This window comes from Delphinapterus leucas, chromosome 1 (genome assembly GCF_059928025.1).
Source record: "Delphinapterus leucas isolate spDelLeu-1000000601 "Yukka" chromosome 1, BTC_Dleu_Yukka2, whole genome shotgun sequence".
In the NCBI taxonomy this organism is placed as follows: domain Eukaryota; kingdom Metazoa; phylum Chordata; class Mammalia; order Artiodactyla; family Monodontidae; genus Delphinapterus; species Delphinapterus leucas.
In genome coordinates, this window is record NC_143129.1 from 36,793,568 (window position 1) to 36,914,650 (window position 121,083).

At 43.8% G+C, this 121,083-nt stretch overlaps 1 protein-coding gene, 1 long non-coding RNA gene and 1 other non-coding gene across 3 annotated transcripts; 2 read left to right on the forward strand and 1 right to left on the reverse strand.

Moving 5' to 3' along the window:
- The first annotated feature begins 15,313 nt into the window (after positions 1-15,313).
- LOC111170796 (centrosomal protein of 78 kDa-like) lies at positions 15,314-71,366 on the forward strand. Its single transcript, XM_089912415.1, is given in 9 exon segments — positions 15,314-15,439; positions 25,409-25,516; positions 39,529-39,563; positions 39,968-40,070; positions 53,920-54,054; positions 64,635-64,801; positions 65,631-65,802; positions 66,711-66,967; positions 66,969-71,366. Coding segments are annotated over 9 exon segments (1,392 nt in total). The 3' UTR covers positions 67,258-71,366.
- Positions 44,942-45,044, forward strand: LOC115802473 (U6 spliceosomal RNA). The gene has a single exon (XR_016390911.1). It is a non-coding gene; the product is annotated as a U6 spliceosomal RNA (small nuclear RNA).
- A 2,639-nt stretch (positions 71,367-74,005) lies between the features above and the next one.
- On the reverse strand, positions 74,006-112,764 carry LOC149750454 (uncharacterized). Its single transcript, XR_016392224.1, has 5 exons — positions 110,566-112,764; positions 108,176-108,257; positions 106,215-106,334; positions 98,075-103,710; positions 74,006-97,852 (listed from the first exon to the last, which is right to left on the reverse strand). It is a non-coding gene; the product is annotated as an uncharacterized LOC149750454 (long non-coding RNA).
- Between the last annotated feature and the right edge of the window lie 8,319 nt (positions 112,765-121,083).

The following is a 121,083-nucleotide window of genomic DNA, read 5'->3' on the forward strand; positions in this document are numbered from 1 at the left end:
CCCTTATGGAGCTTACAGCTTCATCAGGGAGGCAGACAAACAAATAAGCAAATGGATACAAGATATGAAGTGAAAGAACAGAGCTGTGAGAGTAAATGTCAGGGAGACGCAGTCTAGATGGCGAAATGGGAAGTGACATTTGAATTGAGATCTGAATGGTTGAGCAGGAGTTAATCAAGAAAAGAGGTTAGGGAGAGACAAAAGCCACGTGAGCATTTGGGGGAACATTTATCACTTTACTTTCTCTTAGGAGAGTTGGTGTGCGATGCTCAAAATATTGAACAACTAGTATGGTACCCTAAAGAGGGCAAAAGTACAAGTGGCTAAAGGAGGATGACTACAGGAAAGCACCACCTTGCCGTAGGTGGCCACAGATGAGTGGCCCACTGCTGGGGTCTGAGGCCCACAGGGCTAGGGCTGGGGCAGAGACTGTTAACCAGCTAGGATGGAAGTAGTAGGTAAGTATATAAATAACTGGTATGGCAGCAGAGGTGTATACCTGTTGGATTTCAAGCCTGACTGTACCCCCTTTTTTCTGGGCCTCTCTCCACTGTTTACTGACCACCAAACCTTCCCTATGCGATATTCAATAAATGTTGACTAAACATATAGATGACTATGTTGATAGCATGGGAAAATTATCTACATTCATGCCTGATTGATATTGATAGAAGATTTCGCCCCAGAGCAAATTAGCAAATGCTTCCCTAGATTCCGCAGAGCATCTCAGACATTGATTTTCAACTAGAGGCTTCTGGGATTTGAGTCAGCATCTGCCTGAGGTTTGCAGGTTGAGGGGAATCTCAGCCTGGAGACACATGTCAATTCCACGGTACAGTGTTGGAAGCCCGCACGGAGTAATAAACTTATAGTTGTGTTCTTTTTGAACCATTTAATACTTACTGACTTAATGGGCACATGAAAAAAAAATCATGAGATGAAGCATTAACATCTTGATTCCTGTCTTTTCTTGAAGGGGGAGAAAATTTGGGCCTGCATTTCAGCATGGAGCTTTGTCTGCAGCCAGTAGAGGCTGCCTCTTTAGATGGTGTGCTCTAATGTGCCTTTCTTCCACCTTTCTCACTGTTTTCATATTTGTTACATACTGGCCCTTGGGTACCAGGTCTCAAAATAGCAAGATTTAAGCTTTCTATTAGAAAACCATCGCAAGGTAAAAAGAGTACGATGATCCTTGGCATCACCCTTCTGGCCTTTTCCACTGTTTTAACACCAGCAGCAAGAGCATAAACTTTCCAGCTGTGTGAAGGACTCAGAACTGAGCCAGAGCAATCCCCAAACCAGCTGAAGTTAGTCTGTTTGCTTTGTGCAGGCTGAAAGCTTTAAATAATCATTTCCAGTCATATCTTCTGGTCATTTCCCTTTAGTGTACAGTTTCCACCTCCAAGTTCTTCTCTTACACCCTGAGAGGCTGGCCCAGAGCTAACCTAGGAGACTCCACTTGGGTGAGTAATTGTCATTAGCCTCCCTTTAGTCTCTTAAGCATCTCTCTCGTTTAGGGCTGAAGTCTAGTTCTATACGATTTCAAGTAAAAACTCCCATCCGCAAGTCACTCATCCATTCATCCAACCTTACCTAGTTAGTTAGCAAAATGGGAAATCGTATTGACAAGATCATTATCCTTAAGCGATTTGGAGCCTAGTAGGGAAATTTAAATGTCCACATGCAATTGTCATATTCTGAGACAAGTGCCTATCAGGTAGGGTTGCAGATAAAATACAGGACACCCGGTTAAACTTGCGTGGTTTATTTGTTAAATCTGATAACCCTACCACCAGGGAAAGTGTTGGGTGCAAGGGAACACAGGTGAGGAGGACCAGGGAAGTCTTCCTAGAAGCACTGCCATTGAGGCCAACACGAGAGGGCTTAAGTCAGAAGAGGTGCAGGATAGGGGAGGGCTCTGTGAAGGCAGAGAATAGCACGTGTGAAGGCCCTGACTTGAGAGCCGCCCCAGGAAATTCAGGGGCCTGAGGTTCAGGATATGGGAATGTGGAGGGTGGAGGAGTATGTCAGGGGAGGGGAGACTGGAGACGCGATGAAGTCCTGCCATGGAATGTGGACGGGATCCTAAGCACAACGGGCCAGCCATTGTAGGACTTGAAGCAGCAGAGTGACGTAAGATATGCATTTGAGAAAAATCCTTCCGGCTGGAGTGTAGTGACGGATTAGAAGAGGGAGCCTGGAGACAGGAGAAGGCAGAGCGGTGTTTGCTGCAGTAACGATAGTGAGTGATGGCGGTGGCTGTGAGGAAGAGAGAGGAATGGATGAGCTACTTAGACGATGGATGGGTAGATGTGGGAGATGAGGGAAGAGAAAGGTCGCGCATGAAGATGGTACACTCAGTGGGACAGGAGAGGTAGGGAGAAGTGGGCACTACGCTGCCATTTGCCTGTTGCCTCAGCCTGGCTCCCTGCCTTTCCACTGCTCTGCTCCATGTCACAGGGCTGATCTTGCAAACCCCATCGCCCAGACTTCCTCGCCAACTCTTTTCCAGGTAGGTTCAGCCAATGGAGAGCATTGGCTGGAGTTTGGAGGGCAGGGGGTTGGGAGAAGCCAACGTATTTTTCCCTCGCCCTCCGCTCTCTGTTCGGGCAGCTGCAGCGGGGCTGGTGGCCGCTTTGCTCTGAGTGGCTGCCCCACCAGGAAGCCACTCCCTCTGTGCCTCCAGCTCCTGCCTGGCAGCTGTGGCAACACCACTTCCTTCTTTGCCCCCCAGCCCAGCAGTGGAGTGGGTGTGATTTCCTCTGCTGTGACTCTCTGGGATGTCTCACCATCCCATTTGGCCTTTTAGCTTTTTCATCACCATATGAAATTTGTCGTATTGAACTACCTGTCACGGGCTGTTTTTCTGAGTGGACATTAAGTAATATGGACGTGTTGGATTTGAGGTGCCTTATGAGACATTTAAATGGAGACGTTTTACAGGGAGTCATATATAGATTGAAAGGTGCAGAGAATGGTCTTAGATGGAGACAGACTTAGCTGGTAATTGAAACTAGGGGAGAGGATGAGGTCCTTCAGGGAGATGGCATAGAGGATGAAGAGCAGAGAGCCTAATACAGAGGCCCGAGAAATACCCCAAGGAAGATCAGCTCAGCAAGACACTGGGAGGGTGCTGAGAGACAGAAAGCTGTCAGGAGGGTTGGGTGGCGCAGAAGCCAAGGGAAGAGATTTTCAAGACAGAGACGTTGTTGAAGATCTAACTCGGCTTGGCGGTCACATAGATAAGGATTGAGAAGTAGTCCCCTGGACTTGTCAATGGAGAAATCATCGGGGGCTTCAAGGAGATCAGTTTCATGAGAGTAGTGGGGCAGAAACCAGATTGCAGTGTAGATGGGAGGGGAGCAATGGGGGGAAAGTCAAGAAATTGATGACAAAGGGAAAGAAGGAAGGGTTGGGTGAAGGACAGGAGAATAGAATGGAGGAGGGCATTTCCTTGTGGCTCTTTATCTCTGGCTGGGAGGGGCCAACAGAGAAGGAGAGCGTGAAGATGTAGGAAGAGAGGGTGGCATCCCAAGCCCAAGGAGGACTGGCACCTGTCTTCAGCTCCCACCAGCTGGATGTTCCCTTTCTCTAGCTTTCCACGTAGGCTGTGGAAGTTGCCTCTTGCCTCCTTGGATCAGCTGCCCTTGATTCGTTCGTCCTTTTCTTATTTCTCAGCACATCTGGGTCATAAGTTATGTGAAGACAAACAAATCAGCACTGATGGTTAATTTTCTTGAAAAATCCCCCAGGCAGGTACCATTTTGGAGAACTACATATTGTGCCTCATTTTTCATCTCTCATTGGGAGAGATTGCTGTTTCTTGGATAACCCAATGAAGAGGGTGACTCGCACTTAGGAATAACGTTCCTTGAAAAGTGCAAAAGGTGAGGTAGTTTAGCTATGTGGGGCCTCTGAGGCCTGAGACTTCCTGAGAGATGGCATACTCACAGCTCCCATTTCCCTCTGAACCTGGGCTATGAGCTCATCAAATGAGATGGTAAATAAAGTCACTGACATGGTTTAAAGGATAATTTTGTTCTCTCTTTTTCATTCAGAGCAAATTCAATGGAATTTGTATACAACACATGGATGAAATATCCATACGATGGGGCTTGACCATATCCTCATGATTCCCCTTCCCTTTTCTACATCTGGCCCCTTTAGCTCTGCAGACTTAACCCCACACCATCAATCCACGCAGTCGGTCCGCTTAGCGTCTCTTCCTCCTTCGCATCTGGTCGTTGTCGTCACCTTGTTCTCCACTACCACCTCCTGCAGTAGCTGTTAGGTCCAGGGAGGTTGGTTCATGGTGAGCAAGTAACTGTCAACTCCATGGACAGGTGGAAGTGACTTGGCAGCCGGAATGAGCCCACCCTGAGTTAATTATACCAATGAGGGTCAAGGAGAATGGGGATGCAGATGGTTTGCAGAGCCCCGGCAGTTCTGAGACACATGCTCCTGGATCCAAATGTTGTTCCATATCCAGCCTTGCCTTTCTTTGTTCTCTCTCTTGACTGCATCCAGGTTTCTGCTCTCCTTGTCCCTTTGGCGGAGGGAGGCCAGTACCAGCCCATGTGTAGTCCCCAAATGCTTCCTACTTCCAGGCCCTATGCAGGCTTGTATATCCACTTGCTTAGGGTCAGGGCTGCAGGAGGGTGGAACACGGATGTCACAGAGGGTGTGGGTGTGGCCACCTCTGCTGTGACTGAACAAAGGGCAGGGGAGCAGGGGGTCGAGGGTAGGGCCCTCAGAGCCCCGCAGGCCCAGGGGGGCGGCACAAGCATCTAGGCCCAGGCCAAAGAGCGCCTCCTTGGTCTGCGCGGCAGGCCGGCCTCTCACCTTGCCACTCAGGCCGCCCTCCTACTTGAAGTGTGTGTGGAACGTGTGCGCGGAGTACACCTCGCTGCACAGGTAGCCATAGGAGTGGGCGCGTAGCTTCCTGCCGGGCGGCTGAAGGTCGCAGGCAGGTGGGTCCCTGGGACACACGTGGAGGGGCTCCTGCCCGGCCCCTGAGAACTGTTGCCGTTCTGTAAGATAAGGACCTTGCTTCAGAATGTAAATCATATGTGCACTAGATATGCTGTTTACTTTAACAGGCAAGACTTTCTTGGTGAAAGAAGCAGTGTTGACTTGCATTCTAGAGCAGGCTTCTCATCTGGCTGTGCACTGGCACTCTGGGTGTGCTAGTCTGCAGGGCAGGGCATCCCCTGGGCGGGATGGAGCATGATCTCTGCAGCCTCGTCTTGCACCTGCTTCCTTTCATTCTCAATCATCCAGCCCACAGTGGCCTCCTTTCAGGCCTGCATACTTACAACGGCACATTGCCCATGCTGCCCCTCTGCATGAAATGTCCTTCTGTTTAGTTTGCAACTGATTGATGCCTTCTCATCCTTCTCATCTCTTCTCATGTGTCACTTTGGCAAGAAAGCATCCCCTTACCTACTCAACTCATCACATCCCCCTACCGTAGCTCACATAACACCACGTACCTCTCGCTTATAGCCTTCATCACGTTTGACATCCAGTTTTAGATAGGTGTTTACCATATGGTCCGTGAGGAAGAGATCATGAGTGTTTTGCTTACTCTTGATTCCCAGCGACTAGCACAGTTACTGATAACCTTTGTTAAATGGAGAAATGAATGTATCCAATCAATGGTGAAGCCCTGACAGGTTTTCTTTCTAGTGTCTCTCATACTCCTCCCTTCCATCTGTGTTGCCGTTACTCCGGTTCTACCATTTATCATTTTACACCTGGATTACGATGATTGCTTCGGAGAATAGCATGTCTTTCTATCTTCCTCCCTACAGCCTCTCTTACACGTCCCAAGGCTCTTGGGTTATGCCATTGCCCTCTTGCAATCCGACCGTGGCACCCATTGTCAACACAATAGAGCCAAACTCTTAAGATTGACATTCAAGACCCTCCATGATTTGGCTTTAATTTCACTTTCTAGACTTTTAAAAAGGAACTGGGTCTAATTATCTGTGCATCTTTGCTCCCTTTCATATCTACCTATGACGTTAATTTTTTTTTTCTAATCAATCTACTTTACACCTCCTTCTCTGGGAAGACTTCACTGAGAATCCAAGCAATTTGTGGATCCCTTCTCTCCCCTGAACTTGTAAACAGTTTAACAAGACATATGTGGAACTGCCATAAGGCATCTACGTCTTATCTCACTCTCTGGTGTCTAATCTCCCTGAGAATGGGTGTACATCTCTGTGTTCTGTGCAGTTTTCAGCACAGAACTATACACATAGTGAATATTTGGTAAATGAACGAATAAGTGAATGAGTCACCATGAGAAGGGTATTCTCTCATTCTTTCTCTCTTTTTCCGCTCTCAAGTTTCTTTAGTTAGTTTCCTTGGAGAAAAGGTTTCTTTGTAGCTACACAGTGTCCAGGTTCACAGAATGTTGCAAATAGCTGCTAAGAGCATCCCTCCACCACTCGACAATAGCTTGCTCTCCCTCTCAAGTGGAGAGAGCTGGATTGCCTTTGTTCACTTGGCATTGACAGACACTAGGGGCATTAGTGTTCTACACTCAGTGAAGTGACTGTTTTGTTTGTGATTTTCCTTTGTGAACAACAACTATCCACAAAATGTTTTGTTCCAATTTTCCATCCTTTTTGATTGATGAAAAGCACTTTAAGTACGTAGAAACAGAAAATGAATAGAAAGAACTTTGCATTACATTTAATAAAAGTTTAGGGAGATCTTTCTGGTACTTTAGTGGAGCTATTTGGGGAAACGTTAGCCATATACATTGTGTTAGAGAGGCACCAAGAATTCAAGAATTCTCAAAGATTGAGGACACAATTGCCTTACATGTAGGCATGGTGGCAGCCATGTACATAGCAGTGATTTGGAGGATGTTGTATTAGTCATCTCTTGCCTGTGATAATGCTTTGGAACAAATCTCCCCAAAACTCAGTTACATAAATAAGAATTTATTTTTCTTGGACCTATGGGCTAGCTGCAGTGGCTCTCTTTTAGACCTCTAGATGGCTGGTATTGCTCCATGTTTTGGGTCAGTTTGAGGTGTGTCCCACACATCTTACTGTGGAGCCCAACTGTGAGGCTGCAGCTCCCAGGCCCTGTCTTCTCACAAAGTTCACTGAAACATAAGAGGTGAGCCCAACCACACTAGCCCACTTAAGGCCTCTGCGACTCATTTAAGGCCATCATGTCTGCCCTTGGCATCCTCGGAGCCCCCTGGCCTCAGGATGCAGCTTCTGTAGTCCATGGCAACCTGCGGAGAGTGGGCGGGCCTGCAGGAGGTTGGAACACGGATGTCACAGAGGGTGTGGGTGTGGCCACCTCTGCTATGACTGAACAAAGGGCAGGGGAGCAGGGGGTCCAGGGCAGGGCCCTCAGAGCCCGGCAAGCCCAGGGGAGCGGCACGAGCATCTAGGCCCAGGCCAAAGAGCGCCTCCTTTGTCTGCGCGGCAGGCCGGCCTCTCACCTTGCCACTCAGGCCGCCCTCCTACTTAAAGTGTGTGTGGAACGTGTGCGCGGAGTACACCTCGCTGCACAGGTAGCCATAGGAGTGGGCGTCGTAGCTTCCTGCCAGGCGGCTGAAGGTCGCAGGCAGGTGGGTCCCTGGGACACACGCGGAGAGGCTCCTGACCGGCACCCTGAGAACTGTTGCCGTTCTGTAAGATAAGGAGCTTTTTTCAGCATGTAAATCATATGTGCACGAGATAAGCTGTTTACTTTAACAGGCAAGACTTTCTTGGTGAAAGAAGCAGTGTTGACTTGCATTCTAGAGCAGGCTTCTCATCTGGCTGTGCACTGGCACTCTGGGTGTGCTAGTCTGCAGGGCAGGGCATCCCCTGGGCGGGATGGAGCATGATCTCTGCAGCCGCGTCGTGCCCCTGCTTCCTTTCATTCTCAGTCATCCAGCCCACCATGGCCTCCTTTCAGGCCTGCATACTTACAACGGCACATTGCCCATGCTGCCCCTCTGCATGAAATGTCCTTCTGTTTAGTTTGCAACTGATTGATGCCTCCTCATCCTTCTCATCTCTTCTCATGTGTCACTTTGTCAAGAAATCATCCCCTACCTACTCAACTCATCACATCCCCCTACCGTAGCTCACATAACAGCACGTACCTCTCGCGTATAGTCTTCATCACATTTCACATCCAGTTTTAGATAGGTGTTTACCATATGGTCCGTGAGGAAGAGATCATGAGTGTTTTGCTTACTCTTGATTCCCAGCGACTAGCACAGTTACTGACAACCTTTGTTAAATGGAGAAATGAATGTATCCAATCAATGGTGAAGCCCTGACAGGTTTTCTTTCTAGCGTCTCTCATACTCCTCCCTTCCATCTGTGTTGCCGTTACTCCGGTTCTACCATTTATCATTTTACACCTGGATTACGATGATTGCTTCGGAGAATAGCATGTCTTTCTATCTTCCTCCCTACAGCCTCTCCTACACGTCCCAAGGCTCTTGGGTTTTGCCATTGCCCTCTTCCTATCCGTCCGTGGCACCCATTGTCATCATTGGCTGTCACCAGACTTGCATGCAATGTTCCTTTCTTTTCTCTTTTCTTCCTTACGTCACTAGGCTATGCAAAGGGGTGAAGCCCTGACTCTCGCTGCCACGTGGATGTACCCTGAGAAGACGATGCTGAGCGAGAGAAGTCAGACACACAAGGACACACAGGCTGTGACACCACTGAGGAGAAACGTCGAGAACAGGTAGATCCACATAGTCAGTGGGTTCCTGGTTGTCAGGGCCTGGCAAGGGGACGGAGTGACAGCTAAGGGCGTGAGGGACATTTTGGGGTGACAGAAGTGATCCAAAGCACGGCAGTAGAGACAGCTGCACAGCTGAGTAAACTGTCCCCATGCTCCCCGTTGCAGCCTGTGATAGCATCGCTCTCAGGATGAAGGGCTGACTGCAGGAAGACTGAACGAACAGTGAGTCCTGGGCCCAGACCCTGAGCTGGTGTCACCCACGTGGGGAAGTCAGTGGTACTTGCGGAGCCTCCACAGAGACTGACAGCACACCCAGGGCCTCATAGTGCATGGCGCACCTGGCCCAAGAGCCTTCCCTCAGGTTGTCATCACCGGCTGTCACCAGACTTGCATGCGATGTTCCATTCTTTTTTTTTTTTTTATCTTTTTTGTGTCCCTCAGCACACAAAGGGGTGATGCCCTGACACTTGCTGCCACATGTACGCACCCTGAGGACACGATGCTCAGCGAGAGCCGTCAGACACAAAAGGACACACAGGGTCTGACTCCACCGAGGAGAAACGTACAGAGCAGGTAGATCCACAGACTCACAGAGTAAGTCCCTCGTTGTCAGGGGCTGCCGTGGGGGTGGAATAATAGCTAAGGGCGTGAGGGACATTTTTGGGGTGACGTAAATGGTCCAAAACATGGCAGTAGTGATGGCTACACAGCTTAGTAAACTGTCCCCCACACACTGGTGGAGCCTGTGAGAGCATCGCTCTCAGGAAGAAGGGCTGACCGCACGAAGACTGAATGAGCAGTGGCTCCTGGGCCCAGACACTCAGCTGTCACCCCCGACGTGGGGAAGTCACTGGGACCTTCTGAGCCTCCACGGAGACTGGCAGCAGCCCCAGGGCCTCACAGAGCACGGCGCGCCCGTCCCCAGAGCCTCCCCTCTGTTTCTCATCACCGGCTGTCAACAGACTTGCATGCAACGTTCTTTTCTTTTATCTTCTCTGCTTTACGTCACTAGGCCATACGAAGTGGTGAAGCCCCGACACTCGCTGCCACTTGGATGCACCCTGAGACCTCTACGCTACGGGAGAGAAGTCAGACACAGAAGGACACACAGGGTGTGACCCCACTGAGGAGAAACGTCCAGAACAGGTAGATCCACAGAGTCAGAGATTGGGTTCCTGGTTGTCAGGGGCTGGCGAGGGGATGGAGTGATTGGTAAAGGCGTGAGGGACATTTTGGGGCTGATGGAAGTGGTTCGAAACACGGCAGTAGGGAGGGCTGCACAGCTCAGTAAACTGTCCACATGCTCCCCGTTGTAGCCTGTGAGAACACCGCTCTGAGAATGAAGGGCTCACTGCAGGAAGACTGAACGAGCAGTGGGTCCTGGGCCCAGACTCTCAGTTGATGGCTCCCCACATGGGGCAGTGACTGTGAGTTGCTGAGCGTCCACGGAGGCTCGCAGCAGCCCCAGGGCCTCACAGGGCACGGCGCCCCCTGCCCCAGAGCCTTCTCTCTGGTTCTCATCACCAGCTGTCACCAGACTTACATGCAATGTTCCATTCTTTTCTTTTATCTTTTTTCCGTCCATCAGCACACAAAGGATGAACGCCTGACACTCGCTGCCATGTGGATGCACCCTGAGGACACGATGCTCGGCGAGAGAAGTCAGACACAGAAGGACATACAGGGTCTGACCCCACTGAGGAGAAACATCAAGAACAGGTAGATCCACAGAGTCAGAGAGGAAGTCCCTGGTTGTCAGGGGCTGCCGAGGGGACAGAGTGATAGCTAAGAGCGTGAGGGACATTTTTGGGGTGCCGTAAATGGTCCAAAACATGGCAGTAGTGGTAGATTCACAGCTAAGTAAACTCCCCCGTGATCCAGTGCAGCCTGTGAGAGCATCGCTCTCAGGACGAAGGGCTGATCGCAAGAAGACTGAACGAGCAGTGGGTCCTGGCCCCAGACAGTGAGCTGGTGCCCCCAACGTGGAGGAGACACTTGGACTTGCTGAGCCTCCACAGAGACTGTCAGCAGCCCCAGGGCCTCACAAGGCATGGTGCCCGTGGCCCCAGAGCCTCCCCTCTGTTTCTCATCACCGGCTGTCACCATACCTTCATGTCACGTTCCTTTCTTTTCTCTTGTCTTCTTTACTTCACTACGCCACACAAACGGGTGAATCCCTGACACTCGCTGCCACGTGGATGCACCCTGAGACCACAACACTACGCGAGAGAAGTCAGACAAAGAAGGACACACAGGATGTGACCCCACTGAGGAGAAACATCCAGAACAGGTAGATCCACAGAGGCAGAGAGTGAGTTCCTGGTTGTCAGGGTCAAGCGAGGTGGCGGAGCGATAGCTAAGTGCGTGAGGGACATTTTGGGGGTGATGGAAGTGGTCCAAAGCACGGCAGTAGGGACGGCTGCACAGCTCAGTAAACTGTCCCCATGCTCCCCGATGCAGCCTGTGAGAGCATCGCTCTTAGGACGAACGGCTGACCGTAGGAAGACTGAACGAGCAGTGGGTCCTGGGGCCAGACGCTCAGTTGGCGACCCCCACTTTGGGAAGTGACTGGGAGTTGCTGAGCCTCCACGGAGACTGGCAGCAGCCCCAGGGCCTCACAGGGCATGGCGCCCCCTGCCCCAGAGCCTTCCCTCTGGTTCTCATCACCGGTTGTCACTAGAGTTGCATGCAATTTTCCTTCCTTTTTTTTCTTTTCTCAGTCCCTCAGCACGCAAAGGGGTGAAGCCCTGACACTCACTGCCACCTGGATGCACCCTGAGAACACGACGCTCAGCGAGAGAAGTCAGGCACAGAGGGACACACAGGTTGTGACACCACTTAGGAGAAATGTCCAGAACAGGTAGATCCGCAGAGTCAGAGAGTGGATACCTGGTTGTCCGGGGCTGACGAGGTGACGGAGTGATAGGTAACAGCGTGAGGGACATTTTTGGGGTGATGGAAGTGGTCCAAAGCACGGCAGTAGGGACGGCTGCACAGCTCAGTAACCTGTCCACATTCTCCCCGTTGTAACCTGTGAGTTCATCGCTCTCAGAACGAAGGGCTGACTGCAGGAAGACTGAACGAGCAGTGGGTCGTGGGCCCAGATGCTCAGTTGGTGTCTCCCGTCTTGGTGTAGTAAGTGGGAGTTGCTGAGCCTCCAGGGAGACTCGCAGCAGCCCGAGGGCCTCACAGGGCACGGCGCCCCCTGCGCCAGAGCCTTCCCTCTGGTTCTCATCAGCAGCTGTCACCAGACTTACATGCAATATTCCATTCTTTTCTTTTATCTTTTTTCCATTCCTCAGCATGCAAAGGGTGAAGCGCTGACACTCGCTGCCACGTGGATGCACCCTGAGGACATGATGGTCGGCGAGACAAGTCAGACACAGAAGGACACACAGGGTGTGACCACACTGAGGAGAAAGGTCCAGAAAAGGTAGATCCACAGAGTCAGAGAGTAAGTCCCTGGTTGTCAGGGGCTGCCGAGGAGACAGAGTAATAGCCAAGGGCATGAGGGACATTTTTGGGGTGACGGAAATGGTCGAACAAATGGCAGTAGTGATGTCTTCACAGCTTAGTAAACTGTCCCCCGTGCTCCGGTGCAGCCTGTGAGAGCATCACTCTCAGGACAAACGGCTGACCGCTGGAAGACTGAAGAACCAGTGCGTCCTGTGCCCAGATGCTCAGCTGGCGCCCCCCACATACAGAAGTCACTGGGAGTTCCTGAGCCTCCACGGAGACTGGCATCAGCCCCAGGGACTCACAGGGCACGGCGCCCCCGGCCCCAGAGCCGTCCCTCTGGTTCTCATCAACTGCTGTCACCAGACTTGCATGCAATATTCCTTTCTTTTCTTTTCTCAGTCCCTCAGCATGCAAAGGGGTGAATACGTGACACTCGCTGCCATGTGGATGCACCCTGAGGACACGATGCTCAGCGACAGAAGTCAGACACAGAAGGACATACAGGATGTGACACCACTGAGGAGAAACGCCCAGAACAGGCAGATCCACAGAGTCAGAGAGTAGGTTCCTGGTTGTCAGGGGCTGGCGAGGGGACTTAGTGATAGCAAAGTGAATGAGGGACATTTTTCGGGTGACAGAAGTGGTCCAAAGCATGGCAGTAGGGACGGCTGAACAGCTCAGTAAACTGTCCACATGCTCCCCATTGTAGCCCGTGGGAACATCACTCTCAGGATGAAGAGCTGACTGCAGGAAGACTGAACGAGCAGTGGGTCCTGGACCCAGACACTCAGTTGGCGGCCCCCGACTTGGAGTACTGACTGGGAATTGCTGAGGCTCCACGGAGACTCGCAGCAGCCCCAGGGCCTCAGAGGGCACGGCGCTCCCGGCCCCAGAGCCTCCCCTCTGTTTGTCATCACCGGCTGTCACCAGAGGTGCATTCAACTTTCCTTTGTTTTCTTTTTTGTTTTTTCAGTCCCTCAGCCACACAAGGGGGTGAAGCCCTGACACTCGCTGTCACGTGGATGCACCCTGAGAGCACGATTCTCAGCGAGAGAAGTCAGACACACAAGGACACACAGGGTCTGACTCCACTGAGGAGAAACGTCCAGAGCAGGTAGATCCACATAGTCAGTGGGTTCCTGGTTGTCAGGGCCTGGCGAGGGGACGGAGTGACAGCTAAGGGCGTGAGGGACATTTTGGGGTGACAGAAGTGATCCAAAGCACGGCAGTAGAGTCGGCTGCACAGCTCAGTAAATTGTCCCCATGCTCCCCCTTGCAGCCTGTGATAGCATCGCTCTCAGGATGAAGGGCTGACTGCAGGAAGACTGAACGAGCAGTGAGTCCTGGGCCCAGACCCTGAGCTGGTGTCACCCACGTGGGGAAGTCAGTGGTACTTGCGGAGCCTCCACAGAGACTGACAGCACCCCCAGGGCCTCATAGTGCATGGCGCACCCGGCCCAAGAGCCTTCCCTCAGGTTGTCATCACCGGCTGTCACCAGACTTGCATGCGATGTTCCATTCTTTTTTTTTTTATCTTTTTTGTGTCCCTCAGCATGCAAAGGGGTGATGCCCTGACACTTGCTGCCACATATATGCACCCTGAGGACACGATGCTCAGCGAGAGCCGTCAGACACAAAAGGACACACAGGGCCTGACTCCACTGAGGAGAAACGTCCAGAGCATGTAGATCCACAGAGTCAGAGAGTGGGTTCCTGGTTGTCAGCGTCAGGCAAAGGGTCAGAATGATAGCTAAGGTTGTGAGGGACGTATCTGGGGAGATTGCCATGGTCCAGGACATGGCAGTAATGATGGCTGCACAGCTTAGTAAAGTGTCCCGCGCTCCCCAGTGCAGCCTGTGAGACCATCACTCTCAGGACGAAGGGCTGACCGCAGGAAGACTGAACGTGCAGTGGATCCTGGGCCCAGACGGTCAGCTGGCGCCCCCCACGTGCTGAAGTCACTGCAACTTGCTGAGCCTCCACGGAGACTGGCAGCAGCCCCAGAGCCTCCCAGGGCACTGCGCCCCCAGCGCCAGAGCCTTCCCTCTGGTTCTCATAATCAGCTGTCAGCAGACTTGCAGGTCACGTTCTTTTCTTTTCTTTTGTGTTTTTTAAAGGCAACTCTTGCGTACACGTATTTAACATGCAGGGAACCAACCCTGACTCCTTGATCTGTGTCTTCTAGCCTTTAGAGCCTCGAGGACATCCATATCCTTTGTTTTCGCGCCCAGTGCCTGGGGTTTGATGATGGAAACTGACACTGAGGGCCTCGCCATGTGCACGGTGATGTCAGGGAAAAAATCCCATGGCGAGGGCCTGCCTGAGGACCACGTGCACCTGGGACCTCCCCGCCCCGCCTGCAGCCCTGCGCCTGGGAGAGGAGCTGGTGCATCGCGTGCCCGACGTCGTGGAAGTTGGTCTCCCGCTCATCATGCTGCAGCAGGGAGGGCAGGTTGTGCGTAGCCTTGGTGAAGTTGGCCACCAGGCTGCGATGGCGATCTGACAGCTCCCATCGTGCTGCAGGCAGCCCGACTACAGGCCGAAGCAGGCCACGTGCCCGGACTTACCCTCCCTGGGGAGGGACGCAGGTGAGACCCCGCTTCCACAGAGGAGCCCCGGCCCATGGCCAACAGGTTCCCCCACGCATGCACTGAGGATAGAGGTCCAGGTAGAACTTGCCAATGGACGACCTTGCTCGAGGCCGCATCCTGGACCATGTAGAGCCTCATGTCTTCGTGACACATGTTGGTGCCCTCCTCCAGGTCGAAGGTCAGCCCCAGCAGCTCCTGGGAGATGCACAGCAGCCCACACGTGACCACCTGCATGGTAGCGCGTGGTAGCGCGTCTCCTCCCCCTGGTTCATGTAGTAGCGCAGGACCAAGGCATTGATGGGGCCGTCAAAGTGCAGGCCCCACCTCTGGCACTCAGCCTTCTTTAGCTCCAGGATCACGGCCGCTCCTGCTCCCCAAGGGGCTTCAGCTTCTGGGCCAGCTCACCTGCGGGTGGAAGGGAGAGGCTTGGCTACGTCCCTGGGGTGGCCCCCCAGCCGCCCCCGTTCCCATGCCCCTCAAGGCAGAATGAAGGGTCCAGGAAGCTGACCCCCAAGGGCTGACACAGTGGGGTCTCAGGCAGCACCATGCCCAGTCAAGGTCTGCCTGACCCCATCCCCACTGGAACTCAGGGGGAGGCGGGGTTACCTAGGACAGTGGCCACCACCTGCCTGGTCTTGTCCAAGTTCATCTCCAGCACGGAGTCGGCACGCGTGCGGAACCCCAGCAGGCGGGACTTCTGGGCCTGCAGCCTCACCAGCTCCCTGAGGATCACGCAGTTCTCCTTGAACCCAGAGACGGAAGGTGCTGGGGACTGTGGGCCACGCCCTCCCCACGGGCCCGGGGACAGGTCTCTGCAGGGGGGCAGGGCTCTCAGGCCACTGACGGGCACAGCCAATCCCCCTCCCTCCTCCTCCTGGCCCGGATTTCTAGACACATTGGTGCTGTCCTAACACATGGTCTTTATTAACACAGGTCCTGTTGGAACCAGAAATGGCATGAACCTTGATGGGCTCTAAGGACAAGGGCAGGAAGAAATGAGGCCAGGCTCTCCAGGAGCCACCAAGGGGCCTCCCCCGGCTCAACAAGGCAAACACGGCTGCCGTGCAGACAGCAGCTCATCCCCACGGCGCCCGAACACCCAGCAACTGGACGGTGAGACACCTGTTGCTGCAGGTGGCCCGTGGCTCACTGATGAGGCCCGGCCCCAGGTGTACGCCACCTTCTCGGGGGCCACCTCTCCGGTCTGCAGTGGGGTTCTCCTGGGAGCCCCCAGTCACCACAGCACCAGCGTGGCCTGTCTGTAGCCCAAGAAGGTGGGGACACAAGACTGTCCCCCATGCCCCCTGCATCACCCGCGAGGCCGAGCGACCACCAGTGGTGTCTGCGGGGAAGAGGAAGGGCTCACGCACAGCCCCCATCTACAGAAGCACAGACTGCAGCCACATGCGCTATGGAACAAACACAAGTGTCCATGCAGGACCCGATGTCTGAATGTCAAGGCCATGCCCGGGCCACAGTGAGAAGGTGCATCCCCCATGCAAGCCACAGAGAGGGGATGGGGGGCCATCTTCGATTCTGAGCTCATTGGGCATCACCCCAGAGGGAGAGGGCAAGGGAGAGAGGTAGACAGAAGTACAGAGGGAGAGGGAGAGAGAGGGAGGGAGAGACATCTCACCCTTCCCTGGGGGTTCCCTAGTGCAGCCAAGGCTGAAAACCACTGCATTTTGGGAGATGGGTCCTCGTGGAAAAGTTAAATAGTAGCTCATGGCATTATCGACACATATTAAAAAGGCCCCAAATCTTGGGGAGTCAGGGAAGGGAGTTGGCGGCTGCCTCATAAACGAGGAGAGATTGGGCATCAGAGGAGGTGCCTGTGCAGCCCGCCGCCCAGGGCCCCACAGACTTCATCTCCCAGTGGTGGTCCTGGGCTGGAAGTCAGCGGGGAGGTCAGGCTGTCCAAGCATCAACGTTGACTTCAGGGCTGATCTAAAAGGCACCTGGAGTTTGTTGAAGCAGAAAAAAGAGAAAGCAGTGGGGAGAGGATGGGAGTGGGAGGGATAGGGAACCCCCCTCCTCAGCACTTCTACCTCTCTCCCTCCCTCCCTCTACCTCGCTGCCTCTCACTCTCCCTCTCCCTCCATCTCTCCCTCTGCCTCTCTCCCTCCCTCTCTCTCTGTCCCTGTTTCCCTGTTCCGCTCTCCCTCTCCCTCCACCTCCTTCCCTCTCTGGAGAGGGAAGGAGGTGGAGGGAGAGGGAGAGAGAGCAGGAGAGGGAGGGGGGAGAGAGAGAGAGGGATAGAGGGAAGGAGGGAGAGACGTCTTTCGCTCCCTCCCTCTATCTCTCCCTCTCCTGCTCTCTCTCCCTCCTCCCTACACCTCCTTCCCTCTGCAGAGAGGGAGGGGGGAGAGGAAGGAGGGAGAGGGAGGGGGAGAGGGAGGAGGAGAGAGGGAAAGAGGGAGAGGCAGAGGAAAGAGGGAGAGGGAAGAGGGAGAGAGAGAGGGAAAGAGGGAGAGGGAGAGAGAGGGAGGGAGAGAGGGACGAGAGGAAGCAGGGAGAAAAGAGAGAAAGAACACACCATCTACATTTCTGTCAAATGACACCGGGGATCCTTACACAACCAGGAGAAAATAACACAGCGAGGCTCTTTCTCAGCTGGAACTGGAACTGCAGATGGGGCCAAACACCACCAGGGTTGCCACACATGTCCAGCTGCCGCCCCAGCCCCATGAGTCCAGTCACCAGGGCTCTGAGCGTTTGCTCCAGGGACCTGGGGTTCACCCTGTCACCCTGGAGGTTGGGCCTAGACAGCAGGGCCCCGGGCTGGACACATAGGGGGAAAAGCATCCCCACAGGACAGCTTGTGCGAGCAGACTCAGCTGCCAGATTCTAGAGGCCCGGGATCACCCTGTGGCCCGTGAAACCCAGGAGCCACGAGGGTCTTGCATCGGGATTCCTGTCCGTTGGACTGGAAAGTTTATGTAAGGAGTCTTGGAAACAGTGGTAACAAGACTGAATTCGAACGAGCTTTAGGCTATTATGGACCACTCCGAAGTGTGTGGGTTGCTAAAAACCCTCCCGGCTTCGCTCTTGTTGAAAATGAAGATCCCCGAGATGCAGCGGATGCTGTCTGAGAAGTAGACGGGAGAACACTCTGTGGCTGCCGAGTAAGAGTGGACCTGTCGAATGGGGAAGGGAGAAGTCGAAATCGTGGCCGCCTCCTTCTTGGGCTCGTCGCCCTCGAGATGATTATCGTTGGAGGAGTCCTCCCTCTTGTCACAGATCTCCAAGACGGAGAAGCTTCTCCCGCAGCTGGAGCAGGTCCCTTTCTAGATATAGGAGAAGAGAGAGATCACTGTCCCAGGAGAGAAATCACAAGCCATCCCGATCGATCTTTCTCTATGTCTCCTAGCCGATCCAGGTCAAATGAAAGGAAATAGAAGACCACTTTGCAAGAGGAGTGGTGCACAGGAAATAGCTTCATTTGACAGGAGTATGTACAGGAAATTCAAGTTTTGTTTGAGACTTCTGAAGCTTGATGCACTTTTTAAATGTTTTAGCTGTTCACATTTGTTTGCCTCTTGGGACAGTGACACATAAAGGTGTCATTCTCTATGGTTTGAAATGGGTCATATGAGGCATGTAATATGAAGAATTGTTACCTTACAATGTTCCCTTAAGCAAAATTGAATTTGCTTTGAATTTTTGGTCTTGCCTAGACTGATAATAAAACTCTTAACTCCTGCGCACCTAAAGTGTGATGTTTCTTATTATGGAAACAACACTGGCAAACATTGAAAAGACTTTCTGTAGCTGGGATGTGGTATGCAGCTGTAGTCAAGCAAGCAGTCTTTAAAAGGTGCTGTGAACACAAGCCAGCAGGGAGAAATGAAAGCCGCACCCTTCCCCTAGATGAGAGGTTTAAGAATTCCACTAGTCTTCACACTGGACAAGAGGTTGTCCAGTGAGTTTAGCATCTAAGAAGTTTCAAGGAAGTTAGTTTACCTTTGAGTTAGGTCATAAGTCCCCTCTGTGATTGCTGTACATGAATACATAGCTCTTTGTAATGTTTTTTGGAAGTTGAGATTATCAAGATACCAATGTCCTGCCAGATTAAGAGTATATTGTAGAGCTGAACTTTGAGTTACTGTGCAATTTTTTTTTTCATGCTGTCATTTGTAATGTTTTGTGAGAATCCTTGGGATTAAAGTTTTGGTTCCAAAAGGAAAAAAGAAAAAGAAAAAAAGGATCCACCTGCCAATGCAGGGGACACGGGTTCGAGCCCTGGTCAGGGAAGATCCCATGTGCTGCAGATCAACTAAGCCCGTGGGCCACAACTACTGAGCCTGTGCTCTAGATCCTGGGAGCCACAACTACTGAGCCCCCATGCCACAACTACAGAAGCCCGCACGTCTAGAGCCTGTGCTCCGAAACAAAAGAACCCACCGTAATGAGAAGCATGTGCCCGCAACGAAGAGGAGCCCCTGCTCGCCGCAACTAGAGAAAGCCCGTGTGCAGCAACGAAGACCAACACAGCAAAAAAAAAGACGACATTGGCCAGGTGATCAAGGGTAAAATCGTTTATCGCAAGTCCCGTTGATGGTGTGTATCCTTGATGTGACCTGAGGAGAATGGCATTTTTATCTCTGTCTAGATCTTCCGCCCCAAACCCCATAACTCCAGACCAACCATAAGAAAAACATCAGAAAACCAACAGACAAACAAATTGAGGGACAAAATACCCGACCAGTCCTCTTCAAAACTTTCAAGGTATCAAAACCCAGGGATGTCTGAGAAATGTCACAGCCCAGAGGAGACTGGGACAGAAAAAGGATGTTAGGGGAAAACTAGGGAAATTCTAATAAAGTGTGGACTTTAGTTAATAATAATGTATCCATCTCGGATCCTTAGTTGGATAAACATGTCGTACTAACATACTAAAGCACTAACGTGTTGGAAATAGGGGTACTGGGTCGGGGGTCCACGGCACTCTGTACACTCTGTACAGATCTTTGCAACTTTTTTGTAACTCTAAGCTATTCTAAAATTAAGTGACTACTAAACAGAGATAAGAATGTTATTTCCCTGATTTGAACATGCCTGAGTTTGTTTTCATGGTCACATTTGTGCTATCTGGATGTGTCTTGGAATCAGTAGCAAAGGAGAGTTGCCAGCCCCTGGGAAGATGTGGCTGGTTTGCAGGTGGCTTGCTCTGGAGCTGAAGACCATGGTGGAAGTCTGCAGCCTCGGGCTGCACTTAGAGCCATGGGAGAGGATGGGCCAGCTCAGTTAGGGATGGAACCTATAAATAAAACTCTTTTTCTTTTCCATTATGGCTTATCACAGGATATTGAATATAGTCCCCTGTGCTAGACAGTAGGACCTTGTAGTTTATCCATCCTATATTTAATAGTTTGCGTCTGCTAACCCCAAACTCCCAATCCAACCCTCCCTCACTCTTTCTCCCCCTTGTCAACCACAAGTCTGTTCTCTATGTCTGTGAGTCTGTTTTTGTTTCGTAGACAAGTTCATTTGTGTCATATTTTAGATTTCACATATAAGTGAGATCATATATGTGTCTTTCTCTTCTGACTTACTTAGTATGATAATCTCTAGGTCCATCCACGACGTTGCTGCAAATAGCATTATTTCATTCTTTTTATGGCTGAATAATATTCCATTGTATATATGTACCACATCTTCTTTATCCATTCATCCATCAGTCGATATTTAGGTAGCTTCCACATCTTGTCTATTATAAATACTGCTGCAATGAACATTGGGGTGCGTGTATCTTTTCTTTCTTTCTTTCTTTCTTTCTTTCTTACTTTCTTTCTTTCTTCTTTCTTTTTCTTTCTTTCTCTCTTTCTTTATTTTTTTGTCACACAGCATATGGGATCTTAGTTCCCTGGCCAGAAATGGAACCCATGCTCCCTGCACTGGAAGCACAGAGTCTTAACAACTAGACCACCAGGGAAATCCCAGGGGTGTATGTATATTTTTGAATTAGAGTTTTCTCCGGATCTATGCCCAGGAGTGGAATTGCGGGACCCTATGGCAGCTGTATCTGTTCTCTGCACGTCTCACATCAACCACCTGCACTCCAGTCCTTGCTCTCAACGTCATCTTCGGGGAACCCAACCTGCGACAGGGACCTTGACAAGAAGAAATGGCTCAGGGAAAAGCTACCTGCACAGGGAGGAGATAGAGGCCATCGACCCTGGGGTGTGGCAGGGAGAGTGGGCACAGAGATTTGCCATTTCATTCCCGATACTCAGCCCTCCTGGCTGCCCCACTCTAGGTCACCTTGGGATACAGAGGTGACCCGGTTAGAGTCCCTGCCTGTGCAGGAATCTAGGGGCACCAGCGGGTCTGAATAATATTAGTGCAGGGTCTCCCCCACGGCATGGCACTGGGGTTATTTGGGGCGGGTCATCCTCTGCTGGGGGCCCCTCCTGGGCACTGTGTGGGGTTCAGCATCATCCCTGGCCCCACCCATTTGATTCCAGGGGCCCCTCCCCCCCAAGTGTGACAACCGCAGATTTTCCCCAGACATCACCAAAGAACTGGGTGAGGCAGGGACAGGATGGCCCTGGGTGAGGACAGCTGTGTTGAAGCAACCAGCCTGGCTTAGGGCAAGGTCTGCCCCAATCCCGTCAGAGCCTGCATTTAGAACTGCCCCTTCCCTCTCCCACCTCCCCTGCCCTGCAGTGGTCTCCGAGACATCATCCCCATGTAATAAATCACACCTTCTCAGTTTACTGTCCCCAGCACCTAGAAGAGTGTCTGCTGTGTAGTAGATGCTTCATAAATACTTGCTGAATAAAGGAGTTGAATAAAGGGATGAGTGGATGAATGAATGAAGGTTACCATGGAAGGAGGGGGGAGATTCCCTTTCTGGCTCTCAGGGGTTGGGATATCAAGTGAAAGATCCATCCTAAATAGGCTGACCAGCCTTCTGGGGTTCCCCAGAAATGAGGGTTTCCCCACAGTTCCAGCGCTCAAACCTGAGCGGTCCTGGGCAAACTGGGGGCGGGTGTTGGTCACCCTATGTAAACACAGTAACAATTCTAACTGCAATAGCAATGGCCAAGGACCTCTACGGTCTTATTGACCAGAAACAGTTCTTTACCTGGCAGGGAAGGGTGGGCTGGGATTGGAATTCCGGTTATCCAGGGTGGATGAGGGCACACCCCGGGCTTGTGTAGGGGAGTCCAGGAAGGTTCTGGAGGAAGTGACAGTGACACAGGAGGGAGGGAGGAGTCTAAGGAAGAACATCCCACACGACAACGTGTGCCAATGGCCCTGGGCCCAAGGTCACACCTGACCAGGGCTTGCTTTTTTCTTTTTTTCTAATTTACTTTTTCCCACATGGATATGCAATTGTCCTAATGTCATTTATTGAAAACTCCTTAATTTCCCCACTTTCTGTCATCAAGTTCTCATATATCTGTTTCTGGACCTTTATTCTCTACCATAGAGCTATACGTCCCATCCTTGCACCACTAGGGCTGTTTCATCACTATAACTTTATTTTTTATTCACTTATTTCTTTGGCCGTGCCAGGCGGCATGTGGGATCTTATTTCCCTGACCAGGGATCGAACCCACACCCCTTGCAGTGGAAGCTCAGAGTCTTAATCCTGGACCTCCAGGGAAGTCCCCAGGGCTTGCTTTGACATCCATCGAATGGTGGCGGGTGGGCACAGGGAGCAGCTGTCTGTGAGCCATCCTGTGTAGAAACGCAGGGTGGTGGGCAGGACAGCTGGAGCCGGGGGGGGGGGGGGGGGGGGGGCGGGGAAGAGGTGGATGAGGGAGGGAGGGATGGCGGGTGGGTGAGAGACAGACAGAGAGTTTCCGGAGACAATAGCTCTGGCCGTGTCCTAGGGCATGAAAGCTGAAAATAGCTCCTAGTGCTGGGAGCCTTGGAGCCGGAGCCTGGGAGCCAGGGTGACTGGCTCTCCTCCCTGGTGTGTGTGTGTGTGTGGGGGGGTGCTGTGGACTTCTCAGGCTGGGAATGGGGTGCACGGAGCAGGGACGGAGCAGGGACCCTTCTCTCTGGGACCTCGCGGGCCATCCTTAGCTCACAAAGCTGAGCCGCTCCTGGCCCTACGAGTGGGGGGCTTATCCTCCCTGTCCCCTGGATCACACCCCTTCACACACAACTTCCCCGTGTGTGCTCCCAGCAACCAAGAGAATCTGTTTTTAAAAGATTTGGGGGAGGGGGGTAAACGTACAAACAAGAGCAGAATGGATACTTTCTCAGAATGGGAATGGCTCTGTGTAACTCCACCCCCAGGGTAACCACAGTCCTGACCTCTAACACCCTTGACGAGTCAGCCTTGGTCTGGGCTTGCAGACCCACGGAAGCTTCCTCATCCCCTCCTTCAGACCCCGTCTCTCCCTCGGCGTCTTTGTGAGAGGCACCCAGGGAAGTGGGACTGCTAGGCTGTACTGCTGCTACAACTCCACCTGGGCTCCACCAGGCTCCAGCCCCCCACCCTGTGCATCTCTCTGACCCTGAGGCACCTCAACTGGTAGGAGCGGCATCACCTTCCCTCCCGGGACTTCTGACACTTAAAGGAGACACAGAAAGGACAAGCGTTTGGCTCCCTGGCTGGCAAAGAGCAGGTGCTCAATTGTCATAAGTGTCCATATCAGTGAGGGGTCTCCAGACAAACAGAATCCATAGAGTGTGTGTGTATATACACACACACGTACATATGTACACGCATACAAAAATATACAGCTGTGTATATATGCAGTATGCATACAGACATATACACATATAGTATATACAATACACACATACACATATACACACACATATATAAAATGCATAGTTTGTATATATACAGTATGTATACACACATATACACATAATATATACAATAGATACATCCATACTATACATACACACATATGAAATGCATAGTTTGTATGTACACATAGTACATAGTACACATAGTATGTACACATACGTATAACATATGCAATATACACACCTAGGTACGTCTATATCATACATATATACACACATACAAAGATATTTAGATGTGTATACAGTATACATGCATACACATATAATATATGCAATACATACACGTACATACATATAGACACACATATACACCTACATATAAAAGCATGTAGCATAAAAATATATATGTACTGTATATATAAATTAGTCATATATATACATACACATATCATATATATGATATATACACATACATATATGCAATGTATACACACACATACACACCTATATGTAAATATGTGCATGTACATACACATATAAATACATACGAATACATACGCAAGTGTGTATATATAGAGTATACATATAATACCTATACAACATATACACATACAGGTATACAACATATATACACACCTATATATAAATATACACTGTATACATACATATATACAGTGTACATATACTGTATATATACACACCCATATATCAATATATGGGTGTGTGTATATATACAGCATGTTCACGTTTATAATATGTATACTATATATATACACATACATACATGTATACAATATATACACACAAATATATAGGCTTGTATGTATACTGTATATAGTACTTACACATATACTACAAATGCACGCACATATAAACATGTGTATACATATATATAATATGTATATACACATATACAAATTAATAGGCTTGTATATATTCAATATTTTTACATATATAGTTTTGTTTTAAGGAGTTGACTCATGTGACCGTGAGGCAGGCAAGTCAGGGCAGGCATCTGGGCTGGAGACACAGGGAAGAGCTGATGTCCTAAGGCCATTGGAGGAACAGTTCCCTCTTTCTAGGGAACCTCATTTTTCTCTCCAGTCCTTCAACTGATGGACGAGGCCCACCCACGCCGCGGCATTGACAATCTCCTTTACGCAAAGTGGACCAATTTCAGTGTTAATCTCTTCTGAAAAATACCTTCCTGGCCACATCTGGAATAATGTTTGCGGTTGCTGGGGCCCCACGCAGTGCGCACATGAGATTAACCATCCCCATGGCGATGATGACACTTTATTTTCTCCCTTGACCATTGTCACTACTATTCCAATTAAAATGGCAGTGCTATGAGGGCAGGGCATTTCCTTTTTTGCCAGTACTGAGCATCCGCGGTCTGGTGTCTAGCATAGGCTAAATACACGGCATTTTTGTGAACAGAAGCCGGGATTCCGGCTGTCATATTTAATGAGGAATTATAGTCTTTTTATTAGGGGGGAGGGTGTGTGTCACGGTACGTCAAGGGCGGGAGTCGAACCCGCCACCCCAGGCCCCGAGGGGTCTCCCTGGGTCCCCACTTCGGGCCGGTGGGGGTGGCCGGGGGCAGCCAAAGACTTGCGTACGTGCGTGCGTGCTTGGGAGCGTGCGTGCGTGAGAGCGTGCGAGTCCACGGGGCGGACTGCGCGCGCCGCGAGTGGTTCAGCCCGGGCCCCGGCTCATTGTGCTCGCCTCATGCCGGCCCAACTTCGCAGCAGCGCTTGAGGTCCCGGGCCTGTGACCACAAAGAGGGAGCCGGGGGCCGGAAGGGACCGCAGCGGCGGCAGCCGAGGCCCAGACCAGGCCCCCTCCCCTCAGCCTCCCGCCTGCCCGTCTGCCCCGCCCCCGCCGGCGGCGCCGCGCCCCTTCCCCAACCGCCAGACTAGCACAGTGCGGGGGCCGCGCGCGAAGACATCCGGGAGAAACTGGAGCTGAGGCTGGAGTCGCTCTTGGGGACCGAGCCCGCCGTCTACCCGTGGCCGCTGCCGGTCTACGTAAGTGCCGCCCGTCCCCTCCTCCCAGACCCCCATCCCTCTTCCCCCACGGCGCGCGCTGAGCCCACCGAGAAACGGAGCGACTCGAGTCGTCAGACCCTCTTTGGAGCCCCCCTTCCCGCCCCGCCGTGGTTCTCCGCGGCAGTTTCCAGCCCCCGCGCGCAGGGTGGGCAGAGGAGAGCCGGCGCCAGCCGGGGGCGCAGACTCGGCCGCGGGGACCCCGCGCTTCCGAGGGGCGCCCGAGCCGGTCTGCGGTTGGCTCTGCAGGGCTGGGGACCCTGGTACCCCCGGGCCTGGAATGCCGGCGGGCTTGCCCTTCTGTACTTTAGGATCTGACATGTAGGGTTTCTTTTTCCTGGAAGTTTATTCTTAGCGCTGTCAACGTGCTTAGTTCTTTTTTTATTTTTCAGGGCACCCTTACCTCCCTCACTCCAGTTTTTTTGTGTTTCTGTTTTGTTTTGTTTTAGTTAGGCATTTTGTTCCTCTGATCTTGAGTGGGTGGGCTGGCAGGACACTTGGAGAGGAGGCGTTCTGTCCCCTGATCTTGAGTGGTCTTTGGAAAATGACACGCCAGACGGAAATTTACACAGGCGTCCAGTGATGCAGGGTGTCCGGCTAGGTGGGCGCCCGGCCTCTCGTCCCCTGTGGCGGCGTGGTGCGCGTGTTCCTTGTCTCAGGGTTTACGCTTGGGCCCCGCAGCCCACCTGCCGGAGGGAAAGCGCAGCGGGCGCCTTGGGCCGGCGCCTTTGGGGCGCCCTTTCGTGCGCTCGGCTTGCGGGGGACCGGCCTCCAGGCGACCCGGCGGGGAAGCCCGCACGACCCGGCCCTGCGCGGGCTCCGTGTGTGTCAGTTTGTGGAAAGTGTCGCGGCCGGGGTCGGGGTCGGGACGCTGGGACCGCCTGGGAGCCGATGTTGACTCCGGGCCCCGGTTCTCCGCAGTTATCTGAGGTCCGAGGGTTTCCAGCCCGCCACCCAGCACTGGTGCTTTCTATTTTTGCCCTTCCTGTGCCCGGAGGCGCGGCTGAGCCTGGGCTCTGGCTTTTCCGGTTGGGTAACTCCGGGTGGCCGGGGTGGGCGGCCTGAGCAGTGGGCAGGGCGGGGAGACATCCCAGGGGAGGGAAACTGAAAGTGGGGAGAACCTTCAGGACTCCAGCTGATCCACTTGCCTCGTTCCCCGCCCCCCCCCGCCGCCTTTTACTGCACTTGTCATGCACGGGTTGGCTGGCCGGCACATTTTTCAAAATGTAATAATATGTTTATCCTTAGTAGCCGTGAAGCATAGTTCACTTGTAGTGCACAGTTTTAGGAGTTTTGACAGATGATCGCCGTCAGGCGGCAGAGCAATCCTGTCATCCCATTTGCTGCCCTTTGGCGCCAGCGCGCCTCTAGCCTCTTGGCCACTAATCTCCTCTCTGTCCCTAAGGTTTTTGCTTTTCCAGAAAGCCAGATAAATGGAACAGCAGCATGTAGCTTTTCGATTCTGTCTGCTTTGGCTCAGCAAAACCTATGTGAGATTCATCCCGGGCTTGTTTTTTGTTGTTGTTGTTTTAAATATTGATTTAGTTAGTTATTTACTTGGCTGTGCCAGGTCTTAGTTGCGGCACATGGGGTCTTCATTGGCGCGTGCAGTATGTTTTAGTTGCAGCCTGCGGGATCTAGTTCCCTGAGCAGGGATGGACCCCGGGCCCCCTGCATTGGGAGCGCAGAGTCTTAGCCACTGGACCACCAGGGAAGTCCGTCATCCCTGTTGTTGCATGTATGAGAAGCCACTCCTTTTTCTGGCTGTGTTGTATTCCATGATGCGTTTGTCCATTCGCCTGCAGGTGGCAGGACTTGTGGGATGTTTCCAGTTTTGAGGGGATCAGGAATAAAGCTGCTGTAAACATCCCAGGGCAGGTTTCCATGTGAACTTGGGTTTTTACCTCACTTGAGAAAATACTCAGGAGTGGGACTGGGATCTGTGCTAAGTGTATGTTTAACAACCCTTCTGCAGCTTAGAAATTGGTATTTTTGAGTATTGGAAGAGTTTAGAAATGCACTGTGACCCAGCACCCAGGCACTTGAAACGAAGTTGAAAGTTCATCTGGAGATGGTCACGTTGTCCCCGTCTCTGTCTTTTATTCAAGGCAGAGCAAGGCCACAGATTTGTAACCCTTGTAAGGAAGGCCTCGTGTGTCCAGGCCCTGGCAGGACCTGGCTTTCTAGTGGTGGGCGGTTCTGAAGTGGAGAGAGCGTCTTTCCCTTGCTGGCCGGACCTCGCTTGGCAGGGTGTGGGGTGTGCTACCTGCCTGGCCGGGCACTCTTTCTGTTGGTCAGCAGCCGTTCCTGGTGTGTCTGTCCTACTACCAGGCAGGCGGTCAGGGGCCCTAGTGAAGTGCTTAGCGAGCCGCAGCCTTCCCAAAGCTTTGCGGGTAATGTCTGCTATCCTCCCATTTCCCTGCTGAGGAATTTTGCTTTCTCATGGGAAGTGAGGGGGCAGTACTTTATAAGAGTTCATATTTTGTGATGACTCGATGCTGAATACATTAAGAAAATGGGCTTCTTCCAGAAGCTTAACTTCTTAGAAGGTCAGATTACTCATGTGACCGCACGTTTGAAATGAGTGAGCTTGTTTGTTCATTGATTCATTCATTCTGCAAGCACCTCCTGGATATTTAGAGTGAGTGTTCCAGGGGGCGCAGAGGACAGTAGACAGTATCCTTTTTTTTGATTTTTGAATTTTATTTAATTTATTTTTTTATACAGCACATTCTTATTAGTCATCAGTTTTATACACATCAGTGTATACATGTCAATCCGACTCGCCCAGTTCAGCACACCACCATCCCCACCCCTCTGCGGCTTTCCCCCCTTGGTGTCCATACATTTGTTCTCTACATCTGTGTCTCAACTTCTGCCCTGCAAACCGGTTCATCTGTACCATTTTTCTAAGTTCCACATACATGCATTAATATACGATGTTTCTTTTTCTCTTTCTGACTTACTTCACTGTATATGACAGTCTCTAGATCCATCCACGTCTCAACAAATGACTCAATTTCATTCCTTTTTATGGCTGAGTAATATTCCACTGTATATATGTACCACAATTTCTTTATCTGTTCGTCTGTCGATGGGCATTTAGGTTGCTTCCATGACCTGGCTATTGTAAATAGTGCTGCAGTGAACATTGGGGTGCGTGTGTCTTTTTGAATTATGGTTTTCTCTGGGTATATGCCCAGTAGTGGGACTGCTGGATCATATGGTAATTCTGTTTTTAGTTTTTTAAGGAACCTCCATACTGTTCTCCATAGTGGCTGAACCAATTCACATTCCCACCAACAGTGCAAGAGGGTTCCCTTTTCTCCACACCCTATCCAGCATTTGTTGTTTGTAGATTTTCTGATGGTGCCCATTCTAACTGGTGTGAGGTGATGCCTCATTGTAGTTTTGATTTGCATTTCTCTAATAATTAGTGATGTTGAGCAGCTTTTCACATGCTTCTTGGCCATCTGTATGTCTTCTTTGGAGAAGTGGTTATTTAGGTCTTCTATCCATTTTTGGATTGGGTTGTTTGTTTCTTTAGTATTGAGCTGCGTGATCTGTTTATATATTTTGGAGATTAATCCTTTGTCCGTTGATTCATTTGCAAATATTTTCTCCTATTCTGAGGGTGACAGTATTCTTATTCTCAAAACTTATGAACTAAGGATGGTAGGTGATCTATAAACACAGAAGTTCAGCTGAGGTGTAGTGCCCCGTATATGGGATCAGCTGAGGTCCCAGAGAGTGGGGCTGCGAGATTTGCCCTGGGGGAGGTGTGGGTGGCTTCTCTGAGGAGGGAGCACCCGCAGGAGGAAGGCCAGCCACAACCAGGAGGAACAGCCACAACCGCCTGTACGCGGAAATGTCCAGCCTCCAAGATGGGCTTTTGCGCAATTGACAAATAGGAGGGCGGGGTGCAGGGCGAGTTTTGTTCCTTCTGTGACTGAGAGTTCCCAGATATCTACTTATAGCTCACGGTGGCATTTCTAAAGCAGGATGGTCCTTCTTTTGGTGGGAAAACCGGGTCTCAGCTCAGGAGGAAGCAGGTGGTATCTTCGGCTGCCTGATGGCAGGGCAGGAGCCAGCGAGGGCGTGCAGTGGTCCTTCCCCTCCGTGACTCACTGAGGCTGTGGGCGTGGAGCGGCCCCAGCATGACTGTCTCCACCTGATTCTGGCTTCCTCTTGAGAGCCCACGAGTCTCTGATGAATGCCCGCTGAGCAGTCATGCCTTTCACTCCACAGTGAGTAGTAGCTGACGTGGGCGGCTGAGTGAGCCATCCCTCCCCGTGACTCAGAAAACATTTTCTGATCTGACCTCTGCTGGTGTGAGTCCTGCCTAATCTGAGCTCAGATGGAAGGCAGGTTAACCCTTTGAGGACTTTCCGTGGGTGAAGTAGCCTCTTTAAAGAGGAAGGGATCACGGGGAAAAGCCTGGTATTCCGTATGTACGTGCCTGTTAGCTTTCATACTTTGGTCCCTAACATCCAAATGCCACCTGTATACTCTGTTCCTGGTGGGAGAGGCCAGAGGCAGCTGGCCCTTTGGATATTCACTAGGCAGGAGGCGGCTGAGAGCTGCAGGGGACCCGCCCCCAGTCTACCTCTAGGAGCTGCGTCCTTTTTTCCTTAATTAAATTAAACTTTTTATTTTGAGATTATCGTAGATTCTTGCACAGCCATCAGAAATAAGTTGGACACATCCCACGTTCTCTTTACTCAGTTTCTCCCAATGGTGGCATCTTACAAAGCTACGCACCGATGTAATGATTTCATTGGCATTGGTACAATCAAGATACAGAGTGTTTGGTGTCCCTTTTGAATTCGGGGACCTGTAGGGTGCGACTGGCTGTGTCTGCACATCCCTGGGTCCCAGGCCCGGTGCACGTCTCCCAGGAAACCCCTCTCCTCCCTCTTTCTTTCTGCCGTGTCCTCCTCTTGTGGTCCTGGCACTCTTCTCTCCCTGGCTGTGGGATGACAGTCCTGTTTCCTTCCTCCTACTCAGGGTGCGGCCTGGAGGCCTCTTTGGCATCTTCTCTGTTCCTTCAAGCTGTCCCTGCCGTTCCCACCAGCCGGGTCTTCTGCCATGCCTGTGGCGTCGAGCGGTCCCAAGGGTGTTAACAGAGGATGTGCCGGGTGCCTGTCCATGGTCCTCCACAGCTCACACGTGGCTCTGTAGTGCCTCCCTCACCGCCCACCTTTCTTGTTCCTTCCCAGACTCTCTCTCCCCACCCACGGCCACTGTCGCGGTGCCTAGCCCGGGGCTCTGTTCCTCGGTGCCCCTGTGTCAGACCGGGCCCTCTTCCTGTCCAGGTCACCTGGCAGGGCTGCCAAGTCACAGGTTCCCGTGAGCTGCAGTTGGGAGGTCGGAGGCTGTGTGCTTCACTGAAGATTGACCTTGGATGACGATGCCTTCTCATCTCTGAGGGGCTTCCGTTTGAATCCCCTCAGTTAGTCATGGGGGGCGTGGCCGATGTGGGGAAAGCATGTCAGACTCACACCAGGTGCACGGTCAGCCGGTGTGTGAGAGAGGTTACCTCTGAGAACGCTGGTCCTTTAAAAACCAGACGCATCTTTTCCTGGGTGGAGAAGGGGTTTTTGCAGGCTGTGTGCTGGGGGCGGGGGACTGCCACAGGGTGGTGCCCAGGGGGACGGTGGGAGTCGTGGGGCTTGGGGTGGGGAGCTCTCGTGAAGGATTTGCACGTCCCATGGTGGTGGTGGCTCACGTTTCCCCTGGTGTGCAGGTGGCTCCCTGGCATCTGCTCTGTGCTCACCCTGTGGGCTGAGTGAGGCACCCACTGGGGAGCAGGTGCTGGGGCCGCAGGACACGCTGGGCCCACACCTGGTCTGGGACAGACACCAGGTGAAGGGGCGGGACAAGGGGAGGAGGAGCCGTGCTGGGTCTTGTGGGTTTTGTGTCTTTTTAAATAACAGCTTTGTCGAGATAGCATTCACACACCACAGAACTCACCCATATGAAGTGTACAATTTAATGGCTTTTACTTTATTCACAGAGCTGTGCAGCCTTCACCTCTGTCTAATACCAGAACATTCCATCAGCGCAAAGGGCCCGCAGTCCCCTGCCCCAGCCCCTGACACTAGGAACCCACTCTCTGTGTCTGTGGATCTGCCTGTTCTGGACGTTTCCCATCAGTGGAATCACACACTGTGTGTCCTTCTCTGTCTGGCTTCTCTCACTGAGCATTGTGTTCTCAGGGTCCGTCCACGTTGTTGTGAGTGTCAGGGCTTCACCCCTTTGCACAGCTGAGTGATGCTCCCGTGTGCATGGCCCAGGTCGTGGGGTCTCGAGGCCCCTGGAGAGGCGGTCATTTGGCTTGGTCCTGGGGTGGGGTGATGCCAGTTGCACTGATACGGTGCTAACAGGACCCCTTGCTGGAGTGGGAGACAGTTGGAAGGCTGGGGGCGCGGCTCGCCTTGGCCTTTGAGACTGCCGGGTGGAGGCCGTGCTGCCGCTTGTCGCTCAGGGAGCACGCGCAAGTCCTTCTCCAGCTGTGCCCCCTCGGAAGGGCTTCCTCCATCCCTGGGATTTCCCTCCCTTGCCGTCACAGCCTCGGCCTCAGGCCGGACTGCTCTGCGGCAGTAAAGCATTTTCTTTGGTGAGGGCGAGAAAAGTTGTGGTGGTGAACTTTTGGTCGTCGCGTTCCCCTATCCCACCGGGGTCACTCCACTACGGCCCCTCCACGCACACACCCGACGTCAGGCACTCAGCACTTGCAGCAGCTCCTTGGGTGGCTGGGCGGCCTCTTAAATGTGGGCTAGTTTTGGATTGAAGCAACTGAAATGGTCTTGTCACCCCTGGAGCCCCTGTGGCGCCCCGTCTTCCTGTGGACACACCTATGCCCGTCCTGCAGAAGGATGGCTGCCCGGACAACAGGACATCCCAGCCTGTCCTGGCTCTGCGCAGACTAGCTTCCGTGAGCTGCGGACCCAGGCATGGAGCTCAGGTTCAGGGTCAGGTCTGGAAATGCTCCCGCAGGTGCGGCGGTAGGTGAGGGGGCACACAAGCCACGTGTGTGCCCTTGTGGGAGCCATGTGACGAGTCAGAAGGAGGAGGCGAGGTACGTTTTCATAGCATTGTACATAACCGAGTATAGCCCAGACACGACGTTTTCAACGTGCCATTTAAAGAATTACTGAAGGGCAGTTTTACTTTGTGTGTGCACGCACACCTTGTCTTAGAAATCTGCGTGCATCTTGTGCTCACAGCACACGCCACTGGAGTGGGCCAGCGCGCACCATTGCCCCTCATCCAGGTGGCCAGGGGCCGCTGTGGGCACAGTGAGGCTCTAGACCCCTCTCCCTCTTGGCGGCTCCTTCCTTGGACCCTGGTCATCGGGGCCCCTGTGTGCACAGCGGGTCCCACCCGCCCGGGTCAGGGCCACGGGCCCACCGTGTCCTGCACTGTGTCTGTGGCCTGGGAGCCATGGGCCCACTCCCTCTTCTCTCTTCCTCCTCCAGCTGGACTTTGGCCTCATGGGATCCCGGCAGCCCCTTCCTGTTTTCCCATGTTGACTGCTCTTGCAGTGCGGGTCTCGCGGGCAGGGTTTTGCGATGCGGCTCAGTCCCAATACCAGCCTGGTTTGTCAGCCTGGCCCGGGGGGAGAGGGCCGGGTGGGCGGTGGGAGGAGAGCCTTCTTCCTGGCTCTCTCCTTTACATCGCTTTACCAGGTGGTTCCCAACCTTGGCCTGGCTTGTCCTCAGGTACGGTCCTGTGACCAGGCAGCACCCCCTTGCTGGGGACCTGTGGATGTCCAGGGCTGACTGTGGACGAGACCCGTATGATGCTCCACAGCCAGTCTCTCTGCCACCCCCGCCCCTGTGTGAAATGCACTCATTTTCAAGTGAAAACCTGTTCACTTCTTGAGTACTCAGGCCCACGGCCCTCCCCCTCCCCCTTCACCCCCTGCTCCCTCTCCCTGGCGAGTGCGTGCTCCCCAGTGGGGCTGCAGGCTGAGAGATGCTCCCCAGCGGGGCTGCAGGCTGAGAGGTGAGGCTGAGTGCCTTCACTTGCCTCCCAGATGGAGAGCCTTCTGTGGATTTTCCACTCCTCCAGCCAGATCTCTGCTCTCAAAGCCCGGCCACTGGGAGAGGCAGAGAGACAGCCGGCAGACCTCCCACCGTGTTCCATCTCCTGTGCCTTTGACTCTTCCCACTGTGCTTCTCCACTTTGGGAAGCAGTGCGTGCATCCCACCCTGGCCGCTCTGTCCCACTTGCCTTGGCCCCCACCCCAGGGCTCCAGAGGTGTGCAGAGCCTCGGGGAAGAAGGCAGCGACCCCCAGCCCGCAGGCAGTGTCCCCTGCAGCCTGCTGGGGAGTGGGGACAGTGGACAGAGTCCCAGGGTGCTGCCCCTCGACACCTCCTGGGCACTCGTGCCCTCAGCAGACGGTGATAGAGCAAGAGTCCCTGCTGGCTTCAGGCTGGTGGTTCTCTGAGTGGGGCCCCGGGCCAGCAGCCTCCCCGCCAGCTGGAACTGGTTAGGAATGCGGGTTCCTGGGGTCCAGACCTGCTGATTCTGAAACTTTGTGGATGAGCCCAAGAACTCCACACTGACCAGGGATTATGATGCTCATCCCAGTGTGATGTCCCTGCCTCGGAGGCCCCCTGGGTCCCGGCGTCTTCCTGCTGCAAGTGGGAAGAGGAGGACGGAGTCCACGTCTTGTCTCCTCCCTAGTCTCTGCCCCCTGCCTCTCGCCGTGTCCTCCAGGGACGATTTCTCCAGATGTCGTGCCCCTGTCACCGTGAACCAGCCTGCGTGCTCAGGGGTGGGCTGTGCCCTGGCAGCGAGTACCCAGGAGACCTCCTATCCAGGCTCCTCACGCCGGGCACAGGGCATGCGGGGACGAGCAGGGTCAGAGGCAGACCTGCGGGCGTCCGGGTGGAGTTCCTGTTCCCACACCTGTCCTCACGGTCAAGGAGGAGGCAGCGGCCTGCCAAGTGGGACAGCCAGACTCCCCAGCCCCGTGGGCGGCCCCCACCCTCACCTGAGCTGGGCGGGGCGTGGGGGGAGCAGACGGGACGGGCTTGGTGGCGGCTCAGGCCTGATGACAGCCCCCAGCTTGCGCACAGCGCGCTTTTTCAGGCGGGAACGGTTGTGCTTATTGCGGCTGTTTTCCCAGGACCCCGGAGTGAGGCCACCGGCTCTGTGGTGAGCAGCATTCCGCTAAGCCTCTGCGCGGCTTCCTGCGGAGGCTCTGAGGCTGTCAGTGAGAAGGGCCTGGGTTAGTCAGTGACTCAGCAAGCAGCCAGCAGCAGGCCGGGGCTGTGGCTGGGATGGGGAGGCCGGGCGTCCTGTGCAGCGAGACCAGGGCTGGCCTCAAACCCCGGAGTTCCAGGGCTCCCCCGGGGGAGGAGGTGTGGGTGCTCCTAAGCGTGGGCTTCCTCAGGGCTGTTCTCAGTCGGACCTTTCTGGATCGGCTTCTGGCGTCGCTCTGTTCTGAAGGCCTGTGAAGCAGAAGAGGCCACAGCCGAGAAGCTGTGAGAGTTTCTGAATCATCGATGGTGATCAGGGCATCTTAAATCATATGACTCAGGACAGTCACTGGAAGCTGGCCAGTTCCTAAAGCAGCATCCTGAGACTGTAGGAGGCACGTCATAAACTGTTTCCTTCCTTTCGTTCTGGTTTTAAAGCTTGGGAAAGCTTGAGTTCATCTCATCACGGATGAGACCACATTCCAGGCCCCTGTCTTCCCAGGTCTGTGTGATGCGGCCTGAGACGCGGTGGCTCGGCCAGGGCTGTGGCCTGCGTGCCGTGAGGGCCCCTGCCGCCCCTGCAGAGGAGCGTCTCTGAGGCACGTCCAGCCTCCTGAGGGGGCCGAGGGAGGGAGCGCAGTCCGAGCCAGCACGGGGCTGCCACGTGGTGCACGCTCAGGCACACGCACGTGCTCACGGGGTCCTTCCAGAGGGTGCACGCTGTTTAGTCACTCCACAGTGGTGACCGGAATGAGACTCTCCTGGGTGCTGTCATGTCCTCCCGTGGCTCTAAGACTTGTTCTTATGGGCTGTGCTCGCAGGGTGTAGGGTATCCGCCTAAACGCAGACATGAATTTAGCAGCTTGAGATGACGCACACTGATGACCTTCCGTGGTTTCTGAGGGCAGGGATTCAGAGCAGGCGGGCCAGGGGATTCCGGCCGAGGGTCTCTCAGGAGGCTGCAGCAGGGGCTTCAGCCGGGGCTTCCCCATCCGAAGGCCGGACCAGGCGGGATGCCTGGCTTCCAGGAGGCCCCTCCCGTGGCTCCTCTGCATGTGGGCCCCGCAGGGCTGCTGAGGCTCCTCAGTGCATGGGGGCCAGCTCCCCTCAGGAGGAGTGTGATGCAGGAGAGTGTTGGTGGAAAGTTCTAGACCCTCCTCCTCATCCTGTGGCTACCTCAGTGCCTTGTACACTGTGCTCTGTACGTTTGTCTCTGAGCAGACCCTGCGGGAAGCGTGGCATCTTCTCTGCTTTCAATGGGTACAGGAGCCCAGGGAATTCAGGGCTGCCAGGACTGTCTGTCTGGACTCACTGAATGTTGTGGACCAGAAACAGAGTCTGTCGGCCACATGAGTGTCTTAGATGCTCAGTATTTCCCTACTGAGGTGGAGGTGCTTTTAACAATGCCACGCATTTCCTCCTATAGATTGTGTTGTGGTTTTTTGTTTGTTTTTCGCCGCGCCATGCAGCTCGTGGGATCTTAGCTCCCCAACCAGGGATTGAGCCTGGGCCCTCGGCAGTGAAAGCACAGAGTCCTAACCACTGGACCGCCAGGGAAGTCCCTGTTGCTGTTGTTGATAGCTGTTTTGAGGTGTAATTCCCACACTCTTCACCTCATCCACCTAAAGCGTGCCGTTCCCTGCTTTGTAGTGTATTCGTTGAGTGCAGTCGTCACTACTACCAATTTTAGAACGTTCCATCACCCCGAGAGGAAACCCCATCCCCATTAGCATCCCTCCCATCCCCCTCCCCAGCCCCTGACAACCAGGAACCCACTCTCTGTCTCTGTGCACTTGCCTGTTCTGGACATTTCCCATCAGTGGAATCACACACCCTGTGTATCCTCCGTCTGGCTTCTCTCACTGAGCATCGTGTTCTCAGGGTCCATCCATGTTGTAGCGAGTGTCAGTGCTTCACTCTTTTTCGTGGATGGATAATATTTCAGTGTGTGGAGGGACACATTTGTTTATTCGTTCATCTGTTGATGGACATTTGGGTGGTTTCCACCTTTTGGCGGTTGTGAATCACGCCTCTGTGAACATTAATGTTCGGGTTTTTGGCGTGGTTTTTTTTTTTGGCTGCATTGGGTCTTTGTTGCTACGCACGGGCTTTCTCTAGTTGGGTGTGTGGGCTCTAGTGTTTGTTGCAGTGCGCAGGCTTCTCATTGCAGTGGCTTCTCTTGTTGCGGAGCACAGGCTCTAGACACGCGGGCTTCAGTAGTTGCAGCACGCAGGCACTGTAGTTGTGGTGCACGGGCTTCGTTGCTCCCTGGTATGTGGGATCTTCCCGGACCAGGGCTCGAACCTGTGTCCCCTGCATTAGTAGGCAGATTCATAACAACTGCGCCACCAGGGAAGCCCAATGTTCAGGGTTTTGTGTGGACGAATATTCTCATTTCTCTTGGGCAGACACCCAGGAGAGGAATTGCTGGGTCATTTGCTAACTGTTTAACCTTTGAGGAGCTGCCAGACTGTTTTCCAAACCCAGCTGTCCTCACTGTTTTCTGCCATTTGCCAGGAGGCCTTGGGGCCGATTGTTCCCATCAGTGGTTCTTCTCCAGGGTTTCTGGGTCAGCAGTGGCGCTGAAGCTGCGGGTCAGTTCCCCCGTGTCGGGAACCACTGGTCTGCAGGGCTGTCCTGTGCTGGACTGCACAGACGGCACGTGCTCCATCTCCCGCCCCCGGCCTTGTCTAAGTAATATGTGTTCAATGGATATTTACTGCTCCGTCCTTGGTAAGTTGAAGGATATTATTAAGAACGATAGAAGATTGGTTTTTTCCTTTGCCTTAAAAAATAAGATTCTGGGCAAAAGGTCACATACAGTAATTGTATTTACAAACGTCCAGAATGGGCAAATCCACAGAAACAGAGAGTGGATTAGTGTTGTCAGGGGCTGGGGAGGGGATTGAGGCGCGTCTGCTAATGGGGTGATGGGATGTTCTGGAACTGGATAGAGGGGATGGTTGCCCAGCTCTGAATGTATTAAAACCCACTGAAGTGTATACTTGAAGCGGGGGCCCATTCTGTGTGAATTATAGCTCAGTAGGGCTGCTGTTGCAAATATGAGGCTTAGGACACAAAGGGTGTTTCCGGAGTTGTTTGACCTGTTAGGACCGCTGCGCCGTGGGGGCCCCTGTCCTGGGACCTTCCGGGCATCCGTGCCCTGGCCTGTAGGGGCTCTGCCGGCATTGCCGTCCTCCACTGTGAAGTGTGGAAATGGTGGCCTGGTCTGAGAAGGGCAGTCGCTGTCCCGGGGAAGGGCTGGCAGCTCTGGGCCTGACCATCTCACCTCCGGCTTCAGCCCGTGCTCTTCGCGGGCCCTCCTCTGGCTGTACATCTTCTTCGAGGCCCCTCCTCACCGTGATAGGAACCTTCACCGGCGGGGCGGAGGTGCAGTCTAGAGTTACAGACCGTCCACATGATGTGTCGTCCTCACTTGTTTTGTGCCAGGTCTTGGGTTAGCTGGCCGCCAAGACCCTGGCGAAAGGCCAGAGCGACCCCTGATATGCTCCTCGGGGAAAGCAGCGAGGCCAGCCCACCGGGTGCAGTGAGGCCAGGAGAGCGCCGCCGTGGCCGGGAAGGAGGACCGCTGCTCGCCCGCTCCCGGTGGTTGCACGAGTGGTGTTTCCCCATTTTACAGATGGAGACCGAGGCCTGCGGTGGTTCAGGGACTCAGAGGCAGACCTGTGGCTTCCAGGCTGCAGGAGCGCCCAGGGGAAGTCCTGGGGCAGGAGGGTCGGGGGCTTCGAGTCCGTCCCGGTCCCTTCCCCGCAGCCCACTGGGCGGCAGGGCGCTGCAGGAACAGGCGCTCCAGGACCCAGCGTGTCCCACGTGGCAGGACATGGCCCCAGCGCTGTGGGTGGAGCTCTCTGGTAGGTCCCGCGAGTCGAGTAGTCCTGGGGGCTGCAGCACCCGCCCCCTGTGATCGCCCCCATCACCGGAGTGGGGAGGGACAGCTCTGAACCCTGTCCAGGACGTTTAAACCCCACGATGCCGCTCACGAAATCATTGAGACCATCCGGTGAGTGTGGCGCCTGCTGGCGCGGGGCCTCGGGGTGGGCCAGTCCTGAGTTCCCAGCAGCCCCCAGCTGGGGGAGATACAGATACAGATATCCTGGAGATGGCAAGTGTTGTGAACTTAGGGAAGTAGTGTACTAAGGTATTCATCAGAGAAGAGCTGGCGTCCCGTCTAGGTTGTCATCATCACTTCCTGATGTGAATCCCAAAGTACTCCTTTGGTTTTTTTCTAGTGTTAACAAATCCCTGACATGAGGTGGATTTTTGACTTTACGTAGCATCACTAGATGACCTGTAGTGCGCAGACGTGTGCTGGGACAGCTCCTGGGCCTCTCTTTGTTTTGAGGGTGGTGGGACATCAACACCAGACTGAAGGTTGCCCAGATCTCCCCCAAACCGAGATTATCCCCCAACCCCTGTTTTGAACCACATCAAATGTATTTATTTAATACTTTGACTCATGCTTTGTGTGTGTGTGTGTGTGTGTGTGTGTGTGTGTGTGTGTGTGTGGTACACGGGCCTCTCACTGTTGTGGCCTCTCCCGTTGCGGAGCACAGGCTCCGGACGCGCAGGCTCAGTGGCCATGGCTCACGGACCTAGCCACTCCACGGCATGTGGGATCTTCCCAGACCGGGGCACGAACCCGTGTCCCCTGCATCGGCAGGTGGACTCTCAACCACTGCGCCACCAGGGAAGCCCTTTGCTTTTGGTTTTGATCTTCTTTTGAAATATTGTTTTTCTCTTTTTCCCTTCTCTCCACATAGGAGGAAAAGAGACGTAGAGTTACATCCGGAGAACGGTAAGAATAATAAAGCTTTTTGTTCTGTGCAATATGTAATCTTGATGACTGAAATTACTTTTCTGAAATATTTTAAAAAGAAGAACTTTATAGTGAGTTGCCAGGGTGACCATAGATAGCTTAAGGATGCTGTGTTTGCAGTCAGGTTATTAACCTTGTGATTCAGGTAGAATTCTCTTGCAAAGAGTGAATTGGGGGCAACTGGCAGTTATCAGAACTAGATCTAAAGGTTGTATTAAATATTAAATCTTGAGGTAAGATGTGCCTTTTAGGGCTCCTGAGATGAAGATTGATTTTTTTTGGGGGGTGGGTGGGTGTAGGTAGGAAGGAAGACCTTTTGAAAACTGCCTCCACGTGAGGAGTCCGTGAAAGTCATCTTTAGGGTGTGTGATTTTGCTTGACAGGGTTGTTGGGCCACTCCCTGCAGAAGAACCGGGAAGAGTAAGACCAGGAACACAAGTGGAAGAAGAAGAAAGAGATGATAAAGTAAAGCCTGGTCACCCCCAGGTTTGTCACTTGCACTTTAATCTCAGAACCCACTTGGTTCTAGGAAGGGGGGTCAGGGTGTGGGCAGCATGTAGGAACAGAATGACTTTCACTAATGATCAGAATGATCTTGGATTTAGCTAAAATGCTCTTCAAACTCATTTTTCTGCTGGTTCTCTATGTGGAAGGTGTGTTACATGGCTCTGGTGATAGTAAATCAGTGGTAGGCCTGGAAGTCAGCTGGAGCTCTGCTACTTGATCAGTCAGTTCCAGAGCTTCAGTCTGTCCCCTCTCCTGCCTGTGTCTGCTGCCCATGAGGTCTTTGTGAAGATCTCATTTTCAAACACATGAGGTGCTAAAGTGCTCTAGTATCGTCCAGGTATAAAGTTGCATTCTTAACTGAGATCAGACCAGTTCTTTCTCCAGACCTCCAGCTCCTTTGTAAAATCAGAGTTTCAGGTTCTATGAAATACAGATGTACCCTCTGAACCTCCATGGGAGGGGGTAGCAGAAGGGATTGGGGATCTGATACTGGAAGCTTTACCATTAGACAGCACTGCCCCATATGACAAAGGGCTGACATTGGTCGGGCACAGGTGGTAGAACAATATCACGTCCCTTTTGGTTTTATTAAGACGTTGATTAGAAGTTTCAGCTCAGCAGAGGGGCAGCATCCTGGGCGGGCACTGGGCCTCCACCATCTATGGCTCCTCCCCTCCAGCACCCAGGCTAGGTACTCAGTTCCCAGCAGCCCAGAGGGCAGGAACAGAGCTCTGCCAGGCTGGCCTTCCCAGAGGGCAAGTGTAAGCAGCACAGCCAGGAATGTGAGCGACAGGCTTTGCTGCGTTGTCGGGAAGGAGGGCGACATCTGGCTCAGCATGGCTGGAGTCAGCGCTAGCCTCCCCTCGGCCATGGGCACTGGGCCCCCGGTCTCAGGCTCACACAGGCCTCCAAAGCCCTTCCCTCGGGATGGCGCTCAGACCCTTCACCCAGCCTACCCTCCTGCCCCAAACACTAGCAGGTCAAGCACCACTCAGAGAAGGGGGCCTTTAAAGGGCTTCTGGCTGAGAGCTCTGCTCCCAGAGCACAGGATGGCCCAGAGGGGCGAGATGGGAGCATCTCGCTGTGACTCCCCAGGCACTGCTGGCCTTTTGAGCCACATGCCTGCATTCCTTGGAAGTACATTTCACTAACAGCCAAACGGAACACCCTGAGAAACAGGAGGAATTATTGGTTCGTTTCAACCCTTAGCTACAGGGAGTTTTCACCACCGTGTGTATTTCCTCTGCTCTCTGCGATGCGCTGGAACTTACCTTTGGGCAAAATGTGCCTCAGCTGTCCACGGCACCCGACACACTTGGCAACTCTGCCTGACCCGGGAGCGCCCTGGGCCCCAGGGACAGGGTCCCTGCTTCCTGACCACCCCCTCATGGGAGTGCTGAGGCCGGTCAGCCCCCAGCCCTGGGGGCTTACCGTCCCCTCGGAAGTGACTGCGAGTCAAGCTCCCCACCGACCCCTCCCCCCTGGTCTCCCTCCCGCCAGGGCCGCTTCGTGCGCGGTGCCAGTCGGACCCTCTTCAAGGGGTAGGTGTCGGGGAAGCCCCGAGTGCGGGCGCCCTCCCGCACCCTCACGACTCGGTGCTGCTCCGGGTGGAGCCCGCGGCCCGGGGGGGCAAGAGGCGCGACGGGGGTGGGAAGGAGACGGGGCCACGGGAAGCCCATCCTGGGCCGGCGGGGTCGCAGAGGCAGGAGGAGGCGAGGAGGGCCGGCCCAGCCGCGAAGCCCGTGCTTCCGCCCCTCTCGGGCCCGAGCGGCCCTCAGACCTCCCTGCTGGCCCCTGGGCTCGGGGTGGGTGACGGGCACGCCGAAGAAGCCGTCCCGCTCGAGCCGTCCGGAGAGGCCGGCACAGGGCTTGTGCCTGATCCCGGCGTGGGGCGAGCACTGGGGCGTGAGGGTGTGGAGCTGTCCGGCCGCAGGTCACAGGCTTTGCCTGTTGGAAGGGAGGGCTGCGATGGGGCTGTGCCGACGGAAGGGGAGGATGGAGCCGCCCACCCTCCCCGTTTGCCAGGCAGAGCTTCGTCGCGGACCCTGTTCTCAGCAGCCGTGCGCAGCAGGGACACCCAGGCCTGGCGAATCTGCGCCCCACCCAGGGCCGCTGGGTTCCTGCGCGGCAGCCCTGGCATCTCCTGCTGAGAAACCCCCGGAGACCATGGTCCTTCCCCCGAGCCCACCGCCCGGCTGCAGAGCCCAAGGGGGCTGGGGGCTTCACCCCAAACTTGAGGAAGCCATACCTGGGTGCTGGGACACAAGCGGGGGTCCCACCTTCCCCGCAGGAGCAGACCCCACGGAGGGTCTATCTTTTGAAAATAAATTTAGACTAACAGGTTTTACACACAGAATCTTAGAGCTGGGAAAAGTCCTTTGTGTCATTCATGTAGCTTCGTAAGATTTTTTTTTTTTAATGAGAGGATGGATTTCCTTGAGCAAGAGTGAATTTCCAGGAATGGGTCCCTGGTTACCAAGGACTGTTTTCGGGAAGAAAGATGAATCTGTTCTGTGAACACCTTATAGAACTTATTCTATATTGTAGTTCTCTCTGGAAACACATGTACCGTTGATCTTTGTAGCAGCCCTTAACATCCTCAAGAGAAGCTCTCATTTCCCCATTAGTACTTGTTATAGACTGAATATTTGGGTCCCCCCAGCATTCACATGTTGACACGCTACCTCCAATGTGATGGTATTAGAAGGTGGGTCTTTTGGGATTTGACGAGCGAATCGGGATGGAGCCCTCATGATGAGATTCTTATCCTTGTGAGAGTCATGAGAGAGCTGGCTTTTTCTCTCTGCTCTCTGCCCTGTGAGGACACAATGAGAAGTGGACAGTCTGCAACCCGGAAGAGAGTCCTCACCAGAAGGCGATGATCCCGGCACCTAGATCGCAGACTTCCAGCCTCCAGGACTGAGAATTACATTTTTGTTGTTTACAAGCCCCCACCCTGCCCCATTTATGGTACTTTGTGACAGCAGCCCAAACTGACTTAGCACTCTTTTCTTCAAGTACATCAAAGAATTTGTGGAGCCCATCCATTTTATGATACAATTTCCCAAATAACCAATACTCTTTCTATACACTGATTTGTCAACTTTTTTGTTTATCAAAATTGTTATTAAAAAAAGCTTCCATATGTTTTCCTAATAAATTGTTTCCAATCCAAGTTGTCACTGTAATGGTTCTATGATATTAATAATTTGAGCCCTAATACCCTGCTTAAAATAATCATTCATTTGTCTTATGAATAAGTTCAGGGTTCAAATGCAAAAAGTTTTAAAAGGATATACTGTGTAAAACATCTATGCCATCCCTCTGAAGGAAAGAAGGAGGGAAGGAAGGAAGGAAGGAAGGAAAAAACATTGAATTTGCCCTCAGTTTAGCTGCCACTTCCTAAGGGAAGCCCTTTCCAACTCCAGACCCCCAGGCATCACAAATAAGCTCTCATGGGACACTGTCCATACTGTTGCACGTCATGTTTCCTGAAAAGCTGCTTCTGAGACAAGTACAGACTTTCAGGAAGTTTCTTGGAGTGTGTTTTTTGGGATAAACATAGAATTACCGTATGACTCAGCAATTCCACTCCTAAATCATTGAAAACAAACACTCAAATCTACGTACACACGTTTATAGCAGCACTATTCACAATAGAAAAATCATGGAAATAACCCAAATGTCCATCACTGGATGAATGAATAAACAAATTGTGGTATATACATACAGTGGAATAGTAATTCAGTCATAAAAAGGAATGGAGCCATTAAATATCAGTTACACGGCCAAAAACATTCTTTTAAGGAATGCAATACTAATACATATTACAGTGTGGATGACTCTCACGAACATCATGCTAAGTTGAAGATGCCAGACACAAAGGTCATACACTGTATGATTCCATTTATCTGAAATATCCAGAATAAGTAAATCCATAGAGAAAGAAAGCAGATTGGTGGTGTCCAGGGCCTGGTAGAGAGAGTGAAGTAGTATCTTCTCAATGGGTACAGAGTTTCCTTTTGGGGTGATAAAAATGTCTGGGGGGAAAAAATTTTAATTGGAAAATGATTGATTAAAAACAAGCCTGTGGGGTATTTCTTGGTACTGCCTTTCCCAATTTTGACAGTAAATGGTCAAGTACACAGTAAATGGTCAAGTACAGCAGCCATGGTTTGAGAAAGAAATGATGACCAGGGCTCGGAACACTCACTCGGGGCCGAGCGTGAGGGTCACCCCACGAAGTAAGCCATCCATTTTCACAGAGATGTTATCCAAGGATGAGGGGAATTGAGAATGGATAGCACAGGAGGGAGACAATGACTATCAGTTGTGGCCTTGAGGCCACCTACAGTAACAGAGGCTATAGTTCGACCCATTGACCCTCCTTTCATTAGTAGTTCATCTCAACTCACCCTCTCCCCTAAAAATGATCCATGGAAACTATGAAAGAGTTGTTTCCAGAACTTATGCAAAGACGTTGATCCAAGTAAAGGCAACAAAAGCAAAAATAAACAAGTGGGGCGACATCCAACTAAAAAGCACAACAAAGGAAACCAATAACAAAATGAAAAGGCAGCCTACCGAATGGGAGAAAATTTTTACAAATCATATATCCTATAAGGGGTTAGTATTCAAATTATATGAAGAACTCATACAAAAATAGTAGAAAAAATATCCAACGAAAAAATGGGCAGAGGATCTGAATAGACATTTTTACAGAGAAGATACAGAGATGGCCTGAAGATAGTTAAAAAGGCACCTAAAATCACTAATCAGCAGAGAAGCCAAACCACAAAGAGGTGTCACCTCATTCCTGTTGGAATGGCTAATATCAAAAAGACGGGAACGTGCTCGCTTCGGCAGCACATATACTAAAATTGGAACGATACAGAGAAGATTAACATGGCCCCTGCGCAAGGAGGACACGCAAATTCGTGCAGCCACATAGCACAGGGAGATCAGCTCGGTGCTTTGTGACCACCTAGAGGGGTGGGATAGGGAGGGTGCGAGGGTGGGAGACTCAAGAAGGAAGAGATAAGGGAACATATATATATATGTATAACTGAGTCACTTTGTTATAAAGCAGAAACTAACACACCATTGTAAAGCAATTATATTCCAATAAAGATGTTTAAAAAAAAAAAAGACAGGAACTAACAAGTGTTGGAAAGGCGTGGAGAAAAGGGAAGCCTTGGACACTGTTGGTAGGAATGTATGGAAAACAGTATGGAGGTCCTCAAACAATTGAAAATAGAACTATCATACGATGCAGCAATTCCACTACTTGGTATTTGTATGAGGCAAACAGAAACTCTTAATTCAAAATGAAATCTGTACCTCCATAGTCATTGCAGCATTATTTACAGTAGCCAACTTAGAAACCCCTGTGTTCCATCGATGGATAAATGGACAAAGGACATTTGGCATATATATATGCCAAATTATTTATATATGTATGTATAATTCAGCCATGAGAAAGAAGCAAATCCTGCCATTTGTGACAACATGAATGGACCGTCAGGGTGTTATGCTAGGTAAAATATGTCAGACAGAGAAAGAAAAATCCCGTATGATCTCACTTCATATGGAATTTTTAAAAAAGCTCATAGAGGCAGGGGGTGGAGGGTGGGTGAAATGGGTAAAGGTGGTCAATATGTACAAACTGCCAGTGATGAATAAGTCCTGGGGATGTGACTATAGTTAATAAGGCCGTATTGCATATTTAAAATTTGCTAAGAGAGTAGATCTTAAAAGTCCTCATCACAAGAAAAGAAGATTTCTACCATGTATGGTAATGGATGTTAACTAGACGTACTGTGGTGATCATTTTTTAAATTGAAGTATAGTTGATTTACGGTATTATATTGTAATAACAATATATTAGAAACCAGTGATTCAATATTTTTATAGATTATACTCCATTTAAAGTTATTATAAAACATTGGCTATCCTTATAGCTTATTTATTTTATGCATAGTAGTTTGTGCCTCTTCATCCCCTCCCCTACCCCTATCTTGCCCCTCCCCCCTTCCCTCTACCCACTGGTAACCACTGCTTTGATCTCTACATCTGTGCGTTCATTTCCTTTCTGTTACATTTACTGTTTATTTTTTAGATTCCACATGCGAGTGATAACATACCGTATTTGTCTTTCTCTGTTTGACTTATTTCACTAAGCATAACAGTGTTGCAGCAAAAATAGAAATGAAGTTTTTCCTCTCCTGAAAATAAGGAAAGTAAAGGGGACAGTGAACAGGCTAGAGAAGACACATAAACTGGCCTGAAAGGGTTAATCGATCCTAGTTTCATTTAAACTGTTACTAATCTGTAGTGTCTGTAACTAGATGTATGTTTCACAAAGCTAAATTACATCCTGTTCCTATCACTCCCTAGCTGTCAATGTAAATTACATCCTGCATCTTGTGCTTAAGCTCCCTACACTGTCTTGTAGCAAATCACCCTGTGTAGCTGTTTGCATTTCAGGAAGCAGATGGCAGGCAGATAACGCAGAGGCAAATGAACCCAATTACCGGTCCGCCGGACCCAGTTACCGGACTGCCTGACGCCAGCTATGCCAGTTTTGAAATAATGCAAGAAGAAGAATGCAGGACCTTTACCACTTTGATCCTTATTACCACTCCCTGGACTGCGATGGCCGCCCGAGGGGCCGGGAGGCCAGCCGGGTCTTCCAGGCGTGTGTGGGCATCGTGTCTGCAGCCAGCTTTCCCGAGGCTGCGCTCGGCCCATCATCACTGAGTGAAGCTGCGCGGCGACAGCGTGGCCGACATTTTTCTGGCGCTGTGAGGACCTGTGCGCATTGCAGGATTCGGTGCCTCTGCCCGCCGTGGGCGCCTCCCTGCGTGAGGGCCTGCTGGACTTCAACGCCCACTGCCTGTGCGGGGTGGACTGGGAGCCGCCCCTGAGCACCCTCTGCCCCCGATCTGTATCCAGAGCTTCTTCCAGCCATGGCTTGGCGAGATGGGTTTGTACTTTCCACTTCCAGGGGCTCTCGTGTCGGCACTGTGAAGCGGAGTTTTAGATAGTACAAGGTGGAGGGTGGGCACTAGAACCGGTGCCCAGTGCCCGGGTGTGTGTGCACTAGACGGGGCGTGCGGCCTAGGACTCCTGCCAGCTCGGTGACCCCGGCCGAGTGCCTTAAGGCTTCAAGGTCTCAGTGTTCTCATCTGTAGCATGGGCTTAACAGGACCCAGCCTCCGTGGCGGTTACAAGGATGCACTGTGTTAATGCTTCTAGACTCTACAATGTAGAACACTTGGCACAGTTTGGAGCATTGTTCATTATTCCACAGATGTCACCTGGTCTGTTGAATGACTTTGCCTGGTACACGCCAAAGTGACTAGGAAATGGATATATCCCAGCTTCATTTCCTTTTCATTAAAACAGGGTTCAGGAAAAAAAATTTTTTTTTCAATAGTCCTATCATATAGTGGAAAGAGCACCAGTGTGAAGGCAGCTTAGGGTTTGAATTCCAGAGTTTATGCTATCTGTGGCCTGGGCAGGTTTCTTTTGCACTACAATCCCCACACTTGTAAAATGACATTGAAAACCACCTTTTCTGTGGGTTCTTAGAATGAATTAAGCAGGTTATGTGTGTTAAGTATCCTGGCACTTGAATGAGTTGTCAGAACCAAGGGCTGCTGGAGACGATGCTTCTGCCCTAGGTAATCTCCCCTTCTACTGGGCGGCAAGTAAACCACAAGGACAGTAGTCAGTGCTCTGGAAGAAGTGAGTTCTGGTGCTACAGAGCACAGAATCTTGTTTTTTTTAATTTAATTTTTATTTTATATTGGAGCATAGTTGATTTACAACATTGTGTTAGTTTCAGGTGTACAGCAAAGTGATTCCATTATACATATATCCATTCTTTTTCAGATTCTTTTCCTGTACAGGTTGTTACAGGATATGGAGTAGAGTTCCTTGTGCTATGCAGTAGTTCCTTGTTGATTACTTTATATAGAGTCGTGTGTATATGTTAATCCCAAACTCCTAATGTATCCTTCCCCACCACCTTTCCCCTTTGCAGAGCACAGAATCTTGGAAGGGAAAGTTCAGGGTAGGCTTCTTGGAGGAGGTGCCATCCTTTCTAAGGATATGTAGAAGCTCCTGGGGGTGGCAGGAGGGAGCAGTGTGTGTCAAAGTTGGAGAAATATAAGAAAATATGGCAAAACTAAGGTACAGGCCTGGAACTCAGGGTTTGGGAAAGAAATGAGAGTTGATACTGGAAACCTAGTGGGGCCCAGAAGAAAGGGGCCTTGTTTGTCCTGTCAGAAGTTTAGATGTTTATCCTGAAGGCTGTGGGAAACCCTAAAGAACAGTGAGATGGACTTCTGGTTTAGAGACTCACTCAGACCTCCATGTGGAAGGCACTTGATTGGGTGCAGGGTGAATTGTAATCTAAGGGTCCCACTTAAGTTATAAAAGGTGGGACTGGGTTTTGCAGATCCAAGAGAGAATGGGTAGGGCCTGGTGACCAGTTCGAAAAGGGAGGGCAGCAAGTGTGGGTGACGGTTTACAGCTGCATCTTTTTGTGAGATACAGAGCATAGTAGAAAGGGATTGGGGGTGGGGAGAGAATCTTACTTCATCTTCAGTACTTTAGAGGGGCCTGGTAGACAGGTCTGGGCCCAAGGTACAGATCTTGGCTTTTTGGGAGGACAGGTATTTGAAGACATGGGAGATACTTAGGTTACCCACAAGAAGATCCAAAGAATCATAGGTCTGAGGGCTTTTTAAGTGAGTATATTGAGGATGTTTATAAGCTGAAAGAAAGTAGCCAGCAGAGAAAGGGTGTTAAGATCTAGGAGAGGAAATGACTGTTCATTTGTTTTCAAAAAGTGGAATACTTATCGTGAGCCTGGCCCTTTTCTAGGATCTGGGGTTCACACCATGTGTTATCTCTTCTGCAAGGACAGTTCAACTCATCCCCTGGTGAAGAGAAATCAGATTTTTCTTTGCATCCCATTCAGGTGTAGGAACTGTTCCATACCTCTGAAGGGACTTTACTTAACCAGAGTAATAAGTTAGAAATCAAAAGAAATTAGAGCTGGAAGGGACCTTAAAGACCACGGTACTTAATTTTGCCTAATATTTTACATTGATTGTAAGAAAAATTTATTGCAGAGCCCATTCTCTTCAGAGTTCCTTCACTGAACTTTCTTTATGTCTTGCATCCAGTGGGTCCAGCTTGTAGATTTTGGCCTCCTCCTAAATTTGCTTCTTCATCCACATTGCATTTTGCCCGGACTATGGCAGAAGCTCCTGGGTGGTTTCGCGGCCCCAGTTCCTCTAAGTTCCTCTAAGTTCATCTGCCTACTGGGGTTGAGTGATCTTCTAACATGAAAAGATACGCCTAAAATAATGCTGCTAATGGCTTGCCCACACAGAGTTAGTGCATACTAGCCGCCCAGCCTGTGCTTGCCCAGAGGCGTGTAGTCTGAACTGTGCTCTACCAAGCCTCCTGGGGCTCTTTGGCCCTGAGGAAGGGGAGCTTTTTGTGATCACTCCCTTTATCTAATTGGTCCTTCAGCAGCGGGGTGCCTTTCTCTAATCAGCGGAGGCACCCTTACTCAGCCAGTGGTAGCCCCGGGCCTCATCACCTGTGGGATACAAGCCCTGCTGTCTCCCAGGCTTTATTCTACCGACATCTCTATTTTCTGTCCCTTCTCACACTTGGACCCCTGGCCTTTAGTCATCCCCACCTGCAGTATTTACAGTGCCCAGCAGGAGTCAGGCTTGAGTATGTTTTCACAGATGTTCCCTCTGCAGTTAATGCACCTCCTCCTCCAACTCTGCATAGCCTCATCTTTCTCGATTGTACTTCAGGGTTATCATGAAACTGTCGCTTAGACATAACTTTTTGCCTCCATAGGAACCTCTGTTCATGAGGGTTATGGTTCTTTATATCATGTGATTGAAATTTTGTGTTTATACATGTCCCTTCTTAATGAGGCTTTAAGGGCAGGAGTCGTTTCTAATCCTTAGCACAGAGCAGATGCTTTTTTTCTTTTTAGTTGCTTTTTAACGGTGATAAAATGTATGGTTTAAATCACTCATTTTACAATAATTTTGCTTTAGGTTTTGACAGAAATAAAGTTTCCAGAAGTTGTGTTCCTGCAATAAGAAATAAAGATGTGACCTTCCAGTTGTGTAAAGCTCTTAGACGCTGTGTAAGTGCGTCAGGTGCGCTAAGGAACCTGGAGCTAAGTGGGCTAGTTGTGAGAGAGAGAGACGTAACTATGTTAACAAAGGTGGTAAGCCTTCATTGTGTCCTGCCAACATTTGATAGTTGTTTTTGGGGCAAACTAAAGGGGTAAAATTTTAAACTGTTTCTCCCCATTAAAGGGATTGAATAAATCGGCCACTTTGGGGCACCAGTGTCTTGCGAATTGTCCAATTGGAGATGGTGGTTTAGAAAGTGAGTTTCAGTCTTGTTTAAGTCTCTTCCCATCAGACTGGTCTCGTGAGTTCCTACACACCATGTTACTTCCTGTCTACCTTTTCTTAGTGTTGTTCATGCCTGGATTGTCTCCTGTACCTGCCCAAACCTTGGTCCATTCTCATTTGTACCATGGAAGTTTGTCATGCTGGATACTGTCAGAATTAATCTTACTTAAGTTTGTGTTAAGCCACAAACCACATGTTTTGTATATTTTCTGTTTTTTGTGTTTGTCTATATTTTTATGGTTTCTTTTCAAGAAATATTATGGGAAGGGAAATAGCAAGATGTAAAGAGCAAAAAAGTCATCATGATCTTTAAATTGTTAGAATATGTATCTGCAATCATAATTATAATGCACTGTGGTATGTGTTCAAATAGGAAATATATGTAACGTCCCGCAGGAGCAGCAAACTCAGTGGTGTTGGTGAGGGTGTGTCATGGAAGTAATCACAAAGCAGGTGACTGTTGGTTGGGGTCCTGAAACATGAGTGTGTGTTCCCTGTGTCCAGTAGTGGTCTGGAGGGGTCAGGAAGCCTGCCTTTCAATTTGAGGGAACAGAGGGTTTGAGGTCCTCCCTCTTCTATTGCTCTAGTATACTGCATAGCAGCTAATAAAATACTGGGTTTATAGTTGACATTTACATCGCTGACTGATCATCAAGATTGGCATGTATCATTGGAAATGAAAATCGGAAGAGTCTTACGCTCTTTAGGTTTTTCTTTTTTTTTTCCTTTGTCTCAAAAGTATGTAGTACTTTACTGAGTGGTTGGGAAGAAAGTTTGCAGTATTCAGTGTATTCAGTTTTAGTACTGAATAGAATTAAACTGTTGCTGTAAACTGGAATAACACTTTGTTACTGACAAGTTTTAGAATGCATCAGTTCATCAATTACCTGTTTGGGAAGATTGTAGTTAATGATTTTAAGAATGTGGCTATAGGGCTTCCCTTGTGGCGCAGTGGTTGAGAGTCCGCTGGCCAATGCAAGGGATGTGGGTTCGTGCCCCGGTCTGGGAAGATCCCACATGCCATGGCCGCTGAGCCTGTGCGTCTGGAGCCTGTGCTCCGCAACGGGAGAGGCCACAACAGTGAGAGGCCCGCGTACCAAAAAAAAAAAAAAAAAAAGAATGTGGCTATAAACCTCCAATTGACTCAAGAAAAGCAAATAAATCAAGATTGACAAATGTATAGGCTCTTCATCTTATTGTGTGTGTGGGTTTTTATTTTCCTTTTAGTTATTTGTCAAGATATAAAGAACTCTATCACTCTTAAGACAGTAAACTTCACGGGGTATAATCTGACATGGCAGGGAGCAGATCACATGGCCTAGATCTTAAAGGTGATTTTATGTTTAAACTTTCATGAAAACATGTGATTGAAGCACATTAACATATTGATACAGATGGCAGTTAATTTTTGTCTTTTAATACATGTGAGTGCAACTTCTGTTTTGTTGAAAGAATCTGACCGAATGGTAATGTGAATTGCTGTTTCCTAAACTATAGTGTTGAATCCCCAGTCTTTGCACTTGAGTTTAACAACTCTGTGGTTTTCTATCTTCTTCCTGAGATGCTTAATCTCAGGTCCATCCTCGTCACACAGAGTGGTAAATTAGAGAACGATTAATATCACCATTTACAGAAGTGAGACTGAAATCTCAACCATCCTGAACGTAGGAACTGAAGGGGCCTCTCAGCAGTTCAGAGAGTTGTTACCAAGCCAGTCGGCTGAATTCTGTTCAGTTTTCACCATAGCAGAGCCCTCCAGGTCCTTGTTTTGAGCTTATTTATTTTTATACACAATTCTGTATGGATACTGTACATAATACTAAATAGTTGTATTAACTGGGTTTAACTGGTGTATTTACATCAAGATCTAACTTCGTTTTGTTGATATCTTTTTAGGGGCTTGCCATTCATCAAAGCTCGTGATGTATGTAATCCGTTGCTGGCGTGTAGCTATCATATTTATGACATATAGGGCTTGAACTGGGAAAGGTAGATGGTCATTCTTGCTTTTTAAACTGACAGAGCCTTACAAGAAGCATTTCCCTCTCTGAAATAAATCCATGTAAAACATGTTTGGTCACTGTCCCAATGCAACTGTGTAGTTGTGTGGATTTGGCACACAACTGGCAGCCTTGTGGTTGTCTGTAAACAAGGAAGCCTGTTGTCCAGTCCGCAAATCAGCTGTTACCCGTGAAACGAACTTGACTGCCATTTCTGACCCCTCACATGGAGCTCTCATACTCAAGAACGTTCATATGTTTGCAAGAAACGTTGTTTGCAGGCTATGTGTACAAATTCCTGATCTGAAAGCCAATATAAAGCAACATCTCCCAAACCTCTGCTCTCTCACCAAGGCCACACACATTCCCTAGCTTATGGCCTCATGGCAAGCTAATACTGTCAGTATCAGATTCTCCTTCCCAGTGGTTCTGGGAGACTGCACAGTTGCTCTGTGAAAGGCACCACTGCTGAGGTTGAGAGAAGAGCATCTTGGGTGTCAGTCCTGCCCTTGCATGCCCAGAGAGAGGGGTGTGCGCCTCGTTCTCCTGTTAGGGTTTTCCTGTGCTGCAGGGTTTGCTGCTTGTTGTCAAAATGATGTCCTAGTGACTTGTCTTCTGCGTGGTTATATAATCCCAGCACACTTCTTTATGATCTGTAGACTTTTATGGGGTTGTGGCCAGGTCAGGTTTTAAATGTTTGGAAATGTCCAGTTGAACAACATTGCAGTGGCAGTGAATCTTGATGGGAGAATTGTATTACTGTTACCCTAGTTTTGGCTTAAGGGTGATGAGAAGATGAAATTTCTGATGGGTCAGTTTTAGTTATGTATGTGTATGTGATTTACTTTTATAAATTCTAACATCTATTATTCCCAGCTTAGATATGTTGACTTTCTGATTATTCTTCTGATTCTTTATCAGTCCCTTTACTGATGTATTTTCCTCCAAAAAATGACATTTTCTTCCAGACTGTTTTTGTCTGATAGTGAAAAATAAATTTTTCATTTGCAGTCTAAAGTTGATCTGAGAAAAAATGGTTACCTTGGATCTTCCCTTGGCTTCTGTGAAAGAAACTTAATAAAATAATATGGGCAATTCCCGTTACTAATCCTAACCATGTACAACAGAGGTCTGTACAGTAACATAGCAAAAATAAGTTCCTGTACTTTTACTTAGTCATTGCCTGTTTTAGACTAAGGAGCAGTGAGAGGCATTTATAAATAATGATACCTCAGATCACTTTTGTTAAATGTCCTCTAATATTTGCATATTTGGTATCTGGCTTGTGTTGTCTTTTATACAATCTTGTCTTCTTTCTTTGCACTGTAGTTTAACAACTCTGTGGTTTCCTATCTTCTTCAGACACTCAGGTCCATCAGAATTTCCTGTGACTGTGACAGTAGAGAGTCCTCCTCAGAAATCGAAGAGGTCGATGATTCCTCAGAAAGTGTTCAGGAAGAGCCAGAGAAAATCCGTTTGAAACAAGAAGCATTGCAGGTACAAAGTTATCACTTTAAAGCTATAGAGAAGATTATTTTTCAAATGGAAGCCTGATTGCAACACGGCACAGCTTGTGTGAGGGTTCTGTTTTCTCCTCCCATCTGCATTGTATCCCCTTGAATGGTTAAGCTTAGACCAAGGTGAATGGTGGACATTTGAACTCTAAGAAATAAAAATCAAAACATGTCGTTAGTAATATATTTTCCTTTCCTTAGAACCTTAGTATATTAGATTTAGGGAGAACCTTAGTGATCATACGATAAAGAAATTGAGTTCTGAATGAATATAGTCAGCTGATTCAGTGCTCTTGTTTTACAGATGAGAAAATTGACAGTTCTAGTTGAACTCTCTTTTTACAAGAGGAAAATATGGCCTCATTTTAAATAAAAGTAAAGTTGAAAAAAGTTTTGATTTTGATATTCTCCTTTCCTAAAATAAAAAATACCAAGAAGCTACATTCCATTATCAAATAAACCTGACCTCTAATGTCATTCCATACTATTGTTTGTATGGACAGAAAAGAAAAATGGATTTTCATAAGAAATTTTTGCACCTAAAAAATAATACATTTATTTTATTTCAACTTTAATGAAGAGCTGAACATTTCTAGTAAATAAAGGAACACCATTTGGGGGGGACCTTGTCTTTGTGCTACAAAGTCCCATGTTTAATTTTAAAAAATTATTTAATATGATTTTCTTTTCGTATGGAACTTGACCGGTTTCAGAACTAATTATCCCATTATTGTAGGACTATGGGAATTAACTCTTTGATTTTCAAAAGAGAAAGTTAGATTTTTATTTTTTTAATTAAAATTAATGATAATATAGAGAAATTTTAAGAAAAAAACTTAGAAAATTATGAAATGTTAGAGTAGGAGAAATTTATAGTTCATGTAGAGTTACCCTCTTTCATTTTATAAATGAGCACCTACAATTTGTAGCACGTAGTGGTTTATTAGTAAATGGCAGAGTATGAGAAGACCCTAGAGCATCTACCCGCATTCCTTGTCATTTTAGATGTGTTGTATTCATTTCCTTCACGAGTAGACCAGGAGATTGTATTTCTAATAGCAATGATAGACACTGGGGAAGACCAAGAAGTTTACACACTGGGACCACAGAAGAGCAAATTCAGAATGCACTGAAAACCCTTTCAGCTCTTCTCCATTTTGACAAGACACTACAAGGATGGTATCAAAGTGTTTAAGTATATAAGGCCACAACAATCAAGAGATTTCAACATAGTTTTGAAAGACGGAAGACAAGTGGAAGAGTGTGAAACTGAGGCAGTAGAACAGAGGAAAAGCATCACCTAGAATATGCACAGGGACCACCTGCAACTGAGGAGGATTCTGACCCCACCTGCAGAACTAGGCCCATGCTCAGATGGGCATGTAGGAGAGAGGGTGGAGTTAGTTAACAGTGTGACTGAAATAGGGGAGCTTATTGAAGGGTTGTGTTTGGAGGAGCGGACTCCCAGCCCCGCCCTCACGCTCCTAAAATGAGATGCTTTCATTTTGAAAACAGTGAAACTGGCGAGAGCTAGGGCAGCTAGTGTGAGTTTTTACACCCTAGAAAATTGTGTTTGGGGGGGATCCTATTACAGTTACTCCCCGCTTTTTCCTGCATAAGAAACCAATCAATAGTTGACTTCAGGGAGCTTCCTGCACTCATTCTTAAATAGAAAATAACTGTCATTTGCCTGATAGTTGAGTAAAGCTTCCAACATGAGAGGGGGAAAAAGAGTGAAAACATATCCTAGTAGGACCAGGGACAATTTAGGGAACAAAATAATTTAAGAAAAAACCCTAATTAGTATCCTGAGAGAGGTTTAAAAAGAGCTACCAACTATAAAATAAGATTAGGGTGTTAATTAAAAAGAGAATGGTCAGAAAGCAAGAGAGGTCTCTTGGAAATGAAAATATGGTTGCTGAAATAAATTCAGTAGGAATCTAAAAAATTTCTCATTATATAAAAAAGAAAGACACAATGGAAAATGTAATAGCAATAAGTTAGAGAGGCTGCATCTGGGAGATGCAACATGTAACTATTAGAAACTCCAGACCCAGAAAAAAAATGGAGGAAAGCTGTCAAAGGGCAACAAAATTCCCCACAGCTGAAAGTAGACATCAGGCCTCAGACTGAAAATAGTTACTCAAGTTTTGAGCGAGATGAACAAGAATAGACTCACACCTAGGCACCCTTCATTGTGAAACTTTAAAATACTGAAAAAATAAATTAACATACAATAAAATACTGAGAGGATACATCCATTCCAGAGAGAAAAGTACTGATCACCTAAAAAAAAATGTTAAAATCTGACTTTATCATACTTGTCATCAGCACCATGGATCCTGGAAGGCATTAGAAAGATACCGCCAAAGTTTTTCAGGCACATAATTTTCACCCTAGGGGTTTGTATCCAGCCAAACTATCAGTCATAAGTGGAGGCTGAAGAAGATACTTTGTACACAAAGATATTTGAAAAATTGACCTCCTGTGCTACACCTTAAGCTATTTATAGAAAGAATCCAGCAATATGAGGCAATAAACCAAGAAGTAGGGTAATAGGGGATTCAGTGCAGAGAGCAGCTAGTCTAGATTGGAGAGGCTTCTATCCATTGTGTGACTGAGAGCTTAGAAACACCTTGAGGCATATTGTACTTACTAGCTATTAGGCACTGTTGGAAGGGAGGAGGGAGAGGAAGAGGAGAAGGAACTTGAACTCCAGAGGACAAAAGGCTATACTGACATAAACCTGAAGCAAACTAAGCTATGGTTGATTTTTAACGTACTATTGGTGAGGAAGAGAAGAATCCACTTAAACTTGACACTATAGATGTCCCCCTTTTCAGTGACACACAGGGGTAATGACAACCTATCTAATTTGTTGTCCAAACCAGAACTTGTCCAAACTCCTTACACTTCAATAGTGTAAGGAGGCGCTCTAATGTTGTAACATCAGGACAGCAGGTATAAACTGGAACAGCCCAAGGCGGCTTGGGGTATGTGGTCACCCTGCACAAGGGCAGTGACACTGACACAGTATGGAACGAGGTGTAGTCTATACACAGAGACAGTACATCTGCAGTGGGCAATATTAATTTCATTGTAATAATGGCAATACTGTCTTGGTTTGCAGCTTTTATTGTCAACTTGCATGTAATAACAAATAACTAACCTAAACTATACTTAGTATGTATTTGCATTAACTTGGTATGTACTGAAATGTACTAGTATGTACTTAGTATATATTAGGCTCTAAGTGTTTTTGCATATATCAACTCATTTAATCCGCTGTATAGCCTTATGATGTTGATGCTAATATCATTCCCACTTTTGTGAAAAGGAAGCTAAGACAGGGTAGGAACTTGCCCAGGCTGTACCTAAATTAGGGTTGGATTGAGGCTTTGAGTTTAGGTTCTCTGCCTGTTGTCTTAAACCTTACTCCTTACTGACTCTTGAATAACAGAAGACTTAACTGCACATAGAACAGGATGTAAATTTCAACTTTGACAACGTAAAAGCTAGGTTTGGAAGGTAGACAGGAGGTAGAAAAAAGGGAAGATGGTATGAATGTCCTCATTTTAGAAAGCGTGACGTTGAGAGAGTTTATAGTTGATCAACAATGTAGGTTTTTAAGTATATCACTACAAGTCCAAGAGATCATGAGCAGTGGAATAACTAATAATGACATAACTTTACTGAGCAGTGTGGACATAGGAAGAGTGTAAAGGAACTAAACCCTTACTTAGTAAAATAGAAAGTGAACAGATAATGCCTCCAATTTAGTCAGAAAATGGTCATGTAAGAGTATTACTTGGAAATGGAGAAGAATTCAAAATAACAGTTGGACCTCCCTGGTGTCGCAGAGGTTAATAATCTGCCTTCCAAGGCAGGGGACACGGGTTCGAGCCCTGGTCCGGGAAGATCCCACAGGCCGCAGAGCAACGAAGCCTGTGTGCCACAACTACGGAGCCTGCGCTCTAGAGCCTGTGAGCCACAACTACTGAGCCCACGTGCCACAACTACTAAAGCCCGCTCGCCTAGATCCTGTGCTTCACGACAAGAGAAGCCACTGCAATGAAGAGTAGCCCCCGCTCACCGCAACTAGAGAAAGCCAGCACGCAGCAACGAAGACCCAACTCAGCCAAAAAAAAAAAATAATAATAATAATAAAATAACAATAGTTGACGTAAACCTCATAAAAAAGGAAATCCAAACAGCCAGTAAACACAGAAAAGTATACGACTTCATTAAGTAATAAGAGAAAAGTGAGTCAAAACCAATGAAACTACATGCCAGTCAGTTTGACAAATACATAAATAAAGTGTGGTAGTATCAGGTATTGTAGACCTGGAGTACTATGGGAATCCTCTACCCTGCTTATACTGGAGTATAAATCAACACAACTACTTTGGAAAGCATTTAGCACTCTCCATGAACTGAAGGTATATAAATAGCCTGTGAGCCAGCAGCCCTCACCCCCGCCCTGTGTAAATGCACCAGAATAACCGGTACAGCAGGATTCCTGTCCATGATTTGCATTAGCACAAACTGAAAACAAACCAAATGTCCATTAAGGGTCAAAAATTTAATAAATTATGTGTATTCGTACAGTGGGAAAACTATCAAGCAATAAAATTGAATGAACTAGAGCTACAGGCTGCAATGTGGATGAATTTTTTAAACCAATGTTGAGTGAAAGAAATAAGATAGAAAAGACTTCATATACTATGATCCTCTACACAAAGTTAGATGTTGACAAAACTAAACTCTTTTGTTAGGGATGCATGCAGGTTAAAGGAAAGGATTGTCAAGTAATGAGGATGGTGTTTAACTGGGAAGAGAGAAGGAGATTGTGATGGGAAAAGGATATGGGGGGGGGTTGAGATGCTGACAAGTATCAATACTTTCAGATTCGAGTAGTGGTTATGTAAGTATTCTTTTTTTATTTGTCACATTGACAATTTTGTCCTGAGCACTTCTCAGTACACATTATTGTATTTTACAATTAAAAGCCTGAGTAAAGAATTGGTCGCTTCTTGAGTGCTGGATGTGGGAGTGGGATGAGACTATTTCATTTTAAGCCCTTCACTACTGTTTGCGTTCACATGTTATTCATTCAGCGTTAATTGAACATATGCTGTGTACCAAGCACTCTTCTGATTTTATATGTGTTTTAACTCATGTAATCCTCACAAGAGCTCTGTGATGTGGGAGCTTATCTCCATTTTATAGATGAGGAAGTTGAGACCTAGAGTTATAGAACTTGTCCAAGGTTATATAGCTAATGGGTAGTGCCAGGCCCATTTGCCTCAGAGAATCTGAATTTTTACAATATAATCTAAAAGAGAAATTTAATTGCTAATTATAAGAAAAAAAATTGCACATTAAAGAAGATGACAAGTTTTCATCTATCCAGTTAGAGAAAAACACAGTCTGTCTTTCACACACGTACATCTTGTATTGGCAGGGATTTTCCTTATTAAGCAATTATTTATTGACCATCTACGTTGTGCTAGGCACAGGTGCTGGGGATAAACAATAAAATACACCCCCTATCTTCAAATAACTTGCACTCTACGTGAGGAAATAAGCCAACAGTTGTAGTAGAGGTTATATACCAAGTGATACATCGCTGATGGCAGTATAAAATCTCAGAAATCTTTTGGAAAGAAGTTTGGAGATAGCTACCTCAGAGCCTTAAAAATGTTCATTTGCTTTGATCTCAAACTCATTTTTATGGATTTATTGTAAGAACGTATTCTCAATATGGAAAAAAGCTTTCATGCATAAAAACGGTTATTGTCTGATAATATTGAAAAGTTGGAAAGGATTTAAATGTGTAAAATGGTTAACCAGTAAACCCACTCAGTGGAATATTTTGTAGCCCACACACACAAAAAATCAAGGTTATGAATCCCCTGATTATATGAGAAATGATTGATTTCAATGTTAAATGGAGAAAAGTTGAACATAAAATTTGATATCCAATATGATGGGAGCTTTGTCCCAGAAAAATCACCCTAGCCGGTGTACAGAAGGGAGGAAGGGGAGCAGATGACAGGAAGGAAAATTATTCCAAAGCCTTATCATTAGTCTTACTTAAGTAATAGAATATCAAGCAATTTTACTTTCTAACTTTTTTGGTTCCATATTTCCATGTAAGGGACATGAATTATGAATACTTTGTAGGAGGACGGTATACTTTTTCACAAAAATTTAACACTGTGTTCTAATTCCCTCCATTAGAGGGAGAAACTGTTGCATGTAATTGCACTTTGATGTGCTATTTAGAACCAGTCAGGAATTTTAGTCTACTTTTCTCTGACTGTGGTGAGGGTTTTTTGTTTGTTTGCTTATTTGTTTAGAATTTCTTTGAAATCAGTTTTAGGAGATTGATTAAACCATCATATTAAAAGTAGAGGAATTTTGCAATTTTTTTTCCTTTTTCCCCATTGAAAACTTGACTGGCTTTAGTAATGAAACATTAAAGAATTTGAAGTTCTTAGACTCTCAATTTTTTAAACATGTTCTGAATATAAAAATATATGTTCATTGAGCAAATGTTTGTAAACAATGAACAGCTTCTTGAAGGAAATAGAAGCCACCTCTGCATGTACACACACCTAATCTGCTCTTTTGTCCTAAAGAAGTATCAAAAATATTTTGCCATGTCACTAAATACTCTTCTACATCAGAGAATTTGATTAAGCTTATGCATCATCTCCCAGGAAAAACGCACAGATATATTATGAATGTAGAACTCCTGAAGCCCATTCATTAACTCTGGTTGAGACCTCTTGTCATTCTTTTCTTAGTGGCTTCATAGCGCATTCCTTCAGACGGTGAGCTGTTTTTCTCTAAGCCAGTCCCAATTTGGAGGCTCTTAGCTTTCTTCTAGGGTTTGGTTATAAACAATCTTATGATATCATGTTGGTAGATAAATCTTTGCCCACATCTTTGATTTCCTTAGGGTAAACTCCTGATGTAGGATTGTTGTTAGGTACCAAGAGCTACTCTCCAGAAAGTGATACCAGTTCCTCTCCCAATGATGGCATATAATAGAGTTCCTCATTCTTTAAGTGATGGTTCAAAGCAGTTAAAAGGTATAAATATACAGTACTGTTTTCATAAGTATAGGAATTCTGGTTGTTTATCGCTGCATAAGAAACCACCCCGAAACAGTGGCCTAAAACAATGACAGTCATTTATTTTGTTCACGAACCTGGAGGTTGAGTAGAATATTAATTCTTTTACTACACTCTTACTGACTGAAAACAATACCTATTTGACTAGCTCACAGTTCTGCAGGTCAGAAGTCCAGGCACAGCGTGACTGGGTTTCCTGCTCAGATACACACGGGAACATGTGGGTTCCCTCCTGAGAGTGTTAAAGCACGTGAAATTTAAGTGTAAGACATTGAGCCCCAAACGTTGGATGTTCACCATAGTTTGTGTGGGTCACAGAGCTGAAATCAAGATGTCAGTCTGGCTGTGTTAGCATCCAGAGGCTCTGGGAAAGAATGGCTCCAAGATTCTTCGGCTTGTTGGCATAATTCAGATTCTGCAGTTGCAGGACAGAGGTCCCCATTTCCTTGCTGGCTGTCATTCGGGGGACAGTCTCAGCTCCTAGAGGCCTCTCACTTGCCTTCCCTGCCACAGCTTTGGACTTCTTCAGAGCCAGCAATGGAGAGTCTCCCTCTTGTCCCTTTTGTACTTCAATTCAGGAAGAGTTCAGATCCTTTTCATGGGGTGCCTGAGTAGGTCACATCCACCTAGAATAATCTCCCTATCTTAAAAAAATCAACTGATTTTGAACCTTAATTCCGTCTGCAAAATCCCTTCACTGCAGCACCTAGATCTAGAGGTTGATTGGATAAGTGGAAGGTTTGTGTACTTCAGTAAGTAGGAGTCTTAGCGGCTCTGTTAGAATTCTGCCTATTGCAAGCAGTGTCCCCACTTCACGGACCGAAGTGTCTTATTTCCTGAAACTCCTAAGAGAGTTTATCAGTGTTCATTTTATTTCAGTGACCTTGGTGAATGGGAAGACAACCACCTCTGTGAGCAGGAATGGCACCCAGCTTCCTGAGTCCACAGTGTGGCTCTGCTACTTAGTGGTGTGACCTTGGCTGTGCTGCTCTACTTACTCTACTTCTCTGCCTCTGTTTCCCTCATCTGTAAAATAACATGGAGTTAGTGATTGTTCTTTCCTCGTACAGTTTTTTTTTTTTTTAAATAAATTAATTTTATTTATCTATTTTGGCCTGCGCTGGGTGTTTGATACTGCTCTCGGGCTTTCTCTACTTGCGTCGAGCAAGGGCTACTCTTCGTAGTGGTGTGCGGGCTTCTCATCGCGGTGGTTTCTCTTGTTGCGGAGCACGGGCTCTAGGCGCGCAGGCTTCAGTAGTCGTGGCACGCGGGCTCAGTAGTTGTGACTCGGGGGCTCTAGAGCGTAGGTTCAGTAGTCGTGGCGCACGGGCTTAGTTGCTCCGAGGCACGTGGGATCTCTCCGGACCAGGGCTCGAACCCGTGTCCCCTGCACTGGCAGGCGGGTTCTTAACCACTGCTCCATCAGGGAAGCCCTCTCTTAGGGTTTTGATGATTAGATTTAATGCCCAGGGAACTCCAGGAACAGTGCTTGACTGTAAATTGCTTTAAAAGTGATTACTTTTGGAGCTTCTCTGGTGGTGCAGTGGTTGAGAGTCCGCCTGCCTGCCGATGCAGGGGACACGGGTTCATGCCCGATCTGGGGAAGATCCCACTTGCCGTGGAGTGGCTGGGCCCGTCAGCCATGGCCGCTGAGCCTGCGCGTCCGGAGCCTGTGCTCCGCAACGGGAGAGGCCCGTGTACCGCAATAAAAAAAAAAAAGTGATTACTTTTTTAAAAAATGCTTTTGAATCTGCAGTTAATGCAATTCAGGTGTGTTAAGCATGTTCATTAATAGGACTTCCTACTATAAAGAGACCCACAAATAAAAATAGAACTTTTCTTTCTTGTTCTTAACTATTTATTTCTGACTTGCTATGTTATACGCATATATGCCTTTTATGATGGGCTGCCACAAATTTATGTTGGAAAAAGTGGAATTTAAATAAGTCTTTACTATGTTAATTTGATAGATTTTGATAATTCATTTCACTAGCATGGTATGATATTACCAGTAGCAGACTAAAATCTGAGTTCACTTCTGGCTCTGCCCCTAAATCCTGATGAGTCCTATAGCTGGAAAGGCTTTTGGATATTATACTATGAATTAGTTTTAACATTTACTCTGTTTAGGAAAAACTGGAGGAGTGCCTAAAGCAGTTAAAGGAGGAAAGAGTAATAAGACTTAAGGCTGATAAATGAGTCAATGAAGTAAACAATTTCTTATACTTTTGGGAGTGTTTTGGTTTTATTTCGATTTGATTTTAATCCATATACACATAGTTTGTAAACTTTAAAACTGTAATATGTTGCAAATTGGTTGTATCATATGGACTTTTGCATTTACTGGTATTTAGTGATCATATGATCTATATTCCAGAAAGCATGTTTTTAAAAATGTGAAAATCTCGTTTTGTGTGTGTGTGTGCGCGCGCTTTCTTATGACATTAGCTTATGTTCTGTTCATGATTCTTTGATTCAAGAAAGCACTTTTTGTGCATATACTATATATACAGTAGCATAAAAGACATAATGAGACTCTCCTGGCAATGAATTAGGAAAGTGAATCATTTAAATAAATTTAAGATATTGGAAAACTTCTAAGAATGCAATGAAAGATAAAATTATATACTATAAGAATTACATCAGGTAATGTGCATGAAAGCAGGGCATAATCTAAAAAGTTCTATCTAAATTAAATATACTTTATCAGAGGTTGAGCGTAGGGAGCAATTTTTCAAAGTGCATCCACTGGATTGGCGGACACTCATTCAATAAATGGTGAGCACCTGCTTATATAAGGCAAAAGGGGCATCATGAACATAACAGCCTTTCTGAGAAATACTGGAGTTGAGCTTATAGGGGGCTTTAAGTGCATAGGTGATGGGCGGAAGGGGAAGAGTGCACGGGAGTGAATATTTTGAAGGAGCCAAAGAAAACATTGGTACATTTAATAAATTGGGTTGGGTATGATTTAGGACTTTTAAACGTAAGCATTAGATATTTTGCTCACTAAAGTTAATTCTTAACATCCAGCAGAGTTGTAATATGTTTTGTTCAGATCAGATTCTATAATTCACTTTCTAATTTAAGGGAAACTTAAAGCAGGTAATTTTCTAATGTGGAATGAGGCTCCGTTATGAATTGAACCAGTTAGAAATGTGATCTTTTGTGAAAGATCATTAATAAAACGATAACTTTGGTTTATTTATATACCACCTAAGCGTTATAGGAAACTTTGTTGGGTGCCTGGGGGTTTTGGTTATTATGTGATATGGTCTCTGTCTTTACTGGTGGAGAGTTAGCTTAATTACAGATTAATTACATTTTGAGTGTTTTAGTTTTGTTCCTTGAAACTAGGCAAGACTACTTTTGATGACAATGAGAAAAAATCATGTCAGACATTTTCCATCTTCTTTTATAGCTGGAACATGAAAATGCCCAGTTAAGAAATATAAATTTCTCTTTGTCTGAAGCCCTTCATGTCCACTCATTGACAAGCATGATCCTGGATGATGAAGGTGTTTTGGGCAGCATTGAGAATTCTTTTCAGAAGTTCCATGCTTTCTTGGATCTCCTTAAAGATGCTGGGTTAGTTCATTTCTCTTCATGGCGTTCTTCTCTTTGCGACTATAATGGTAGTTTGCTGAGGAACTGGAGCAATTTTCATCACTTACGTGGCTATATTTAGCCAAATTTAGTGTAATTATAGGTAATATAGTTGACGTTTTAAAAGGAGGAATTAAATTTTTTAAGAAATGCAAATAGGGGAGCCTGCTTTGGTAGAGTGGGGAGCCTATTATAAAAGAGTAACCTGTAGACAGAGTAATTAGTAGGTACAGTTTTTTGTACAGACTAAATTGAAGGCAGTTTTCACTGAAAATATTCGGGAATGGATAAGAATTTTCCTATCTTTCATTTACTTTGCTTGTTTGATAAGTTTGAATTAAAGTTCTTTTTGTCTTAGACATAAAAATTATTATTAATCTGTGGGGAAGATATAGGTCAGTGGTTCTCAACCGTGAGCAATTTTGCTGAAAGAGGGAAGTGGAGATTGATAGTTGATGGAGTGGTGTTTTGTCAGTGAATGAATTGGTGTTGGTGTTGGGAAGGAAGGAACAAACACATTCTTGGAAACTGGAGGAAAGGTGGTAAAGAAGTGTGGGAATGGAGGTGTGACTGGCAGTGGACGGGGTGCATGGTACATGTTGAAGCTGCTAGTGAGACAGTGGGATGTCTCCTAGAGGATGAGTCTGGAAAGGGCTGAGAATTTGGGGGAGAGAGAGGCTTGTAGTCTGGAGTAGGATGTTGGCTTTTAAGATTTTAGAAGTATTTCATGATTGTATGTCTGGGGAAATCTAAACTGCTCTTCTGTGATTATAATAACCTTTGTTTTTTCTCCTTTCCTCCTCTGGTCCAGGCTTGGGCAGCTGGCCACAATGGCTGGTATAGATCAGTCAGATTTTCATTTACTAGGTCGTCCCCAGATGAATTCTACTGTTAGTAGCCCACCTAAAGAAGAAAAGAAGGCACTTGAAGAAGAAAAATCAGAATCAAAGCAGAGTGCCCCAGGACCAATGCAAAATCTCCAAGTAAGTGAAGAGGACAGCACTTAAGGATTCTAAGAGTGATTAGCAAAAAGGAAATGACCAAGTCAGAGAGAAAATAATAATGGTCAGTCTCCAATAGTTCACATGCTCGGGAGCTAGAAGACTCTGGAGTCCTCTCCAAATCTGAGATTAGTAAATGTGGGCCCGTTTCATGATACTGTATTGTTGTACATAAGAAAACTGGAAGTTCTTTAGAAAATGTATGAGTTAAAGCAAACTCTCCTTAATGAAGAAAGAAAACATTACAGAAAATATCCCAAATTTTAAATTGTATAAATGTCTGTTCTATTCATATTTTATCTAGGTTTCTATTTGTATGCAGTCAGCTTAACAATGAAGGAACACTAATGGAGGTACACGTACTGATATAATTTTTAAAATAAGTAATCTTGACATAGCTGATACATAAGATATTACAGTGACTCACCTGGTCATGGGAATGGGAGGGGAAACCTGTCAGCTTTTCCTCCAGCCTCACTTGGAGCCCCCTTCGCCCAGCTCAGCCAATCTCAGACTGGTCTTGGGAACTGACAGTCTGGTCACAAACTATATTATATACTGTTTACATGTGCCTGGAGGATAGCAAAGAAATTAATTTTCTTACAGAGTAGGGTTTTATTTTTAGTGAGGGAAAGGAAATGGGTAATAACTACCCCAGTCACCAAAGTCTGAAAATGGAGCAGACATAGCCTTGGATATAGCTAGGTTAAGCTGCGAATCACTTGGCAGGATATAATTAGAGAAAAACTGGCTCTGAAATCTTCTGAATAATCAATTGACTGTGTTAATAATAAGATCACAGAGTAACACTGAAGTTTTGAACTCTACTTTTTAATGGTTGGCTTTGTTCATCACTGAATTTTTGTCTTGTCTTTTGTCTTTCCCTCCAGTTTCAGAAAATTACAGGTGATGCTGGGATTCCTTTGCCTGTCGACTCCTTCCATGTCCCAGTCTCTACTCAGGAGGCCTTAGAAACTTCCAAAGACAACCTGGGGGTCACAGTCACAGAGCAGCGGCAGGAGTCTTTTGAAGATTTCATTGCTAGAACATATTCTCCTTCAGCAGACGTCATTTCTGGAACTGGAAGTCAAAGAAAAGAAGAGGAATTACCTAGAAATAGCAGGTCTTCTTCAGAGAAAATGACCAGAGCAAAACTACTCTGCTAAGAAACAACCTGGGAAGGACCTGCATTCTTGCTCTGACTCACCTGTAAAGCAGAAAAGCAAAGGAATTGGGCAAAATAATTCTTTGCTTAATGAACCAATTAGAAGTGAGTCTTCGAAAAAACACATTTCTGTTAAGAAAGAGAGTACAACAGTGACTGTTTCTTCAAAGACAACTAAAAGTAAACTCAGTCTCCTAGAACATTATGAAAGTGATACTCTCTTGGATCTGACTGTGAATTTCCAGAAAGCATCCATATTCCATCATGCCTAACATAGGTCTAAATCTTTTAAAATTATGTTTTTGCCTTCAAATTTTAATAAATTACTTATGTTTTTATTATAGCATATGGTGTTTTAAAATACTTGACTGGAAGCCATTAGAGAAAGATTTATCTATACTTTTTTATTATAATGGAAGTTTTGGTGTATTTTTCCTTGTGACAGTTTGCACCATTCATTCAGCTAGTGTTTACTGAGGGCTTCATATGTACAGTACTTTACTTTTCTGGGTGCTATTGCTTTCAGCAGTGAACAAAATAAAGCTTTTACTCTCCTGGAACTAACACTCTGTGGTGGGGGAAAACATAAACAACAAAACAGGGTAAGGGGTAAAAAGAGATGGGATTAATAAATGGAATAGTTTTACCATTTGGTTAACTGTCAAACTATTATAAATCGTATGGCCAGAAGCCATTGACATATTTTAATTCACAATAACCAGAGAGCATCAAACAATTTACCAAGGCACTTAACCGTGTTTATGGATTACAGCAACACTATGAGGTAGGGAACTATTACCATCCCCATTTATAGATGAGGAGTCTGAGGAGACATTATGTAAGTTGCCCAGAATTACATAGCTGTAAGTAAGTGGGAAGCTGGGATGTGACCAGGACCCATGCTCTTTTTTTAATGTATGGACTTTATTATGTTTCATTTGTTTCTGATTTATGTGATTTTTTTTAAAGATTTTTTTTGATGTCGACTATTTTTAAAGTCTTTATAGAATTTGTTACAGTATTGCTTCTGTTTTATGTTTTGGTTTTTTGGCCGCAAGGCACGTGGGATCTTAGCTCCCTAACCGGGGATGGAACCCTCACCCCCTCCATTGGAAGGCAAAGTCTTAACCACCGGACCACTAGGGAAGTCCCCCTTCTGTGGTGATTTTTATGGCAGTTTTTTTAAATTTTATTTTTTATTGACGTATAGTAGAATTACAGTGTTGTGTTAATTACTGCTGCACAGAAAAGTGACTCAGTTATACATTTATATATTCTTTTTCATATTATTTTCCATTACGGTTTACCACAGGATATTGAATATAGTTCCCTGTGCTATACAGTAGGACCTTTTTGGGTTTTTTTTAAATACATCCACTTTTTTTTAAAATAAATGTATTTATTTTATTTTTGGCTGTGTTGGGTCTTCATTGCTACACGCGGGCTTTCTGTAGTTGCGGTGAGCGGGGGCTACTCTCCTATGTGGTGTGCAGGCTTCTCATTGTGGTGGCTTCTCTTGTTGCAGAGCACGGGCTCTAGGTGCATGGAGTTCAGTAGTTGTGGCACACAGGCTTCAGTAGTTGTGACTCGCAGGCTCTAGAGCGCAGGCTCAGTAGTTGTGGCAAAATAGTCAATAATTTAATACTGAATGGAGAATTAAGGACTCTAGAGCTAACCTTTGGAGAAAAGTAAGAACAGAAAAGATAAGATTTGGAACACTCATTATTCCTGTTTTCATATAACAGGGTTTCTTGTCATCCAACTATTCGTTATCTACATCCTAATTTTAAGGTGTCTATAGATTCCAGCCCTTCTAAGTCAGCAAACTGCTCATCCTGTTTCAGAAAATTACTCACTGATGGATTCATAACATAAACATAATACCATATAATAGAAATAAAATTCAACTTTAAAGTGAAATTCTGAATTTTAAAGATATAATATCATGAAGCCATTGTAAATAATATCAGAGATCTGCTTGGTTAAACATACAAAGCCATTGATAAATGAGGATGTGTAGTTAACAATTTAAAAAAGAGATACAATAGAAGTAAAAGAAAAAACAATTGAGTATCAAATAATTAAGAGAAGGCCTTGGAAAACTGTTGAATTTTTACCAGAATTAGCCCGTTTGAGCTGCTAACATTGAACATGCAGGGAAGGACAGTTTACTGTCCCATAAACCAGTTTTGCTGAAATAATCACTCAAAACAAAATGTAATTCTTTTTTTTTAATTGTGGCACTTGTGCTTAATTAAAATTTAACCTAAATTTTACTGGCTATAAGAGAAAATATACTGGATTCGTTTATATAATAACTTATTTTGACATAAATTTCAAATTAAAATTATTTTCAATTACTCTTCAGTCACTATTTACAGATGATTTTAAGTATATGGATTTTTTTTTTCATGTACAAATCATCCTTGAAAAATAAGGATTCTTTTACTTGAGTAGGACTTATCTTAATCCAGAGATCAGATCTAGGTCCAATAGACAAAATTTTAAAACTTAAAATTTTCTAATAGTAAAAGGCACTTAAAAGGTTAAAACCTCCTAACAGACCAGCATTCCGACTATAGAATCAGCCGATTTATGGGTAGTGAGCATTTTGTTATCAAAATACTCATCCACAGCTGAGTGAGCCTATAGCATGGATACATGGTAGATTTCTGTACCAGAAATTGGATGAGCTTGTGTGTGGATCTCCTTCCAAATGCTAAGATTTCAAGGGCTTAACTGAGACCAGAACAGCATTTTCCAAAGTTGCTAGAAACAGAGTCCTTTAAAATGTTCCACTGACAAAGGGTTGTAGAGCCAAATAAAGGTTAAAAACACCTCAGACCAAACTCTACTTAACAGTGAAATTCACAGAGCACATTATAGCTCATTCCACATCTCAAAAGTCCTGCAGTCACGAAACATGTTTAAATTTACTGAACCCAGGATTTCTCAAGTTTATTTTACTACAAAATCCTTTTTCTTACGTTTTTTTCTTTTTTGTTGACTTCCCATTCACTAATGTCCCATGGGAGCATAGGTGATATTCAAAATATTTAACAAACTTCAAGTGAAGGCACTAAACAATCAGAAGGCTGTCTGACTAATTAGACTGACCGTAAAACTAGTGTTCTTTGGATCACTATTTAGAGGAAAAATCTGGTTTAAAACTGAGATCTTAATTGATAATCTAATGCCATCAATCTGCAAAGTTGCCTTATAATTAGTAGGGTTTTTTTTTTCTTTTTTTTGTTTACAGTTGCTGGACTTAAAGTGTAGCTGATATAATGTAAATCATTTCCAAAAGGTCAAATGTATGATGTCACATGTTCTCTAGCATCAAATCCATTTCACTAAGTCTAAAATAATCTTTCAAGAGACGCAATATTTTTTTAACCCTGGAAGGTTCGGTTCTAATCTTAAAATAACTTAAAGACACTTTTCAAAACTAAACTAAAAATTGAAAAAATAAATAATAAGTAGAAAAGGGCAAGAGCTAAAGTAAGAGACATTTTCACTGGCCATTAAAAAAATTCTCTTCTTAAATCTGATTTTTAAAAATTAATAGAAAAGACTGGCAATTAACTTATTTTCCCTGGTGACTACTGCCTGTTTGGGGTGATACAAACATTTACCTAGATAACTGTGCTTTAGGAGTAATAAGAATTATATTTTTGGTCTCTGTCCCAGTTTCTGCCACAGAGTTTCTAAAACCCTTGGGATTTCCTAAGTGATGAGATGATAATGGTGTCTTTTGTTATGTTAACAAGGTGATCTTTGGAAAGCACCTAAGGATGGGAGCAGGCAGCCTGTGGAGCCAACCTTGTGATTAGAGGTTGGACCTTTCAGTCCCACCCCCTTGCCCTCAGGGCAGGGAAGAGCCACTCAAGACTGAGCTCAATCGCCCATGGCCAATGAGTTACTCAGTCACACCTGTGTACTGAAGCCTCCATAAACCCCCAAGGACAGGGTTCAGGGAGCCTCCCAGTTGGTGAGCACATGGAGATTTGGGGAGAGTGGGCTCCATCCATACTTTCTCCCCGTACCTCGTCCTATACATGTTCTCTATCTGGCTGTTGCTGAGTTTTATCATTTTATAATACACCGGTTAATCTAGTTAATAGAATATTTCTGTGAGTTCTGAGTCACTTGGGCAAATTAATTAAAGCTTAGAAGGGGGTCGTTGGAACCTCTGATCTGTGGTACAAGGGTCAGAAGCACAGGTGACAACATATACTTGGTGACTGGCACCTGAAGTGTGTGTGTGCATTCCTGCTGGACTGAGCCCTTAACATGTGAGATCTGATGCTATCTACAGGTAGATAGTGCCAGAATTGAGTTGAATTATAGGACACCCAGCCGTTTGAGCACTGCTACGCTCTCTCATTGGAAATGGGGTGCTCAGGACCACTTAATGCTTTCCAGGCTCTGGCTTCTGTGAATTCATGACAACAGTAACCTCTGAAACATACACATGTACCTTTGCCACAAAAAACTTCTGATAGACACATAAGAAATTAATAAAAGTTGCTAAGAAAGGGGGTAAGGGACCTAACATTGGTTGGATGAGGGGGAAAAATATTCCAGAAGGAATTACTACTACTATCTATCTTTTGATAGTATGTGATTTTTAAATATGTGATCTCATTAGATTTTCCAAATACAAATAAACAAGATAATTATCATTTTTTTAAAAAAAGGCTGAAGAAAATGTAGTTTTATATACTTCAGGAAAAAGAAAATTGAGGGAGGATTTGATTATAGTGTTCAGTAGGCCAAGAAATGTGAATAAAGAAAGAATTACTATAAAGGGGCCAGAAAAATGATTTAGGAGACAAGACTTTAGGAGACACTTTCTGATAAGCAGAGCAGTAACTCTTGCCCATTTCCTTTGTTTTTGGCCACGAATGGTTAAAGGCTCCTGTGAGAGGGCTACAAGGGGACTAGTGTCCACATCAAGTGGATAGCTTAGATCCTGATACCAACTACTGGAAATTATCCAGGGCCCAGGAAAGAAGTACTGGTAAGCTGCAGTTGCTGGCACGGTGCTTGGTAGATGTAGATATTTGTGGGTCTGCTAAATTAACGGTAAGACTATAATTCATAATATCTTGCACACAAACTAGATTGGTAAGTTTTCAGTGGATGACTTTATTACCATTCAGAACTCAGTTAGATGGAACAGTACTCCTCAATGATTGAGAAATCAATCTTCCTCAATCTTCATGTATCACCATCTGCAAACATTGCTCTCTGTCACAGATTACCTGCCTTCAGCTATGGATGAGACAGTGAGATGCATTTCATTCTCCTCTTCCTGGACACACAGAACAATGACCTTTTCTAACCTCCCTTGGAGCCAGGCAGAGGTCAAGTTTTTGCATTCTTGTTGAAAGGGTATGGGTCTACCACTTTCAGGCCTGGCCAGGAGATATTATGCATGATTGCCCATGTTCCCTTCTGCTGTAGTTTAGGTAGTCGTGCATTTAAGACAACACCTCAAGGTGGAGGGGGCATGGGCTCCTGATTCACTACTTGAAAGCAATCTGCTAAGAATGAACCACCTAATTCACACTGGTCTCTGACAAGAGAAATAAACATTTATTAAGTTAAGACACTTGGCTTTCAGGAGTGTTTGTTAGACTACCTAGCACCAATTACCTTGAGTAATTCATTGCTAAACTGCTACACTGGTAATAACCACGGACTAGTGATGAGTCTACTTAATTCCAATCCTCTCCATTTCTCATTGCTGATTTACTCTATACTCACCAGAAATTATTTTTCATAGGACTGCTCGATGACCATGTCAGTCTAGAATTATCCATAGTACCTCTATGTCTATCTCTTCCTCCAATTCAACTTCCCAGTAGGGGACCTGGCATTACCCCTCTGTGTAGATACAACCATGGAGGATCAGGTCCTAACGAGATCGTATCTAGAAGGGCCCTGTTCTGCAAGGTTAATGGTTTATTTTGCTATACCTTGGATTCATATGTTGGTTTAAAATAAAAAGTGACATGATTTTTGAAGGTTGAAGCTGAGTGGCTGAACCAAATTTCTATAATCAAGTTCACATATATTTTCCCCCTGAGTCTGTACTAGGTCATTTCTTAAAATTTATTTTTTCTATCCTATGAATCTATATGTTTACATGAGCATTAGCATGTTATTCCCATAACATATATCTATGTTATGGACAGAAAATAGGGTTCTTCTCGTGTCCCAACTCAAATCAAACAGTAAAGCATTGTTTACATTATACAAGGTTTACATTGCACAGGACTGTTTATATTCTACAAGGATCCTGAGGTCATGTCTAGACCCAATGGGAAAAAATGTCATAATAGATTAGTAAGGACTGTAATGAAGATGGAAGGGGAAAGTGGTGGCATATGTGCTAGGCATTTATTTCCCCAACTGAGGTCATTTCCTTGTCATGTATCACAACGCTATTGTAGTTGCTCATGTGCTGCAATCCACTGCCCACCCATCCACCCATCTAACATTTTTGAGGACTTAATCTGTGCCAAGGACTCTACTCTCTGCCTGAAAGGCAAGTGAAAAATACAACCCAGGTCTTTCCTGAAAGAGCACATAAAGGAAGACTGATCTCTGAATAGTAAGTGACACAAGATAATGGCTGAATGGGTGGTTTCTTTTATCGTGCACTTGCAGGATAGAAAGCAGAGAGAAAAATAGCTCCAAAGAGTTGGACAGTTATATTATCATTGATTTTCGAGTGACCACCAATTAAAGGGCATGCTTAGCAGCTAGAAATGAGGACCTCATTAGATGACTACAAGAGCCAGACATTTTCAAAACTTTCCCCTAAACTCGCAGTTCCATTTTCATTTCATGAAGAGACAGCTTGGGAAGTCAGAGGTCACGCTCTTGTATGTCCACAACAGGGATGATTTAAGGCACCGGTAAGCTCCTGCTGAGCTGCCACCTAAGGTCATACGACTGTGAATCATGGCGGGATATAATGACTTGGGCAACATTCTTTCCTGCAAATACATACAAGATGGATGGTGAATAGTACTGAAGTATAATATATGGTGCCGATCATGAATTTAAATTCCCTCAGAAATGGAGGAGAAACAATTAGCAAAGGGCATTCTTGACTTCGTTGAGCAGCAATGCCTCTCTGACTCCTGAGACACTCATTTTCAGCAGTCAGGCCACAAGATGTGTCTTCAATTTCTGCAAAATCTACTTCTAGCTAGATTTTGGGAACTAATGGGAACATGATCTTAATGGATGTCTCATGTTTCTCATGCAGTGTGGCTGTGGAATTTTATGGGATGGAGTCAACAAAAAAGACAGGTCCTTTTTTACAGCATTCTTTATATCTGTTCAATCTTGTCACTACCATCGTGTCCTACTAAAAGGACGTTTCAGGGACTGTGTGAGGGCTGGTACAGTGCGTTTTTATAGTCAGAGTGGGTCAGCGGATGGAGAATCACATGAGAGAAAACAAGAGGATGAGGTGCTATTCCTGGCTCCGGCTTAACCTCAGAGAATGACCTTGGCAGAAGCACTTAACCTCACTTTGAGTCTTTGAACCTCAGTTTTCTCATCTGTGAAATGAGGAAAGAACATCTGCCCCTTTGCTCCCTCTCAGGATTGTTGGAGGATTAAACACATCAGGGCTACAACCTGAAGTATGGTGAACTCATGAGGAAAAAAATTAGACATCACTTAACTGTATAATATTCTTTTTAATCATTACTAATTTCCAAAGGTGAAGAAAACCTTGTTAAAAAAAATATGTAAGCTGATTGTTTTTCTGGAAACAAAATAAAGGCTCAACTAGCAACCCTGCATTAAAAAAGAGAACCTGAAATGCACATTCCAAATCTACTTCGAGACACAAAGACCCCCAAATTCCTTCCAGTTTCCTAAGATTTTTCCACTATAATTTTTTTTCGTTATTGTCTTCTTCATAAAATGTTAGTTATATTTTGGGGTTTTGCTATTGCATAGTTTAGCATATATAAGGAAATCGTCTTTCCAATTCACTAATAAAAAAGGGAGTACAGGATAGAAGAAGGAAGAGAGGGAAGGAGGAAGGAATAAATAGAGAACAAACCCACATGGCTAGAAGAAACTGACCTGAGAAGACAAAACAATTCCTAATTTAAAATACTATATAATACAAATGAAGTTAAAGATGTGTTTGCCCAGAAGAGGACTGACTTGAAGTAAACTGATATGATTTTCTGGATAACACCCTGTATTTCCCTGCTTTAGTGAAACAGTCAGTCATAGAAGAACTCTATCTACAGGGAAATTATGAAAGAAATAATCTTCATTTCTCCATGATTCTTTAAAACCAAATTGGACTTTATTCCTTCTTATTTCTCTCTCAAACTCCACTCTTCGACATAGAAAATAGCATTCTGGAATGACTTAGAATTAGAGATCAGTCAATATTTCATGATTTTAAGGTTCTTCATTAGGAACAATGTGAATTTGGGCCCAATAATCCTAATCCTAGCTTTTTCTTTAGTTCTATAGTTCTATTAGGCCATGTTGTTAGAGCACTGTTTACACTTATTGCCAATAGTCTCTGGATTGGAGGTCAAACTGTTACTTACCTTCTTCAGCATACCCTTCAATGATTAAATGCCCCCAAGGACTTTTAAGAATCATTTTCATCTTGTAAATATTTTTTAATTGACATCTTAACTTTATAGTTGCTTCCCCTGTGAGGGAAAGAGACTAGGGTGATGGAGGGTTTTTGCTTCTTACTTTGTATTTTTTCAAGGACTTATTACTTTTTAAATTAAAATCAAGGAACCAGCACAAGAATGCTAGTAAGGTATGAGTGAGATGTAATGCTTGGTGTGCATAAGGGTTCAACAGTCCACTGTGAGAGTGCAGCCTGTTGAACAACCTCGGTGATAAGTGGAAACCACTTGTCCAAGACTATTTTATTTAAGATGCAATACTCATTTCTATCCCCTTCAATACATTTTAAGTACCCCAAGCTAGAATAATGGGGCTAGAGGTGCAAGAAGAATATTATACCAAACAAGGGCAATATAAAAAAACATTACAATCAAATTTTCCTTATTAAAAATATAAGTCAAAAACCTAAATACAATATTATATTCCACAGGGTTTTAAGGTATATTAAAAACATTGTGATAGGATGTTTCAAAATTTATGGTACAATCCCCTTCTGACACCCTCATTCCTGAGTCACCACTTCAGCAGGACTGGGCTTTGGCATACTCAACCCACATGATGAGACAATAGCAAAAGAGCTTGATGGCTCAGTTGCCGAGGACTAGCCCACTAGGTTCTGAAGACAAGTGGACCAGGTGCTCCCACTGTCCAAGCCAACCACCAAACCTGTGAGTGAGGCTGTCTCAGACCAGCTCTCACTCAGCTGATCCATCAGTTGACTAAAACTGCATGAAGGAGCCCAGATAAAACCAAAAGTAAACACTACCCAGATGAATCCAGTCCCAAATTGCCAAGTAATTGCTACTTTAAGCCACTAAGTTTTTTGTTGTTTTGTTTTTTATATCTTTACTGGAGTATAATTTCTTTACAATGGTGTGTTAGTTTCTGCTTTATAACAAAGTGAATCAGTTATACATATACATATGTTCCCATATCTTTTCCCTCTTGTGTCTCCCTCCCTCCCACCCTCCCTATCCCACCCCTCTAGGTGGTCACAAAGCACCAAGCTGATCTCCCTAAGCCACTAAGTTGTGAGGTGGTTTGTAATACAGCAAAAGCTAATCTATACTCTAATACGATTTGGTCAAGTGGGTTTATCCTTGGGAATGCAAGGTTGGTTCAGTATCAGCCAATCAATTCATGTGATTCACTGTATTAGTTAAATAAAAGGAGAAAATCATATCATCATTCTTTTTAGATAGAAGAGATAAAAAGCATCCCATGAGGTTCAAAATCTATTGGGTAGGGTAAATTTTATAAAACTAGATCCAAATAATAACTATCTTTCCTTGATAAAGGCTATATACCAAAAATACATGGCACATGTATACACTAACAAAAATTATTATACTACTAATTTTTTAAAAAAATTAGCATTTCCTTTAAGGAGAGAATTGAGATAAAGATTTCTAACATTACTGGTCTATTGGAACTGACCTTTTTGGAGCTGTGTATTGAGAGAAATAGAAAGAGAGAGAAGGTTTAGAAGAATATAGATAAAAATGTCATATTTATAGATTGTTTTGATTATGTATTTCATTGGAAACACAGGAAAATCAATAAGCTATTAAATCTAAGAAAAGAGCTCAACATAGGGGCTGGAAAAAAATTAATACACCAAAATCAATTGTGTTCCTCCATAGCATCAATATCTAGATACAATACAAGATGAATTTACCATAGTAACAAAACCTACAGAGAGTATGGGGTTTCACCTAATAAATTATGCAGAAAATCTTCATAGTGAAAACTTTATTAGAGGACACATGAGTAAAACAAATATATATCACAGGTATGGATGAGATGACTTACTATAAAAATATAAATGTCCTTATATTAATCTATAAAATTAAATGCAACTGTAATAAAAAGCCAAGCTTTTTTTTTTTTTGAGTGACAGCATAAAAAAGTGATTCTAAAATGTATCTGGGGGACTTCCCTGGTGGCACAGTGGTTGAGAATCCGCCTGCCAATGGAGGGAACATGCATTCAATCCCTGGTCCAGGAAGATCCCACATGCCACGGAGCAACTAAGCTGGTGCACCACAACTGCTGAGTCTGCACTCTAGAGCCCACGAGCCACAACTACTAAAGCCCACGAGCCTGGAGCCTGTGCTCCGCAACAAGGGAAGCCACTGCAATGAGAAGCCTGTGCACCACAACAAAGAGTAGCCTCCTGCCCCACCCCTCACTGCAACTAGACAAAGCTCACATGCAGCAATGAAGACCCAACGCAGCCAAAAAAAGAAGAAAAAAGAGCAGATTGCTCTATCTCCTATAAAAACATTAAAATAAAATAAAATAAAATGTATCTGGAAGAATAAAGTTCTCCATACAGCTAAGGTAGTTTTGAAAAATAAGCTCAAAATGGAGAATGTGCCCTATACATTAAGATATATTGGGAAGTCATGATAGATTAAGAACTGTGTGATGCCCTTGGAAGAAACGGCAAACAAGAAAACAAATCAAACAGGTGGCCTAGAAATAGAGCTATATACAGATAGGAAGTTGGCACATGAAAGAGATGGAATCATAGTCCAATGGAGGAAGTTGAATTACAGCTTTTGGGGAAACAGTCTCATTTTAGAAAGAGATATGAGACTGGATCTTGACCTAGTGATATCACTTATGTTGTACCCAGTCCTACATAGCTCACCTAATCTTAACAAAAAAACCACAAGGCATAAACTATTATCCTCATTTTACAGGTGGAAAAACTGAGGTCTGAGAGATAAATGACTAGCTTAAAGAAGTACATGGTGGAGCTGGAACTTAAACCCCACAGAAATCATTCTATTAACCATTATGTTATATAATTCCACCTAATGTACAAAACTAAAATACAAGTTTTAATATCCAAATGTGAAAAATAAAATCTAGAGAGAATAAAAGAAATTGCAAGGTAATATATTTGTGATTTCAGGGTAAGAGATGAACTAGATCTTTGAAAAATAAAGAAGCATACATTGTATGAAGCAAAAGTGATGAATTTAACTATATTAAAATTATAAATTTATTAATATAAAAAATCTGATTTAAAAAAATGGGCAGAAGAGCTGAATAGACATTTTTCCAAAGAAAACATACAGATGGCCAACAGGCACATGAAGAGATGCTCAACGTCACTAGCCATCAGGGAAATGCAAATCAAAACCACAATGAGAGATCACCTCACACATGTCAGAATGGCTATCATAAAAAAGAACAAAACTAACAAGCCTAGGCGAGGATGTGGAGAAAAGGGAACCCTGGTACTCTGTTGGTGGGAATGTTAACTGATGTAGCCACTACAGGGGTGGGATAGGGAGGGTGGGAGGGAGGCACAAGAGGAAGAAGATACGGGGATATATGTATATGTATAGCTGACTCACTTTGTTATAAAGCAGAAATTAACACACCATTGTAAAGCAACTATACTCCAATAAAGATGTTAATAAAGACAAAAACAAAGCAGAACAACCATATAATCCAGTAATTCCACTCCTGGGTATATGTCTGAAGAAAACAGAAACACTGATTTGAAAAGATGCATGCACCCACATCCACTGTTTATAACAGCATTGTTTACAATAGCCAAGATATGGAAGCAACCTAAGTGTCCATCAACAGATGAATGAATAAAGAATACGTGCCATATATACACAATGGAACACTGCTCAGCCATAAAAAATGATTAAATTGTTTCATTTGCAACAACATAGATGGACCTGGAGGGTATTATGCTTAGTGAAATAAGTCAGACAAAGACAAATACTGTAATGATATCACTTATAAGTAGAATCTAAAAAATAAGACGAATGAATACAACAAAACAGAAACAGATTCACAGATATAGAAAACAATCTAGTGGTTACCAGTGGGGAGAGGGAAGCGAGAGGGGCAAGATACAGACTGGGAATTAGGAAGTGCAGACAACTACGTATAAAATAAATGAGATAGAAGGATATATTGTAGGGCATGGGGAATATAGCCAATATTTTATAATAACTTTCAATGGAGCATAATCCATAAAAATATTGAATCACCATGTTGTACACCTGAAATTAACATAATATTGTAAATCAATTATACTTTAATAAAAAATTAGAATTTTATGTACAATAAAGGATACCAAAGTCAGACTGAAAAACAGTTGATGGGTAGAAGACATATACATTATCTAAAACCCAATAAAGGACTCAACATCTGAATACAAAAACTTCTACATCTCTAAAGACACAGAATACTCAATAGAAAAATGAGTGAAGGTCATGATAGGCAATTCATAGAATGGAAAACATGAATAGCAAGAAAGTATATGAAGACCTAACTTTTCTAGAATCAGAGCAATGCAGAATTAAAACACCTTACTTCATATGAATCCACACATGCCAAATTTCCAGAAGTTAAAATGCAAATTATGCTGTGCAGCAACTACGCCTGCGCACCACAACTACTGAGCCTGCGCTCTAGAGCCTGGGAGCCATAACTACTGAGCCGGCGCGCCTAAAGCCTGTGCTCCGCAACAAGAGAAGCCACTGCAATGAGAAGCCTGCACACCGCAACGAAGAGTAGACCCCGCTCGCTGCAACTAGAGAGAGCCTGAGTGTAGCAACGAAGACCCAATGCAGCCAAAAATAAATAAATTGATTACTTTTTAAAAATGCAGATTAACAGCATGTGGTGACAAAGGATATGGCAAGAGAGAAATTCCAAGTATTGCTGGTGAGGGGAAAATGGTACAGCTATTCTGGGGAGGAATCTGTGAAATAAGGCATATATATGACTTCTACCTCAGCCATTCCACGGCTGCACTGTTACTCTGCACTGTTACTCAAGGGGACATGTGGAAAGAGTGTATTAATGCTTTATGGTGGACATAAAGTGTTGAAAATAGCCTAAGTATGTATCACCAGGGTAATGGATAAGCAAAACATGGTATTAACATATGGTGGAATATTAGACAGTGGCCAGAAGCAATAATTTCTATGAAGCAACATAGACAAATTTTAAAATAATTTTGTGTAGAAAAAATAAAAGAATAGGATGTGATTTTTAGTCAATACTACTTTTGCAAAAATTAGAAAATACAAAACAATTCGGTATTTCAAATATATACATATGTTTAAAATAACTATGAAAGGTGAGTTGAGAAATTACATATTAAATGGCCCAAATGGTGCTATATAGGGGAAAATAAAGGAAATAAATCTGGCAGAGGAACGTCGGGGCCAAAACCAATCTTAAAAGTATTAGAAAATAGAGTGACCATACACACTGATGATAGAGTGACATGAACTGAGGCATATGGTCCCTTTTGAGTAAATGCCTTAAATACACACTAAAAAAATAATGTCATAAGATTTACAAGCACTATAAAAATATTTAGCATTATTGCAGTAGACAGTAGAAATATATAACCTTTCAACTTAAATAAAAACAAGACTGATGAAATATCATCTTTGTTCCCATGTCATCCATGCTAAGGAAGAAATAATAAATCAGCTTTTAAGATAGAATTTTTTACAATGAGAGATAAAAAAACAAACAAAAAGAAACCCTAACTGTTTATCCCATGAAGGGAGAAAAAAACAATTTGAAAAGTCAGAGTAGAACTCTCTGAGGACAATATTTAACATCAATTTTTGTAAAACAGAATTTTAAGAAGCTGGTTTTGAATTGTTTATAGAGTTTCTAATTAGCATGCTGAGGAAATACAGGGTCCATCTTACTCCAGAAGCAAATAAAAAGTTCTGACTCTTAAAATTCTAGGCTCTAGAGTAGGTGCGTGCTGGTGTGCTGGTGTGTATGTATGTGTGTGTGCACATTTGCTATGTGTTTTCAATAAACTCAAGAGTACATAAGGGTGTATGTTATTACATGGTAACATTTCTTGAGCAAGTCTAACTGAAGGTCAGTAGCAAACTAGATGCCGCTTGGGTGGCCCCCCAAACTCTCAGGTAATGCGCAGATCTGGCTTGGCAATCACGTTCTGCTTTTAGACATAATGCATTTTTATGTTCTTGTTAGCACTGAAAGACTAACTTGAATATCCTGCAACTGATGAAATGGACAACAGAGCAGTAACCTAGAGTTTACAAGTATTTGGGGCAGTAAAACTTTAGTTCTAGATTTAACTTGGATTTTAGTCCTAATTTAACTTGGATTTTCTACAACGCATTTCTTTTCTATAAACTGGAGGTATATACCACCATAATCCTAAAAAACCTGTGACTTTGGGCTTCAGGGGTCTAAGCCTTCTCTCTAAGTGACTGAAAGGTACAACTGGATATTAGACCTGTCTGAAAATTGTCCTTTTCTGTCCTCACATACAAGGGTTCAGCTTGATTTCTGGATAGCTGTCATTAAAAAAAAAAAAAAAAAATGTGCAAAGAGCTAATGCCTTTTGCTACAAGACAAAACAACTTCTCCTGGACATGCAGTAATAGGAGGCAATGCCATGTGTTGGAAGCATGCACATATTTTATGATAGATATTAATCTGGAGGTTAACAGCTAGGTGCTCTGGTTGAAGTAGTTTATTTCAAACATACATATAATGTTAGCCCACTTTGTAACAAAGCCTTCAACATTTCATATGCAAATTCGTTTTTCTTTCTAGTTTAAGCCCAAGGAAATCCCTATAAATCTTGTCTCCAAAGAGAAAATATAAAGAATTCATAAGATTAAAGAGTTCTTATCAATTGTATAAAAAACTAGAAATGTACTAACTAGATAAAAATGTAGATGTCTAAGAGAACGTCCAACAAATAGAAAAGTAGAGGACTGCACTGAGATTGCAATCCTGAGAAAAATACATTATTTCTAAATGAAGAAGTAAAAGGAGATAGTATAAATTAAAGCCAGAAGAAAAATTTAAAACCTACAAAAATACGAGTCAATACAAAGTTAAAAACCCATTAATTTTACTATATACCCAAAGGCTTCACAAAAGATCTCATGAATATCACAAATTAAAATAAAACAAACAAAAGCCAGAAATATTGTTTTCCCCAAATTGTACTACTACCTGCTTATTGCTTCAGTGGTAAGAAGAAAAATTATCTTCAAATAGTTAAATTGTATACCGACTTATATTTTAACTCTTAGGTGGATCTTGTTATATAATATATATGATCTTTAAAGAAAACTTGTTGATTGTTTATTTTGGCATCTGTTAGGAAATTCCTATTTAATTAGATAAATCTCCTTAGATAACTCTTAACTAAAAATAGATGCAAATATAATATGTTTCATATCATTCATTTTAGACCTCTAAGAGTTGGAAAAGCTCAACCTGGAGAAGAAACTAGTTTTATTGAGGGAAGAAACTACTTTCCAGTTTAGAAGAGGAGGGATTATCCCATTTCTGTAGAGGAAGCAATCAGGAAGATACAAAAAGAATGATCCTTGCCTAGTGCTAAGGCCAGAACTACTGTGAATATTGTACCAGATCTTGTAAAAACAGCCACTGAGCTGGCACTCACAGGTCTGGGTCATGGTGTGTTCAACAATAAAACTTTGTTCCGAAGGATGGAACTCCTTTGGGCCAAAAAGCTTTCACCTGCATTATTCCATTAACCTCACTGTTTTGTTATGGGAAATGTGTTTATTTTTTGAAATGACATTGAAATATATCCTTAAAAGAACACTTTAGGTCTCAACAAGATTCTCTTCTCTTTCAGCCAACACATTACCTTTTAGAAATCAACAGTCTACTTCTTTCTTTAAATCATCACATTTCAAAGCTGTAGCAGTTAATAAATGTTAATATGATTTTTCCAAAACTGCAATCTCCCTAAATTTCTATGCTGTCTTCTTTATCCTGTCTTTTCAAGGTAAAGGTATCTTTCCAGTTTTCTTAGCATTATCAGGATTATGGATTTTGTTCATTGTTAAAGTTCGTTATTTATGGACATAAGTTAATGTAAATGCAAAAATATCTCGTATTATTCACAAGCTGGCTGACTTAAATCACTTGCTCTTAAAACAACTTTACTGCTCTCCAATCTGTTCAAATGCATGGAAATATAAATTCAGGATGATGTGGCTTTTCTGCAATGCTTTCTTTTCAGGCTGCAGTCTACATGACAGCATTATATCTTATCCTTGCTGCTGTTGTTGTTCAATCTATAAAATCTCTCTTGAAGACCCCCAAAACAGCTTGTAATTTAAACTTTTACTTTTGGTGACTCACTGTTTTCAAATTGCCATCTCTGACCATATCCCCCTTCCAGGGGAATTTATGCAGACTCTTAACCCATAATTGCTTTACTCTTTACCTCTATTTCTGGGTTCTTAAATTAACTGTTACATCAGTGTTCTTCATTACTCAAATTATTTTTTCTTAGGAACTTCTCCTGGAAGTAAGTTCATGCTATTTTTGACAAGCAAACATTTGACTTCTCAAAGAATTCTTATGGAAATGGGTTTATACCCCAAATGCACCACCAAAAATCTTTGTGACCTTGCATAAACGTCCCTTACCATTTCAGGTGCTATCTTTGCTTGACTCCAAAGTGAACTGATTAAAACTATGAGCATCTAGCTGTTATGCACTTTTGTCTCAGTTTGGTCAGTGAAACTCTCAAAAATCCATCAGATTTTCATTATTTTTATCATTAGCCTGTTTGTATAAAATAAGTTACCATTTATGGAGCCAGTGTTCTCCTTTATTCCGGCATCCAATCATTGTAAATATTTCTCATGGACACATTCTTAGAAGGCCTATGAATAACCTGGCCTCTTACTGATTCTCCCTTTTGGAGTCTTACTAGCCAGACTTCCCCAATAACTTTCAGAGAGAGTTTTCCCCCTTTCCAGGTCTTCTTTTTGACTTCTATACGCCATAGAACTTTCAAAAGTCATCACACCAATACTAATATTACCACATACCCTCCAAAAAGCTCCAAGCTGTTTATGCCTATTCATTAAGTTAATACTTTATCAAAACTTGTCCAATTAAGTAGTTTTAGCACAGATATTTTACACATTTTAGCACAGACATGCTCTAAGGCTGACAGATCCATTAGGAATTAACTTTCTGGTACATTTTCCCTCTGACATTTTCCTCACAACTGGGTTTCCTCATAACTGAACCATCAGTTATCTCTTGCCTATAGAAAGGCAGATAAGAGAAAAGAAAGCTAAGTGAGAAAAGATATGTAAATAGACTAGCACAATATTGGACACATAATAAGTACTCAATAAATGATAGCAAGTATTCTTACCCTTATCCTCACATTAGTTTATATGTATTAAAAACTGATTACTGGACTCAACTCTTACTTCCATTGCTCATTAGATCCTCGCAGAAACCTTGGAGGAAGTGAGGTTTTATCCCCATTTTACAGGTTGGGAGACTGCAGCCTAGAGGGCTTAAGTGCCTTAACTGAAGTCATGTAGTCAAGAAATAAGCCTATATTTGTCACAATCACTGGCCCATGCTTTGACGTGACACCACCACCCATCATTTACCCAGCTTCACCAAGGTACTACTAAATTTTTTACTCTTATTCTCCTCTCTTTGCTTCATACTGCCATTGTCACCAGCCCAGTCAAATTCACTTTGAATTTTCCAATGTTAATGAAGGGAGTAGAAGGTGGAAATTGAGGTTAAAGGAGGAAACTCTAATGTTATTCAAGGATGACTTCATCTTAACTTCCAGCCTTCGTCTACCCATTCTCTGCTCCAGTCACACGCAGAGTATTTGCTATCTCTTCCATAAGTCTTGACTTTTCTTGTCTTCATGCCACTTTTCTTTTCTCCATTTGCAATGAATCTCCCTTTCCCTTGGTTCTTCACCATTTCTCACTCCATACTCTCCATTAAAATTCAAATCTACCTTTAAAGCCCAACTCATATACCAGTTCTGTCCTGCAGTCTCCTGGATCTGCCAAGTCAGAACTAACCACTTGCTCCTCCGTGCTCCTGCAATGACAATGATGTTAGAAGGGCGAGTGATTTTACAGCTCGCTCACCACCTGCAGGAAATATGTCCTATTTGCCCTTCCACATCCTTTCTCCACCCAACTCTATATGGATGGCTTGCATGGCCTATCTTAGTAAGTGTCCTTGCTCTGGCTACTGTTTGGCTCACCAATGAAGAGTACCAATAGAAGATTGTAGGGAATGAAGGAGGGGAGTGAAGTTAGGGTATTAATTCTTGCCAAATTGCTGGGAGTTGGCTGCATCCCCCAACTAACGTATAGTGCTTCTCTGTGGGGCATCACAGCATCTTTGGGGAGGACTCTCTCTCCAGCAAGGCTTCCTTTCTCTTTCATCTCCTATAAAGTAGCCACACTTTTACTGAACCCAGGGCACTACACTATCTCTTGATTCTCTACATTGGGCTCAATTTATCCCTATTGATGTACCCCTGATTTCCTGCTGAGACCCTGTCTGATGAACTTCGTAATATGCTCTTCTAAGCTGTTAATTTTACAAACCACATTATTACACTTATTAGAAGAATGTCTTCAGGATGTGTCAGTAAGCTCTGATTGATGATAACGGTAAACAGCTAGAATTTATGGAACATAAATTATGCTTTGGTTACTCTCTTGAGTACACCGTGTGCATTATTCTAATTAATTAAAATCACTATTAGCTAAGCAAGGCACACAGATGCTAAGAGGTTCCCAGAAGTAACTTGCTCATGGTCACTCCAGTGTCTCAGTAGTGTTTAGGACTCAGATCTGTCCAAAGCCTAAACCTTAAGTTCTAGGTCTAAGCAGTGGGTCTCAAACTTGAGTATGCATCGGCATCACCCAGAGAGCTTGCTGAAACAGGTAGTGGGCCCCACCCCCAGAGTGTCCGAGTCTGTAGGTCTGGAGCAGGACCCAAGACTTTCACTTCTAAAAATTCCTACGTGCAGCTGATGTGCTGGTCTGGGTACCAGACTTTGAGAACCACGAGTCCAGGCATTTTAGGTCCAGAATTTCAGGTGTTAGAATAACTTTCTGGTGATAAAGTGTCGGAAAAAAAAAAAAAAAGCACTGCATTTTCCTGTTTGTAAGGAGGTAATACATTCAATCTTAAAGAGTCAATAATGGGGCTAAGTATTCAAGAAAGAAGAGTTATTCTCCAGGAAGATGGGAGGAGATGGACATTCTAAGGACAGGAATGCCCTTTCAGGAAACTTGCAAAGGGAACAGAAAAATAACATAGTAAGATTCTGCTATCCAGTGTTCACAGAACATGAGTGGGATACTCTTGACTGTAAAATGGGAAGCCAACTTTTGCTCACCATATACATACCTTATTCAGTACAAATGTTTATTAAGAATCTCCAAAAGCTAGACACTAGGCATCAGGGCTACACTGATAGAGCAGATAAAGTGCCTGGCCTCAGGGAGCTTGTGCTTCAGAGGATGTACATCAGCTAGATAGACTGAATGATGGATACTATATTGGGTTCACACTTCGTCTCAAGAAAAAAATATATCCATAGACGTGATCCAGGAGTCAAATGGCAAAAGACCTAGCCTCAAAGTGAGTGTTAATTTCATTAAATGGTAGGTAAAAAATTATTTTTTATGCCGAGATAGGCTCTGCTTAAAAGACACACTATTCCTCCAAACGTATTATTCAAGCCAGCTTATAAACCTGTGACTTTTTCTAGGAGAAATGTTGCCTTCTTTCCCAAGAAGGGAGCAGTAGGCGTCGGGGTGGAAATAGTTTCATCATCAGAGGCACAGTCTCACTACTACTGCTCAGCTCCAATTCGCAACCTTCTGAATGGTTTCCAGACTAAGAAATTTAGCAAAGTGATGAAGAAAAAATGGCCCATTAATCTTATGATGCGTGTTATAACTTAACTCTGGGTTTAGCATGGGAAAAATATTATTTGCATTGATTAGAAATATGCTTTATGGCTGCATATATTATTCACTCTGAACATTCTAAAATTATTAGCTGGGTTGACATGATGAACTGCACAGGAGTACTTCTAGATGGCATCTCAATGTCATCTGTTACTCACATCATATAGGTCTAGGAATCAATATGTATTTTACTCGGTATGAGATCTTATTCCAAACACCAAAATATGCCTGTTTTTATTCGATGGTTATCATCATGAAACTACCAGCTAAACATCATTTAGAAAATTCAAAGCAAGTAAATTACTGTATTAACTGTCCAACTATGATTATGACTTTCCTCCACTTATAGCTGAACCTAATACAATGATCTGGTCAGTCTGACTAGGAGGATTTATTCATTAATTTACTCAAATGTTCTGAGGTATATTTTGAAGGACTTAAATTATGGTCTGGTTTGTAGGATCCAACAGTAAGGGTGCAGGTTTATCTCCTACAAGCTCTGTGACCTTGCCCAAGTGACTTAGCATCTCTGAGCCTCACTTTCCTAATCTGTAAAATGGAAACAATAATAGAACCCAAGTTGTAAAGCTGAAGGAAAAAAAGGAATATGGTAATGTATTTTGGCACAAAAGAGCAGTTACGCTGATGGTCATTATCTGTGAATATTGTTGCTAAGATTATTGAAAACCTGTTGTGTGTTAGGTGCTGTTCAAGGACTAGAATTTTAAGACTGTTCTTCATCTTTATCCCAGTTTTACCTGCAAAGTTCTGCCATGCACTGGAAAAACATACTGGTATTTCTAGGGAAGGGGACCACTCAGGTGACATTTTTGTTTCACCAGGTATATAAAGTATACAAAAGTTATAGTGTATCTTTTAAGTCCTTTGGACGTCTAGTTACCTTTCACTAGAATGATTCTAGTAGATCCTGACAGATACCTGAGACAAGGTCAGGTCAGTGATGTTGGTACCTTTTCTGGCTTAAGAGCATAGGGCAGAAACACAGGAAGAGAAGTCTTCCTTTTCCACTCCTGTTACTAAGAACCCTCTCGAATAATGACAATCTGAAACAGATCACTACATTGTTGCATGTTGTAGAATCAAAGCAGTGTACAAAGCAAAGAGCACTGGCCTCCATTATACTTGCATCTCACTTGAGATTCACTTTTCTAGACCGTGGAGAAAGCAGATGTTTCAACACTTTCCAGGTACTGGAATATTACAATCTGGCAATCTCCCACTGCATGTTTGATCACACTATTCCCTGCAAATGGAATGCTGTTCCATCAAGGTCAGATTGACCAGTGCAAATACCTGATTTTATCGTACGGTCAGAACCAAATTAACTTACTGAAATTCTGCCCAGCTCAGGGTCTACCTTCTCTGTGAAACCTCCTGTGAGATCCCAAGTTACAAACAACTCTATCTTCTTCAGAAGACATTGTATAGTATATAAATAGTAATTTACATATAAATATATGGATATGTGTGTTTATTTCTTTGTTACATTAAGTTATAACTCCTGTGGTTTCTCTTAACTAAATTGGACCCCCTTATCATCACAGTGGCCATGTACATCATTGTATCCTCCAAAAAATGCAGATAATAATATCATGGATTCAGTATATAGTTGTTTAATAGAAAACAATTAACTAACCACTGCAGAATACTAGTGTCTCTCAAGGTGTGTTCAGTGGATCATAAATCCTATGAGACAGTCCATGAAGGAAAAGATTTCAAGTAAATTTGGGATCTGTTGTCCACTACACCTCCTTATCAGAGACTCATAATTCACAAGACTCGTAAAAAGCTCTGTAGTCAAAGAAACTGTTGACTTAGTTTGACCCAGTATTTCTCTTACAAGAGTATCAGTTCTGGAGGTCAAGGACATTTTCCACCTCTAATACAACAGCTCTACTGCCTAGTAGAGTGCCTGGCACTTAGTAGACACCTAATAAATATTTGAATAAGTTTCAACATACATTCCCCTTTTAAGCTATAGAAGAAAAACACAGTATATAGTAGATTTTGATTGACTTGGGGAGAATAATAATATGAACAGATAAATTTACACAAATCATTTTAAAGTATATATATTTGATAACACTTTTTTCCACAAATCTACACAATTGCACATTTAGTGGTGATAGTAAACGAACTACATTTGCTTTGAAAACTTGTTAAGAAGCATGGCTACTAAAAACTACAACTTGATCCCAAAACAATTGATTTAGTTCATCAGTCCCCACTCCTTAGCAGTTTTAATGTAGAAGAAAATAGACGCATATATTCCTTTTCTGCCATAATATGACATCATATAAGGAATGCTATTTTATTAGCTAGAAATAAGATTTGCTTTTGTTATTTTAGTACATTTGATCACATAAGAATAATTCTAGATTTTTTCCCCTCCTGTGACTCTCATAGCATCCCCATCTAAAATAGACTTTGGAGATTTAGATCAAATGTCATATCAATTGTCCTAGACTGCTTACTATGTGCTTTCACTATAGGTTTTAATGTCAATAGAGAAAGGAGAAGGAAAAGTCAGAGGGAAATGAAACAGGTGTATGCAACACCCCTCTCTACCACCGACATTTCTCAGAATTCTGGGGGAAGTTGCATCTATAAGGGGAAAGTTTTTCACCATGGAACTCACGGTGGTTGAACTTCTCATGAAGAATTTTTTTTCACTACTGAAGAAAAATATGTTTGATTTTACCATAACTGAAAAGTTCTCCTGTTTCTACTTCTGAGGTTTGCCCTCAAGACTACTGTTTACCTAATGGAAGTGACTCCTATGCATGCAGGAAAAAGTGCACCATTTGAAGGAAAAGCTAAATGAGTGATATTCAGGTAGCTCCTCATTCCACCAATGAAAACATACACATAGATTTTCCACTTTACACCTCATTTTCCACCTTATTTTCATGATTTTGAAATGAATATGTAGGGTCTGATGAGTTTGTCAATAGTCTATAATTATTAGTGTTATTAAAATAGAATACAAATGATAAGCCATATGTAAAAATGCTGTGTGAATAAACTGCTATACCCCAAATAATACAAATGAGTGAATGGCAGTAAATGCTAAGAGGGATTAACAACATAAAGGATATTTAAAAAATGATGACTGTATTTCATATTTATGTGTCTTTTTCTTGCTCACTCTTTTTTTTTTTGCGGTACGCGGGCCTCTCACTGTTGTGGCCTCTCCCGTTGTGGAGCACAGGCTCCGGACGCGCAAGCTCAGCGGCCATGGCTCATGGGCCCAGCCGCTCCACAGCATGTGGGATCTTCCCGGACGGGGGCACGAACCCGCGTCCCCTGCATCGGCAGGCAGAACACTCAACCACTGCGCCACCAGGGAAGCCCTTCTCTCTCACTCTTACTCAACTCCTAAATAACTAAGAGAATATGCTCACAAATGGTAAGCATGTTTTGGATGTTCGATGTGTGTTTGTGGGAAAGAACAAAAAAAAAACTGCCTCAATTAGGTCAAATATCATACAAGAGATGAATGAGATTAGAGATGGGATTGGGATTTGTGTTACTCAACAGCTAACCAATCACAGATATGACAGTGTAGTACAATATGCAAATATACTTTTAAACAACTTCTCTTAAGTTATCTACTGTCTGTAAAGACAATCACACTCAACTGCTCTGCACTTAACCCCAGAGCTTCTGAGTTAGAATCTCTTAGAAATAGGTACACGTTTCATTGCTTTGGCAACATTTACAAGGCTCTGCATGAGGCAATACAACTGCTAAGATTACACTCTGGGAATTCAGGAAAGGCTAGTGTCCAGTTCTGGTCGCTCTACCACCCAAGTGTGATCTAGGGTAAATTCCTGATAAAAAAAAAAAAGAAGAAGAAAAAGAAAAAGAAAAACGCTAAAGATGCTGAAACAGTATTTCCTACTTCACAGGGTCGTCATGGGGATAAAAGGTCATTAGGATAAAGTGCCTCTCACCCAGGAAACACTGATAAATGCTACTGATGCTACCATCATCATCATCATGACCGATCACGAACATATTGCCACATGGAAATTCAACATTCCCTGGGCCATTCACAACTTTCCTTTAAAGGACTCATATTCTATGTGGGGTCTTAACACCTTCAAATAACAGAAAATACAAGTCTTTAGGCCTTTTTTTCTGTAGCTAATTTTGGCATCTTTCACCTCTGTCCACTTAAGTGTTGGTTTAGCATATTCTTGTCACACAAAGAAGCTACTTCCCAAAGAGAGGAACAATGTGTCAAGTGACAAAGACATTGAGTGAAGTCTTTCACATCCTAGATTGTCCACGGTACAGCTCAGCTGGTCTCTGGGTTGGAAGGCCTGGGTCTACTTTGCTCGTCTGTTACAGGGGAAGGGACATGGTCCTTAGCATGTGGTCTGTGAAACAGAGGCAGCTGCGGGTAGAATTATAACACAAGCAGAACTGGCTTCAATTCTTCCTTCTTAGGTCTTTTCCTTCTTGTTCAGCTGTTCAAGGAACTTGCCTGCCCTCTGTCCCTGCCAGGACGATGTTACATCTGCCTGGATAAGTAGGTCACCATTGTATATCAGGAAAGGTCTTATTTGTAATCATCAGGAACCATATACGGCTAATTTGAGCAGAAAAGGAAACTTTTGGTAGTTTATGGTTAGGTCTCAGTAACTAGAAGCAGACTAAAGAACCGAAAGCCAAGGCTATGCTATTGCAATTATAGGATCAGGCCAAAGTGATGTTATAAGTCCTAGCTGGCCTTGCTGCCAAGCAGGAACAGGAAACAGGAGGTTGACCCAGCACTGCTGGCCTTGCTTCTTTACATCATTTATTTGTAATTCAAAATCCAAGAGAGGGGTGCAGTTGGCTAACCTGAGGTCGCCCGACTGTTTTCCATCTGTAAGGGAGACTGAGCATGTCAGTAAACAGTGTATCTGACATGTTCAGCTTGTATAACGAGAGGAAGGCTCTGTTTCTCACCAAGGCCCACAAACTGGAAAATTCCCCAAAGAGAAAGGAATTTCACATCAGATGCTTGGAAAGTTAAAAACAACAACAACAAACAAATGCAGATGTGGAATTAAAGACATGGAGTCATTAAGAACCTATATGTGGAGTGATTCAGACCTGAGTTCACATCTGAAGCAAGCTACTCAATCTTGCTGAGCTTCAATTTTCTTTAAAGGAAACAACGTGGAAGATGATATCCACATGTAACTTGTGGTGCACATGAAGGAGGGTAGTACAGTATATGATGCCTGGCACATCCTATGCATCTTCTAAAACTACTAGTAGTACTATTATTATTGTTACTTATTATACAATTTATTGTAGAAATTAACAGGGAGAGTATTAATAAATGTTAATACAGTGCTAAGTGTCACATTTATGATCTCAACTAATTATTTGTTGATTCAACAAACATTCCACATATCAGAAAATAACCTGTTAGTATATATATATACATATATATTTTTTTTTTACAGAAGAAAAGAAACCCTGAGGCTTAGAAAGTGTAAACAATGTACCAAAAGTCACTCATTTAAGAGGTAATGGAATATTATTCAGCCTTAAAAAAATGAAGGAGATCCTTTCATTTGTGACAATATAGATGAAACAGGAGTGCATTATGCTGATGAAATAAGCCAGACAAGATAAATATGAATGATATCATTTATATATGGAACCTAAAAAGAAAAAAAGCCACACTCATAGAAAGAGACAGTAGAAAACTGGTTGCCAGGGGCTGGGGTGTGGGTGGGGAAAAGCGGGGAAGATTGGTAAAAGGGTACAAACTTTCAGCTGCAGGATGAATAAGGTCTGAGGATCTACTGTATAACATAGTTACTACAGTCAATAATACTGTATTGTATAACTAACATTTTCTGAGAGAATAGAACTTAAGTGTTCTCACCAAAAAAGAAAAAAAGCAAAAAGGTGTCATGAGCTGTTAGATGTATTAATTAACGTGATGGGAAGGATCCTTTTGCAACGCATATGTATATCAAATCATCATGATATACTGTTTGACTATCTTAGAATTTTGTCAATTATACCTCAATAAAACAGAAAAAAAAAGAGGTAATAAAGACGAGATTCCAATCCAGGATTATCTAGCTCAAAAAACTACACTCTTAACCATTACAATATAGTATCCATCCATATGTTGTAACTGTAAAATGCTTAACACAAAGGAAACATTAAATAAATGGTATTTATCCTAACTCTAATGCTTACTAGATATTAGTTATGTGGTATGCTTTACTTCTAACTACAAGGGTATAAGGTGCAAATTCTTGCTACAGAACATAAAAGCCCCTGTGGTACCCTGTAGGATAAACACAGTACCTGTAAATCTCTCATCTCTCAACCCAGAGTCTCCTCAAGTTGGAGGTCTTTACCCCCTTTATAATGTGGGAATAATGCCTTTCCCACATTTGCACTGGGCATGAAAATCCATACTTCCAGGTGTATACTGAACCTCCACTTAGCTCCTCGTCACCTTGGAATCACCAGACCAAAGATCATTTATTCCATTAATATAAATGATCTAGGGATAGAAGTACAGAATATACAGAGTGTGTTGGAGGAATCCAAATAAGTCCTCCACTCTCAAAACAAATTTTAGAGTTCCAAAAGTAAAGAGCAATGTTTGGAAATAAAACTAAAATTGAAACTAACATCTACAATTAGCCAAGTATTTATTATGGGCCAGGCTACTTACTAGGCACTTGATAAACATTACAGCTCATCTTCCTGCAGCCCTTCAAAGCATATAATATTGTTTCTATTTCATAGAGAAGAAAATTGTATCTAAGCAGGTTAGTGATTAGCCCAAGACCACAGGGCTAGGCTGTAGAAAAGAAGGCCAAGTTTCAGTGGTCAAAATGGTGATGGATGTTATAACTAGAAGATTATGGCTAATCAAATAAAAATATTCAAAATGGTCCTAATGTATTATTAGGATTTCTTTAGAATAACTTGGGTGCCTTAGTGAATACAGTAGTGGTAGGCACTACAGTCTCTTTAATTTGCTAATCATACAAATCTACTTTAATATTCTTGGTGACAAGGAGCTAACTACTGATAAGACAGCTTCTTCAGTTTTGGGGCTACTCGAGGGTGAAATGCCGGAACGTCTTCCTGTCTGCAATGTTATCTAGTTCTACCAGGGGGAATAAAGCAGAACAAGTAGCCACTGTTCTTGACAAATGGATACAGTTTCAGTTTTTCAAAATATGAGTGTCAGATTCATTCACTGTATCAGATAGATCTGTCAAATGGCTTTGCCCATTTACTAATGGATGGCACACTGCAGACACACGTTGGGTCAAAGGACTCAATGTCACCTCATTGATACTGTCATCAGTATAATTTGTATTGGCATTTTGTCTCACCCTGACTTTAAGGACTATGTGAGGAGATCCAAGTCTCCAGACCATGGACTGATCACCTCTGCTTGACACAGTATTCTCTGCTCATTTCCAGAGGGGACCAAGGATGAGCTCTTGTACTTCTGAGTCTATTCACCCTACCTGGCAACACATACTAGCTGGGCTGATTGGATCAAGCAGGAGCCCCAGAGTTTAAATTTCCAGCTGCATTGGAGGAAAGAGAGGCTATGCCCCAACCCCATAAACCCTCACTTCTTACTGCTAGCCTATCCTAGGCTGTTCTTGCTGATAGGAGTACTTCATGCTAAAAATTAATTTTGCTTACCTGATGGCAGTCACACAACCTCAAATGCCATTTTTATAAATAAGGCAACCACCAGTGGAGTGTGATTTAGGGTTTTTTCTTCTGTAGACCGTGCCTACCCTATAAAATCTCCCATTACTGCATCATGGAGACTATAATCCCTTTCCGGGGGAATAGATTCTTTCCAACCATAAGATGAAATAAGAACTTACATTTCCATACTGCCCAAAAGGAAATAAATTGATTACAAAATGCAGGAGAATGACTGACTTTCCACATTTGTTGTGTTCATTAAAGGGTTTTTGAATAGACTTGACAGTATTAAAGAAGTTCAACACACAGAAAATAAAAATTAATAAATGAAGAGAAAAAAATTGCATTGACAAAAAACAACAAAATAAACACATTGATATATAAAAGGCTGTTATACATCGATGAAAAATGGATGTCATAAAGTCACAAACTAAAAAGTATTAACAGCCAATAAAGATATGAAAATATGTTCAACCTTGCTATTATTAATCAAAGAAATACAAATAAAATAATTCAGGTGTCATATTTTACTGACTAGAATGACAAAGTTTTAAAAAACGTGATAATACTGGTATTGATATTGATAATACTGGTACTGATGAGTGTGTGTAAGAAACCACACTGGATGTTAAATTCTTGGTAGAAATAAAAAGCACGGTAACCTTTCTGGAAGACAATATGTCAGTATGTACCAGAACTGACAACCAGCCATTCAAGTTCTAGAAGTCCATTCTAAGGAAATAAACAAATGCTCAAAGACATATGAACAAGGATGCTTGTCTCATTGTTTAGCAAAGCAAAACAGGAATAATCTAAATGTTGAACAGTAGGGACTGGTTAAATAAATAATAGAATGCTGTTCAACCATTAAAAATGATGCTGCAGATTTTTATTAGGTGATGAGTAATCATACTTATATTACTAAATAAAAATGTTATAGAACTGTTTTGTAGTTTGATATAATAATTAAAGGTATTTTATACTTGCATTGTATTTATATGCACCCCGTCACAAAAAAGTTTCAAAAGATACCCTCAAAAATGTTACAGAGATGATTTATCAGAAATGGGATTTTGAGTTATTTTTCCTTTTTTCTTTAAATCCTTTCAATTTTGGAGTTTCTGCAATGAGCCTGTATTATTTTTACAATTGAAAATATTTAAATTTACAACAAAAGGATCTAAATCCCTCCAGTTTTCCATTTATTTTCCACCCTGGCTCAGGGTATTTGTGTAAAAAAAAGAAACAAAAAAATCAGCTTATTTTCTCTTTTGTATCAATCTAAATTTACTTTTCATAAGTTAACTATTTTAGTCTGGCAAAAGTTTCACACAGGAAAATTGTTAAGGTCTGAGTATTCTATTACCTTTAAAAGCAATGGAAACTTTGAAATTATTTCTTTCAGAATTTTCATATAATACTGAAAGGCGGAGGGGGAGGTAGCAAAATGAAGGGAAATAGATAGTAGTAGTCAACTTCAATTAAGAAAAAGCAACAAGAGGCAGTTTGTACTCTTTTGATACGGCAGAAGCCCCATGTGTCAACTCATGCTAAAAAATGTATATATACACACACATATATATGTTTGTGTGTATTATATGTATATGTGACACACACACATAATTAATCCACAGTCTTAGGCTAATCACTCATTGTGGCAGAAACAACGAGCTGTTGACTACACTTTAATTAGCTCCTCCAGCCTGTAGAGGCATCACTAGGACCAAGATAGGAACAACATTCTCCATCTCCGCTTGCATCTGGGTATGGTTCTATCCCAAAGAATGTGACCAGAGGTGACCTGAAGAGTTTACGTCTGAAGGATAACGAGTTGATAATTGTAGCTTGCAGCTTCCTCTCTCCTTTCCTTTTTAGGGCAAACGTAGAGCCACTTGATGAAGGTGGTGGGTCCCTGAATAACTGAGCAGAAAACTGACCCTCAGACCGCCAAAGTCCATACTACACTCCTGAGTGAGTGAGAAATGAACTGTCCATGTGTTGCTCTACTGAGGTTTAAGGTTTATTATTTAGTGTTTAACTAACGCATTTTTTCTTTAAACCTCAGTTGCCTTCTCTGTAAAATAAAGTCTTTGAAAAGGATCCACTGTAAGTTTTTTCCATTGCTTATGTTTTTATCTTAGTTTTTAATTCTCAGAAACATTGCGTGCATTTTAAGTTAGTAAGTCTACTTTTTTTCCCACAAAGACGGGTTCTTCAAGTTATGGAGAAGTCATAGCAGACTGTTGCTTCAGTTTAAGATATGCATTCACATATGAGATGAGAAGGGTGAGGAACCAGAGAAACGCCTTTGACAGAGGGGAGTGAGAGCATACTGAAGAATGTTTAGTAATAAAGAATTCAGATGGGAGAAACGGATGGGTTACATCTAACAGATTTGCTCAAAGGAATTCTGGAAAGGCAAATATGTGAAAATGTATAGCAAAGACGTGAAATGCCTTTTGGTCCCTAAATGGATTTCATTTCAAAGACATGCATATTGCAAATACATGTACCATAACACTTCTCTGTCCACTTCTAGAATTTTCTAAAGCCTGACAGAACATCTGCAGAGAGAGAATGTCATCCCAAGATAATCGACTGCAAGTTACTAAATTAAAATAAAAATGTCCTTAACCTTGAACAGTTTTTTTTTTTTTTTTTTTGCGGTACGCGGGCCTCTCACTGTTGTGGCCTCTCCCGTTGCGGAGCACAGACTCCGGATGCGCAGGCTCAGCGGCCATGGCTCACGGGCCCAGCCGCTCCGCGGCATGTGGGATCTTCCCGGACCGGGGCACGAACCCGTGTCCCCTGCCTTGGCAGGCGGACTCTCAACCACTGCGCCACCAGGGAAGCCCACCTTGAACAGTTTTTAAAGAGATTTTAGAAGAAAGGAGCCCTCCAGGGGGTTGTATAACTATATAATTGTACCCTTTCTAAAAGGCTATTTACAGATACATAATGTTTCCCTTCCATTCTTTAAAGTAAAATATAGGATAAAAAAATAGTTTGGGGATAATATTTGTTTGGGACAGCAGGCACTGCTAATCAGTACCACTCTCTCCTTATTCCTTACTATCAGAGCCCTGGTTTAGGAGACCCCATTATCCTTAAGGCTAAGGTGGCCAGTTTAAAATCCAAGCTCATGAGATCTAAGTGCAAGTCTGCTGACCATCTGTGGTAAAAAATTTGCTCTCTGAGTTAGACACTGCCTTTTTTTTCTTACTTAATTTCTTTTTTTTTTTCCTTTTCTTTCCTCCTGCCCAAATTGTTGGAACACTATTGGAGATTCTGGGGTCACTTTGAAGCTATGTGGACGTGCTAGAGATGTGGAAGCTGGAAGAGCGAAGCAACCCAGTCCCCTGGTGATGCCCTTCAGCAGCTGGACTAACGCTAGAGGGACTATCTCCAAACTTCCTGCTACCCGTGGAAAGTAAGGTAGATCACTCATTCACTTTCTGTTACCTACTAACTGATCCAGAACTCCAACGTCAGGGTTCTAGAACCCTTCTCAGTATCCCACAGTCATACTCATGTTCCGGACTCCTGATCATCAGACTTGCTTATAGCAGATGTATGGGGAGGGCGGGCTCTTCTGGAAGCCCTCATACTTCCTCCCCTACCCCCACCACACACAAATAATGATCTTTATGTCCACTCATCCTTCTATCTACACTCAGAGGCCAGGGCCCCCAGGAAGGCTTCACTGACAAACCTTTACTCCTCTTTACATGCAGAAAGGGTAGAGGTGTGGGCTCTGGAATCAGACTTCCTAGACTTGAATTCTTAATCTGTTACTTACCAGTTTAGGACGTGGGCAAAGTAGTTACCTTCTCTGGACACCCCTGTAAAAGAGGAACACTAAGTAGCACCTATGTACCTTACTGAAAGGATTAAATGAGCAAATGCAGGTAAAGTTCTTATAATTTTTTCTTGGGTCAATCAATTCTAGCTGCTATTGTTACCTTTGACTAATTTAGGGCAGAGTCCCTTTGCCCTCCTTTGGTTCTCTGGGCCCGTCTCATTCACAACACACACAACCACATACTGCAGAGTTTTGAAAGGTGGTTCTCAAAATGTGGTCCCTGGGCCAGCAATATCAGCCACACCTGGGAACTGGTTAGAACTCTGGCACTGGAGCCCAGCAATCTGTGTTTTAACAATATTCTCAGGCAAATCTGATGCACACTAAAGGTTGACGACAACTGAGAACATCTGTCTCAGACTCTCCTGGAGGCATTCACCAAAAATAGTTACAGGACCTTACACCTGACCAGCTGGAGAAGGGGTCTAGTAATTGCCCTGGTTACCATGCTTGTCATGATTTTTCAGCACATAAATGTTTGAGAATCACTGCCATTTTGAATGTGTGTTTCACTTGTCTGTTTTTCCAGTGGACTTTACTTCCTTGCAAGGAAGGTTTGTGAAGATCTGTTGTTGTTGTTTGCATTATTAGTTTTATTATGCTAATTCTAGAATCTCTGGTGCATAGTGCAATCTCAGGCAGGAAGTAGTGGCTCATTAAAACAGGTATCCCAAAAGTCTTAGTAGAACTTCAAGATTAATTCCTTCAGGAAGAGGTAAAATTGTCATTAGATGCAGATGATATGATACTATACATAGAAAACCCTAAAGACTCTACATGAAAACTACTACAACTGATAAACTAATTCAGCAAGGTAGCAGAATACAAGTTTAACATACAGAAATTGGTTGCATTTCTTTATACCAACAATGAAATATCGGAAAGGGAATGTAAAAAAAAATGCCTTTTAAAATCACAACCCCAAAAATAAAATACTTAGGAATAAACCTCACCAAGAAGGCAAAAGACTTATACGCTGAGAACTGTAAAACATTAATAAAGGAAAGTGAAGATGATTCAAAGAAATGGAAAGACATCTCATGTTCTTGGGTTGGAGGAATTAATATTGTTAAAATGCTCATACTACCCAAAGCAATCTACAGATTTAATGCGATCCCTATCAAATTACCCATGACATTTTTCACGCAATTAGAACAAATAATCCTAAAATTCATACAGAACCATAAAAGACCCAGAATTGCCAAAGCAATCCTGAAGAAAAAGAACAACGTTGGAGGCATAGCCACCCCAGACTCAGACAGTACTCCAAAGTCACAGTAATCAAAACAGCGTGGTATTGGCACAAAAACAGACATATGGATCAATGGAACAGAATACAGAGCCCAGAAATAAATCCACACACCTCAGTTAATCTTTGACAATTAATCTTTGACAGAGGAGGCAAGAATATATAATGGGAAAGAGACAGTCTCTTCCACAAGTGGTGTTGGTAAAGTTGGACAGCCTTATATAAACCAGTGAAGTTAGAACACATCCTTTCACCATACACGAAAATAAACTCAAAATGTCTTAAAGACTTAAACATAAGACATGACACCATAAAACTTCTAGAAGAGAACACAGGCAAAATATTCTCTGACATAAATCATACCAATGTTTTCTTAGGTCAGTCTCCCAAGACAATAGAAATAAAAATGAAAATAAACAAAGGGGACCGAATCAAACTTACAAGCTTTTGCACAGCAAAGGAAACCATACACAAAATGAAAAGACAACCTACAGAATGGGAGAAGATATTTGCAAATGATGCGACCAGGAAGGGCTTAATTTCCAAAATATACAAGCAGCTCATACAACTTGATGACAATAAAAGCAAACAACCCAATCAAAAAAATAGGCAGAAGACTTAAAGAGACATTTCTCCAAAGAAGAAATACAGATGGCCAATAGGCACATGAAAAGATGCTCAACACTGCCAATTATTAAAGAAATGTAAATCAAAACTACCATGAGGTACCACCTCACACCAGTCAGAATGGCCATCATTAAAAAGTCTACAAATAACATATGCTGGAGAGGGTGTGGAGAAAAGGGAACCCTCCTACAACACTGTTGGTGGGAATGTAAGTTGGTGCAGCCACTGTGGAAAACAGTATGGAGGCTCCTCAGAAAACTAAAAATAGACCTACCATATGATCCAGCAATCCCACTCCTGGGCGTATATCCAGACCAAACTATAATTCAAAAAGACACATTCACCCTGATCTTCACAGCAGCAATATTCACAATGGATGGAAACAACCTAAATGTCCATCAACAGATGAATGGATAAAGACGATGTGGTACATATATACAATGAAATACTACTCAGCCATAAAAAAAGAATGAAATAATGCCATTTGCAGCAGCAACATGGATGCAACTAGAGATTATCATACTAAGCAAAGTAAGTCAGAAAGAGAAAGACAAATACCATGATACCACTTATATGTGGAATCTAAAATATGACACAAATGAACCTATCTATGAAACAGAAACAGAATCAGAGACATAGAGAATAGACTGGTGGCTGCCAAGGGGGAAGCAGGGGGGAGAGGGATGAACTGGGAGTTTGGGATTAGCAGATGCAAACTGGTATATATAGATTGGCTAAACAACAAGGTCCTAATATATAGCACAGGGAACTATATTCAATATCCTGTGATAAACCATAATGGAAAAGAATATGAAAAAGAATGTATATACATATGTATAACAGAGTCACTGTGCTGTACAGCAGTAATTAACACAACACTGTAAACCAAGTATACTTCAATAAAAAATAAGTTAATTAAATTTTTAAAACGATTAATTCCTTCAGAAGAACAAGTACTACACATTCACAAAAAAAGCACCCTTTGAAAGTTTAAATTTTTGAATTTCTTTGCCACTTCCTTAGTTTTGATCATCTTGGACAATATATTTTTAATATTGACTTTTAAAAAGAATTGTGTTTCAGTGTTTGCTATCCTTAGAGAGACAGAAACAGATAAGTACAACTAAATACTTATTTTTCAGAAGTCTCAAAAGTATAAGGGAAATGAAAGTAATTATATCTTCAAATGATTTTGGGGTATGTTTCTAATTTCATACTTCTGATGCGATTAAAGATTAAAACTGTATTAAGACATTTGAGACATGCCGCATTGGTATTAAATGAATTTAATTTTGTGTAAAGTGGTAGAAATATTTTCTTCAGCAAACATACCTGCAGATATAAAATCACAACCATAAATCTACAAAAAAGCAAGCTATTGAATGAAATCTGATTGGTTATTTTCCTGCAGTATGGATCTGCTAATAATTTATTACTTGCTAACAGAAGCCAAAATTTAAATATACATATATATATGTGTGTGTGTGTATATATATATATCTCTTCAATTTTAAATCATTCATATATATGAACAAGTATACATACACATATATAACAATTGTTCATATATATATATATATATATATATATATATATATATAAACAATTTAAATTAAAGAAAGTACATCTGGTGGCCTATTTTTTCCCCCCGATTTCTAAAGAACACCATATTCTATTCTAGGCAGTGGAATGTGAATCCACCTTAAGGGTTGTTCAATGAGCATATGTGAGAAACCACTGGTTTAGCCAATGATGTACTTATTGAGGGAGGCCCTAGTGCCACTGTCAAGAGCTTATCCACAGGACAGATAAGAAGGTACTTGTTTGGTTTGTGAAAAGAAGGAGTAGTGAGGAATGGCAGGTAGCTGCAGGCTGATGACACGTGATGTCCATATATATGTAGAACCAACACGCCCATAATTGCACCCATTTTCCATACCCAAATCCAAAGCCTTTATATCATTAATCCCAGGCAAAAATGGTAAGATTCATGTGTGTTACTATCCCACGGCTTCAAGATGCCTATAAACTCATATGAGTATGTCTTAGTTTTATCAGTGGAGGACAAACCAGGCTTCTATCACCAAGCCCCATTCCATAACAGGCAAACCAGTCCAAGACTTCTCTGAGTGCTGCAGGAGAGTCTATGGAAGGGGCGCTCACTCCACTGTGATGCCTAAAATGCCTTTGCACAGAGCAAACATTCAATACATGCTGAGTGAATGAATGAGTGAACTGGTGTCATAAAACAGGCTTATTTCAGGGAAATTCCATTCAACAGGCTGGCATTCCTTCCTACCCATCTTAACTGTTAAGCTTGCCATCAGACAAAAATTTAATTATAAAATGTTAGAGCTGAGGAAATTTTAGAAACTATCTACTCTCCAGAGGTATACAACTTTAATTCAGTAGTAGAAATCACTAGGAGTGATTTAGGAGTCTATCAGACCTGAGTCCAAATTCCACATCTACCATATTTTTGTGAGCAAATAACTACTTCTGAGGCTCTGTTCCATGTATGCATTATGGGATATCATAATAATACATACATTAATTGTATGACTATCAGGGGATGAAATGACACAATCCATTTGCCATGGTTGGCTAAGTAATTTGCACCAAGTAAGCACTCAAGACATTAGCCAATATTAATAGCGGAGAGATGAAAACAAAACTCTGGGACTGATGCCTACCCTAGTGGCCCCAGTGGTCATAATGACTTTCTTCCATTCAGCCTGCTCTCTTCTCACTAAGACTAAGGAAGAGAAGATGAACAAATTAGGAATAACAATTTGAAAATGGTTTTATACTCCCTGAATGAATGGAATTATAATAAAATGATTCATGAGTTCTGCAGAAATATGATGAGACTTTAGGTCTTTATGTTAGTTCTCTACAAAACCAATTTATGGCCCTAAGATGTACCTTCCCACCCAGTCCCATCCTTACCAGGATCAAATATCATTGTAAATGGAAAAGTCAACAACACATAATCAACAAGCTAAGTTACAAGCCAGTGAAGTCTCGGAGGTTTGATAGAGAAAATTCAGATTTATCATTATATGTAAAAATAAAATGATATGAAGAACTCAATCTAAAAAACATTACCTGGAGATCTATAATCACTACAATAGTGCTATAAAAAGTAAAGAGCTAGAAATCTATTTAGATGGTTTTCCTTATAAGAAAGCACTTTCTGTATAACTTTTAATGTACTATTGATGAGAACAATTCAACAAAATTCAAATAAATACCTGCAGATGTCCTACAAGAAGAAAAGAACAGAGTTAGATGTGACAGGGGATAACTGGACTTCAGGATGAGTAAGGCCCTATACTTGACCTCAATAAATTAATATGAAATACAGTGGATGAGTCATGTACAGAATGTCAGAATTCTAAAAGGCCAAGCTAAGTACCAAAAGGAACATGTGGGGACTCTTAAGAAGGAAATAAAATATTGGTTAGTTGATTACGAAAAGGCAGAAGGGAGTAGGTTCCCTTTGGCTGCTCTTTGAAGAGATCACTTCCTTTCCCCCCTAGTCCTGAGGCTAGGGTGGCATGGGCAATAGAGGAATGTGGGGGCTGAGAATCATTTCTACTCTCACCAGAGTGGCTGGAAGCAGATTTTCTTACCAGGATGTAGTAGTATGCTAGTATTTAAGGGTTCTTGAGGTCAGAGAGAAGGGTTTGAATACTCCGGCTCCATCTCTTGCTGTGGGTCAAGTTTCTTACCTTTCCAACACCTCAGCGTCTTTATCTCAAAACTGGGGATGATGATAATGTCTCCCACCTGAGTGTGAAAACTACATGATATAGTGCATACGCAGGGCTAAATTTGGTGCCTGGCAAACAGAAAGTGCTCAGTACGGCAGGCGAGTGTAGTGACAATACAGGCAAAGATGACAGGGGTAGTGCCGGTGTTGCTTCTGCCCCCAGAACAGGCTCTGACTGGGAGAGAGTTAAAGCACCTTTGGGTTCATGGGGGTTTATATATAAGCAATGGTTGATCAATGTGAGCTGGTTGTCCAAATGATTATGTGCAATCTAAGAAAAAAATGGGCCTCGGATCTGCTCAGCTACTTAATAATATTAGCAGCGGTAGTAGTCAAAGAAGCTAAATTTTATTACGTGTTTATATGCCAAACAACATGCTGAACATTTTAAAAGGATTTACTCACTTATTACAACGAGGCTATATGCTAGGTCCTGATAATGTTATTCGTCCCTTTCAGATGTTGACTGAGCCTCAGACAGGTTACAAAAGCACCTAAGATCTCGCTGTCAGTACATGACGGAAATGAGTTCAAATCCAGCCTGTCTGACTTGTTCTTAATCACTAAGGTATGAAATTAAGCATGTTGCCCTTTGCCTGATTCTCCTTCTGAGGCCTGAATATTTCACTTAGCTCTCTGAGTGCAGAAGAGAGAAAATTCTCTCTCCTTGACCCAACTTGGCATCAATATCCAAATCCCCTTCTCAAAATGGGTTGCTTCAACGAGCAGCAATGAATGCCGGGTCGTGGACCAGTCACCTTGATGACTAAGAGTCAGACACTAGGGAAAGAAAATGCTCTGTGACAAACCTACCCTTGTACAGAAACAAGACAGAAATGGGGGGACAGGGCAGAAGATAATGGAATAAGGCACAGGAAAAATAGCACCTGGCATCGTGACAGTAATAATAATAATAGTAGTAGTAGTAGTAATAGTAATAATAATAGACTTTACTATGCTCTAGGCATTATATTAAGTGCTTGGTGTAAGTGACTTCATTTTAACATTGAAAACAAGTCTATGGGGATGAAATATTATTAACATCATTTTATAGGCAGGAGTATTGAAGTTCAGGTAATCAGGTAAATTGCCCAAGCTCATATGGTTAGCAAGTGGAAAGCAGAGATTTGAACCAGCACCTACACTCCTAACCATTATGCTGAAGACATAAGAATTCCAATGGTCTTTCCCCATAACCCACTCCTGCACTCCAGACTTAAATAGTCCAAGATCAAGAGAGAGCAAGCTTGGAGTTGCCACTCTTCAGTGAGTGTCAATCATTTCAAAACAGTGTGTTTGCTAACAAGATGCAGTTCCTGTGATAATCTTCTCAACCAGGTATCAAGAAACAGGAAGCAAAGATTCAAGTAACAGTATGTTCCTACTTACGAGGACGGTGGGACAGCATACTTGACACTGGGCTTAACTGTTCTGGAAAACGTGGTCCCAGTAGGCATACACGCTGGTACATTTCCCCCACCTACCAAATACAAAAGAAGTATTTCATTTCCATGTTGCTCTTCAAAGTTCCACCTCATTCGTGCCTGTCATTCATCCTCTGGCCTCTTCCTGTCTCCATTTCTGTACAGAAAGGTGCTGAGTCTCTGCTCTCAGATACGAAAAGGGTGTGTTAAGGAGAGGGAGCCATGGTACCTCAATGTCTTTTTTTTTTTTCATCTTAATTCTATTATGCCAACTCCACTGAACTTAATTAGAGTGAATACAGAATTACACAATTACCCTCTGTTCTATTCTTCAGATGTTATATTTTGATAAAATTTACGACATGCTGCTCTCCCCTTGAACACCAGATGAACACTAGAAATGGATGTGTGTTGACATAAAATCTGTTATAATTACAATTAAAGTATAGCTTACATAATGATAGTGTTAACATAAAATTACAGATGTGTAGAGACAACGTGGTCATGAATTTTTTCGTATAAGTACATGCTTAGACCAATATCTGTTAGCGGAATGAAGATGGAAGAGAATTTTGGTTAAGCCACAAAGGCTGTTTAAGGACTTGCAGATAGCTAAGGGGAACTCAAAGACCAGTAAGATAATATTTCCCCTGCCATGTTTTCAATTGCAAAGTGAAGGGAAGATGTGAAAGTAAGTACCCCTATGGAAATTACAAGACAAGTACATTTTTTTCCTTGAATACCTGGGTAAATGCTTAAATTCTAATGTATATCAGTGATGCAAATTTTCAACTGAGTTTGATAAATCATAAAATAATAATTATACATATATGTATATAAAACTGCATGGAACTAGACAGTTCAGAATTACTTCTAATTAAAGAGGTACCCTATGACAACTAACTTAAACCTTACAAAATATGGTTCCAAGTACCCTATCAGAGTGAAAAGTAGGAGACTGAAAGGTTTATTGTAAATGTTTGTAGTCATGGTGTCTTAACTAAAACTACTGTGTCACAAATACTATTAAAATAATTGTGACATTTTATTCACTTTTACTGCAAACAACAAAACAAACTATAGGTATTTTTTCATTTCAGGTAATTATTTTAGCTAACAGTTATTAAATGTTTTGAGAAGACAGAGTGCTAATTGCATTACTTCATTTTATCTTTAAAATAGCGCTTCCATGTCATTATTCTTAATATCTCCATTGTATTAAAGTGTATCTCTAGTTCAGACCTTTCTTCAGAACTGCAGACTTGTGTATCCAACTGTGTACTCAGCATCTCTACTTGGACGTCACGAAAACATCTCAAATCTTACACCTCCAAAACTGGTCTTTAATCCCCCAAACATGCTCTACCCCAAACTTTTTCCATCTTAGGCGACAGTAACCACACCTTTCCAGTTCCCCAGGCCCTAAATCTCGAATTCACCCTTGACCCCCTCTTCCTTTCCATTCTTGCATTCAATCTACCACGAAATGCTGTCACAACCTTCCCAATGTGCCACTTCTGAGAATTACCAGCCGCTAGCAGCCTGGTGCAGGCCACCAACATAGACCTCGAGGATCCTGTAGTCGCCTCCCGAGATTCTCCCTGACTCCACTCTCTCCCCACATCCTCAAGACCACAGATAGAGTTATGCTTTTCAAACAAGAGACAGTTCATGCCACACCTCGGCTAAAATCCTGCCCCTGGCTGCCTACATTTAGAGTAAAAGACACAACGCATGTGATAGCCTCCCAGGACTTACCCAATCCATCCCATCACATATCCGACCTCCAGCCCTCCGGCTGTCTCTTCCTCCCCACTGACTAAGTCAGCCAGGGTGGCCTCCTTGATATTCCTCCAAGCTGCCCGGCATATTTCTGCCTTAGAGTTTTGGGACTCGTTATTCTTGCTCCCAGGGAGTGGTCTCCCCATCATACATTCTGACAACTCCCTCACTTCAAGTCTTTGCTCAAATGTCAACTTATAAAATCCACCCTGACTACCCTATTTAAAAACAGAACCTACCTGTACACTCCTCCAGCACTCCCAACCCAAGCCTCTTCAGTGAGCTTCACATCCTTTTCCTTATCCCGTAGCGCCCATCAACCTGTGACAAAGCATAGAATTTATTTATAACATCCGTTTCCACACGAGAGTGTAAGGAGGGAGAAAGCATGCAAGAAGGAGCACGCAGGCAAAGGCTCTTGTCTAATTTATTCATTGATACGTCCAAGCATAGAGAACAGGAAGATGCTTGATAAATAGTCCTGAAAAAGATACAGATGAGGAAACTAGTAGTAAAGCTCAGAAAGTTTAAGAAACTTCCTCAAGGTTCTAGAGCTAGAAGAGGGTCACAGTAGAATTCACACTTGGGGATGTCTAACTTCAAATCTCTTAGCCTCTCTATCTTTTTTTTTTTTTTTTTTCTTTGCGGTACGCGGGCCTCTCACTGTTGCGGCCTCTTCCGTTGCGGAGCACAGGCTCCGGACGCGCAGGCTCAGCAGCCATGGCTCACGGGCCCAGCCGCTCCGCGGCATGTGGGATCTTCCCGGACCAGGTCACGAACCCCCGTCCCCTCGGCAGGCGGACTCTCAACCACTGCGCCACCAGGGAAGCCCCTCTCTGCTATCTTAAGTCCATGCAATTCAGGATTTGTTTTAATCAGTGCCGTGGAAATTCTCACTCCACTGAATAGGATCACTAAAGTGTTCTCTGTCTAGATTTATATATGTATTTTCCATCTAAACAAAGGAAACAGAAGAGGGGAATTCATCATGGGTTATTGCGGTAGTTTTACAGCAATTTTAGCAATAATGACATTTAAGTAATAGTGATATTTAGTGATAGCATAATAATAATAAAATAATAGCTCTTAAATGTATTGAAGATGAATCGCATGCTAAACTCGGTGCTAAAATATTTCCATGTATATTTTGTGCAAAATCCTTATGAATATTCTATCAGATGAGTTTTATGTGTAACTCTCCACCAGGCATACTTCTCTTATTCCACTTTCAAAGATAAGGAAATTGATGAGAAGTGTGGTAACCGTTTGATCAAGATGAGACTGGTAATAAGTTGTGAGTATGAATTTAAATTCAGGTCTAACTCCAGAATTTGATTCTCAATCCATACATGAAAATTCTGATAATTCCTTTGATAAGGGTATGTTCTCTCCTGGAAAACATCCCCCATTATGTCTGCCTGTGCTCATACCTTCAGAACACAGTCAAGTTTGAAACATGATAAAAATGTTTAAATAGTATGCTTTAATAAATGGAAATATCTTCATCTAAACAATAACACAAAAAGGCAGGCTGAGCCCTTTGAAGTGGCTTCGTTGCTATCTTCCATCCAGAACAAGAGAAGGAATCAACAGCTGCAGAGTAAAGAAAGCATGAAACCCAGAGATGGAGGATTCTGTAAATGACCAATTACAAGACTATTAAGCCACACTTTCATAGCAAGAGGCAAAATATTCCATTAAACTGAAAATTCTTCTACCCCTCACTCCAAGGCCCACACAAACATTAATGTTGCATTTATTAGGATGTATTTCCTGTGCTCTATCAACTTGACTTTCAGCAACTGTATTAATACAGTCCTTTCGCTTTGCACATATATCTGAATGATGGATTCCATTACTGGAGTTTTGTAGAAAGAGTGGAGTGAATGAAGTAAAGTTTGGGAAGAGCCATCATAATCCATAATGATGGGCACCGAATCAGGACAAGAAGAAACCTCTCTTCTCATTTATTTGAATGAAAATTCTACTATATATTTATTGCCTCTGTACAGGGCCATCTGTTGAATAATGGAAACCAAGCATCTTTCATTTGGAGGTAGGATTTGTGTGCTCAAGTTTCGATGGGCCTGCAGAATTAATCTTGTTTTAGAAATGAAATAAAATGTAATTTCTTACTGTAAGTAGATGTGGTTAAGCAACTGGCAACTTTGATGTCTTTAAATCACTGCAGTTTCAGGGTAGGCAAATCTATAATTATTTCAAGCACTTCTTTATTGGTGCAACAACTGAGCAGTGTACATAGTGGTCAACAACCCGGGCATTGTCAGACGACTCTAAGTTTGAATCTAGACTTTGCCACTCACCAGCTGTGTGACTTTCAGCTATGAGAATCACTTTCTTCAGCTTTGCAGTGTGGATTATTATATGCCCTTTGCAGAACTACTGTAAGAACTAAATGTATATGGGCACAGTGGCTCATAGTAAGGGCTCAAATTAGTACTGTGGTCACTACTAGTAGTACTGAAAAGAAATTAGAACTTCTATTCTCATAAAGTGGGATATGTGTCCCTTTATCATTGTAATTTCATATCATTTTACTTTTGACCTTATAATTTAATAGCTTGATCCAAGAAACATTTAGCAGTAAATATAATTGAAAGAAGATTACCTGTCAAACATGAAATACTGTAGTAGCAAGTGTGCTGGCACAATACTCTTCTCAGATAATTAACCTGTAAAAATGTTATTGTCTTTTTTAATTAAGTACATTGAACATATATATTTACTGTAGCAATTGGCGAAAGGTCCATTAATTAATCAGTCTAACTATATGTTGCATAAATGTCTTCTAAACATAATCGTAAATGTATTTTATTTGTTGGGAAAATGTGTTTGAGATTGTTCTTTTCTGCCTATTTAAAGTAAAAGAGGGTGAGAAGTACAGTTAGGCCTAATGTACTTTGTACTCCATTATGCCATGAAAATGCTTCTGTGCCCTGGAGACAACAACAAAAGATTTGCTTTAATGACAAGAATCAAGTATGTTCTAAAGCTTCCAGGTAGGAGGCGTATAGGTTGCAGTTTATATCAGAAGTCTTTGCTCTCTCTCTCAACTGCGTCTAGATGGGAAAGATGTGGTCACAAATGCTTCGAGGTGATACAGTAAATGTTGGAAAGAGGGGGGTAGGAGGCAGACTTTTGAATATCTCAAACCTGAGCTAGAAGGATTTTATTTAAAGAAAATAGCTGATATGATTTTTCACTTAAGGAATGCCAGTCAGCAAACCTGACATTAATGTAGGAAATTAGCTCTTTTAGCTATGATGCTTTCAAATGCACATGGCTGAAAACAAATTCAAAATAGTCAAAGGAAATTTAAAAACAAAAACCAAACAACAACAACCACCTCAACAAACAAGTACTAGAAATTCAGGGATGCACCCATATTCAGATACAGTTGGATCTGGAAGTTCCAGAGTATCAGCAGGGTTCCAGCTCTCTCTCCATCGCTCAGCCCTGCTTACCTCTGCTAGACTTTATTTTGCAGAAAGTCTCTTCTTGTGCTGGATGGTCACTGGGAGTCCCAGAGTCATACCTCCCCAGCTTAGAAATTCCAGAGAGAAAAGACAATTCTTCCATTTTTCTCTGAGAGAAAAGTCCTGGGGAGGAGTCTGATAGACTTAGCCGAGGTCAGATGCCTACCCATGAGCCAATCACCTGCTTTACTGGAGTTCAGTCCCTGGGCGACTCATCCCCGGGGCCCGTGAGGAGGCAGGATGGCATTATCTGGCAGTTCTCCAAGAAAAGCCTGCTGTTTTTGTAAGAGGAAAGGGGAGAGGACATGGATAATGAAACCTGTATCTGCTTCTGTAAAATCCACAGAATCTTACTCCCTGCCCTGTGTCGATGACCATGCAGTAAGCTGACCCAGGAGGTCATTTTTCCCACAACAGTCTTTATATATATGACTAAGGAACACACTGGTAAAAGAATATGGGAGAAAGTCTGAGTATGACAAGTCAGCTAGACTGATATTAACTAAAAAAGCTGTGTGAAAATATCCTTAAAAAGTTGCCCCCAACTCACTCAAAGTCCAAAGTTGGAGCTGGAAATACAATGTCATGGAGTTTGGATAAGAACAGGTTTTCTCCAAGTTGAACTATGACACAGAGATTAGAGAGTTCTAGAAACTATACTTTTTCAAAGAAAAAACATCACATGAGAAAAATGAGGCCTAGAAAATTAAATGACTTAAGGCAACATAGCTAATTAATGGCAGGACTGAGACTAGAGTATATACTTTGTGTAATTGGCTATGGTTTTTTTTTTTGTTTGTTTTGTTATCACTTCAAAACGAGACAAACTTAAAGAAAGGAAACACAACCAAAACTCAGTGGTTGGAAAAGAGATGGATGTGAACGCCCACTTGTTTCTTACGTATAAAGTTACCCCTCGCAGTGTTTTGGAGGAGAAAACGCTGGCTCTTCCCAACGTTGGTTACATACACAAAGATTCCAAAGACAAGACAAGTGCTTTGCAAACAAAGTAACTAGAACCAGCTCAGGTTTCCCCGCGCCGGGTCCTACGTTCCACGGTCAGAACCACCAACTGTATCCCCCCGGGTAACAAGGTGATTCAGAAAAGCTGGCGTCTTCAGAGAAGGGAGAAAACTTAGCCGGGAAGAGAGGAGAAAACTTGCTCAGCTTCTTGCTGGGGTCTGAAACGATCCCAACAAAGTCCTTAAACCCCTCAGGTTTCCCCAATCAACCACTCTCGCCTCCAACCTGGGCCACCCCAGATCTGACTATCAGACGACAAAAGTCTGCGGACGCACGAAGAGCTGACCACCCCACGAGAGGAACCTACGCGCGGCCGCACCCACTCACCCGCCGCTCCCCGGGAGACGGGAGACCAGCCCGGGGTCCAAGTCCTGGGCGTGGCGGACTCGCTCCTTTCCGGGCCCCGCTCCAGATCACCTCGGCGCGGCCCGCCTGGGCGCCGCCATCTTGACCACAAAGGGGGCCTCGCGCCAGAGGCCCCTGAGCGGGCGCCCTGAGCGGAACCGGAGCGCCGGGGAGCCCCAGGTCGGCGTCCTACGTCCCCCGCGCGCTCGCGCAGCGTCCACGCGCGACGAGAGTCCCTCACGCAGCCCCCGACCCAGGCTTCCGCGGACCTGGCGCCCTGCGCAGCCCGCACTGCGGCTCAGGCGGCGCCGAGGGCGGCCCGGGCGGAAGAGCGGGCGCGGGGCACGCGCTCGGTAACCTGGCAACGCGGAGCAACCCGGCGTCTCTGGCGAGCCCCAGCCTTCCACCGCGAGGAAGCACGGACCCCCGCACCCGCCTCCCAGCCCGCGCCGCCCCTCGGTTGCTCCGCCCGCCGCTGCCCGCTGGCTGTGGTCTTTTAAATCCATGATACAACGTCTATATGTAACAAATCTGTTAAACCCTAAATGTTTATGATATTCAAGTAATCCAGTATCTGAATTATTCTTGAAGATAAAACACCCAGACTTCTTAATTGTATGGGTATACATACATAAAGTACACGTGGAGGTAACTTCAAATATAGTATGTGCCTGTCTCTCTTCCTTTCCTCTCCGCTCTTTTAAAAAATGCCCCTTTAAAAATTGCCCACTCACCATCTGTTAGGTAAATTTGCTGAAACACAGTAAATGTGGAGACAGAAATTGTTATAGAGACTATTCCAAATGGCACTGACACCTGTATTTATGAAAGAGTTACTATTTTTATTATTATCCTAATTTTAGACAAGAAATTATTGTAATAGCTAACACTTATCTGGAACTTACTATGCCCCAGGTACTGCTTGAATGGTTTACACATGTTGATTTATTTAATCCTCATAATAAACTAAGGATTTATCTCATCCCCAACACATAAAAGGCAGGTATTATTATTCATCACCCCTATTTTTCAGATGAAGAAATTGAGGTACAGTGTTCTTAAGAGACTTGCCAAGGACATAAAGCTAGGAAGCACAGAGCTCAATTTGAAGTCAGGAACTCTATCTTCAAAATCTATGTTTCAACCCCTCTGCCACCTAGCTCTTGGGTGCAGAAACAGAGCTCATACCCATGTCTAATCTCAGCAACAACACTTTTAACTATTGTACTCTGTTGTCTGTCTATGTATTAGACACTAATCCCTATCAGCAGTGTTTCCAGAACTATTCCTCTTGGATGAATCACGTTCTGGGTATGTCCAGTGAACAACTGAACATAAAATGTTTAAATTATTGGAAAGTTCTCTCTGGGGAATGTATTAGTATGTCTTACGAGACCATCTACCATGCTTAATTCCACTAATCGAATTAAATGGAATTTTAGACCATCTATCATTTTTTAATATTCACATCTCATTTAATATTCAAACAATATTCCTTAGGGTAATTACTCATATTCTTTGCATATCTTGATTCTTTGTGATGTGGGCCCATTTCTCATGATCGTATCTGCTTTGAAATTATTTAACGTAAGTTGATACTAGTATCTTCCCCATGCAAGTTATTTATCTTACAATGATTAAAAAAAAAATTTTGTATCATTGTGTTGTGAATTCACAGCATTTTAAAAATTATTTTTTATTTTATTTTTGACTGTGTTGGGTCTTCGTTGCTGTGTGCAGGCTTTCTCTAGTTACGGCAAGCAGGGGCTACTCTCCATTGCAGTGTGCTGGCTTCTCACTGCGGTGGCTTCTTTTGTTGTGGAGCACAGGCTCTACGCGTGCGGGCTTCAGTAGTTGTGGCTCACGGACTCTAGAGCACAGGCTCAGTAGTTGTGGCACACGGGCTTAGTTGCTCCAGGGCATGTGGGATCTTCCTGGACCAGGGATCGAACCCGTGTCCCCTGCATTGGCAGGTGGATTCTTAACCACTGCACCACCAGGGAAGTCCCTATCCTATAATGATTTTGATTCTTCAGTTCCTCAACCCTCCACCCCATTAAAATAAAATCAGAAGTGGGATCAAGTCTCATTTCTGTGGGGAGAAGGTAGCAGGTAAGCTCTTGTAGACATTCATTCAGTCAATAAATCTCAGTTGAGGACTCCTGCTTCTAGCCATTATGGAGTAATTGGCCCCAGAATTTTCCTCTCAAAGCTAATCATTAGAAAATTAGAATAACTTAAACAACCCTTTTAAGACACTGGGCAGCTAAGAGCTCAGGACTGTGTTCCCCAAAGGAGGGGGAACAAATGAGGCAAGACCTATGAATGTTCCTGCCTGGTGCCACTTTTCAGACCCAAGCTGAGCATGGTCAATGGGCTAATTTGAGAAAACAGAGATCAGAGTTCAGAGAGACTCAGGAAGCTGCAACTTGCAGGCAAGAGTACAAGATAGACAGGAGGTACACAGAGAAAGAGGGCTAGAAATATGTATGGTAGTCCCTTGAATTTTGGCTCAACACTAAACTGGGAAAACATAGGATGAGGATATGGGACCCTAGGAAAATAACAACTATTAGGGAACTGTAACAGAGCTCACACAGCACTGGGAGACACTGAAGTGCTAACCCTCTGGAGGGGAGAAATCTTTCTGAAGACTCGGACAAATTAGTAGAGACCCAGAAAGGTTACACTTTAATAGCAGGGCTAAATACCCACTGGAAAAAGTCTTAAAAACCAACCTGGAAAGGATCTAGCTGACCTGCAAGTAACCTAACATCTGCTAAAACAAGATTCAATGCTTTTTAAAGGAAGAGAGTGAAATGAAGACACAACCACATTATTTTTACACTGTACAGAATCCAATAAAAATTATAAGGCATGTGAAAAGGCAGGAGGAAAAACTAGTCAATAAAAACAGATCTAGAAATGACAGATTTTAGAATCAGCACAAATACAAAAAAAAACAGTGTGACAGAATTCTAAAATAGCCCCCATAATTATATAGTGAATGGGATTTTGCAGGTGTAGTTGAGGTTATTAATCGGTTGGCTTTGAGAGAGATTCTCCAGGTGAGCCTAACCTAATCACGTAAGTCCTTAAAATAAGACTTTTCTTTGGCTGGTCACAGAGGAGTATGTCAGAGAGATCTAAGTGTGAGAAGGATTCAACATGAAGGAGGTTCTCTATTGCTGAGAGGGAAGGAGCCATCTGGAAGGGTCTGAGAGTGGCCCTAGCAGCTGTCTGGCCCCTGGATAACGGCAAGAGAAGACAAGGACGTCGTCCCTACAGTTGTAAGTAACTGAATTCTACTGACAAGCTAAATAACCTTGGACACGGATTTTTCCCAGAGCTTCCAGATAACAGCTCAGCCTGGCTGACACTCTGACTTCAGTTCTGTAAGAAGAGCCTCAGGAGAGATCCCAGCCAAGCCGCCCATACTTGAGTACCTAAAGATCTGTGAGATAAATGAGTATTGTTTTAAGTCACTAAATGTGTGGTAGTTGTGTCACAGCAATAGGAAATAAATATAAACAGCTAGTGTAAATATGTTCAAGAATTTGAGGGAAACATGAACCCAATGAGAAGTGAAAAATATAAGAATGGAATGTGTAGGGCTGAAAAATACATTGTTTGAAATTCACTGCATCTGTGTAACAGCAGTTGCACACTGCAGAAGACAAACTTGAACATTGTTCAAGATAGACCATATATTGTTCCATAAACAAGTTTCAATACACTTAAAATTATTGAACTCATTCTGATAACAATGGTATTAGCTTGAAAATCAATAACAAAATATCTAGAAAATCCCCTAATGTTTGATATTTAAACACACTTAACTCACAATTTTTAAAAAAATCCAGGTAGGGGCTTCCCGGGTGGCGTGGTGGTTGAGAGTCCACCTGCCAATGCAGGGGACACGGGTTCGTGCCCCGGTCCAGGAAGATCCCACATGCCACGGAGTAGCTAGACCCATGAGCCATGGCCCCTGAGCCTGCGCGTCTGGAGCCTGTGCTCCACAACAGGAGAGGCCACAACAGTGAGAGGCCCGTGTACCGCAAAAAAAAAAAAAAAAAAATCCAGATAAATTAGAATATATTTTTAATGACTGATAACAATAACAGCCTGTCAAAATCTGTTGACTCTATCTAAAGCAGTTCTTAGGGAGAGATTTATAGCTTAAAGCCATAGAGTAGAAAAGAAAATATACATTTAATTCAATCATCTAAACTTTGCATTCGAAACTAAAAAAGTAAAATAAATTAAACTCAAAGTAAAAAAAGAATAAAAAGTATAAATCAATAAAATAGAAAAGAGCAAAAAGATAAAACCCAATAATACCAAAAGCTGTTCCTTGTAAAGACCAGTAAAACTGAAAATGTCTAAGCTGGACAGATTAAGAAAAAAGAAAGAAGAGAGAAATGACCAATATAAAAAGAAAAAGCATCACTCTAGACCCTAGACTCATGGAAAGGAAAATAAGGAAATGTCATGAAAATTTTATATCAAAAAATTGATAACTAAGTGAAATGGACAAATTCATTGAAAGGCACAACTTACCAAAATTGACTCAAAAAGAAAGAAAAAAATCCAAAAGCTTTATGTTTGTTACATTTCCTTCACAGTGAAAAACCTTCCCATGCCTGGGGCTGGTGGTGGGAATGGGGATAAAATGGAAATGGGCATGAGAGATCTTATTAGGGTAATAAAAATATTCTAAAACTGATTCATGTTGATGGTTGTATAATTTGGTAGTTACTAAAAATGACTAAATTGTATCCTTGAAATTAGTGGATTTTATAAGTAAAATTCATCTCAACAAAGCTGTTTGAATAAGATAAACAAAGTAACTATAAAAAATCCTTCCCACAAAGAAAATTCTAGGTCCAGATGGCATTCCTTGGTGAATGTGATCAACAATCTAAGGAAAAATGTCAATCTTACAGAGACTCGTTCAGAAAATAGGGGAGAAGGAAGCAGAAATGGTGAAAATTTCACAAAACATATATTTTACAAAGAACTTGTGCATAAGGAAGGTTATATACTACACACACATACAGAAAAAGTATATGTTCACTAAAGAAGATACACAAAAGGCAGTAGGCACATGAAGAGATGTTCAGCACCATTAGTTTTCAGGGATAAGCAAATTAAAACCAAAATGAGATCCCACTACCTATTACAAAGGTTAAAATGAAAAAGACTGACCATTGTGAGTGTTAGAAAGGATACAGCAGAACTAGTACTTTTATACACTGCTGATCAGAATGCAAAATGGTGCAACCACTTTAGAAAAGTCTTTCTCAGTCTCTCATAAAGGTAAACATACACTTACCATTCAACCCAACATTTCCACTTCTACCCAAGGAAAGAACAATCCACAGGTATTTCTGTATAAATGTTTATAGTGGTGTTATTCAAAATAACTATAAAATGGAAACAACCCAAATGCCCATCAAAAGGATAAATACAAGTGGTATATCCATACAATGGAATACTACTCAGCTATAAAAGGGAACAACTAATATACACTAAACAGATATATCTCAAAAATGTTATAGGAAGTAAAGGAAGAAAGACAAAAGACAGTGTATGCAATATGACATCTTTTATATGAAATTCTAGAAAAGTCAAAATTAATATGTAGTGAGAGCAGATCAGCCTGGGTCTGAGAATAGGGGATGGATTGAGTAAACAGGGGTATAAGGTACCTTTCCAGGGTGATGAAAATGTTATATATATATCTCTAACTTGTGGTGGTTTTTAGTATATAAAGTTTTATGCTTAGTTTATATTTTATAAGCTCATCAATCATATATTTAATATGCATATACTTTTGTTTATGTAAACTATACCACAATAAAGTTTATATATAAGGTTAAGATCCAATCATCTGGGCAAATTTTTCAACTCATCCATTTTTATTATCTATAAACTGAAGAGGTTTTTTTTTTTTGTGGCTCTCTGAGATTTAACATTTCTTTCAGCTCTAATTATATGCCATGATTTTTATATAAGTTTTGATAAAATAACTTGCATGATGCCGCCTCATGAACTTTTACACTTATATTTATGTTGCTTCTTGTAAAACATTATTTCCCTATAAATCCAACAGTGATTAATATTATAACTAATACTTTAAAAAAGGAATTGATAAAAGTGCTTTAGAAACCTCTCTCGAATACTGATAACGTCTTACTTAGGATCTTAAGACCATACCTGTCTTGCTCCTACTTCAGGTCCACTCTTAGAAATCTCTGAATATAAAATGCGGTGGTATCCCATGATATTATCCACAATAGTCTTCTCTAAGCCAGATTTGTCACAGTCATGTCAGCCTTCTTCACATCCTGTCACACTTTAGCAGTTATAAAGATTGGTTCCTTGTGATTTTTCGTTAAGTCTCCCTTTCTGAGGCTTGTTCATCCTGCTGTTCTTACCTATAGGACAAGGTTTCAAGTCCATGGGATGGTAAGTCTGCATTACCTAGTTATTCCAGTCAGGAAAGATATATGGAGAGATGGCCAGTCTATAAAAGGTAACCTGATAGAGTCAAACATAGTTAAGAATCTGGTTATTTATTTCGAGAGCAGCTCAAAATTGTGATATGTCTGCTAAGAGTTGGGGCACTTCTGACTCAATCATAACTGAAAGGATTCTTTAGGGACTCTTTGAAATCAAAAGATTAAATTAAGACAAGTTAAAACAACTTTAGAAGGCTGACAGAAATGTTCTACATCTTGAAAGGGATAGTGGTTACATGGGTAAATATATCTGTCAAAAGTCATGGATTCACACACTTAAAATGTGTGCATGTTCTCCGTATAAACATAACTTGAAAAGGCTAACAACCATTTTACAAGAGTAACTTTACAATGGAGAAACATGTCAAACACTACCTCAGCCAGGTGATCAAGGTTAATATCAACAATGATAAGCCACATTGATAGTATATACCCTTGATGTTATGTGATAAAATTGGCACTTTACCTCTGTGATCTCCTCCCCCAAACCCATAACCCCATTATAATTGTGAGGAAAACATCAGAGAAATCCCAGTTGGGAGACATTCTACAAAACACCTGGCCAGTACTTCGCAAAAGGGCCAATGTCATCAAAAACAAGGAAAGCCTGAGAAACTGTCACAGTTAAGAGGAGCCTAAGGAGACATGATGACTAAACATAATGTGATATCCTGGATGGGATCCTGTAACAGAAAAAATACACTAAATGAAAACTAAGGAAATATGAATAAAGTATGAACTTTAGTTAATAATAATGTATCAATATTGTCATTAATTGTGACAAATTAATATAAGGTGCTAATAATAAGGGAAAGTGGGTGTGGGGATATCAGAACTCTCTGTACTATCTTTACACCTTCTTTGTAAATATGAAGCTCTTCTCCTAAAATAAAAGATTATTAAAATCATTCTGAATGAAAGACAAGTATATAAAATACATGGGAGTTCAAACATATCCATGAAGGAGGCAGTGTTCATGTTATATAATTTATTGTCAAAATCTGAACATGTTTTGAAGTAGAAGGGGATGCAATTAATAATTGTATCAGGACAAGAGGCATAAACTGAGATGTATGGTCCGCCTAAGTACAAAGTCATATTAAATATCCAAGCTCTTGTTTCACACTCCCTGTGTTTCAATCCAAACTCTACCACTTGCTAATTAAGTAAATTATTTCACCTCGCTGAGCATTATTTGCAATTTGAGAAAGAGTAATATTTACCTTGTAAAATTTGGGAGAATTAAATGAGATGATCAAATTAAAGAGCTTACTTAGCAAATGCCTGGCACATAATCAGTACTCAATAAATGGTAGATGACAATTTGTGTATATTTGGACATTAGTGAATTTTGCTAAAGCATGCCTGCATAATTACACTGAATCCTCTACACTAATGCATCCTCTTGTTTTTCATCCTAACCAACAGTAGTCATACAAATACTTACTCTTTAATAGTTAGCTCAGATGTGACATGACAACTTCTAGGTCCCACCCAGGATGTGTTAGGAGACTGAATGTCATCTAGAATAATGATGATGAAGGTTATCATCATAACCATCATCATCATAAATGATACTGACTACATAGCTTCTTTTCCTTTCAGTAACTCTCACTTCACCTTATCTTGGTGGGTCTGTCAGTATCATGGTCCCAGCACCCGGCTGCAGAAGTGGTACATGGACAAGGCTGAGGCACATCCTCTTAGATACAGAGATTGCTCCAGAAATGGGCCTAAGACTAAAGCAGAGTCAATAAA